Here is a 127,976-nt window from a genome sequence, read left to right as displayed (position 1 = left end):
GAACAGACTGCATTTAACGTGTCAATACTGCAGATGTACAGGTAATTCCAAAGGTTTTTTTTCAAACGTTGTCTTGGGAGCTATAGATGATAGTTTTGGTAGCTGTATACAAGTAGCCAATGTTTTTAAAACCCCATAGACCTGACACAGTTAACAGGTGAATGTTTCTACTCATAGAGAAGCTATTGGCTCTAGAGACGTTATGGTGTCCTTGTTTTTGTAAACATCTATACTGTTTATTTGCTGGGATGTATTGTCTATCATATTTATTAGAATATTTCTTACAAGCAACAATTTTTCTACTACCAGTGTTAGTTTAAAGTACATCTTCCAACAAAAGAAAAGCTGCTAAAATGTAGACCCATAAAGAATTACTGAAAGGTTGCTCAATTGAGCTTTAAGGCTTCTATGACTTGGTTGACCATGTTTGTTTTTATACTAATTTAATAAAGTTATTGCTGTACTGTAAATATTTAGTAATACATATGCAGTAAGGGACAGGAAGTACTAAACCACTTGAACATCCAGGTTCTTATTTAAGCTGTGAAGTAACTTGCCAATGTAAGTTTAGGTTACCATAAACTAAAAAAAACATGTTTAAAGTTATAACAAAAATGCTTTATAAGCAAACACGTCATTGTATTTACATCAGTGCACTGACAATAGTAAAAAGGGTAAAAAGGTCAATTGAAAGGTCGCTGCTTCAAGCCCTACCACTGCTAGGTTGCCACTTTTGGGTCCTTGAGCAAGACCTTTAATCCTCAATTGCTTAGACAATATACTGTCACAGTACTGTAAGTCACTTTGGATCTGCCAAATGCCAAAAATGTAAATACTGTATGTAAATGTAAAAGCAATTAACAGAGTTTGTTTAATCTATTTTACAACTGTGCAATTCTCTTGCAGTTGAAATCATTGATCAACCCCCATTGCAAATAAGGTTTATAAGCAACATTTACAAATTATTAGCTGTTTGCAATAAACCAAACAAGAAAAATTAAGCTCAACACTTAGATAAAGCATTTTTTCCCAAATTAATAATACTAATTGTTGCAGTTTTACAAGTTTAATATTTGCCCATTTTGCTTGATACAAGACTTCAGCTGCTCACCAGTCTGTGGTCACCGTTTTCTGATTCTCCTTTTCATGAATTGTCATGCATTTTTAATGGGAGATGAATCCGGACTACAACCAGGCCATTCAAGCACACACACTATTTCTATGAAGCCTTACTGTTGTGTTCTGTGCAGAATGATTTCTAATTTTGCAGAAATAACCATTAATATCCCAGAAAAAGACATCACCTTGATGGCAGCTTATGTCTCTTAAATCCCAATATCTGCCTTTTTGTGTCAATAGTATAACACATATGCAAGCCACCCATGCCCTGGGCACTAATGCACTCCCATACCATGACAGATGTTGGCTTTTGCACAAAGAACTGTACATCCATTTTTTCCCATAACAGACTGAAAGGCTGGATGAATCTGATCACATCCTACATTTCTGTCTTGATTAGCTCAGGTTCAGAGAACCTGGTAGTGATTCTGCATAGAATTAATGTGTGGCCTTCTCTGTACAGTGGACTTTAAGTAATGTGGTTTTCCGAAGTACTCCCAAGCAAATGTGGCAATATTTATCACAGTAGCATGACAGTTTCTCATGCATTACATGTGTTCTGAACATTGTGGGGGCAATCATAGATTTTTAACACACTGCAGCCTCAAACTTGCAGATGGGAGATTATTCTATTGCTGTGGGGCTATGTATGAGAATGAGATCACCCCCTGCAGTGATTCTTTAATTGTAGGAGCTGTAAGTTGCTCTTTACCTTGGAAATGAAGTAAACATGCTGGGTTGTAGTGCTCAGTAAGCTAGTTCTAGCATTCAGGCTGCTGCATTTTGGAGCTTGTTTATGAATCTACCAGAACATCCAGTGACAGGGGCATTGAAACAATTTAACCTTTAAGTTATAAATACATGGATAATTTTTTCTGCATCACTGGCAGAAAGTATTTTTTATTATTTTAGAGATATTATGTAGATGAAGGACAGCGACTTTAGTCAAATGTGTGCATCAAACGGGATATTGTATATACGGGGTATTGTGATGATCCCGTTTTTTTTTTATTTACAGCTAAGATTTAACTCCAGATTAAACCTATCCCTTGCAGCATTGGGTCCCACCGGCAATACCTCTGTTTTATTTGAATTAAATAGAAGAAAGTTACATGACATCCAGTCCTTTATATTGTTTACACAATCCTCAGCCTGATTGTGTGAATACAATTGGGTTTGGCTGATATATACAACTGTGTATCATCTGCATATCAGTGGAAATCAACGTCATTTTTATAAATAATTTTTAATTTTTAATACAAAAGTTTTAACTTTTGTAGTTTCTGGGCATTTATTATTTACATGGATAAACTGGTGGCAAGTCAGTCAGATAAAATGTAACTACTGTATTTTCTAGCCTATCCATTAATATTTATGATCTACAATATCAAACTGCACTAAGATCTGAAAGAACAAGAAAAGAGACACATCAATTATCAGAAGACAACAGATTATTCACTACCCTTTTAATGCAGCTTCAGTGCTATGGTTGGGTCTAAATCTTGATTGAAATGTTTCATATTATTTGTCTTCTTAATCATGGGTTTAATATCTACACATTTAAAAGATTTGGGTACATAACCTAGGATAGGGATTAATTTATTATGCTAAACAAGGATTCTATGATGGCATGAAGTACTTAAGAGTACGTTTTATACAGTCAAGCCGGAAAGTCTGCACACCCCTTTCACCTTCTCCACGTTTTATTACTTTATAGACTCATTCTATAATGGTTCTTTTTTTGCCTCAAACATTTACACACAAATCACTAATAATTATGAAGTGAAAACAGGATTTAGAAAATATGCAATTTTATTTTACTAACACAAATTGTTTATTTTGGGGTTACATATCTGTACACACCTCTTGCCTAACACTCGGTTGATGCACCTTTGGCAGAAATTACAGCTTCAATGCATCTTGGTAAAGAAGCTACAAGCTTGGCACACTTGTTTCTGGACATTTTTGCCCACTCCTCTTGGCATGTCCTTGCAAGCTCTGTCAGGTTGGATGGGGAGCATCGGTACACAGCCATTTTCAGCTCCTTCCACAGATGTCAGATTGGATTCAGGTCTGGGCTCTGGCTGGGCCACTCAAGGACATTCACAGACTTCTCAGAAACCACTCCTTTGTTCTCTTGGCTGTGTGCTTCGGGTCATCGTCATGTTGGAAGGTAAACCATCGTCACAGTCTGAGGTCTAGAGCACTCTGGAGTAGGTTTTCTTCAAGGATCTCAGTATACTTAGCTGCATTCATCTTTCCCTCTATCAGGACTAGTCGCCTCGGTCCCGCTGCTGAAAAATGTCCCCACATCATGATGCTGCCACCGCCACACTTTACTGTAGGGATGGCATTAGCCAGGTGATGAGCGATGCCTGGTTTCCTCCAGACGTGACGCTTGGCATTCAGGCCAAAAAGTTCAATTCTGGTTTCATCAGATCAAAGAATCTTGTTTCTCATGGTTTTAGAAGTCCTCTAGGTGCCTTTTGGCAAACTTCAAGTGGGCTGTCATGTGCCGTCTGGCCATTTTACCATTAAGGTGTGATTTGTGGAGTGCTGCCTGAATGATTGATCTTCTAATAGGTTCTCCCATCTCCACAAGGATACACTGGAGCTCTGTCAGAGTGACCTTAAGGTTCCTGCTCACCTCCCTGGCCAAGGCCTGTCTTCCCCGATAACTCAGTCTGGCTGGGCGGCCAGGGCTAGGGAGATTTTTGGTGCTTCCAAATTTCTTCCATTTACGAATGATGGTGGCCACTGTGCTCTTTGGGACCTGTAAAGCTGCAGCAATTTTTCTGTACCCTTCTCCAGATCTATGCCTTAACACATTCCTGTTTCTGAGGTCTGCAGATAATTCCTTTGACCCCATAGCTGGGAGTTTGCTTTGATATGCACTGTCAACTGTGGGACCTTATATAGGCAGGTGTTGGCAATCCCCAATCAGGTCCAATCAATTGAATTTACCACAGGTGGACTCCAATTAACATATCAAGCAGTATCAGTGAAAACAAAATGCACCTTAGCTCACTTTTGGGTGTCATATCAAAGGGTATGCAGACTTATGTACATATGATATTTACATTTAGATTTTTAATAAATTGGCACAAATGTCTAATAACCTGCTTTCACTTTGTCATTGTGGGCTATTTTGTGTAGAATTTTGTGACAAAAAATGAACTCAATCTATTATAGAATGAGTCTGTAATGTAATAAAACTTGGAAAAGGTGAAAGGGTTGTGCAGACTTTCCGGCTTGACTGTATATGTAGTTACTAAACCCCTAAATGAATAAATGCCACTCAAGGGCTGCAGGTGATGCAGTAAATATTTTTCATCAGACATGTTTTCAAAGAGTAAAAGTTTCATCTAATTAGACCATATTTTACCTTTATTAGGTCCTATAAGGATGCAATTTCATATGACTTCTTAAATTCATTTCATATGAGTTCTTGAAGCTTTTTGCATCTACATGTAAAATACGAGCTATTATCTGCTAAATTATAGGAAAACTGATTTATTCAAAAGTACTAAATTTTTTTTTGCATTATCGTACATTCAGCTGAATGACAAACAATTTACTTAATGTCACTTAAGCAGTATGTTTTTCTGAAAAAAAAAATATTTTGAAAAATGTAAAACATCATTTTGAGAGAAAAATCTTTTTTTGTAAACTGTTAAACCACTAGCTTCTTTGGCCAGATATGATTAATGTATTGGGACACACTGCTTAGTCATTGAATTTAGGTCTTTAATTCAGTACTTTACAAACTTTAGTGAATGAATGTGTAGTCCTTAGAAGCTCACTAAATTTGAACAAGGTACTGTAATAAAATGCCACTGTTGAAACAAATCAATTCAAGATTTTTTTATGAGTGATATTATTAAAAAGTGAAAGTGTTTAGGAACCACAGCAATTCAGCCACAAAGTGGCAGACCACATAAATGTTACAGAGCGGGGTTACAGTGCTGAGGCACATAGTGCAAAAAAAGTCACCAATGCTCTGCTGTCTCAAACTATAAAGTTTGGTAAAGGTGGGATAATGCTCTAGTGTTTTTCAGGGGTTGGCCTAGGCCTCTTTGTTCCAGTGAATGGAAATCTTAATGCTTCAGAAAACCAAGACATTTTGGACAATTGTATGCTTCCAACTTTGTGGAAACTATTTGAAAAAGACCCTTTTCTGTTCCAGCACAACTGTGCCATATTAAACAAAGCAAGGTAAATAAAGGCATGGTTGGGTGAGCTTGGTGTGGAAAAACTTGACTAGCCCACAAAGAACCCTGACCTCATCCCAATCAAACAGCTTTGTGATGAACTAGAACAAAAATTGCGAGCCAGGCCCTCTCATCCAACATCAGTATCTGACCTCACAAATTTTGTTCTGGATGAGTGGGCAAAAAATCCCACAGACACAGTCCTAAATCTTGTAAAAAAAAAAAAAAAGCCTTCCCAGAAGAGTGGAAGCTGGTATAGCTGCTAGTGTTGGACCAACTTCATATTAGTGCCTATGGATTTAGAATGAGATGTCATAAAAGCTCCTGTAAGTGTAATGTGTAGGTGTCCCAAAACTTTGATCCATATAGTTTATGTCCATGATTCAAATTATATTTGTATTTAACTTTAAAATTGCAAACACAGACAAAGAACAACTTGATATCTGGTTAAAACTTTATTTCTAAATAGTATTTTAAATCACCATCCATAATAGACATCAGTAAAGTTCTCCCTTTACAGTAGCCTCGCAGACAGCCAGGCTTTCTGGGGTACTTGCGTAAAAGCTATATTCTTTATCAAGCAAAGCCATCTGGAGTCATCTAGCCAATCACAAAACAACAGGCTGCCAGTGCAAGTGGAAAATTAGCAGGGCTCAACACACCCCCTGCCAGAGTTTATCTGTGCTCATTTCCTGTACATCCTCTGTGTTTGTTTTTTCCAAGTCACAAGTTGCCACAACATTAAAAAAAGACATTATGTCACTGTAAAACCAGAGGTTGGAACAAACTACTCAATAGAATGATAAAAAAAATGTATTGACCCGAAAGATCTAATGACAAATTCTTTTCATCATCACAACATTAAACTGTTAACTTAAATAAAAAATTAGAACTGCTTTTCTACCAAACTATACAAAATTTTCAGAAAAACTGGGACATTTTGTTATAAGCAATAAAAAGAAGAATGTGTGATTTGTTAATTCTCTTGAATCTTTATTTAACTGATAAAAGTAGAAAAAACTGATTTCCAATGATTTCACTGATAAACTTCATTGTACAGTATGTTGTAAATAAACACATTTACAATTTGATGCCTGCAACACACTCCAAAACAGCTGGGACAGAGGCATGTTTACCTCTGTGTTCCATTACCTTTCCTATAAATGAGACTTTTTAATGGTTTGAGAACTAAGGATACTACTAGTTTTGCAAGCAGAATTCTCCATACTTGCTTGATACAAGAAATGATGTACAGCTTCTCCTTATGTATTAGGGTTTCAGGTTGCATTTCTTGATGCAACACTCGAATGTGTACGGTGACAATGGATTTTTTTAAGTACTTAAGTATGTGGCAGGGTCAAGCACATTCAATAGTGGTTTCTGACTATGCCCTACACAGACTGAGATTCCCTAAATCTTTTCACAATATTATGAACATCAGAGGGTAAGACTAAATTATTTGCTTTGAAAAATGTTCTTCTTTAGTTGATTGGCAATTCTCTCTTGAAGTTTGGCATATCATTGCTTGTATAGATTAAGCCTTTGTTGGATCCCTTTTTTCATACCCAGTCATGATTCCCTCACTTGTTACTATTACTATTACCTATTACTATTACCTGCTTATTGTGAAACGCTGTAACTTGAAGCTTTTCACTCTTGTTTTGCCTTTGTCCCAGCTTTTTTGGAGTGTGTTGCAGGCATCAAATTCTAAATGTGTTGATATTTTTAAAAATTAAGCTGATCACTGAAAACACTGGAAATCTTTTTTTTTTTCTACTTTTATTAGTTAAATAAAAATTCAGAAGAATTAACAAATCCAAAATTCTTCTTTTTATTACATTTTACAAAATGTACCAACTTTTCTAAATGGGTTTGTAGTACCAAAAGCATTTTGTTGGGGTATACCAAGATGAGCCAGTACTACATACATGCATTTCTCATAGTACTTTATACCAAACTCTTTATTTCCCCTTAGTAGAAGGGAGGGGTTAAAAAGCACTAAGCTGGTTGTTTTATCTCCAACTGTTGACAGTTGCCTTCTTCTCTAAACCCACAAAGCTCTGGCAACAGATAAGAAATGAGTTTTTTTTATCTAACAATATTTGATTGATGGGGGGGGGGGGGGGGGGGACGTTGTGTGGTGTGCGTAGCTAACAAAATGTACTTACCACAGTAACTGAAAATGGTGAAATGATAAATTAATTTAGCTTCAATTTATGTTATGTAAGGTCCAGCACCAACAGAAAATCCTAAGTGCAAGGCAGAAATACACACTGGACAGGATGTAGTCTAGAAAATCAAATCCATTATCTTTAACTTTAAATGGTAAAAGGGATACAGAAATAACCCAACTGTACATAAGGAAAACATGCCTACACCTCACATGCAGTATCTAAAGTCAAAAATTGCCTATATTTTACATATAGATTTTACTAAAAAAGGTAAATGTTTTACTTAGTTTAAAATGTTTAAAATGTGTACGTGAGCCCACCACCTCTGAGATTTGGGTTCTAATTTGTTGATCGGCTGGGCATCTACACAATAATTATTGGCTATATCGGGAAGGGGGTTAGTAGGGATGGCCAAGACCCTACAATTAGCGTATTCCTGCCCTGCGTCCAGTGTTTCCTGGTGGAACCAGGCCTATCGGGTCCCTGAACACGGACAAAGCTTTTTGAAGTTTATGAAAATAAGATGAAATACAATTTTATTTATTACAGCCCCCTTAATTTATACCATACACTTTTGCCTTTTCACTTCACTTTTTGTAGTGAATATTGTGAACCGACTTGACCATGTCATCTGCAAGGGGGTTGCGACATTGTCATGAGTAGCGCTATAATTACATTACATAACATATGCTATACACTACATAACATATGCTATACTCCAGTAGAAATCAATTCAATCCGTTAGTTTTTAAATAAGAAAATAAACTGGTATTTACAGTGTTGTGAATAAGTACCTGAATATGTTTTAATTGTCTATTAACTGCCACGTTAAATGATTTTCGTATACAAAATAAGGTAAACTTTAGTGAAGTTAAGACGCATTTGTACCAAAGGTAATTTTTTATATTGTATATTAATTTTTAAATATAATAATAACACGCGCGCGAGAGCGAGTGAGTGACCTACTGTCTCATACGTGCTCTGAAGTCAATGGGCCGTAAAATCTTGGTCTCTTGCTGCTCAGTAAGAGCGCTATTTCCTCTCATTGTCAAGCGGTCGTGAGCAGGAAGCGGGAAATGAAAACAGATAGCCTCCTGAGGGCTGGGTCTCTTAAAATGCCATGAGTCCACATGCAGAGTCAGAACATTAGCACAGCACACCAGATGGAAACTTGTAGTTAAATCGTCAGTTCTTACTTCTGGACAACCGAGGACCTGCGCCAGTGGTGTGAATCAAATTTTATTTTTAGCCTGAAAGCGAAACTATTTGTTATATTGTTGAGCTGCAACATTTTCCGAAAAAAAATAAAGGACACTGAATTTGACAGCACACTGTCGACCATAATTTCAAAGACAGCGAGCGAGCACTGAGCATCCTTTGTAGCGCAACAGAGCTCTACTGAAATCTGTAAAACATGGACGAAGTAGCGGAAATTCTCTGAGGTGTTTACGTTCTCGCAAAAAACACAGTAGTTTGAGTCCTGCTATATAACCAAGGCTGACCAATTTAAAATGGCATCTACAATCGAGAGGAAAACCCTGGAGGCTAACGAGTAAGTTGCTGTTTGTTTTTATAATTGTTTTATAATAGTAGGCTACATTGTACACTGTAGTTGTGTGTAGGCCTCTTAAGTCAGCGTTTAAGCGATACCAAACACTTGAAACAGCGACAGGTGCATAACAGTGTGGAATTGTTGCTACCTTACTTTACAGTTTCGTAGCTGCGGTTTACGACCCGTTAACACGCAAATAAAAGGATCAGTGTTTCGACATTTGTATTTTTTCTGAAGAACAACATTGTGCATTACGTCAAAATAATTAATTAAAGTAAATAATGCAGGAGAGAAATTAAAGTGCTAAAACAGACAATGAATAAATAATAATGAAATTAATGTCAAAGTAAATGTTAATGTAAGATACACAGTTTTTTTTGCATTTACATATTCCAACTCAAAAATTATTTTGGTGATGTGAATACAACCCTAAATCCAAAAAAGCTGGGACGTATGAGAAAAAAAACGCAGTGCATCTTACATTTGCTTTGACAATAATTGCAGACAGTATGAACTCAGTATATTACATGTTTTGTATGTTCAACATAATTTCATTCAATATACATTCATTTCTGCATTTCAGGCAACCCATTACAAAAAAGTTGGGATGGTAAAGCATGAACCATTTTCTAGTGTAGTAGTTATTCCTTCTCACAACACTTAAAAACATTTTGGCACAGAGGATACCAAGCGATGAAGTTTTTCAGGTTGTATTTTGTCCCATTTTTTTTGCAAACAGGTCTTAAGGTGTGCAACAGTACAAGGTTGTCATTGTTGCATTTTTAGTTTATAAATTGTCCACGCATTCTCTATCAAGGTCAGGAGTGCAGACAGTCCATTATTCATACCCTCTCCTTTTGCAGCAAGGTCTTTGTAATGTGTGCAGCATGTGGTTTTGCACTGTCTTGTTGAAAAACGTCCCTGGAAAAGATGTCTTCTTGAAGACAGCATATGTTGCTCTAAAATCTCAATGTCCTTTCTTAATGGCGACATGACAGAAGTGTAAATTATCATTGCATAGGTCACTGACACAATCCCATACCATGATAGACCCTGGCTTTTCGTCTTTGGTCCTCAGCACACGCCGTCCATTTAAAAAAAAAAAAGATCTGGAATATTTGTCTGACCACAATACATGTTTCCACTGTGTGAATGTCCATCCCAGATACCTTCAAGCCCAGAGAACTTGATGTACAGGTCAAGTGGCATTAGTTATTGTAACTTCAAATAGGGTTGCCAAAGTAATTCCTTGCCCATGTGGTTATATCAGCTGTTGATAAATGATGGTTCTTGATGCAGTGTCATCACTGATGTGGTTCTAGAGGGATTAGATATCATATGTGTTTAGCTTAGGTTTGCACTCTTGCACTGAAGTTTTTTTGTTTACTAATATTATGCACTGTAGGGGGAAAAATTCATTCCAATCTTTTTTTTAAGGAACATTGTTTTTAAACATTTCAATAATTTTCTTACACATTTGTTGACAAACTAGAGATCCTTTGTCCCTCAAGGACTTTCAACCAAATCATGATTACAATCACTTGTTGACATCAACTGTTTAAATAAATATAATTTAGTATTTTCTTACCTCATTACTAAGCCCTAAATTGCCCCATCCCAGCTTGACAAGACAAAAAAATTTATTTCTTGATTTCATACTGTCTGAAATGAACTAAAACCTCAATATAAGAATATTTTATTTGCATTTTCCATACCGTCCCAATTGACACTTTTTGAGTGTATAGCAGGTGCACTGAAATAGACAGCATTTTATGTTCTGCAGAGTTACTAAATTGGTCATAAGTGATTAATTTCTTCTATTATGTGCTGACTTAGCTGATAAGGAGGTGCATGTAAATAAATGTACTTACTTTATCTAACAGTGTCAAGTTGAGTATAGTGAGTTGTCAAACGGTCATATGCCAGGACCACACCATTTCGACCTCAAAGAATAAAAGATGTATTTAACTCTTCCACAGAGAACCAGTCGATGAGGTCCTGCAGATGCCTCCATCAATGCTAACATGTGGTGGTTGTCAGCAAAACATCGGAGACCGCTTTTTCCTCAAGGCCCTAGAGCAGTATTGGCACGAGGATTGCCTAAGCTGTGACCTTTGCAGCTGCCGACTGGGAGAGGTTGGCCGGAGACTCTACTATAAACTAGGAAGGAAGCTGTGTCGAAGAGACTACCTCAGGTAAGATTAAATTCTTTTTTATTCTGAGATCATTGATTTCAATCTGTTGAAATCACTTACAGACAAGAACAGCAGGCAAGAGGGAGCATTAATAATAATTTAATAAAAAGTTTTATGTATACTTTATTTTTATCTGCATGTTAAAACATCTGATTTTGCCACCTTATACAATTTGTATATGATTGCAAATAAAATAAAAAAACTAATGACAAACTGTTTTTTGCAGACTGTTTGGACAGGATGGATTATGCTCTTCCTGTGAGAAGAGAATTCGTGCCTTTGAAATGACCATGCGAGTGCGTGACAAAGTGTACCACCTTGAGTGTTTCAAGTGTGCAGCCTGTCAAAAGCACTTCTGCGTTGGAGACCGCTATCTGCTCATCAACACAGACATTGTGTGTGAGCAGGACATTTTTGAGTGGACTAAACTCAACAACAGTATGGTGTAATGTTTCAAAGCTTTTCCTGCTTTGCAATTTTCATCACTGACTTTTTTGGAATGTATTGTTAAAGTGGAAAATGTCTGTTTCCTTCAGTCCATCAACATTTTGCTAAGACTGATTAAAAAACTTTCTTCTGGGAAAATCAAAAGTATGTTTTTGATGTAAAATGCAATAATATCACACAGTGATGCTGTTTTTGCAGATAGTTATATGCACTTAACTTCAGGTAAGTAAGAAGTTGTGTGTGTTTTTAATGTGTCACACTTATGTGTATCCATTTTCTATAATAATAAAGATCATAACAAAAAAATTTTTAATGGTCACTAATCTGTTACAAGTTTTACAGTTACTGCAACTGTTTTACTAGTTAAAGATCTGTTTAACAATTATAAAGTTGTATGTGTACATTTTTACTAGCTACATTTCTCTGTTTAATTAAAGATATTTTGAAATCATATCAATCTTAATGGCTACTTGCCTTTTCCTACAGTCACTGGGGGCAGCTTAGGATTCCTGTGGGGTGAACGTCCCTCTGCTTTTTTTGGGTGATCATGTGGAGTGTAATATCTACTACTATACTTATGCACTCACTGTTTTATCGTATCTCCGCTTTGGGCTGATTTGGTTAATATTCATATTTTTCCACTTCGCAGGTTAGGAGCTTCTAGGTGTGACACTGCGACCTACTCCATTACAGAAGTATCAAGCAGGAATGGGCAAAAAAAACCAAAAAAAACTGCAACACTTAGTATCCTCAGTTCACAAATGATTAAAAACTATAAATAATAGGTTAGCATTGAGTTTTTTTATTATAGATACAGCTGGCTTACATTCTGCCAAGTCAGTTCATTCTAATGTATTAAATAAAATTTGATTATCAGAAATAGACTGAAACCTATAGCTAAATCTGGTGAATTACTTTTCCTTTGATTATACTCTAAGCACACATGTAAATTTCATCTCTAATGACACTGCAATTAACATAACAATACAAATTGTTGTAAAAAAGAAAAGAAAAACGTTACAATGAAAACCTACTACTAGGTAACTAATGTGTTAAGACCAACAAGAAATAGAGAATCTATTGGATAAATGTGCACTTTAAAGTAATCTACAGGCATTGAATAACACTAATGTCAAATGAAAGCATAAACAACATAAGAAATGACAACATTTAGCTTAAATTACTTATATAATTAGCATTGTTTGCTTACCATCTTTAGAATATCAATGCATAACTGCAAAACACTAAATGTGTTTTGGCTTAAACCTTAATGTTTTACTGGCAGTATACCACCAGGAGAGGGCAGCAGTTAAATTGTGCGAAATATTCATCGCTATTCATATTAATATACCCTGATGCATAACCCAATTACATTTCAGCTTCAGACCTTACATTCTTCTTAGGTATTTTCTGAAAGAGACTGAAAGTAATACTTTTTCTTAATAAGTCACTCCATTTGCATGCAGCATAGCACTGCAATGCCATCAAATACCTTCCTTCTTAGACATTTGGATCTCAATACAGAGACACTGCATTATCTCATTTTGAAACATTTTGTTTATCCAGGTACTGGAAAAATGTTTTAGACCCATGTTCCTAAAACTGCATTATTTGTTAAACAATGCAACGAGAATTCCTAAATGGCTTAATAATGTGCATGGGTATGCCTTTTGTGTGTTGTTACTAACTGGTTGTTTACTGTTGGCCTACCAATTTAGTTGTTACTCATTTACATCCTGATTTTTTATTCAGACACAGCCTTTGTAAACCAGGAATGTGTGGCTTTGGTCCTGTGGGTTTGATGCAGTATTTTGCTCTCATGGTTTGTTTCTCCAACTGGGTTCTTCCTTTTAATAATACTGTTTTTACTAGGGGTTAGTCTTATGCTATATTTTAAAAAGCACTATACACAAAAATGTTATTTGGGGTTAAGATGGAATTAAAAACAGAACAAAACTAAGTACTGGTAAATTGCTGTGCAGGCAGGTGTGTTTGACTGCATAAACTTTGCTGTTATTATTTGGGTATTTTTGTGTAGTCCTTCTGTTGCACACCCTTGCACAAGCACATGGACAGTACCATTCCTGAGAAATAGAAAAATAGCAGCAATTTGGCTTCTTGGCTGAACTGTGTGTACTCTGATGTGTCTCTACAGATTATACTGTGACACTGATAGATTATATTTATTCTGTATATTCTCACTAAACAAAGCTGCTTATGCAGTTTATGACAGGAAAATTGACAAAAATCATTTTAATGTAAGAAAGGTTCCAAATAAACATGATCAGTTTGTAAAAGAAAGGTACACCAGATTCTTTAAATAAACAAGACACAGCACAAAAACTAAAACAACCAATTATTTTACCACAACTTTCTCCACAAAATGTACTATATTCTAATGTATACTGTTGCCACGATATGGATTTACATGTAGTGTAAAAAGATGGGACTCACACTGTAATTTTCCAGCAGCCCCAGATATGTCACTATCTTTAGCATCTGTCACTAGCTGTCACGCTTTGAGCCTCTGTGTGTGCTCCTGAGGTGCCACGCCCCCCTCTCCATGAGCACACTCTGTCTCCTGCCACACCCCATTCCTGATTGGCTCTTCTGGGCTAATTAGCTCCAGCTGCTCCTAATAAAAGGAGGCAGCTTCTCCACAGACTCTGAGAACTATTGAACTGAACTGGGTTTATGGTGTGGAACTCTGTTTGGACTTCTATGGTGACTTTGGTTTGGTTTTACTTGGACTCTGTTTGAAGGTTTGTGCTTAGCTTGTGTTTCTAGCCATTTGCTTAGCTTGTGACTAGCCATGTGCTTAGCTTATGTTACTAGCCGTGTGCTTAGCTTATGTTACTAGTAGTGATGGGCTGATGAAGCCTCGTGAAGCCTTGACGCTTTCCATCAAATTGGTTCGAGAAAAGGTTCATTTCTCGAGGCTTCATTTGCACACAAACCCCCCCCCTGCTGGTCAAAACTATTATTGTCATTTCAACTGATGTGATGACCCCTGCCTCCCATGCAAGTGTTAACATGGGAATAATCACTGCCAAGAATAGAAATAAAAACATCTTAATATGATTTTGTGTGGTTAATTCATCCATCCATCCATTCATGATTTCATATATGATTTTTGTTAAGTGGGAAAAAGTAATATAGGTCTATTCATGTTTAAATTTTAGTTGTGTTTAGTTAGGATTGTGTTTGTGAATACTGGTGAGATGGACTTTATTCATTTTTATTTAGAAACAGTATTTTTTCCACTGTGCTTGGACTTTGATAGGACCTCTCCAGCTTTTGAAAAAACCCTTTCACATAAATCGCGCCAGTACTCGAACCACTTCCTGAACCGGCGAGGCTTCACACGTCATCCGTGACGTCACTTGTTCTTAAAGAAGCAAGCCTCGATACGCGCTTCACGAAAGACTTACTAGATTTCTCGACACACGCTCCGAAGCCTCGGCACAGTACGACCCATCACTAGTTACTAGCCGTGTGCTTAGCTTATGTTACTAGCCGTGTGCTTAGCTTGTGTTACTAGCCGTGTGCTTAGCTTATGTTACTAGCCGTGTGCTTAGGTTGTGTTACTATGTAAATAGCACTTGTCTTCATTAATAAATATATCCTTGCTTTAGTTCACATCTCTGCGTGTGTGTCCGCCCTTTTGTCTAGCCGTAGACCCCCTTGTGACACTAGCATAGCACTTATCATTAGTTGGGTTGGAAACCATATCAAACAACTAATAACACAGCTACAGAAATAACACTCGCTCAACTTCTTAATAATGTCACTCGCCAGCCTATCAAACTGCAACTGATCCCTCCTAATCAACAGGAAGGTGTGCCAACTTCCTGTAGTTCCCATGAGCCTCCATGCTTTTTAAGCCTGAAAAGTACATTATAATTGAACCTGTATCACATGTAGGGGGTTTGTCCTCCATGTTTCACTTAATTCTACCATATTTCTGCTACATCAGCACTGAAAGCTTTAAGGTAGAATTAGTGACACAGGCAGAGCACAAGAATGGGCCATAGCAGTAGAGAAACAATAGAGAGACACATACGCAATATGAATGCACTATATAAACCATCCTGTCAAAGGTAAGCAGTAGGTAAAAAGGTAGGTAGCAGAAGGTAAAAACTGCTAAAGCTACATTAAGGCAAGAAGACAGCATGAGCTTTCTGCCCTTACATTTCAGAACCCTGGTGGCACAAAGTTAAATTAACAGGCCCTCATTACCAGTTATAGATGTGGTCTGCTTCCTGAGGTTCACACTAAATTAACCTATTTAAATGACTTTCTAGACCATATTATTGATCTCTTGATCCTGGAAACACCCAATGGAAATAAATCAAGCCAGACTGTCATCGGATAAACAGACTCAAAGGGTGTACAGTGATTGACCCACAGCTGCCCGACGAACAAGCTGGCTTTCGAAGTGGCAGATCTACAACAGACCAGGTGACCCTCCTGTGCCACGACATAGAGAACAGTTTCCAGGCAGGTGAGAAAGCTGGGGCCATCTTCCTGGATCTCACAGCTGCCTACGACACTGTCTGGCTGCGTGGGCTACATATGAAGCTTCTGGATACCATCCCAGACAAGCACATGGTGAGCTTCATTATGGAGATGCTGAGCAACCGCAGCTTCCGGCTATATACCAGCAACGGTCAAAGCAGCAGGGTGAAAAAGCTCAGGAACGGCGTCCCACAGGGTTCAGTGCTGGCACCAATGCTGTTCAACATCTATATCCACGATCTACCCATAACAACATCTCGGAAGTACAGCTACGCAGACGATCTGGCCATCTTACTCAGCAAGCCATCCTGGGAAGCAGTAGAGGAGGGCCTCTCCAAGGACATGGCCATCTTGTCCTCTTACCTGAAGAACTGGCGCCTCAAGCTCAGTGCCGATAAGACTGTAGCAACAATGTTCCACCTATACAACAAGGAAGCAACCCGCGAGATCAACATCATGGTTGACAATGTCCGGCTACAGTCCCAGCCCTCCCCGACGTACCTCGGTGTGAAGCTAGACAGAGCTCTGTCCTTTAAACAACACCTGGAGAGTGTCAAGGCAAAGACCACTGCCCGTGCTGCACTGATACGCTGTCTCGCTGGCACTACATGGGGAGCCAGCACAAAGACACTGCGCATCTCCACTGAGGCACTGGTGTTCCCCACCGCTGAGTATTGTGCCCCGGTCTGGTGCCGTAGCCCCCATGTGAAGAAGCTGGATGTGGCCCTCAACACTGCCCTGCGGACTGTCTCTGGATGCCTACGAGCCACCCCAACCTATCAACTGCCTGTCCTCGCTGGAATAGCCCCGGCAGAGGTCAGACGAGAAGCGGCCATGTTGGCCCTCGCTCGGAAGGCACAGATGAGCGAATCACACCTCCTCCACAAGATCATCACAGAGACACCACAGCGCATGCGCCTCAAGTCCCGACACCCCTTTGCCACACATGCCCAGGAACTGCTCCGCATAACACCAGTTTACATCTCCAAGGCTTCCTGGGTGACGGCAAGATGGAGGGACCAGTGGAAGGCAGCAGGGCCATCTATGCTTCATCACTATATTAAAGATCCAACAGATGTTCCTGGCCAGCACCTCACCCGTAAGGAGTGGACAACCCTTAATCGCCTGAGGACAGGGGTGGGACGCTTTGGAGCAGCGATGCAGAAATGGGGTCTTGCGGACAGTGCCCACTGTGAATGTGGGGACCCATTACAGACAGTGGAACATGTGATGACCAGCTGCCCCAAATTCCGGCCACCGAATGGCGCTCGTGGGCTAATGGATCTGGATGACGAAACACTAGACTGGCTAGCAACAACGGAGCTGAAGGTCTAAGGACATACGCCAGAAGAAGGGTGTACAGTGGTTTGTGCCCTTATTGTGGTGAAGTTGGATGCCAAAGGGCCATTAGTCTCAAAAGACCCATAAAGAAAGTGGTAGGTTGCATTTTCCCCTATGCTCTAGACCACTTTCCCAACATATCATTAACGTTAAGCTGAAATAACATAACTGTAAATGTTGCAGGGATTGTTAGTGTTATAGTGTTGGGTCTTCCATGGCTCAAAAAGCACAACCCCAACATACCCTGATAAGGGTAGTTGGATGGGCAAAGAACTGCTCGGACCATTGTCTCAGTTACTGTTAAACTGCACTGAAATTGAAAAGACATAAAGCATTTCTTTCTCTATTTGTGTGTATCTAGACTTTGTGTCTGTTAGTGACCTGGACAAAAATGCGATAGGCTGGTCATTTTGCAAGAGCATGACACCAAGATCCGAACTTGCATTGCAAAAAAATTGCTGCAGTGGATCAAAGAACTTCAGCACTGGCAGTTAAGAGCACAAAGTCTTTAGCATGTCAAAAGCCTTCTGCTGTGCTGGTTGCCATGTAAACTTCACATCACTTGTTAGCAACTGCCACAGTGGGGCGCCCACCTCACAAAGATTTGGAATAAACTTGGACAACTAAGTCACAAAGCCCAGAAAGCTACAAACTTCATTTTTATTGGTTGGCATGCACTGGACCACGTCAACTTTTGATGAGTCTGGTTTTAGACTATCTGCTGTTGTGAGATGTCCCACAAGTGGTACTCAAGACTGATTTTTGACATAAAAGTTACATATCAGTCAAAAATTTTTATTACACATACATAAGCATACATATTTCTATGGGCCACACATATATGTCAATATATGAAATTGTTCCACTTTAGAAGTCTTGGGCATACTTTTCTGGGCCTGCTGATTTCCTAGTGCGTATTTTCCTCAGCTCACCTCTGACCTGGTCTGCAGTGATGATAGGTGGGGGGGGGGGGGCTGTGCTGACATCCTGAGGGAGGTGTGCAAAAGTAGCTGTGGCAGGAAGTAAGGGGTTACTGGCTGGATAGACAGAAGTAGTTGGAGCAGGGGTCTGCCAGGGGGAGGTGTGGGGGTAATGGCTGGAAAGACACTAGCAGTTACTTCTGGAACAGGGCAATCAAACTGATTGTAAAAGAGGTTGAGCTTGTTCGCCCACTCCACATTTCCATCTGATGCTCTGTCATTGCCTGTATCCTGTAATGGTCTTCATACCATCCCAGACCTCCCTAATGTGGTTCTCCTGCAGCTTCTGCTCCACCTTCCTCCTGTAAGACTCTTCGGTTAATGCAAACAGATTTTGAGCTTCTTTTGTACGCTCCTTAGCTCCTCCTGGTTTCTGTTTTTAAAGGCCCTCTTTTTATTATTCCAAGGCTTGTTGTTAGCATAGCAGCACACAGTTTTAGTAAGAACAACAATGTCCATGCAGAAGTTAAGGTTGTCAGTTACACAATGTGTGATCCCCTTCACACTTCAGTCAATGGAAGCAAAACAGTCCCTGAAAGTCTGTTCGGCCTCCAGAGTCCATTTTCTGAAGGTGTGTGTAGTTGTGGGTTGTCTTTTAACAAGGTTTGTACTGTGGCTGTAAGAAGACATGGTTGTGGTCAGAATTTCCCCAGTGGGGGCAACAGGGTGGTGGTGCATGCATCTTTTACATTATTATAGAAAATATCAGTTGACATATTTTTTTCTTGCAGGGCAGTCTACACACTGATAAAACGCAGTGAGTGTAAAAGCGAGTTACATTTACTCATTATTTTAATCACTCTTTACTAATCATTAAATATTTTTTATCTCTTCCTAAAGAAGGCCTTTTGCTCTAGACATAAGTAAAAACAGCTGCAGGAACATTCTGCATATCTAATCTTGTAATTAGAAGGCCCTTTTTTTCTTCTCTCAAAAAATAACATGCACAGGAATCCTTAATTTGTGTGAAGCTGTGGAGAGCAAACTGCAGGATGGACCCCAAATCAAGCAATTGATGCACAAAATAGGCCTGCTATTCCTAAATCTGTTTTTCCATGTTTGTCAAAAATCACTTACAGTACAGACCGTGTATTTAAGGGGCAGATGCTTGAGAAAGTAAATAGTGGTATGTACCTTGACTTTGAACTTCGCAATACAATTTTGTAACGTGTTACATGTTTGCAAATAAATATTGGTAAGGTTCCAAGTATCCTGCAGAGTGCTTCATACATCATACATCTGAAACATCTTTTAAACACTTAAGGATGAATTTGATTAAATTAACTCCTGCACAAACTTAATCTGTTGCTTATTGACATGTTTTTCAAATATTCTAAATGGTTTCCTTGCAGGAGACAAGACGCATTTACAGTGGCTAAACATCTGCTCGCTGGGGAATCCCCAGAAGGCTGGCCTCAGAAAATAGATCTCCATTTGTGAACAAAGTCATAAGTTACCTCTGAAAAACTCAGTTTTGATGTAAAGCAGCATGTGCTTATCACCCCCTAATTGGAATTGGAAAGGTTGAATCAGACCATCAAATTAAATTGGCTAAAGTCATCTGTTATGACTTTAGCCAATTTAATTTGATGGTCTGATTCAACCTTTCCAATTCCAATTAGGGGGTGATAAGGTCTAAATCAGGTTTAAGCATTGCCATTAGTGTTCATGTACTGTACATTAGAGGTCGTGCTAACCAACAGAGTTAAGTCCACTAGAAGTGCTGACTGAATTCCTTATAAGAATAACTGCCTCATTCCCCACAATTGGAGGAGTCTTCACGACAGATATATGACCAATTAATTAAATATTTCTGAATTTTGTAAAATTCAACAAGGGTTTAATGTTCACCTTTTTTCCACTTGCCCAGTTGTGCAGGTCACCTGAAAGTTTACTGTGCCAAACCAAATTTCTACTGTCCCAAATAAATCTTTGGATTTTAAAGTGTTATTTAAATATAAATAAGCACATATACTGTAAGCTAATATATTCACTTAGGGCTATGTCTTCTTAAGTAAACATTCTCACAATATACTTTCACTTATTTTATTTTTACTGTAAAAAAGCAAAGGTTTCATAGCACACATGATTTACCCTAAATACATTTTAAATCTAATGTTTGGTAACATTAATTAATGAACATTTTGTAATAGTAATTAATGAACCGTTGTATTTGTGTTAGTTATGCTAAGCAGTGAGTATATCCAGAGAGTGGGAAGGTTGACAGTCTCATTGACTACCTATCGACAACTTTGGCTGCATCCAACTATATAGTAGTAGGCCCCTCTAGGCTTATGAACATTAACTTAATAAGCATTTTAGGGGACACGTTCTTCAAGTTCTTCTCCAATCGAACTTAATTCTCCTTAATTTTACTTCTCTGCTAAAAGCACGTTCTATAGCAGCAGTGGACAGAGGCAGAACCAAAACACACTCGACCACCAGTAGCAGGTTTTTGTGCTGTTTTCTGTGCTCAGCATCCAAAAAGAAACCAGTCCATGCCTTTGCATGTCTTTGCTTGCTGTGTACTTTCTCAGTATCCTACCTCTGAATTGCATTTCTATTTTATTATGAAAGGATTTAAATTATATTTGTAAAAAATCTTATCATTAGCATTTGCAGGCATAAGTTAGCCAGTATTATGTTCTGCAAGCCATGTTGATACAGTACTGGCTACAAAGTTCCAGTTCATTTTTAATTTCAAGGTCTATCTAATGGGAATAGTTGGAAAAACATCTTTCTTTTTTAACCGTGTGATATGCTGTTGTGATTAATTAGGTTAAGGGGGGACTATGTCACAAATCCAGCCCCTCTGTGCTCCCAGAGTTTATGTTTATTGTGTATGTGCCGCACCCCAGCCTCTGGGAGCACATGGTTGAGGAGGCTTTTGTTAATGTTGTCAAGTCTACACTTCCTCATTATGATTGGACTGTAGCCAATGATCCACAGTTATTTAAGGGAGCAGCTGTGGATCATTCGGTGGAGACTATTTTCATGTTTTCATGCTCATGTTGTAGTTTGGTTGTCATGTCATTGGATGTGGATCATGCTCTTGCTTAGAAGTCCTGTTTAGTCTTGTCCATGTTTTGTCTTAGTCTAAGTTCATGTTTAGCTTTAGCATTGTTAATGTGTATTTAGATTATTGTTAGCAGTTAGGGTAGCATTTAGTTTAGCTTTAGCATTGTTCACGTGTTTGTGTCTGGTCTTGTCTTGTGTAACCCTGTGTTGTTTTGTTATTATTAAACTTTGTTAAACATCTCTGCGTGTGTGTCTGCCCCCTCTTGTCACACCTTAGCCCATTCGTTACAGCATTGTTGTAGACAGGGCAGAGAAAGTGCTTTTTCAGTGGGCAGTGATGTTATTTTATGGTGGGTGGTTGTGACATGAACATGTATTATTCAGTTTTTGTTCAGGAATAAGATTTTGTCCACTGTGCTGGAGACAAGTTGAATTCTTTTTACCAACTCGCATGAGACTAAGAAGGCTGGTGTGCATAAACAATTTTAAAGTATGTTTTGTCATAAGACAAAGCATTTAAGGGTTTGATGACAAGATACTCTACACACAGAAATATGATTAACATTAAGAAACAATTTTATAAATGTAAAATATAATTTTAAATGGTGAAAAGCCTATCATTTAACAAAACTTATAAAACGCCATTGATTTATAAGGCAATGCTTATTTTTATAATATTGTTTTTTTTATTTATTATAAAATACTATTTTTTATGGCAAAAGCTTAGTGTTCCCAAACTTCCCCTCCTTTTCTCACTGGCTTTATCCTACTCACTACTTGTTTTGTTTTTTGTTTCTCTCTTTCTGTCAAAGTGTATGCAAAGATTTGCTACTTTTTTATTCAGTCCTTACAGCAGTCACGTGGTTGTGCTAACATAAAGTTTTGGATGTCAGTGGTCATGTGATCATTGTAGAACTCAGATTCAGATTTAGTTTTATGTCCAAATTTAGATTACGAGCCAGGACTTATTTTCCAACATCACTGTCTGACCGTGTACCTTTGGTAATTCGTTTTTCACTTTAAATCCCAAAGTTGAAAAACAAGAAAACGGGTCGTTTTTTGTTTTTAGTTTCAAAAAACAATATTGAAAAACGGGAAAACGGGGCGTTATTCGTGTTTCGTTTTAAGATCAAAAATCAAATAACAAATAAGCAGAAATTGAAAAACGGGTCGTATTTTAATTTTCCAAAATCAAAATTTTTCATCAGTTCAACCAGAAATAAAAGTGCGAGCGCGTGCACGTGCTGAGGTGCGTGTACACGCTTCATATAAAGTGTAAATCAGGTACAAGTGTTGAGAAGACGGAGCAAAAAGTCATAATAACATTACACCGCGTCCCCTGTTATATTACCGTAATACAGGCTTATTTGTTATTTGATTTTCGTACATGTCACGGTGAAGCTATTACATCTAATGCTTCTTTTTAATCAGTGTTCTGCCTATTATTTACCACATAACTTTTTGAAATATATTTGATTGTTGTTGCTCCTTGTTCACTGCAGAGTTAGTTCGTGCAATTTTATAAATTTTTGGATGTTTATTGGCCGAGAACAAGAAATATTGAATCGCCTCGGTTAAGGATTCGAATCTTCGTACTGAATCAGGAATCACGAGTCCGAGATCTCAATTAACCCGGATCCTATGAGTCCTCTGATCGGCCCTGGCTGTGAGTGCACGGAAGATAAGTGATATTTGGATCCATTTTCATGCAGTAAATCAATCGCAATCAAGATGTCAGTACAAGTGACTCAAGTGAACCGAATCACATTACATAGTGACTCAGACTAACCCGAGTCCATAAAATGAACCGAATTTACCACCACTATGTGACATGTACGATTAGTTATGCCTGTATTACAGAACTGAGTCCTATACGGTAATAATAATAGTAATAGGATAAATAGTTCTTGTGTGAATAACAAAGGCAGGAAAAAGTACAGCAGACACAAAAGTCAGAACAGGGGACGCGGTGTAATGTTATTGTAACTTTGTGCTCCGTCTTCTCAACACTTGTACCTGATTTACACTTTATATGAAGCGTGTACACGCACCTCAGCACGTGCACGCGCTCGCTCTTTTATTTCTGGTTGAACTGATGAAAAATGTTGATTTTGGAAAATTAAAATACGACCCGTTTTTCAATTTCTGCTTATTTGTTATTTGATTTTTGATCTTAAAACGAAACACGAATAACGCCCCGTTTTCCCGTTTTTCAGTATTGGTTTTTGAAACGAAAAACAAAAAACGACCCGTTTTCTTGTTTTTCAACTTTGGGATTTAAAGTGAAAAACGAATTACCAAAGGTCAGGGTCCGTGTACCTTTGGTAATTCGTTTTTCACTTTAAATCCCAAAGTTGAAAAACAAGAAAACGGGTCGTTTTTTGTTTTTCGTTTCAAAAACCAATATTGAAAAACGGGAAAACGGGGCGTTATTCGTGTTTCGTTTTAAGATCAAAAATCAAATAACAAATCAGCAGAAATTGAAAAACGGGTCGTATTTTAATTTTCCAAAATCAACATTTTTTATCAGTTCAACCAGAAATAAAAGAGCGAGCACGTGCACGTGCTGAGGTGCGTGTACATGCTTCATATAAAGTGTAAATCAGGTACAAGTGTTGAGAAGACGGAGCACAAAGTCATAATAACGTTACACCGCGTCCCCTGTTCTGACTTTTGTGTCTGCTGTACTTTTTCCTGCCCTTGTAATTCACACAAGAACTATTTATCCTAAAAAAAAAAAATAGGGGGCTATTCTAAGAAAAAGAATGCTGCATTATTTTTTACGTTATTATTATTACATTTACATTTTCAGCATTTAGCAGACGCTTTTATCCAAAGCGACTTACACAGTGAGCGGAACACGATGAGCAATTGAGGGTTAAGGGCCTTGCTCAGGGACCCAACAGTGGCAACTTGGTGGCGTCGGGGCTTGAACCGGCAACCTTCTGTTTACTAGTCCAGTACCTTAACCACTGAGCTATTACCGTATAGGACTCAGTTCTGTAATACAGGCATAACTAATCGTACATGTCACATAGTGGTGGTAAATTCGGTTCATTTTATGGACTCGGGTTAGTCTGAGTCACTCAGTAATGTGATTCGGTTCACTTGAGTCACTTGTACTGACATCTTGATTGGGATCCAGATCTCACTTGTCTTCCGTGCACTCACAGCCAGGGCCGATCAGAGGACTCATAGGATCCGGGTTAATTGAGATCTCGGACTCGTGATTCCTGATTCAGTACGAAGATTCGAATCCTTAACCGAGGCGATTCAATTATTCTTGTTCTCGGCCAATAAACATCCAAAAATTAATAAAATTGCACGAACTAACTCTGCAGTAAACAAGGAGCAACAACAATTAAATATATTTCAAAAAGTAATTTGGTAAATAATAAGCAGAACGCTGATTAAAAAAAAGCATTAGATGTAATAGTTTCACCGTGACATGTACGATTAGTTCTTATTACAGAATCGAGTTCTATACGGTAATATAACAGGGGACGCGGTGTAACGTTATTATGACTTTGTGCTCCGTCTTCTCTACACTTGTACCTGATTTACACTTTATATGAAGCATGTACACGCACCTCAGCACGTGCACGCGCTCGCTCTTTTATTTCTGGTTGAACTGATAAAAAATGTTGATTTTGGAAAATTAAAATACGACCCGTTTTTCAATTTCTGCTTATTTGTTATTTGATTTTTGATCTTAAAACAAAAAACGAATAACGCCCCGTTTTCTTGTTTTTCAACTTTGGGATTTGAGATGAAAAACGAATTACCAAAGGTACACGGACCCTCTGTGTAGACAACTGGAGCTACTTTGCACACAACCAGTCAAACCATGTGTTTATAGACCTGGCTGTGTTTTTAGGGGCATGATAATGTTAAAAGAAAAATGGAATTTCTCCAAACTGTTGCCACCATGTTAAAAGCATATTATTTCCCTTATCTAACTTTTTATACACCTGTTGGCAATAGATGTGGCAAAAACAGCTAAATTCAATAAATAGGAGGTGTGTCCACATACTTTTGTCCATACAGTGCATCTACAAAGTGTCCCTTAATCATTGAGTCAATGCTATTGTTTAAAAAAAATAGCAATTTATATGCTTAAAAACACATTATATTAAATAAATTTTACAAAAAGATAAATTGCTGTAAATAGTATTTAGGTAATACTAGTCTCAACTTTGTGGAAATATGCATATTGTAAAAGAGAATAGGATTGTTCGCATTATTTATTACATTTTAAAGGTAATATTTGAATTACTTAGAATGAATTTATTTAATTATAGAAATTTTAAAATTTGTATTTAAAGAAGATAAATTTGAGAACACTAAAATAAAATGCTTGGCTTCTTTATGTCAGTAAATCTGAAGAATTTTCACACCACAGACATTATCATTTATTGAATGCCCAAATATTTGATACTAAAATATCAGGTTCAATGTTATGTGTAGAGCATTGCATAAAAAGCATTTGTAGAAAATGCACATATTTAGGATAAAATAGATTTGACTAGTTAAATAAAACACAGTCTAAAGCTTGTGAAACTTAAGATAAGTTTCCTCTTCTGTCACCAACTTGAGCAGAAGTGTCCCTTATTATGCTGGAACAGCAGCACGGATTGCACAGCATAGGACCATGGTAAAAATCATCTCAAAGACCTTTAAGCACAAGGGAGAGACAATAAAGATCATAGTGAGTACACTCCTAAGTTTCATTCCGTTTGAAAGAGAACTTTGATTTGACTGCACACGCTTGCTATATTTCAGATAAAAAATGCATATATATATATATAGATATATATATATACCATTATAGCAGCTATGACAAGTGCAACCATTCCAATCAAATGGAGTCTCTCCGAGAACAGATCTTTCAGCTTTAAATGGCAATCCTGAGAAAGGAAACATAACAATATGTATTTATATTTATAGAACATTATATATGTAACTGTACTTTCAAAGAATCACAGATCTTTTAAAGATCACATGCAACAAACAATAAATTATACAGTAAAATAACACTTATAAATAAGTACTTATTAATAAATAAGTACTTATTAATATGTTTCAGTGCATACAGTTCGTTCAAAAGGTATTGTGTACTTTTGCCGCACTTTACTGTGTTGTAGATTTGATCTTGCATAAATATAAATGGCATTTTTACTCATCAGTCTACACTTAATCACCCATAATTACAAAGTGAAAAAAGCTTTAAGTTTTTCAAAAATTAAACAAAAGGGCGCTCACGTGGAGCAACTGAGCTGAAATCTCGAACTCGTTGGGTCAAATCTCAGCTCTGCTACTGGCAGGCTGGGCGCCTACGCAAACAATGATTGACTCGTTCGCAGGGAGGGTGCCGGAGGGGATTCATCATAACTGATGTAATTACAATCTCTGCTGGCTGATTGATGCTGCCTGCACAGAGTCAAGGGATAATGAGGATCAGGGTGTGACTCTCTGTGCACAAAGCTGGTCCACATATGAACTCGCCTCGAGCAGGTGAAAAGATGCAGTCAATACTGTGCACGGGTGGAAGAGGGCGTGTGTTAGTCACGGCTCTCTTCAGTCAGGAGTGGAGGTCAACATCAGTAGAAAGGAAGCGTTATGTAATCGGATAATTGGATAAGACTAGATTAGAAAGAAAATTAGGAAAAATTGCAAAAAAGATGTGAATAGGAAAAATCAAAAACTAAAATCTATTAATTACAAAACTATTGACTTTTTACTGTGGCACTATAAATTGTGATCATGTGCATTTTGTTTGCTTTAATTGTTCTTGAGATGTGCCTAAAACTCAACAGAAGTCCATCTGTTATAATTTAAATTGACAGGACATAGTTTGACAAGCCATAACCAACTACAATTTACACTGAATTGTCAGGACAAAAACCAACCCATAAAGCCCAAGGAGTTGTATGTGGATTTTTCCTATCAAATTGTGGCAGGTCATTATCATTATAAAACATTATTATTTGTTATTATTTAAGTTTACATGTTCATAGAATCACAGTGGCCTCAGTAATTTTAAAATGAAAAAAAAAAAACTTGTAGGAAAAATGAGGGAACCTATTAGATGGACAACCATCTTTGCAGCAGTTCATAAATCAGGCCTTTGTGGCTGAGGCTGAAGTCTCTAACTAAGGCTGTAAAATAAAAGTTTAAAATTGTAGGTTAAGGTTAAGGCAAACATGAGACAAAAGATTCTCTGCTCTTATGAGACAATAATTTACCTCTTTTAGCAAATTACATCACCTTGTTAATACCATCCCTGGCCAGATATTGTGATGGCAGCATCATTATAGGAAGTGGCTTCTAAGTGGCAGAGACAGGGAGACTGGTAGGAATTGGACAAATGAATGCAGCCAAACATAAAAATGTCCTAAAAGCGTCTTTCAGAGCACACAAACTCAGACTAAGGTGACAGTTTATCTAAGGTGACTCCTTTCTGAATGTCCTTGAGTGGCCCAGCTAGTGCCCAAACATCCATCAGCCCAAATTTTGAAAGCTTGTAGAAATTCAATCTCACAGTTGAGATTGCTGCCAAAGAGCTTCTACAAATTATTTAATAAAAGGTCTAAATACTTTTGTGTATAAGATATTTCAGTTGCTTTTTTTAGCTATTAGGGTGTAGAATTTAAGACAAGTGTTGTACAGTTTATCGCATATTGTTTACTACCTATTGTTCCTTCTGTTTTTAAGTTACCCTTCAACTTTATAATGTGGCTGCTGGCTTACTTATCATTAGTATGAACCTGTCCTGTGATGATTTTAACTTGTTGATTATCGAGACAATTTTCCTGACAGAGATATCTAAGGTGTTTGCTATAGCTCTGTATTTTTTAATGCATTTTACAAAAGAATTTGTAGTTTGCAATTCTGTATTATTGTTAAATAAAAAAAACAAAAACAAAGGTAGTCACATACTTGTCTCATACTTACTATTGTAATTAATACTGGTGACTTTTAACAACATACCTAATACCTAGCAAGAAGGTCCTGGGTTCGATCCCCAAGGTCTGGGTCCTTTTTGTGTGGAGTTTGCATGTTCTCCCCGTGTCTGTGTGGGTTTACTCCGGGTGCTCCGGTTTCCTCCCACAGTCCAAAGACGTGAAAGTGAGGGGAATTGGAGATACTAAATTGTCCATGACTGTGTTTGATATAACCTTGTGTAAACTGACGAACCTTGTGTAATTAGTTACTACCATTCCTGTCATAAATGTAACCAAAGTGTAAAACATGACGTTAAAATCCTAATAAACAAACAAACTTATGTGTGGTCTTCCATTGATGAATCCAGTTTTTTCCCAGTGTTTGCTGCTGGTAGATACTATCACTTCCTGCATTTTGCTTACATTTGTTTGTGCTTATATTAAGCATTAATTAAACAGTACTACTATTAAATAATGTAAAAAAATCTTTGTTAGTTTGCAAAATCATCAGTCATCATGCATTATGTAAGTTGACATTGTACCTGAGAAACAAGTAAGTCCACAGGCTTTTTCGGACAAAGAGATGCCTGGGCAGCCAGAAATAACTCATTATCATCACCTTTACCACAGCACTCAAGCTAAAAAAAAAAAAAAGCACAAATATGAAAGAAAGGTATATCAAAATCATTCTGTAAACTACGAATATCCAAATGGCAAGCTACTAAACATAATAATTATTCAGCTGAGCAAGATCAAGAGAAACATATGACTCACTGTGTCATGAAAAGCTTGAAGAACCTGTGAGGCAGACTGTTTGGTAGGGCTATCTACTGGATCCACAGCTTTCATATAGGCAGTGTCATAAAAGTTGATGAGTTCAGTGGAGATCTGGATGGTAAATAAAAAGTAGGTCATATAACAAAAACAGAATGTGTGGTATGACTGTGTGAAGGGAAAGTGAAGTATAATGTGATGTGTGCTGTTATATACCGTGTCTTTGTTGATGAAACCCCATATACCTGCTGCCACCTCACAGGCGAATAATATAACTAAACACGTGAAAAACTAAATAAAAAGAGGTAAAAGGAGAGAAATATATTATGATAGTCATGAAATAACAACTGAATAAACATCAAGGGCTAATGCAAAAATAAGTCATGGCCAATACAACATAACATATAGTCACAGATAAAAAAAAATTACATGAAAAGCAAGAGTTAAGAATTTTGACATTACAGGAACATTATTTATCATCATTGTGTAGTAAACATTGTACATTTGCCTCCATCAAGAAAAGACCATAGGCCTTAAGATATGGATGGTAAGTATGGTTTAGGCCTCACTGCAGAGAGCAAATTAACCCAAACCCACATTCTGCCTCTTTTATTTGTCACACTAAATCAATCATTTCTTTCGGCTGCTCTTGTTAGGAGGCTCTACAGCAGATCATTTCACGTTTCATATGGCAGTTTTTGTGAAACTAAATGAATTAATAAACAATAGATGATAATACACAAAGGGAATTTGAGTAAAAACACTGACTAGGATAAAGCAGTTGATGTAAATGGAAATAAAATAAAATAAAAAGTATTTATTTGCATTTATTGCCAGTAAAAAGATTAGCAACATGGCTCGGTCACGGAATCATGTACTTCTGCCTTGCTGAATATGGCTGGCACAGGGGGCATTGAAACACAGATGATTTATGTGTCATCTGAGCCTTGTTGAGTGTTACTTTGCTCCAGGTGGACACGACTTGCCCCACACAAATTTGCAAGCTATTTTGTTGGTTGGTTTTCTCAAGAAACCAGCGGTTGTCTGCTAGCGTATGAGGTCAGCACACTTTTATCTCTTTCTGGGAACTCAACCAGTGTCACAAACTTTTTTGGGCATCGTGAGGGAGCCCCTTCTGTTCAAGCAAGTTGCCCCAGAGGTCCTGTGACGGTCCATTAAGCGAGTCCCACATTTGGACCCTCGTTGGACATGGGCTGCACTTCTTTGTGGGGTGGGTTTGGTACTGCTAGTGCATTGCTGTCTCTGGCTTGTTTTGGTTTTCTTTTGTTTTCATCTTTTTCTGAGTACTGGGTTGTTGCAGATGCTTTGAGCTGCTTGTCATCTTGTAACAACCAGTTTTCATTTCTGCACTATCCCTTTTCTATACCTTTCTATCCTTTTGTCTCCACTTTCTTTCTTTCAAAAGACTGGTTATCGTGCATCACATGCTGTAGTTTGGATTTCTTTACAGTTTTGACAAAAGGTCTGTTCTAATCAAAAATTGAAGTGCCAGTATTGTCCACACCATAGGACTTAAAAAAGGTTTCCTGAACGGGTGTTTTTTTTTAGGTGTAAAAGGCATATGAATACATTTAAAAATGTACCAACTTTTTTATTTATTATTTTTTAAATTTCTTAAATTATTTAAGTTGTTCAGCGTAGCAACAACTAGGGCTGGGTATCGCCACTAATCTCCTGGATCGATTCGATTCCGATTCACAAGGTCCCGATTCGATTCCATCTTTGATCTTCGATTTTCAATTCGATTTTCGATTCAATTTCGATTCAACACATTTAGGCATATTTGAGTTACATTAACAGGTTTTGTTTAAATATGTACAGATTGTACAGAGAACGAATGTGATAATTGTACAAATAACACTCATTATTAAAAATATTTGTTTTTACATAAATAAGTAATCCACAACAAAAAACAGTAACATTAAAAAAAAAAAAAATTGTTTTAAAAATTATTATTTTATATGTCTGACACGCTACAACAGTGTATGTGTAATGTAAACATACACCTGGCTGTTGCACAGCTTATGCCAAGTTCACACTACACAACTTTCTGATTTGCCGGGTCGCTGTACAGTTCACACTGCACGACTGATGGGTGATGAGGGGGTTTCACATCTACACCATCTATCACCAGGAGGAATCTCAGATGAGCCTGTCTGGTCTCCCAAACTATGTTTTGTCACAAAAACACACATGAGAAGTGACGAGGGGTTTAATGAAACCACGTCCTAAAATACACTCCAACAAGTAGCGAGCGATCAAAGTTTGTGCGCTGATGAGCAGCGTAATATCAAAGAGAAAAAAATAAAGGAATCTTAGTGGATTTGGCAACACGACCAACAGGGATTGTTCTGAAGTTGGAGGTTAATAAATATTTTGTTTTGTAGAGAACGATAACTATATTACGCCCCTGCTCCACTTGTTTACAACCTCTCCCGTGTGTTTCCCCTCGCTGTTTCCCCTCGCTGTTTCACATTGATTAAGAGCCGAGTTGCTCCCGAGCCGGCAAATCTAGCGCAGACCAGTCGCCGAAAATCAGGGCAGAAATCATGTAGTGTGAACCAGGCATTACTGGAGCTTCTGCCATGCTGAACTGATGTGCAGGTCAGATCTCGTTGCACGAAAAAACAGCGGCTGGTCACGCGAGATTAAAGAAGGTAACAGACTTCCGTGTACACCGTAAAAAGGGGCTCATTTAAAAGATCTATCTCGCGTTTATATGAATCGATATCGGATCATTCAAATAAAGATCGATTCGAATCGAAAAATCGATTTTATAAACCCACCCCTAGCAACAACTGTAACAATTTAGAGTCTACTCACTGTTCCAAGGAGGCACTGAGACTCTTGAATGGCGCCATAACAACCAACAAATCCGACAAACATCATTACAGCTCCAACAGCTATAAGTACATATACACCTACAAAAAGACAAATTATTTTTCAATGTTTATTCATCATTTCTGAGCATGTAATAGATGTATTAAATCTATCCATGTAATAACTTGTATGAAGCAAGCAAGTAGTGGGATGTGCCCCAGTTCTATCCTAAACAGTATCTCTAATTTTCACATCCATTTCAATTATACTGCTCTTTGAAACAATCTCTTCTTTATTTACTCTACATCCTAATTACTAGTCTTTTCTCATTTAGTCTTATCTTCCCACTATTTTTGTTTTAAGAAAACATGGTAGCAACTAAGGGTTGACTTTAAAGCTTCTTAATTATCTGCTTCTCTTCTCCTCACCACAGCTAAAACATGGACACTTTAAAGCAGAATCAGATGTGTTAGTTACAGAGTACTCTACTGAAAAAGGCAGTTGGCATCATAGTCAAAGTAAACAGGGGTGTTCAATCAAACTTTGAAATACTGACCAAGTGGGAGACTTATTTTTCATTAAACAAAGTAAGACTCAATAACTAGCTTTTCATAATAATATTTCAAGGCTTTGCCTTTGTAAATTTTTTAAATCCAAACTAGTCCAACAAAAACTTTATGAAGCACAGAACACAGGCAAAATAACTACCTTTTAAAATTAGTGTTAATTGTGTTTTGTGTATGAGATTAGAGTGGCTGATCCAGTTTTTCGCTTTACATTTATGTGAAAACATCCTCAGTCTCACTGCCTAAAGTCTATTTTTAAAACTGTTCAACCAGCAGCTAGGCAATCCAGTGAACTAAAAATACCCACTGCACATTCTAATTTGTAGAGTAATAAGCATTTGTATGCTTTTTTTGAACTATGCATGTGTGGGCAGTAGAAGCACAAGGCAGGCTTAAAATGATAGGGGGAAGTCTTTCCTTCTTCCCCTGGGTGGGCCAAGTCAACAAACCCACACCTTAAAATCAAGATGTGTTAATGTTATAAAAGAGGCCGAAACTGGATAAGGGGCAATACACAGATGGCATATACATAAATTAAAGGTCACTAACTACAAGTTACAGGCCATAGTAGAAAGACCAGGCTCTAAGACGCCCTTAGCAGTGTAGGGGTACCTAAATATAGGACTGTGTGTGTGCAAGGGTGGAGTCTGAACACACCCTGTGGTTGTTCAGTGGTTGTGGTGGTTCTCTCTGGTCATTTCCAAGTTTTCTGTACTGAAATTTTAGTTTATCCTTTTTTGCATGGACCGTCTGTCATGACTCTCTATTATTAACTATATGCAGGGGGTGATTCTTAACATAGTTACTTCTAGTATTGCTGTAGCAGGCAGTGAAGTATAAAAGTATATCCAAAGCAGCCAAGGCTGCTCACAGGCAGACATGGTAAGTACATAGACATGGTAAAGTTACAAACCGACACAGGTTATTGGATGGCTAATACTTACATATGCCAGTGGATGTAAAGCGGTCCAACAAGAACACTCAAAACATGTTAGGAATAAAAGTTTTTAATTATACTTTTTAATCACTATGGAACTAAGGATACTAACTGTTGCAGTTTGCAGGGATTTTTTCATTCTTGCTTAATACAACACTTCAGCTGCTCAACAGTCCATAGTCACTGTTGTCCGGTTTTCTTTTCATTATGCATTTTTATTAGGAGACAGATCTGGACTGCAGACAGGCCAGTCTACAAAGCCATGTAAAAAGACTTAAACAAGCTCTAAAAACATGTTACTTCACCTTTAGCTTGGGTCTTTACAGCACAGAAAGTTTTAACACTTTGCCCACAGATTACATGTGGCATTTAACAGTTTTGACAAAACCAAATAGTGGGTGCTCACACTGCAGGTACCCAAATCTGTCCCCAAAGATAGAGAATTCTAATGGAATATGAAAAAGTATGTTTCACTGGAGAACAGTCTCTGTAAAAAAAAAGTCATGAATGCATCATTATTATAGGATTTTTTGTATTATTGTTGTATTTGCACTGTTTTGTATTGTCTTGCACTTTTTGTACCGTGTTACACCGTGATCCTAGAGGAACGCTGTTTCGTTTCAATATGTACTTGTATGTAGCTGAAATGACAATAAAACCTCTCTGACTCTGACTCTGACTCTGATCAGCAAAGAGTAACAGTGGTGGCAAGTTAAAAACCTACTTACAAGAGCCAGGAACTTTATAGTTACCAAATAATTTGATAAATGGCTTCCCCTATTCCGCTTGCATTGTGCTGTTTTGGCCCTCTGGGGCATGCCAAACCTTGACCCATCCTTGTTTATAAACAACTGAGCATTTCGTTTATGCTACTTTTACACCTAATTATGGCAGAATCACCTGTTTTAGATTTCCAAATTTCCTGATCTTAAGTTTCCCCAGTTCCAACTTTTGGAATTTGGAACGTGTAACGTGCATCAAATTAGCAATTAGCATATACAGTGTATTTACAAAAATCAGTAAAGTTTACAGGGATTTCAACAATAAATATTAATACATTATATTTTCTGAGAACTACCAGTAAACAACAATTTACACATTACTCTGATATGTTTTTTATTTGCATTTTACTTACTTTTCCAATTTTTGTAGAATTTGGTTTGATATAAACATATAGAATTGGGCTTGATTTTATGCAAGGTAGAACTTAGTTTTAAGCAACAACCTTTACTGAATGTGTTCTGTAGCTGCTGATTAGGAAGGCACAATCTTTAGTAAGAACAAAATGATTTCATCAACAAAAAAATATACTGTATAAGGCAGAAGTATTAAGAACTTTTGACTTTTTGCCCACATTGTTGTGCTGAGTATTTGATTTTGAATGGATATAATTACCAACAGTAGTCTACAGTACACTTAATCACATATTGTGACAAGGTAACAATAGACATAAAACATGTTTTAGAGTTTCTGAAAACAAGTACTGAAATGTCTTATTTAAAAAAGTATTTAGACCCTTTTGCTTTTCAAACTGTGGTTTGCTTTATTTATCCCCAAAATGTGTCAAGAACGTCATGCTTGGAGTTTTCTAAAAAGTGTATAAATGACTTTTACCACATGAGGCAAAAAGACAAAATTGAACTTTTTGAGCAGAATGGCAAGCACTGTGTCTGGCAGAAAACATGCACTGCACATAACCTGGCTATTAACATCCCCTACAGTGAAACAAAGTGGTGGTAGCATTATGCATCAGCGTCAAGAAGACAAATAAGAACTGAGCTAAATGCCACCAAAACCAAGAAAACACTTAGAGAAAACATCATTTAGAGCACACCCAATAGTTTCGCCAAAACAACACAGGTACATGTTTTCCTTTCACAACACAATAAATTGGGCAAAAAGTCAATACTAACTTAATTATATGTGACATGCTGTAAATGAATGTAAACAATTTCCAGTAGTGTGTATATTTTTACCAAATTTATCTACCCATGTATTTATAATGACAACTCAGGTCCAAAGGATGTACGCAGATCCTGTTTCCGTTCTGTCATATGTCATTACAATTTTTTAAACAAGCTTTAATAACCTGATTAAGTACACGCTGACACTGTTAAATACTCACATGTATCTTGAACATAGAGGTAAATGCCATTTGCCTCATTTTATACACACGGAAATGGAACTATGCACACAATGCTGAAAGCTCATGTATCAACATGACTCCAAACTTCTAAACTCTAAGCACAATTTCAAACTGCATCTCACTCATTACCAATTCGTCTCAATCATGTTGCACCTGTGCAAACTAAATTGGAAGAAAACTTTAGTCACTTGTCAAAGTATGAAAGAGCAGTGGTATTGTTACTCCTTCACTTGGTCAGAGTTGCGCTCAAATGAAACAACAATATACTATACTAAGATGGTGTTGATTCAAGATACAATATATCTATCATTTTGGTTCACAGCTGGTTTGCTAACACCCACATTTTGTAGTGATGTACTTTTCACCATATTGCTCATTTCTAAATACTGTACAGGAATTTTCGGCATGGTGGTGGAATGTGTACAAACACAGGCTCCCTGCACAAGTGGCACTACCCCAGACAATGTAGGATGCATGTGACAACAACAAAGATCCTTCATGTCAGGCATTTCCCCCCACTGTTTGGAGAGCATCACGGCTGATATGGATGAGTTCATCTGGCCTGACCAGGTTTAGAGACAGGATGCAGAGTGATCTGTTTCATTGCATTTTGCAGTTTTTTTTTTTTTTTCAATTTAACTGAACAAATATTTCAAATATATCTTTTTTGTTTTGTTTTTGTATCAGTTTTGAGAAAATCAGTGCTTTGTTGCAAAGTTTTTGTCAGTTTCAGTTTTGTGAAGTCGATGGTAAGAAATGAATAGCTGTTTGCAGAATTTAGGTTTAATTTTGGCTTATTGCTTTTGGCAAGGCTTTGATTTCCCTGGGATACAGTGATTATAAATGACTTTGCCATGCAAACACCTTCACCTTTTAAAAAAAAAAGGTTTTTTTGGCTGTATGGGGTTATTGTCTTATTAAAATGTCCAGATGAAGTATTTTGGTTAATGAGGTTAAACTTTCGTCTAGTAGGTCTGAAATATGCACAACCAATTTATTAATAACAAGTTTTCTGTTTCATCTGACAATTGTTCTGGTTTTTACTTATTATTATTTAGTTTATGCTTTTAAACACATACTTTTTGTTTATACATTATATGGACAGATGTATGTGGGCAACTGAAATTGAGCATGGTGGAAATCCCATTCCAAAAGCATGGGCATTGATAAGAGGTTGCCCCCTAAAGCCCCACTGTTCTAAAAAGGTTTTCCACCTTTTCCACCTTTAATAAAATAGAATGCATTTATTTTCTGCTTATCCCAGTCTGTGTTTGGAAGCTGGGGTCAGAGCACAGAGTGGTACAGCCTTGCATGGCAGAGCTCTAATTTGAACCCACAACCTTTGATTGATAGCCCAAAGCTCTACCACTTATCACTCATTAATTATTTGATATACTTGGCTACTCGTTATCTCTGGGTGTCGCTAATACAACTAAACTCAATAATTAAGAGGTGTGTCCACATACTATTGGTCATATAATGTAATTATAATACAGTCAAAATACATCATGTGGAAGTTTATTAAATTAATAAACTAATAAACTAATAAAGCTGAATACTTGTCACCCTACTATAATAATTGTTTGCCCCCACTGCAACAATCAGTTGAATAAATTTGAACGTGTTAGCCTTACCAAGAGATTATTTAAATATGTCAAAATTTCATATAAGATTTGTAAATACAGAGTATATTATTATATATCCAGTAAATTATCATAAAATAATTAAAAAACATTATATAAAAATCTTAGTAAAGTTTTAAGATCACTTCATAAGCCCTTAAAACTTACTGATATAGAAGGTTCCTGGAGCTTGGCTTCCTTCAAACTGAACCATCAGCAGGTTGCTTGTCTGAGTGTCTGCACGTAGCCATACTGCTATACCTAATATAACACCACCAGCCAACTATAGAAGAAAAGGAAAAGACAAATAACATTACTAAGCATTTCCTTAAAATCACAGCAATGTGATTGTTTCTCTGTGAAACCATTTGCTACAATGTGCTATCATTTACAAATAATAAGTTTGTTGCAATTTATAATAAGGGAGTTTAAGCAGTAGGCAAGAAATGAGTATTTTGGTATTTCATGTTATTTACTAGATTGGGGTGAAAAGGAAACTATTGTGTTGTTTATAGTTTACTTGTAGACATCTCAATTCATAAGGATTAGGATCTCAAAACTCTAGTAAGAACAAGAAGGAAGCTGCCTACAGATATTTTTGGTGGTGCACTCTGACAGTCAGTGTCACACAATAGAAGGAAGTTCTACATAATTCATAGACAATAGTTTTGCACATATTTAGATTAGGTCCAAAACTACTCACAAGAAATTGCATTTGTTTGTTGCTGGGGTGACACCATTAAGAGTACATCTTTTGTACATTCAGTTTGTTAATTTCTGAATATAAATGACATGTACTGTACCTGAATCCTATTTAATGTACAAAATACAATGTGTATCTTATATTACTTTTATATTCTTTCCCATGTTAAAAGATACAAATTAGTTAAAGTTATCTTTCCTGCAAACAGAAAAGGTACATTTAATACTTCCATTTTGTTAGAGTGCAGCTGAGGCTTTAAAATAACTGTTAAGTGTGTGTATAATATTTGTAGACATGCAATCTTGAGGTCTGAATACATTAATGAATAAATCCACTTTCCTTACTTAATTTTTAATCATTTTGGTTTATGCTGGTTCTGGATATTAACTAACATATTCCAGTGATGTATCTGCTCTACACATCACAACTTACTATACAATTCTGTAAAGCAAGATATACAAGTATCATGTGTATTGGTGAGAGAAAATTGCATGCAGAGTTTCCAATTGCATGTAAATAAATCTTTTTGGTTAGTCCTGCAGACCATAAGAACCAGATTATTTAAAATGACTTAGAAAGCCAGTCATACTTTATATAAACATTTTGCTTTAAAGTCTAAATACTAAAAAGTAATATTTTTGTTTAATAACGTATGTAGCTTTTATAGTTGAGATTGTGAAAAATATAATTACAAAAAGCCTTTTTGAGGTTCTAGATCTCAGGAATGTTTTAATGTTTTTAATTTTTCTTTACGTAAAGCACTTTGAATTGCCACTGTGTATAAATGGTGCTATACTTGCCCAGTTCTCCATAGGGGGTCTATGTTTGCCTGTATGGTTTATACTTTTTATTAATAGATTACTTACTAACCTTTTTATATTAATAGGTCGTTTACTAATTATTATTTGGATGAATGGTTAATATAAAAATACATAAGTAATACTAATTTGATTACTAGATTCGTCTCCTGCGGCGCATGAATTAATTAATAAATAAACTCACCCAAAAAATGAAGTTGAGAAGAAACAGGGTGTACTTAATGCACTGTGAGCATCCCGTGAGAACCATCGTGGAAGTAAAATGCAGGCTGGGATGTAACAGCGCGATGAAGCGATGCTGCCGCTACTGCTGCAGTTCTGAATAGAAACTGAAGACGCGTTCAGAAGTGTTTGACGTTACAATAGGTTGGTGTGTGTGTTAAAGAGGCGAACAGAACCGCGAGTAGCGCATTAAACGCCTAAAAATAGATCATAAACCTGCCCACTCTTTGATCAGAAACTACACAAGTTAGGACGTTCTATGATTAAAAACGATTTGTTTGAAACATAGGAACACCCTACTCGTATTTTTCTCCCAATGTCTTATTATAGATGAATGCTAAATCGTATTAAGTTGAACATAACAGTGCATGTGTGGAGAATGATGAACAGGGGTGCGTTTCCCCAAAACGTTCGTAACGCCAAGTTCTTCATAACCTCGTACTAAAGAACATTCTTAAATTTACGAGTGTTTCCTGAAACCCTTCGTAACTAACGTAGTAGTATCGTTCGTAAATTACGAGTAGTGTGACCCATTCGTAACTCACTAAGTACTTCGTAACTGGAAGTTTGCGTGCACTAAAACGATAAATGCAGCTAATTTGCGTTTAAAAAAATCACAGACGTACTGGTTCTATGAACGGCAACAGAACCATTGTAAAAATAAAAAATAATAAACATGAATTTAATAATTTAATCGTTTTATTAACGTAAAAAAATCATATAATGTTTTTAAGTACATTTGAGTTCATTTGTTGGTGTACACATTTAAATAAAATAAATTATTAATAATAATAATAAATATTTTTTTCAGTGTTATAGTAGCAGTAGTAGTAAATCAGTGAATGTATTCTTTTGCGAAGTACAGACAACAAAATGGCCTACTAAGCTTGTTATCACTTAACCAACAAATTGACTGATTAATTATTTGCTCAAATAAGTAACCTGCACTCTAAAAAATAAAACATTGGGTCAACAAAAAAAATTAAGGCAACGTTTTGCATTAGTCTTTTTGAGTTATGCCAATTGCTCGTAGAATTACGCTGATCCAACACAGTATTTTAAATTACACAAACTTAATAACTGTCAACATGAACAGATATTTTTAAGCTGATGTTATTTAAAAATGCTTTTTACTGAATTATGGAAAGCTAATCCACCAAACCTATAATATTTTGTTGGATTAACGTAATTCTATGAGCAGTTGGCATAACTCAAAAAGACTAATGCAAAATGTTGCCTTGATTTTTTTTGTTGACCCAATGTTTTATTTAATATTCATTTAACTTAAAAGTTGTTAATATTAAATAAAACATTGGGTCAACAAAAAAAATTAAGGCAACATTTTGCATTAGTCTTTTTGAGTTATGCCAACTGCTCGTAAAATTAAGTTGATCCAACATCCTGTAGCCTAATATCTCTAAACATTAATTTGAATGTTTGTTAGCATTGCACTGAATCTGCTGAATGTAAAACAATTTAAACAATGATACAAGAACATGGAAACATGAATTATTACCAAAAATCATTTATTACAGAACACATCTACTTTTAACAAATCCCATTAGTGGACAACAATAAAAACTATGAAAAAACAAATTCCACATATCAGTATTTGAAAAATGATATGCATTAAACAAATGAGTAATAATTATTGTTTAGTTTATTTTTTACCTAGAATGCAAACATGTAATAATTAGCTAGCTAACCTTAGCATAGTTGTTGGCTACTTTTGCTACACAAACATCGCAAAATAGACTAGACAAAAAAATACGTTTTTAATAGCTCACCAGGGAAATTTTATGTCAATGGAAATATTTTAATCCATGAAAAAGTCAAGTTTTACTCAGTTTATAACACCAAAGGGTGTGTCGGTCTATGCCAGGCTGAAGAAAAGCTGGCCAGCTAGCTAGCTAATTTGCATAGCACTCAAACTCTCTCTTTCCCGCTCTCTCGCTCTTGTAGTCTGTGCCTACCGACCTTCACCTGCAAAGCGGGCAAATTATTCAAATCACAAAAGTGAAATCTGTAGATATATAGGTCCAAAAATGTTTGTAACGGTTAGAACGCTCACCTTGCTTGTAAAAAACTCACTCCACAATGAAGAAAGCGCACCTTGAGAACACAGACCGTTTCTGTCCGTGTGGGCGGGGCGAATTCAAACTACTGAGAAAATTAAGTCGTACAATGTATGTATTTTAAGTTGCTAGAAGCTAAATTTTGTTCTTTATTGTTTAACCAAATATCTTAAGTTCAGGTGATTCATTATAGTGTGTTGAAACAACACTTATAATTTGTGCGTTATCAGAACTCAATAAAATAACAACTGCAGATAAAAAATTGTGTAATATAATGTAACTTGATTTTTTATCATACAGCAGTGAATATATTTAAGTATTGGCTAAAGGCCATCTGAATTACTTTTTAGAGTGTGGAGTAAGGCTAGTACAAAGCACTTGTGTTACCCAGAGTAAAGCTAGTGCATAGTACTATGTGATGAACATGGCAGCTCTGCAAAGAATATTATTTCTTAATCAGAGATGCCATTTAAGACGACATCGATGTAATCCAAGAGTTCGTCTGAATGCAGCTCATCGTTTAAATATAAACCCATCTTCCTGATGATGTGCTGTGTGACAGATACTGACTTTCTAGGGGTGAAATCATGACTCTACTTGGCCTAGTGCAAGAGGAAAAATTTTGCCCTTAGCCCAACCATACAGAGTACCTTCTCACTCCTGTGTTGATTCCCCAAACCAAGGCTGTGGAGAATTACAACATGGCACACAGCAGAACACGCAGTATTTTCGAAAGAGCTTTGGGCATTTGGAAAATGCTTTTTTGGTGCCTACACAAATCATCAGGGGGGCTTAGGTGTTCACCAGAACACAGCTGTACCATCATTGCTGTATGTGCTATGCTGCACAACATTGCAATTCATGCTGGTATAAGCCTTCCTGATGAGGAAAATGAGGAAGATGAAGAGGATTAGGAGAGAGAAGTCAACATTCCTGTTTCTGCCGAATTACCAGAAGAGACAAGAGGACAAGAGGACACGAAGGCAAATAATAAACAATGTTTTTGCCTAAAGTTTATAAACAAATATTTGGATAAGTGAGCATTGTTTAAGTTGTTGTTAAAAAAAAATTATAAAGACACCAATGCATTTTAAGGGTGCAAGTTGGCAGTAAACTTTATTTGTGCTCACCAATTGCAAGAAAAATAATAAATATGCATTGAAAAAAAAATTGGCCTTGAATATTTTTATCTCTTACACAGTCTGTAGAAGTCTGTTGTACTGGGGTCTGGAAAGAAAATGTTAAAGTAAATTACACTGTGACAAAATGTGAAGCATTGTATAGATCCTTTAGTCAAATATATGTGTAGTCTATTTACTATTGCTACTTGTACCTCACCTTGTTCAGAGGGCAGTATAATTGGCAAGGAATAGATGGCCTGGTTAACTGAAACTGCTGCTTGGCCATGTCAAGTTTGGCCCACTTCAGTTCAACCAACTCCTTGTGGTGTCTCTCTCTCTCTCTCTCTCTCTGTTGCAGTTGTCGCATGAGCTCTAGCCGCTCCTTTTCTAACTGAAGCTTTTCTCTTTCGAGGGCTATTAACTCCTCACTACACCTACATGTATTTTTTGGAGTCTGTAGATCTGGTGGAGGCATTTGACTAGGTTGAGCAAAGGAAGGCCCAGGAGATGACGCAGGACTGCTGCAAGTAGATGGTTCAACAGGGGATGTAGGCTGAGGTGGGGTAGATGGAAGCTCATTTAAACATAAATCAACTCCCCCAGAGGGCCCTTCAGTAGCTGTTGGGCCCAATATTCCCAGTGCTTTTTCCTCTTTCACAGTAAGGGCTATTTCAGATAAGTGACCTCCACCAGTCTTATCCCTCTCTTTCCTGAGCTGTGCCCCCTTCCTTTTAGCATGACTTATAAAGTCATGCCATTTTTTACGGATCTCGATGCCAGATCTGCTTGTAGAATTACAAGCGCTGATGTTCCTGGCAATATCCTCCCATTTCTTCTTCTTTTCTTTATTAGTTGAACTTCCCCGTGCTTTGGAAAAGAGTGTGGTTTGGTTTTTCAATTTCATCAAGCATTTGAGTACATTCGCTTTGAGAAAAATTTCTTTTGTGCCGTTGGCTTGCCATGCTTCTGGATAGATGCATAAAAGGTTAATTGTGCGCCTATTTATAAGCTTGGTATGTGATAGTTGGTAATGTAGTTTTTTCATGTTTTCATACCAGTAATTTAAAGACTTATTGGTTATTGTTCTTATAGTTTAAAAAATATTTTATTAATGAATTATTTGCTTTTTGAGATATAATAATGAGAAAATGTAGAGTGATCTGTGATTCAGTTTTCGACTAGTGGTGCCTTTCCAGTGGAGATAGAGAGGCGGAGTCAATTAAGAACTACATATAACTCGTTCGTAGTTTCGGAGACTTACGAGGGCTTTTGGGAAACACTGCAAAATTGGTGTTCTTAAAGTTACGACAATCTTAAAGTTGTTCGTAAATTGCTACGATCAATCTTTATTGGGAAACGCACCAGAGCGGCAAATGCTGTGACCTGTGTTGAAGGAAAAAAAAAAAAAACATAAAGAAATTTTGCTTCGCTTTTATTGGTTCTCTATTAAAAATTTTTACATGAATGTACATGGTGTATATGTTAATTATATGTTAATGACCTGATATAACAATGTTATTTGGTGATTTAACCCTTGTATTGTGTTAGAAAGCTGCCCACACTTTTAGTGTTAGCGGGTCAAATTTGACCCGATTTAAATCAGCCTGAAAATACTCAAAAACAATAGTTATCATCCAATTTTGTTTCTCACCTCATAGCTAACTTAGTTTGTATTTAAATCCATGTAAACACTGTTTTCAATTTTATTTTTTTGGCTCCATAAACTTCATCTCACAATATACCACTCATTTTCAATAAAAAAAAACTGTTTAAATTCACTATAGTGAATTTCCTATAGTGAAGAAACAATGTAAGAATATTATCTGAGTCTAACAGACTAATATCAGAGCACACTGAGCAAAAATTTCTTTTTTTTTTTTTTTTTTTTATCTAAACATTATTATTTATAGTGACATCAGTGCTGCTATGGGTCAATTTTGACCCGTATAGATTTTTTCACTTTTTCATAAAACCAACTTTATTTTACTCAGAATAGCAGGTGTAAATTGAAAATTAAACTATAAATTGAACATTGAAAAACAATATTTTGTGTGTGTGCATGTGTATGTGCATGTGTATGTGCATGTGCGTGTGTGTGTTGTTTACATGCATATATCACAGTATGTGATTGTTTTAGTGTGCTCCTTGCAGATGTGTTTCTTACATGTGTGGCAAGTGGTGCTAATTTTTCTGTCCTTGTTGAAGGGGCAGGACTGGCACCTCTTTCTCTTGTTCCCCCTGGCATCACCTGTCTGGTTCCTTGTGCAGGATGCTGGTGTGGGTGTAGCCTGAAGCTCTCTCACCAAATTGACAGAGGTTTGGGTTCGGGGCAGCCGCTGGCGTATTTCAATGTGGGGATATACCAGAGTCCTCCTCAACTCCTCCAGAAAAAGCCTCCTTTTGAAGGTTTTTCTGATGTTCCATCCAGGATTTATTTCCGTCCACACCACAGATGCATTGTATGCAGAAACATACAATATATTATAAAAGACTGCCATTGGCCACCTTTTTGTCTTTCGCTTGCATGTGTATGTGCCAGTGACCTAATCCAGGATCATATCTGGCTTTTTGTCCTCCCTACTGCTCACAGCAGCATCCTTGTGGAGAGTGGACATCACAATGACGTTTCTGGTTTTTTGGACAGTTTGACACAATTGTGGTTCTCTCTAAGAATGCAAACTTCGAGGAGAGAGGTGCCCTGTCCTTTGTTCCAAGAGGTGCAAGAGGAAGCTCAGATTTGTTTTTCCTGACCATTCCCACCATGGTCAGCTTCTTCTTCAGCAGTTCTTGGTCATAGAACGTGAAGAAATTATTGCATGTTATATTGTGCCCCTGAAGACCATTTGTCATGTCTAGGACCACTTGCTTGTGTGTCTGTGTGTCTCTCTGTGTGTGTGTGTGTGTGTGTGTGTGTATGTGTGTGGTGGGGCAAATTGAGCCATATTTGATCCACAGAGCAACCCACACCTTTTATGTGATAGACGCAACAGCCAGTATTCTATGCCGGGTCATATTTGACCCATAACACCACAAATGTCACTTTTTTTATTAGAGACATTCAGAATGGACTAAAATTATGAAAATTTCTTTTGTTGTGTTAAAATAGCTGTTTCTGAGGATATCATGAAATCTTGTTCCAATACAAAAAAGCAAAGGGTACTTTTTACATACCTGAACTTAAAAACGGGTCAAATTTGACCCGAACACAACATAAGGGTTAAGCACAAATAAAGCATTATACTGGTTGTTAAAATAATTTGCTTAAAATGACCAGAATTAGTTTAATCATTAAGAAATAGCAAAGATGAAACTTATGAATAACAAAACTGTTGATGAAATGTGTGTATGATCAAGATTTATGTAGGTCAGATTTGCCCATACCTAATTTTGATAAGTTTAGGGTAGATATGATGTACACGTACAGATAAACTGATGTTCTGATGTTAAAAAAATCAGTTTATGAAATTATTTTAATGATGGTGTGCATTTTTTCATGACTGCTATAGAAAATGTGTATACTAGTGTGTGATCTTGCTAACCCCAGAACCTCACCTGTTTCCATTTTTATATTTTTAACCTTAACACTACTTTTATGTAATTTTATGTGACTATTAATATCTTGGTCTACTGTATCACATCTCCATCTTTCTGAAGAAAAGTAAAGACAGAAACCTGAACCTGCCACAGCGGCCCTGAAGACACTGTTGCCTTTTCCTCCCACAAATCTGGATTTTTATGCCATTATTTTAATTAAAAATGTGAGAGTGTTCACTGCCTTCCTTAATCAATGAAAATCAAAAGAGTGTCAGTAACAATTTCATAGGTCAAAATCTGTAACACATTTTGATTGGATGAGGACATGACAAACCTGCCAATTTATGATGACTTATAAAATACCTGCCAGTTTATAGACAGTTTATCCTCCCCAGAACTTTCACCCTTTATTAAATCAATAAAGCAGTGCTTGAGAAGTTAGGTCATTCTTTGTAAGAAGCAAAGAGCAGTTTAGACACAACATCGGATAATAGTCTGGGGGCCAATTTTGAAAAGTGCTTCCGTTAACACTTTTGCTACTATGTTTGAGTACAAGCAGACAACCCATTTTTTTAGTTGGAAGGGACCCAGAGGTGATGTTTTAAGGTGGTTGTCAAGTTTGAAAATTCTTTTTGTGATTTTTATAAGCAATATCGTGTCAATTTTTAGGTTTTTGGTTTAACATGACGTGTGTACATAAAATGTTGAATATCTCCACAACCACATGGGCTACAAACATGAACATGGTATCAAATGAAAGCTAATGATTGTGGCTTGTCTATAGAAGTGACAGAAACAAAATATATCTCAGAGTTTAGGAGAAAATAGAGGTAGAACTTGGAAAAAACAATCTCCGCCCAAAGAAAACCACTTTTCAAATTGCATATCAGCTTGAAAACATAATATAGTGGCCCAAAACTCTACTAATTAGTGCCCCAGTGTAGGGGCAAGAGTTATTCCAAGTTATAGTGCTTGTAGTGTGAGACAGTGCAACACAGCACAAGTTTTAGTACTTTAATGTTCAGGCGGAATTCTAGTGTTCAAGGTGGATGCCTTCAGTGCTATTTGACTTTTGATTCATGTACCGTATTGTGAAAGAAATGACATTAATATGTAATAACTGCACAGTTACAATATATTTAATTGACTCTTTTATTGCTTCATTCCTATTTTTCAAATACAAACATTTTCAACAGTTATAAGAATTTGCTTTTTCCCCATCCGAACTGCCACACAGGTTCTTTGGTTAAAAGTTGAGGGACCAGAACACCATCTTTCATGTGCCAACCACAACTGGTTGGTGAGGGCAACTGTGAATGAGTCACTAATGACTGCTTCCATATTTTTGTTTAGTAGTGGGCCCTCATGAGGTGCAGAGTCAAGGCATCCTTGGTAACATATCCACATTAGCTTTCACCTTTCAACGAACTTCATGGATTGAGTTGCTGCTTAATTTTGAGTCATACAGTTTGCATACAAACTGTTCCGCCAAGGATAGAACACACGGAACACGTTTCCACGCTGTCCTTTTTCCTATTCCAGTAAACTGGCTAGTAGTGTCACATCCGGTAATGGCATGAAATGCCAATAGACCATGAAGAATCTCAGTTGGCATTTTGATATCATGAACTCTGATGTAGCGTGGTTTCTTGACTGTACCTGCTTTTATCCAAATTTCTGGACTGAGTCGATGGGCAAACACAAGAAGCAATACCAGTATATATGTGTCCCGGCATTGAATGATGAGCCTCTGATACTCTTTGACTGTTGCATCAAATGCATGTAGCAATATGCGGGTGTCTGCTTCTTCGTGTGTAGCCTGGAGGTGGGAAACATCTGTCCCAGGTGCTGATACCACTTTTTCTGGATTGTCAAATCCCCCACTCATCACAATTTCCTGACCATAAAGGTGGACGTGCCTTTCAAGCTCATTTAATAGGAATTGTGTCAGGTTGGCCTTGTTTTCATCCATTTCAATAAAGCTATTTCAGTTAGTAGGAATCTTTACCTCTCTACTAACAATGGTGCGAATCTTTTGCAAAGTATTGCTGCGTTTTGCCCTTGTTCCCCCCTTTATGGAGTTCTGTTGATATTGATCAAATACTAGATCTACTCTAGTGGTGCTCCCATGTAGATTACCAGTCACTTTCTGTATGAACTCGTCAGCATAATCCCCAAAGGTTGATACATTTGGAGGCTTTCCTATTGCTCTTACTAAGGCCATCCCATCAATGATGGTGCAAGTTCTCAAAACAGATGGACTTATCTCCTTCTCCCTCGCGTCACCTTGTAGTATGGTGGCCAAGTCAGCTTTGTTAGTAGGTCGGAGCACTGAATTTATTGTAGCAAGTGACAGGGGGACTGCACACAATTCCATTTACATTTACATTTTCAGCAGACGCCTTTATCCAAAGCGACTTACATTACAGTCTGAGCAATTGAGGGTTAAGGGCCTTGCTCAAGGGCCCAGCAGCAGCAACCTGGCAGTGGTGGGGCTTGAACAAGCGACCTTCTGGTTACTAAGCCAGTACCTTAACCACTAGGCTATGGCTTGCCTTATTCCTTTTAGAGAAGTTCATTAATATTAACTTCTCTGCCACTGTCCATAGATACAATGACACGACGGAAAATATCCCTGTCGGGCTTCACACACTTGGATCTGAGTTTTTTAAGGTTGGTATCTGTGCTGTACAGGGTTGAGAATATTTTGGGTTTTCACTTGGTGAGGCTGTCGTGAAAGTCTATGGTCATGGTGCTCAATCGCTTTTCCACCAACTCAGAAACCATTTGTTTTCCACACTCTGCAGCATGGGTAAGGTCATTCAATATATCTTTTGATGCAAGAACACCAGTTGTCAGAGACACTAACTCATACAAATTCTCCTGTTGGAAGACATAATATCTCTGAAACTGGTCATTAATTTTAATGACATAATTATCCCTTCTGAGTCTTGATGGAAGGCAGTCTTTGTGGGTGTCTTCATCATCTTCTCCATCATGTGCCAGTCCAAACAGTGATCTGGTATCCTGTGCTAGGGATGCACGTTCATTGTATGTGATGGACCAATGGTTTCTAGCTGTCTCATTTCGTGTGATGCCAACCAGTCCTCCTGCAATCTTTCCAATTTTGTACTCAAGACACAAATCAAAAGGCACTCCATTAAAGCTATGTTTGGTCTCTTTGGCCACAAAATCACCCTCCAAGAAGCCCTAATAGACTTGTGGTGCCCTTTGTGCAAGATGTTCCATGTCTGCTTTGAATACAGCACCCCATCTTGTGTAGTGTGTGTGATCATATGCAGCAAACCAGGGCATCATATTCTTAAATGCTGTCAAGTACAGCTTCCAGTCACCACATCTCATTGCCCGTGTGAATGCCAGGAGAATAGACACAAGGTCCATGTATTGTCACCAGAAGGTAAAGGTTGGTTTGTCTTCATCAAACTCTGAAAGGAGATCCGGAACCTCTCCAACTTTCAGCACAGGGTCTTTATAGCATGCTGCAGCTGCTTCAATTTCTTTACATCGTATGTGTTCTGAGAGTGCCTCTGCCAACTCAAAGCAGCTTTTGTCTATTGTGCTATCATTGTCATCTACCCATTGCAGAAAGGCTGGCCACAATATTCTCCAAAGTGCTTCAAAAGCAAGTTTGTGTGCACGGGCTACACGGTTCCATCCCTTTCCTTTCATTATGTTTTCAGCTGTGTTCTTTCCAAACACTCCACTTTCCTCAAGAATGTCCCTTAGTCAAGAATCAGCAAGATGCTGTCCAATGACCATGGGAAAGTTCATCTGCACATTAAAAACCACCCAAGAGAATAACCATATCCTTACACTCTTTCTGGTGGTGAAGCATCTTTGCTTTGCAGTAGAGCTGCTCATCAAATGTTATGACTGTGAACTTTTGTCCCAGTTTTATGGTCATTTTGTGGCAATTCTGTAAGACTGTCCATATAGTATCATAATCATGTGCTGGAGAATTTAAGATATAGGCATCATTCCAGCCACTGTCTTTGGATTATCTGATCTTGTCATTAGGTGGTTGTGCTGACACAATAGTGACCCCTATGGTGTAATAAGCTTTGGATGTTTATTGATTATTAGTTTTTAAGATGATGCCTACATAAAAGTGTGATTATGTTGCACATTTGCTTATAATTACAGGGGGAGATTCAGAAGTTTAAGGAAGCACTTTGGGAAAAAAATCCGATTTGACCACTTTTAAGAATACAGTGATAAAATGACCAAAAAAATCTTTTTCTCAGTTGACAACCTGGCTGGAACACATGTCAAGGGGTCAAATATTAATACTGGATAGGTTGTCAGCTTGTACTCAGAAATAGCACCCAAAGTTGCAATATTCAGATTTGGCCCCCTGACTATAAGGCCCAGCCAAGTACTAACAATCTACTATCCCCCAATGTGGTAAAACACTTTTACATTGTTTTTGCTTTGCTTATGGTAACTCTTTGTATTCTCAATACTGGGTAACACTTTATATGAATATAGTATTTGGGTGCTTTGTAAATACTTTAACTTGTCCAAATCATAACCTTATCATTGTAAAGAATCAACTGAGTTTCACCAGATAGTTACAATTATAACAATAAAAATGTTTTGTTGTTTAAGCAACATTTACCAATATTTCAAGTTTATTCAGGTTCACATTATCTTCAATCAGTTTTTCAAAAGAAAAGTGTAAATAGTGGAGTTCATTGTTAAGAAATTGCTATTGTTTATTGAATTTACAATAAAATGTCTTTTCATTAGTTATAAACAAGCATCCAATTGATTTGATGTGTTCTGTTTAGGTGGTGCTTCACAATTCAACTGTTACAGTTCCAAAGAGAGTTTCAGAGGCTGAACCAAACACACGTCTCAGTGTATGCACAAGAATTGGCTGTCCTTGTCTTTGGAAAGGAAACACTTGCAAAGTCTTCAAGTACAGGAAAGCACAGCCATGCCTTTAAAGATCTTTCTAAAAAGGCCTTAATTCAGAGAAGGTGAATGCACTAATGAGTAACTTTATAATCATCTTTTATAATTAGAGTTTCATTAGAATTTTATTAGAATCACTAACTGCAATCTCATTATTGCAGTTAGTGATTCAAATATTTTTTAATATATATTTTATATTATAGTACATTATGTTTGTAGTACTATTTTAAACATTGTGTTTGTAACTATCTATATTCTAACTATGTATACCAGACCAGATTTTAAGATGATTGTATACATACAGATGTGATCAGAGGTTACACTCTAAATATTGGGCTTTTAGTGATTTCTTTAAATTGCTTCTTTTCAAAATGAGTCAACGCCAAATGTTATATATCCCCTGATTCAGTACAACTTTTTATTGAGAAGTACTAAGGTACTCTCTTAGAAGCAAACATTCTTCAAAAATTCAAAGCCTATTAAATGCTTATTGGACTAACCTTAATTCTAGGGTAACATTAATTTATCTGGTATTTCTTTGTTATTTCAATGCAATGACCTATCCTTCACAGATTGTGTGATAGGACAGTTTCTGGCAACTACAGTCCAATATGTTAAAAATGTCCTAAGACGAAAGTGCAATAATGAGAGTTACACCAAAAAAGACTGTGCCAGTTTAAAATGTTACTGTAATAGCACAGAAATACCTTTGTTAAATATGCTCGTTTTGATGTGCTATTCTGAGCGTAACTGAATAATGTGATGTGGTACAGCTTGTTAGTAACACTAAAAAAATTTAACTAAGATGTTGAAATAAAGTGTTCAGTATTTATTATGTCAGAGATCCCTTCAGTAGCTGTTGGGCCTAATATTCCCAGTGCTTTTTCCTCTTCCACAGTAAGGGCTATTTCAGATAATTTGATTACTTGTTTGGTTTATTTGTGGCATTAAAAAAAATTTCCTTTTCCTGTAAAGTTTCCATAAGGGAGATACAAGGTTTTTGTATGATTTTTGTACAAGGTTTTTGTCAATTAGAAGTACATGACTTATACAATACTTAGACTAAACATTTTAAAAGTGTATGGCCTACTACACAAAGCATTTTAGAAGAATATAACTTGTATTATAAGTATATGACTTAAGTGCACATACATAATTTACTACATTAAAACTTTATTGTAAGAGCCCAAGAAGTGTTTGGCTAAAATGTTTTTTAAATATACCAGTTACATCCAGGGACTACACAACTTGATATTCTAAGTATGTGATTTACGAACAGTGGTAGTATTACAAGAATAATTTAGGCACACTTTTAATGTAAGTGAAATAATGAACTTATTTTTAAATGTAGTGTTTAATCAGACAGCTCAGACAAATATACTTAAATTGTATTAGGCAATTGGTGAAAATGACTAGTATACTCAGTGTGTTAAGTGTAACTTAATAGTAACTTTGTTGTTAAAACTAGTAACTTTGTAGTTAAAAGTAAGAAATAGGTGGAAAAGTGATCAGTTCACAATTATCTACTCATAATTTGACAACCAACATCAAAACAAATAAAATTTTAAGCAAATAAATCCTTCATACACGCATTGAATGTGAATGGAATGCTCCTGTCTCCCTCTGCTGTTGCTAGACGTACAGTGGACCAGCTAGAATTTCTGGGCTGAGCTACATTTAAATTCACTCATCATATTTAAATGGGTATAGTAGAGATTTTTTAGGAGCAAAGGTGGGGTGGAATGGTGGCTCGGTGGGTAGCACTGTCGCTTCGCAGAGAAGATCCCGTATTTGATTACTAGGTGAATCTCACCCCGTGTCCACATAGGTTTCTTTGAGTCCAACGACATGTAGTCAGGTTAACTGAAGATACTAAAATGTGAATTTGTGTGTGTGTGTGAGTGTGTGTTTGCTCTGTGATGGACTGGCAATCAGTCCGGGGGGTTCTCTACCTTTTGCCCCGTGAATTGTATCCACCGCAACCCTAAATAGAATAAAGCAGTGGTAAAACAGACAATGAATTATAATAGCGATGATTCTACACGGATATGTTTAAGTGTAACACAACTTTTAATATAGTGACGGTAGTTATAGTTACTTCAACTACTCCAACCTGTTCAAACGCTATACCAGGAGGGTGCAGCACAGTGGATAAGTGGGTAGCACTGTCGCCTCACAGCAAGAAGGTCCTGGGTTCAATCCCCAGGTGGGGTGGTCCGGGTCCTTTCTGTGTGGAGTTTGCATGTGGGTTTACTCTGGGTGCTCCGGTTTCCTTCCACAGACCAAAGCCATGCAAGTGAGGTGAATTGGAGACACTACATTGTCCATGACTCCATATAACCTTGTGAACTGATTAACCTTGTGTGTAATGAGTATACCATTCCTGTCATGAATGTAAACAAAGTGTAAAACATGATGTTAAAATCCAAATAAACAAACAAACTATGCCAGGAGTCTGTGTAAAAAAATCATTGCAAAAGTCAAGCCACCATGTGAAAATAATACAGTGCTTTACAAAAAACACAGGGTTTTTCTATTTTAAATGATGGGTCTAATGTATGGAACCATGTTTAGTGTTTTGCAAAAAGTGTGTTTTAGAATTGAGAAGTGTAAGGCAGAAAATGTGCTATTGTAAATGTTTTAGTGTACTAATCAATATATAGGCTACATGAGTTAGTTGTGCCACAAGTACCAACTTTTAGGACTTGTTCACTGCAAAAACTGTAATAAAAAAAGCTAAGTTAACTGTTTCCGTTAATCTGTGATGTTATGTACAAACCCAATTTGACGATAAGTGTTTTACATTATGGTGAAAGAATTTTGGCCCATTCTTTTTTTTTTTCTTTTTTTTTCAGCTACATTGAACTGCCCATGTAAGGACTTGGCACAGCTTCTCTGTGACTCTGTCCACTGCACTTTAGAGCATTAGGTCATGAACTGATGGGGCAAGAACTGAGGGGGCAGACATTCACCTTCAGTATTTTTTGATATAGAACAGAAATGAAGATTCAATTCGTAATGACAAGACTTACAGGTGTTGCAACAGCCACAGACCATCACACTATCGCCATCATGTTTAACTGTAGGTATGATGTTCTTATGGTGGAATGCAGTGTTAATTTCATGCCAGATATAACAGGATCCACATCCTTCAAATGGTTCCACCTTTAGCTCATCAGATCACAGGGTATTATCTCAGAAGTCTTGGCTGACCACTCCTGAGAAGGTTTACCACTGTTCCAAGTTTTCTCCATTTCTAGATAATGGCTCTTACTGTGCTTCATTGGAGTCCCAGGTCTTTAGCAATGGCTTTGTAACCCTTTCTAGTTTGGTAGAATTACTTTGTTTTACTTCTGTATTCGAATCTTTAAAGCATGTCATGATTTGCTGCTTTAGAGACCTTACAGTCTGCTTCACATGCCAGACAGCAGGTGTGGCTGAAATCACGTGTGTGGCTAGCATATGAAAGTTACCATGCCATAAGCACTAATGCACCACCATACAAGGACAGATGTTGGCTTTGCACTGAAAGGAACCTGCTAAAGCCTAGGTTAAACCTGAGCTTTTGGAACTGGCCCCTGGAGTGGATAAAATGCTCAGAGATGTTGCCACTGGAGCTCTGGAATCCATTACACAAGCTGCACAATAAAAGGTGGATGCAGTTAGTAAATGATTTGCCAGTTCAGAGAAGAAAGGAGAGCAGTTAAAACCATGATTATAGTTGTGAATGTGAATCATAATCCCTTGGTACGTGTCAGTATCTTCCTGCCTCTCAAAAACCTGTAGGAGATGAATTGGCTCTTTTAAATTGTCCATAGGTAAAGTGATTGGTAAGAAAAAAAAAAGGATAAATATGAATAACTATTAAACATTTTATGAAAACTAAACTACTCTTTACACAGTCAGTGTTGTAAAATAAACTTGCAAAGATTTTAATTGTATTGGGTCTGGCAAATCACTTGACCAGGACAGGAATGCACCCTGGTCAAGGTTTCAGTTCATGGCAAGGTATCATTTATCAACCAACCACCAACTGCATGTTTTTTTGGGGGTAAAGGGAAACTAATGGTACATCAGTAAATCCCATACAAATACAGGCACACCCGCCAGGCAGTGATTTTAGGCTTCGAACAACCCAGATTCCCAGAACAAGACCAGCTCCAAATAGATCGCCTTTAATACCCTACTCACAATTACCACCACTAGAGTCCAGAAGATGGCATTAGTGCACGTTTTAGTTGAATGGCAACAGCCTGAGCGCAAAGAAGTAGAAAGCCGGTCTAGCCATAGGTTCCTCAGCCAGCTTTCAACACGCTCAGCTAAAATGCCTTTAATATTAATGTGTGGATATCCGTGCTGCGGGAAAAGCTGCCGAGCTCAGGAGTTAAGAGATTACTTCAGAAAAAATACTGACAAACAAGTTCACATAGTCGGAGATGGGGAGCAAGAAACTGACAAGAATTCTGTGTATGCTGGTGAGCTATTCCTAACTGTTAAGTCACATAGTATTAAACATAGTTTTTAATAGAGATGGAACGATCGATCGGCTATAAATCAATATCGGCCGATTTTTAATCAAAATATGCTATCGGCGATATTTCCCAAATGTAGCCGATCCGATCGTGTGATATATAAAGACCATGTTAAGCTTAACAGCTCAGTGGATTGATCCAGACTTTGAGCTACAAAGCACCAACAATCACATCACCATTCATCAACCATCGTACAGAAACCATCAAAGCTCTTCACGACCTAAAATAACATAATTAACGTTGTGCATCATACATAGTTCAGGATCATCTGCTCTGACTGACAGAAAACTTTTAGCTTCACAGACAGAACGAGTCTGACTCTGTTACAGATCTGTGGTAATAGCAGTTTAATTAAGCTTTTTAATTGAGCTTTTTAATGTAAGAGAGTCACACAAAATGTTCTGTAGTAGCTGGTGTTTATTTAAAACCACGACATTAATTAATAACAGTAAACACAGAGAGATAACTGAGAAGAGAACTTACGCTTCGCATAAAATGAATCATGAATCACTTATATCGATACTGTGAACAGAGCGTCTCTCTGTGTGCCACACAAGTCAATGCTTCCGTCACCGGTTTATCTTCACTGTTCGTCCTTAAGGTTTTTTCAGACTGAACTGTATAACATCTAACCTGCGTGTGTGTGTGCGTGGTCAGTTAGACCAGTGTTTCTCAACCTTTTTTCAGTCACGGCACCCTTTGAAAGTATGCAAAATCTCAAGTCACCCCAGTCTAAAATGTATTAAAAAACGTACACTCTGCAAGCCCTCACACCATAAGGTGACTTCCTTTTAATGGGAAACCTGAGCCTGGGATTATGCACACAATCGCCCTATTCTGGCAGGGATGGATGAGAGGCAGACACGGAGCTCCTGGTCCAGAGCCCCCAGTCGCTCCCTGTGCTTGTTCTTGATGTAAGTTACGCTCGAAAAGCTCAGTTTGCGCCATGAACGAATCAGATTTAACATAATTAAACAAGTTTATAGTTTATTTCTCAATTATTGGTCATTATACTAAGAGCACAGCTTCTTTTCTGCATGTTCTCTCTGTAGCTCGGTTACGGCTCTCTCAGCTCAAAAGAAGCTTTATTGGCATGACAAATAAGGACATTCTTATTGCCAAGCAAGTTACAGAGAAAAAATAAAAATAAGAAAGAACAAATTTATACAAAACAGTTACATGTGCAAAAAATATAAAATAGAATAAAATATTAATAAAAACAGTGCAAAATAATAACAATAAAAACTAGAGATGGGCATTTCCTGCAGAAAATGCGAGTGTGATTGCCGTGTGCCGATCGGGCGGGCGCGCGTATCCCAATGCTTTATCCAACTCGGAGAGTCATCAGTGGGCTTTACGATTTAGAGTTGGAACGGCGTTGATATCTCGAACTTTCAAAAAATGAATGGAAGTGAATAAAGCCAAAAAACGGGCGTGGCAGGTGGGCATGGGTTCGAGTCCCCATGCTGTACCCATGTAGGGGTGTCATCATTGGGCTTTACGATTTACAGTTGTAACGGCGTTGATATCTCGAACTTTCAAAAAATGAATGGAAGTGAATGAGGCCGAAAACCGGGCGTGGCAGGTGGGTGTGGGTTCGAATCCCCATGCTGTATCTGAGTCGGGGTTACATCAGTTGGCTTTACGATTTAGAGTTGGAACGGCGTCGATATCTCGAACTTTTAAAAAATGAATGGAAGTGAAAGTAACCAAAAACCGGGCGTGGCAGGTGGGCGTGGGTTCGAATCCCCATGCTGTATCTGAGTCGGGGTTACATCAGTGGGCATTACGATTTAGAGTTGGAACGGCGTTGATATCTCAAACTTTCAAAAAATGAATGAAAGTGAATGGGGCTGAAAATTGGGCGTGGCAGGTAGTTGTATGTTCGAATCCCCATGCTGTACCTGAGTCGGTGTTACATCAGTGGGGTTTACGATTTAAAGTTGGAACGGCGTTGATATCTCAAACTTTCAAAAAATGAATGGAAGTGAATGGGGCTGAAAACCGGGCGTGGCAGGTGGGCGTTGGTTCGAATTCCCCTGCTGTATCTGAGTTGGGGTTACATCAGGGGGCTTTACGATATAGAGTTGGAACGGCGTTGATATCTCAAACTTTCAAAAAATGAATAGAAGTGAATGGGAATGAAAACCGGGCGTGGCAGGTGGGCGTGGGTTCGAATCCCCATGCTGTACCCAAGTCGGGGTTACATCAGTGGGCTTTACGATTTAGAGTTGGAACGGCATTGATATCTCGAACTTTCAAAAAATAAATGGAAGTGAATGGGAATGAAAACCGGGCGTGGCAGGTGGGCGTGGGTTCGAATCCCCATGCTGTACCCAAGTCGGGGTTACATCAGTGGGCTTTACGATTTAGAGTTGGAACGGCGTTGATATCTCGAACTTTCAAAAAATAAATGGAAGTGAATGGGAATGAAAACCGGGCGTGGCAGGTGGGCGTTGGTTCGAATCCCCATGCTGTATCTGAGTCGGGGTTACATCAGTAGGCTTTACGATTTAGAGTTGGAACGGCGTTGATATCTCGAACTTTCAAAAAATGAATGGAAGTGAATGGAACCAAAAACCGGGCATGGCAGGTGGGCGTGGGTTCAAATCCCCATGCTGTACCCAAGTCGGGGTTACATCAGTGGGCTTTACGATTTAGAGTTGGAACGGCGTTGATATCTCGAACTTTCAAAAAATGAATGGAAGTAAATGGGGCCGAAAAACAGGCGTGGCAGGTGGGCGTGGGTTCGAATCCCCATGCTGTATCTGAGTCGGGGCTACATCAGTGGGCTTTACGATTTAGAGTTGGAACGGCGTTGATATCTCGAACTTTCAAAAAATGAATGGAAGTGAATGGGGCCGAAAAACGGGCGTGGCAGGTGGGCGTGGGTTCGAATCCCCATGCTGTATCTGAGTCGGGGTTACATCAGTGGGCTTTACGATTTAGAGTTGGAACGGCGTTGATATCTCGAACTTTCAAAAAATGAATAGAAGTGAATGGAACCAAAAACCGGGCGTGGCAGGTGGGCGTAGGTTCGAATCCTCATGTTGTATCTGAGTCGGGGTTACATCAGTGGGCTTTACGATTTAGAGTTGGAACGGCGTTGATATCTCAAACTTTCAAAAAATGAATGGAAGTGAATGGGGACAAAAACCGGGTGTGGCAGGTGGGTGTGGGTTCGAATCCCCATGCTGTATCTGAGTCGGGGTTACATCAGTGGGCTTTACGATATAGAGTTGGAACGGCGTTAATATCTCGAACTTTCAAAAAATGAATGGAAGTGAATGGGGACAAAAACCGGGCGTGGCAGGTGGGCGTGGGTTCGAATCCCCATGCTGTATCTGAGTCGGGGTTACATCAGTGGGCTTTACGATATAGAGTTGGAACGGCGTTGATATCTCGAACTTTCAAAAAATGAATGGAAGTGAATGGGACTCTTATAGGTTAAATAAAGGTTGTAGAAATAACAACCATTCAACAACCATTCAGAAAAAATGAATGGAAGTCAATGGGACCAAAAAACAGTAAAAAAGCGGGCGTGGCGGGCGAACGGAAAGGCGGATCGAAAAGCAAAAAACAAGAAGTGACGTCAATAACGGGCCGGACGATTTAGAGTTGGAACGGCGTCAATATCTCAAAATTTTTTCAAAAATGAATGGAAGTCTATGGGAAAAAAATTCCGGAAAAACGGGCGTGGCGGGCGACCGGGCGGGCGGATCGAAAACCTGTATACAAGCCATCCATTCCCGTATGGGCCGGACGTTTTGGCGTTGGAACGGGGTCGGTATCTCGAAAACTGCGGACGAAGAAACGCGGACAAAAACGGGCATAATAATAATAAAAATAAAAATAATAATATGACTTTCGGATAACAATAGTGTGCTTGCCCATAGGCAATCACACTAATTATAATATTTACATTAATGAGGTAATAACGATCAGTTTGTGTGTGTGTGTATCTCTGTGTGTGTGTGTGTGTGTGTGTGCACGTCTCTCTCTCTCTCTCTCTCTCTCTGTGTTTGTGTGTATGTGTGCGTCTCTCTCTTTTGTGCGTGTGTGTGTGCGTGTCTCTCTCTTTTGTGTGTTTGTGTGTGTGTGTCGTTCGCTCTGTGTGTGTCTTTATATATTAATAATTTAAATATTAAATCATTAATATTTTATTCTATTTTATATTTTTTGCACATGTAACTGTTTTGTATAGTTTTGTTCTTTCTTATTTTTATTTTTATTTTTATTATTTCTCTGTAACTTGCTTTGGCAATACGAATGTCCTCATTTGTCATGCCAATAAAGCTTCTTTTGAGTTTGAGTGTTTCTCTCTCTCTCGCTGTGTGTGTGTGCGTGCGTGCGTGCGTGTGTGTGTGTGTGTCTCGCTCGCTCCCCGCTCTCCGTTTTCGGATTTGAATTTCGACAATAAACAGCTCTTATTATGACTGATTGATTCCCTCTACTGATGGAAGCGGAATGGGTGGATTACAGCCAAACTGCGCTGAAATAAAAATATATATAGCGGCTCCCAGAGGCACGACTCGGTTCCTTTTGTTCATTTTAAAGAGCCGTTTAATAGAATCGGATCGTTCGCGAACGACTCATCACTTTCAGAATATTTTTGACGGCACCCCTGACGAAGCCAGACAGGGTGCCGCGGCACCCTGGTTGAGAAAGGCTGAGTTAGACTAATGAGATATGTCTCCCGTGGGTGACAAATGAATTGCTTTAGTTTTAGAAGTAAAAAAATCTCGCAATGCCGCCACACCCCCTGGTCAGGCACTCGCGCCCCCTGCCATCCATGTGGATGTTACTTTGACACGTACCACCTACCTAAGCATTGTGGCAGACCATGTACACCCTTTTATGGAAACGGTATTCCCTGATGGCTGTGGCCTCTTTCAGCAGGATAATGCGCCCTGCCACAAAGCAAAAATGGTTCAGGAATGGTTTGAGGAGCACAACAATGAGTTTTAGGTGTTGACTTGGCCTCCAAATCGATCTCTATCCAATCGAGCATCTGTGGGATGTGCTGGACAAACAAGTCCGATCCACGGAGGCCCCACCTCACAACTTACAGGATTTAAGGGATCTGCTGATCTTGGTGCCAGATACCACAGCACATCTTCAGGGGTCTAGTGGAGTCCATGGTCAGGGCTGTTTTGGCAGCAAAAGGGGGAACAACACAATATTAGGAAGGTGGTCATAATGTTATGCCTCATCGGTGTAGAAGGTGTCACGTTTTTAAACTACACATGCTTTTTGTAGCAATTCAACCTCACTCAAATCCTTGCTCCTCTGTGGGGTTTCAGCAGTAGCCTGATGACCAAACCCCGGCTAGCTGCTTGACTGTTTTTTAGGTTTGCTTGTGCATTTGCACTAAACCTCTCTGACTTCAGCCTAATAGAGTAAAAGATTTTACTGTTCCTGCACCCAGACAATAACATTTGAGTTGAGCTGTTATATTGAGTTGAGTAATATTTGAAAATTATTGTGATGAAGAGAAGCAACTATTATCCCCATTTCAAACCCAGGAAAGAACGAGGTTTATATGGGGATTAGTGCCGCACGTGGAGAGTCACACATATTGATCTCCATTATCCCCAACTCATTGTGCAGGCACCATCGATCAGCCAGCAGAGGCCGCATTTGCAGCAGTTATAAGGATGCCGTGTTTAGCCAAATTTCATTCTGTCCTAGATCTGCTGACGTTTTCATGTAGTGTGCTGTGTTTACTGCCGGTTTAGCTTTCTCTAGGATAGGCGAATGTAATTGTGACTAAATGTTTTGTAAACTGCTCAAATAGTGTCTTCAGGCTGAGGCAGATTATCACATTTGGTGGATTGTGCTAGTTGTCTCCTCCTGTTCAGATGACTTATTTGTACTGCCATACTTCCAGTCACCCTGGGTTCACACTAGCGAGTGACAAAGCAACATGCAACTTTTCAAAGTAGTATGCAAAGATAATTTAGTAGACCATATACAGTTTGGGCCCAAGCATTACACTCATGGTCCGTCCACAAGCTACAACTGACACTGTCAGCACACCCATATAAGACAACCCTAAGCAACATCAGTGACATGTTTTTGTATTAGTGACCAGCTATGCATTTGTTGCTTTACAGACTCACAAAAGGAGAAGAACTTAAGAGGGTCTTTGCGTTCAGAGGTTGAGAGGTGAGATTTTAACTGCATATTTCATAAATATTCAACACTCCTAAAAAGGATTCATAACCTGTGATTCAGTGACTCCTTTTCTGTTCAGGCTATCTTGTAAATTATCTCAGTAATCTTCCTCCATGAGGCAATATAAGGAGTTCGCTTGTTCTGATTTTCTATATGACTGGTAAGACCTGTAACTTGAATACCATAGAAAGTCTTTGGAGGGATTTAAAGTAAGCGGTGGAAGCACAAAAGCCATTAAACCTCAGTGAGCTGGAAGCTTTTTAATGCGAAAATAGACAAAGATTACACAAGAGATGTGTCAGAAGCTTGTTAAGTGCTTACTGAAATTTTTAATGGCAAATTAAATGTTCCACCAAGTACTGGTCATTTGTCAAGAGAGCTAGAGCTTTACTGAGACTTTTTGTTAAATATTTTCATTCAATTCTATACACATCACCATACAAAAAAAATACATTTAAGGTGAGAGAGGTTAAATATTTTTGATTGATACTCTATGTATCTGAGTGGCTGCTGTGTTGTGTTGGTCAGTGCTTTGTGAAAATGAGTCTTGTTTTGTTTTTCTCTGTCTAAAAACAGGAAAGTCAGTAAAGATGACATTGTAATCCTGGATTCCCTAAATTACATTAAAGGTAAATCAGTTGTACCAAGATTAGTGTTAATGTACTTTAAAGTGTTTATCTTGTGTGCTCATAATACACTGGCCTTGCTGCAGAACGTAGTCTGTTTATGGAGTTTATTTTTTATATATTTTTTTTAGGCTACAGATATGAACTTTACTGTCTCATCAAACATGTGCAAACTCCACACTGTTTGGTATGTATTCATTTTATGTATTAAAGCATTTTGTGTTTACTTACCACAAAATAAGGTGTCTTTCATGGAACTTGGCAGCAAAACTGTAATGGATGTACAATGACATTTATATGCAGGACAGGTCTGTGTACTATATTTTTTTATTACAAAAAAAGTTACATAATTGTTTAATAAACCAGTCAACCCAGTTTAATTTTGATAAATAAGTTGATAATTATACCCAGTAAATAATTAAACAACCAGGCCTAAATAAAGTTTTTAGAGCATCACCTGTCACAATTTAAGGAAGTAGAAGTCAGTGAAATAGTCTGAAAAAGGCTACAGTGAGAGTCATTATTTATAAATGAAATAAACTTAAAAAAAATTTACTCAAAAGTGGCTAGCCTGTTAAAAAATAATGGCTTAATGACAACTCTACAAGTCACACACAAGTACAAGTACTGATTTACCCAGGGGAGATGCTGAGGCCAGAGCTTAAACAAACATCTCAATGCCAGAAACGTAGTAATGTCATTTAACACTTAGTTAAAAATGTCATTGTAAATATATATACTGTATATATTATTTTACCTGCTGACACTTAATTTGTATTAAAAACAAAGTTAGAGATCTCTCTCACACCGAATTGATAATCACCCACCCTCATTGCTCTTGCACAACTACAGTACATGTACAAACATAAAGAGAGTGACAGTTCTTACACAATCAGTAAAACTGTATATAATTTAAATCATGAACAATAAATCTATTCTGCATTAAAATTACAAACAGGGATTTTTGCATCAGTTTGGCTGCATGTTAAACCACACAAGATATGTATTTTGTTTGCAAAACTATTGTGGATTTTTTCATAATTTCCCAGTATAAGTTAAAACTCTGCTTATCATCTTATTATAACAACACTAATGTTGTCAGCAAAATATATATTTACAGACTGCATCTCTGTTTTAGCATGTTAAGTTAGTGCTTGTCATGAACTTTGTGTAAATTCTGCTTTCAAAATGCTGAACTAGTTTATTTACATGTTACTGTTTTACACTACTGCCACTTTCACAACATTGAACTGTCTTTCATGAAATAAAGTAAAAATACCTAAGGTAAATAAAAAACCTTGTACAAAGCTGACCCAACATTTGTTAAACACTGGGTGGTCCACGGCATTCCTTCGCTTAAGGTCGGGTCAAGTGCTTTAATTCTTATGCTCGGGCAAACTTCCTACTGATTAACCCAGGTAACAATGAATAATTTATAGAAAATTCGAAGCAACAGTTTAAGGAAGGCCCTTTGCTATTCCAGCATTACTTAGTTTAAACAAACTTCAGAGCCCTGACCTCAGTCTCTATGCAAATGTGTAAAGTTCAGATTAGAAACCTACACTGTGTGTGCATTTATTGGGCAAGTAAATATTCTCATTTTGAATCCAAACTCTATAAACTTGAATTCTGCTTAATTTAATTTTCAAGTGATATGTATTTGTGTGATGAGGCAGGGCTTGGCTGAAGTGGTTGCCACATTATATCAAGGTGTGCGACATCTTAATAGAATGCCCTAAATACGTTAAAGGCAACAACTACTCATACCTGGAACCCTAAAAGAAATCCTTACTCATGAACAGTACTTTTACAGTAACGTATCTTGCAGCCATAAAAATTTAAATATATAAAGTGGACTCAATACAAAGAAAAGAAGCTATTAACAGACTGAAACATAATAATTAGCAATAGCATGCCATAAATGGCACAAATATGAGCAGAATATGACATTAAATCATAGCAACCTCTCAGCAACCTCATGTTTTTTGTATTTTTATCAATATTGGAGGGACATCTAGTCCTTGTCACAGTAGATCCATATTTATCAGCTTGTTGATGACTGTCTTTACTGTGTTCTATATTATATGTAATGCTCTGGAAATTTGTGTCTGACTAATACCTTTCATCAATGAGATACCATTGATTGACTAGGACAGCTGAACTTTATATGGCGATAATCAGAGTCTCTTTGATTAATGGGGGGGTGCCACTGACATTTAACATGAGTTTGAATGTGATTGGTTCATTCTGAACACAGCCACATGCCCAATTATCTTATTTTTCCCCCTCTAAACAATTTCAGTTTTAATTGAATTACAGAGATGTTGCATCAAAAATGTAAATAAATCTAAATTTGTTATACCCACTGTACAGTCTTTATTGTGCATATACACACTAGAGACACAAACGGCCAGAACCAAATTTCTTGTGTGTCAACACACTTGGCAAATAAATCTGATTCTGATATCTGCTGTATTTAACACATGTACAAGTAACTTCCATCAGCCTAACATTTAATATATTCCTGACTGTGAGGTGCTCAGTTGTTACAAACTACGTATTGCCATGTACATTTTTGGGTGGTTGTCTTTGTTTTGGCTTATCACTTTATGTTCATTGTTTGTTCATTTAGGTCTATTGTTTGACTAATGCCGAGCAGAGCTCAGAGTGGAACAAAGAAAGAGGGGCAGATAGTCAGTATTCCCAGGAAATGTAAGCATTAATTACCATTTTTCTTATATTTATTACTTATCCTATTTATTACAATAAAGTAAGATTCTCAGATCTGAATTTAGCTTTAAAAATTTATAGTAAAATAGACCAGAAGCCATAATGCACAGGTGGTTATTTATTTAAATGCTGTAAACTCCACAATGAGAGAGAATGGAAAAAATTTTAATGAAAACAAAATTTTTTATTTCTGGAACTTTTTGGTGTGACAGTTTGGATGCTCTGATCCTGAGATTTGAAGCTCCTGATTCAAGGAACAGGTGGGACAGTCCACTTTTTACTATTCAGAAAGAGGATACACTTCCATTTGAAGCTATAGCTGATGCCATTTTCAAGAGGAAAGCACCACCACCAAACCAATCCACACAGAGTGTAAGTTCTGTGATATGTTGTTTTTTTTGGATATGTGTAACTTTGAGGATTGTTGTGCTTAACTGAATGTGCACTAGTTATGGCGAGAAATGCCACATATATGAATTATATTTATTTCTTCTGCACACATAGGCAAACACATACCCAGTCAGCTTGTGTTTTCAGAAAATTAAGCAAACCACAGAAAGAGCTTTTTTATCCTTCAATATTAAAGTGTGGTGTTTAGGTTCACTTACTCACTTTCTAAGCCGCTTATCCTAATCAGGGTCACGGGGGTGCTGGAGTCTATCCCAGCTCTCAGTGGGCGCCATTCCATTGCAAAGCAGGGTCTTTAGGTTGTATTTACTTACTCCTATTTTAAAAAGTGGGGTTCCTATGGGGATCTGTATTGTGCATGGAGAGTCAAGCACCAATCCCCATTATTCTCATATCTTGTGCAGGAGCTAGCAGAGGTCGTAATTGCAGCAATTATGAGGAATCCTTACGGCCCTACCTCCTTTTGACAAGCCAATTATTGTCTGTATAGGTGCCCAACCAGTAATGAGTAGAACTTAAGATGTCAACACTGCTGGGCTAGCATTCTTGTGACACCTGAGCACCCCAATAAATTGAAGTCAGTAGTCAGCAGGTGCCTCACAGCATTGTGGGTCATGGGACTTGGGTTGGATTCTCAGTTTTGCTCACTCTCTGTTAAAATATTTGCACGTTTTGTGTCCACGTGTGTATGCTGCAGGTATTAATGATTTATCATACCGCTCAGATATGCAATAGGTGGATTGACTGCTTTAATTGTCTCTAGGTATATACATTAGTGGCTTTTCCAATGGGTTGGTGCCTTATTTGGAGTGTGGTCGAGTGAACTCACCATGACCCTCTTCAGGATAAAGCAAAGCTGTTGCCATTTGGCAAAATGTGAACAGATGCTTAGTACTAGTGTTAAGATAGATTGTTGCTACCAAAAGCCCAAACATTTGTTTTTCTTTAATAGCAACCCCTGTCATCTACCAACTTTTTGTATGAGCTGGACAAAGTTACCCAGGATGTCTTAATGGTAAGGTTTTAATTTAAACTACTTGTAACTGTCACTTCTGTATTCAATCTGCCTGTCTAAAACTACATGTTGATATCAACTTACTTCTATTACATCTGCTTTAATGTGTGCTTTTATTTATGTACTAATAGCCTTTACAATGCACTATATGGTCAAAATTTTGTCACCTGACTATGGTTGGACGTCCTATTTTAAAACCACTGGCATTATTATAGAGCTGCTCCCTCTTTATGACTGTGATAACCTTCACTATTTTTATAATGCCTGTTTAATCAATTATGCTTTGATGGACCAAGCTTTGTGCACAGTCATGCCTTTTTCAAACTGTTGCAAATTTGAATGCAAATAATTCATTTTATACAAATCCTATGTCTAAAAAATGTGGGACATTTTATTAAATGCAATAAAAACTACAGTCTGTAATTTGTTGATTCTGTAGAACCTTCAATTAACTGGCAAAGGTACAAAACATTGCCAGATTTTTCACTAGTCAGTGAAAAATCTGGCAATGTTTTGTACCTTTGCCAGTTAATTGAAGGTTCTTTTCATTGTATTTTGAAAATAAAAACAATTTAAAAGGTAATGCCTGCAACACGGAGAGGTTGGGACAGATGCATGTTATCACTGTTGACCACCTTTCCTATTAATTGCACTTTTTATTTGTTTATGAACAAACACTGCAGGCAGGCCAGTCTAGTATATGCACTCTGTGTGTACAAAGCCATGTTGGAATAGCATGTGCAAAATGAGGGAAAAAAAGACATCAACTTAATCGATATTTGACTCTGCAACAATGGTAGCTTCACACATATGCAAGTCACCCATACCATGCAGATGTTGGCTTTGGCACATTTTGCACTTTCTAGATGACCTCAGACCAAGAGAACTACGTGACTGTGTTAAATGACAGCAGCTTTCCGAGGTCAATGTGTCAATTCCCTGAATCCTTTCACAATAGTATGTACTGCAGATGGTGAATGACCTACAGTGGGGCCAAAAAGTATTTAGTCATCCACTGATTGTGCAGGTTCTCCTACTTAGAAAGATGAGAGAGGTCTGTAATTTTCATCATAGGTACACTTCAACTATGAGAGACAAAATGAGAAAAAAAAATCCAGGAAATCAACATTGTAGGATTTTTAAAGAATTTATTTGTAAATTATGGTGGAAAATAAGTATTTGGTCAATAACAAACAAGCAAGATTTCTGGCTCTCACAGACCTGTAACTTATTCTTTAAGAAGCTCTTCTGTCCTCCACTCATTACCTGTATTAATGGCACCTGTTTGACATCGTTATCTGTATAAAAGACACCTGTCCACAGCCTCAAACAGTCAGACTCCAAACTCAACCATGGCCAAGACCAAAGAGCTGTCGAAGGACACCAGGAAGAAAATTGTAGACCTGCACCAGGCTGGGAAGAGTGAATCTACTGTACAATAGGCAAGCAGGTTGGTGTGAATAAATCAACTGTGGGAGCAATTGTAAGAAAATGGAAGACATACAAGATCATTGATGATCTCCCTTGGGGTCAAGATCTCATCCTGTGGGGTCAAAGTGATCATGAGAACGGTGAGCAAAAATCCCAGAACTACACAGAGGGACCTGATGAATGACCTATAGAGCGCTGGGACCAAAGTAACAAAGACTACCATCAGTAACACACTACGACAAGAGGGACTCAAATCCTGCAGTGCCAGGCGTGTCCCCCTTAAGCCAGTACATGTCCAGGCCCGTCTGAAGTTTGGCAGAGAGCATATGGATGATCCAGAAGAGGATTGGGAGAATATCATGTGGTCAGATGAAACCAAAATGGAACTTTTTGGTAAAAACTCAACTCGTCGTGTTTGGAGGAAGAAGAAGAACCCAAGAACACCATACCTACTGTGAAGCATGGGGGTGGAAACATCATGCCTTGGGGCTGTTTTTCTGCAAAGGGGACAGGACGACTGATCCGTGTTAAGGGAAGAATGAACGGGGGCCATGTATCGTGAGATTTTAAGCCAAAACCTCCTTCCATCAGTGAGAGCATTGAAGATGGAACGTGGCTGGGTCTTCCAGCATGACAATGATCCCAAACACACCGCTTGGGCAACGAAGGACTGGCTCCGTAAAAAGCATTTCAAGGTCCTGGAGTGGCCTAGCCAGTCTCCAGACCTCAACCCCATAGAAAATTTGTGGAGTCCGTGTTGCCCAGCGACAGCCCCAAAACATCACTGCTCTAGAGGAGATCTGCATGGAGGAATGGGCCAAAATACCAGCTACAGTGTGTGCAAACCTGGTGAAGACTTACAGGAAACGTTTGACCTCTGTCATTGCCAACAAAGGTTATGTTACAAAGTATTAAGTTGAACTTTTGTTATTGACCAAATACTTATTTACACCATAATTTACAAATAAATTCTTTAAAAATCCTACAATGTGATTTCCTGGATTTTTTTCCCTCATTTTGTCTCTCATAGTTGAAGTGCACCTATGATGAAAATTACAGACCTCTCTCATCTTTCTAAGTAGGAGAACCTGCACAATCAGTGGCTGACTAAATACTTTTTGGCCCCACTGTATATTTTTTGCAATCTTGTGAACTGTGAAAATTCTTTCATGAAGTTTGGCACAAAACGGTGAGCCATGACACATTTTTGTTTGCAAAGCCTTTAAAGAATCCTCATTTACCCTCACCTGATACCAATTCACTTGCTTATTGGGCATTATGGCTTAGTGGGTAGCACTGTCGCCTCACAGCAAGAAGGTCCTGAGTTCGATCCCCAGGTGGGGCGGTCCTGGTCCTTTCTGTGTGGAGTTTGCATGTTCTCCCCGTGTCTGCATGGGTTTCCTCCGGGTACTCCGGTTTTCTCCCACGGTCCAAAGACATGCCGCCAGGTTAAATGGAGATACAAAATTGTCCATGACTGTGTTTGACGTTAAACCTGTGAATTGATTAACCTTGTGTAATGAGTAACTACCATTCCTGTCATGAATGTAACCAAAGTGTAAAACATGACGTTAAAATCCCAATAAACAAACACTTGCTTATTGTGGAATATATTACAATGGTGTACCTTGATTGTTCTATAAACTTGTTACCTTTATTTTGCCTCTGTCCCAACATCTTGTGTTGCAGGCATCAAATTACTTTTAATTGTTGGAGTTACCTTTACAGGAAATGGGGTTTATACATCTGTTAGCAATGGGTGTGGGTTAAATGCTTAAACTCGTTACAGAATAGGGGAAGCCACATACTTTTGGCCATGTAGTGGATGTAGATTTTGCACCTTTAGTCAGTGTTTACAGCACTCTTTGTTTGGATTTATTTTTAGGCGGTTTTTGACTCACAAAAAACCTGCATCCCCGGAGACCTCATTGCAATTCCTGGTGCTACAGAAAAAATATCCTTTTGCAATCCACAGTTATTTTGTGAATAGCTTAAGTAATCTTTATAAATAATATTAAGCTTGTATCTGTCTTGGCCAAGCACCTCTCATAATAACCAAAATAACGCATGTTCTCAGGTAAAGTTGCAGTCTAATAGCAGCCCACCACCACAGGGACTGCAATTTGTTGCCAGTGTCATTTAAGGCACTCAGCATAGCCCTTGTTTGAGGGAGGGAAGGGTGGATGGGAAATCACATCCTCCTACTGTCTGGTCAAATGACCAGGTGGAGAAATATAGAAAACAAAGTGTGATCCAGTGTCTGTTAGGTCTCAGTAAAATCTTTAGCTCACCATAAATAAACCAAACTATGTCAATAAAGGTATAGCAGAGGAGAAAATTGGCACCATGTAATGGGGGGGGGGGGGGGGGGTAGATGTACGTGGATTACAGATCCTACTTTAAACAGTACTTATGACTGACTATGGCTAGAGACTGACAGTGCCAACTTGAGTGTCAGTTCACTTCTGTTTTTGGTAGGTGCCTGTAAAATAAATAGAAAACACACCTACACAGCATTATTAGCATGTGTGTCGATGGTGTATACTTACATGCAACCTGTAACAAGGAAATGTATTTATTTGGCACAGAGGTCCTAAGCAAATTGTTGCATTTTATTGAAGTATGCACAGCAGTGTGTGGCAGGCCATACAGTTAGCAAACAAAATAACAGCAACCCAACATGACAACATGTCTACATCACAATTACAAGCACAGCTTTGCAGTAATTATGATTTAGGCGTCATTATTTTTTGGTTCTTGACCTGTATGTTACATGGCTTTGTTGGAGTTATATTGGGTTGATTGACAAAAATATAAAAAATTCATCATTTAGTGATATTTAAAAATTGAAAGTGAAGAAGATGACTCCATTTAGAGGAAACTAACTTTTGTACATTCTATTTCAAACTTGCTGCATATATGCTGAATTTATTATGGGGAATGAAATCTTGATTCATGTAGCGTATATATAAACTTACTGTACCTAGAAAATTTACAAAATGGAATAAGACAAAGTTGTCCAAACTTTTGTATTAGACTGTTTAACTTCATATTTTAACTTCCTTAACCTTAAAAAAACATTGAAGTCACAAGAAATGTCAACATGGCTGAATTGAGGAAGCTTCGACGACAGTTTATTAGTTACACCAAAATGCATCCAACAGAGAACATCGAGCAGATAGCCAATATGTTTGTGCAGTACCTTAACAAAAGTATGCACTGACAATAATTCATTTATTCTATTGTTGATGTTATTGTGCAATTTTATTTAAAATTTAACTTGATTTTGAAAGTTTGTTTTATTGAAAGCTTTTTATGAGGGTGGGTTTTAGTAGCAGTCTAATAAAGTGGGTTTTTAAGTATAATTTAAGTCTGCTTTTATTTAACCACCTGTATACAGTCACCTGTCTTTCCACAAAAACATCACTTTTTCAATTTGACTATTTTACAAGCTAACTTTATTTGATTGTATTTAATTACCCTTGTCTCACAGAGGTAGAAAGGGGTTAAATGACTTTCCTTTACCTGCTGACCTTTTTGGGTTGCTTTTTTCTGATGGATTTGGGACACACCCAGCTTTCTGGAAAGGCGTCATTTGACATCTGTTGTTCAGTGACGTATAAAAAATGTATAATTTGTACTTTATAATGTATGAGTCACCCATACCTGACACTAGGGCTGGGCGATATATCGATATTTATAAAATATCGATATATTTTCATACGCGATATAAGATAAGACAATATCGCATATATCGATATAGATGTTGCGTTCCAGTTAGATCAGACAGTTCGACTTTCTCTTCTCCCAGTTTGTCTCTGCACATGTTCACCTGCCCCGCCTCTCTCCCTCACTGAACACAACTCGCCCCTCCCCACCGCTTCACCAGTAATTCCTGCAGGCAGAGATAGCATGGAGACGGATAAAGACGTGACAGAAGCTATCGAAGAGGAGCTGCTTACTAAAATGAAAAATAATGACTCTTTTTGGAATTATTTGGAGATGGTTCGAATTCAAAGTGTCAGATGAGCAGCAGAATAATGTATTCTGTAGAGAATGTCGAAAACAAGTCCAGACAAAAGGTTCCAGCTCCGTGTACCTTTGGTCATTCGTTTTTCACTTCAGATCCCAAAGTTAAAAAACAAGAAAACGAGTCGTTATTCGTTTCAAAAACCAACACAAGCGCATGCACACGCTGACATGCACGTATTTACTTCACATTAAGTGTTGAGAAAGTAATAATAACGTAACGGTGCGTCTCCTGTTGTTCTGACTCTTGTGTTTGTATATGTGATGTGCATGTATTTGCTCTATCTGTAAATACAAACATTATGGGGATTTCTGTACTGGATGTTGTACGTGGTCGTGTTAGTTTATACTGGACGATTGCCCGACGTCCGACACGTCATTTATTTATTTATCTTCTATTATAGTATTTCTTGTTGTCGGGCCAATAAACATGAAGCATGAAGCAGAACGCTGATTAAAATGCATTAAATGTTGTAATAGTTACACAGTAACATGAACGATTAATTCTGCCTGTATTACAGAACTGAGTTCTATACGTTAAAAAAAATTAATGTAAATGTTATGGCGACATATACATAAAATAATGTATAAAGTCCAAACATGTGGGGGTGGGGTGGGGGGGTTAATCTTCCCTACACACTCGCTCCCTGCACCCTATAGTACACTTAACATTCTTAAAGGGCCAGACAATATATTTGTAATTCACATTACACAACAGGAGATGCCTTAGAAAACAACTTTTTTTTTCTTAGAATAGCTCTTTTTTTTTTTTTAAGGAAAAATAGTTCTTGTGTGAAGCTTCCCCAGCATGAATATTAATAAAAGTGCCTGTAAAAAAATTGGAACATGTAGCTTTGTCTCAGAAGTGTCTTTTTGTTATTACCTTATGGGATAAAAAAATATCGAGATATATATCGTATATCGCCATTCAGAAAAAAATATCGAGATATTATTTTTGATCCATATCGCCCAGCCCTACCTGACACTTAGTTCAATAATACAAGTGACTTTTCCCAAGAACTGCTCATGCATTCCCACAGTACAGTCAGAATTTCCCTAAAGCATTTATTTAATCTAGGGCTGTCGAAGTTAACGCGATAATAACGCATTAACGCAATCTCAATTTAACGCGATTATAAAAATTAGTGCCGTTAACGCAAATTCTAGTTCATGTTGAGACTTGACTGGTAGAACAAACGTTTTAATGTCGGACTTGCCACCGTTTTTCATTTGCGGTTTGTTAACATATAATGTAACCGAGCGGCGTAGTGTCGTAGTAATGCACTTGCATAATAAAGAAGCTGCCAGTCCTCCATTCACGCAACGCTAGGACGGACACTTAAAAATCCTCCTTTTGGAGTGAACTGGTTTCATTTTTGATCAATATTATTTACCATTGGCTCAGGTACATGTCGAAACAAATGCTTTGTATTTCATTGGTTTAACAGCCTCATTTGACTCCTTATAGAGCTACCACTGGCCAATCGGAGAAGGTCCGCCCTCTAAATGCTAGTCTGTGATTGGGTGGTTGAATTTCGCCCGCCCTCTCTGTTTTGTAAACACTCAGCTCTCATGATCAGGAACGCGGTGAAAATGCCAAAAAGTAAACTTTTGAGGCAGCGATGAACGGACCTAAATATGAAAAGACACAACATTTAGTGAGTAAAACAGTCATTTGTTATATAATTCTTGCTTAAATTGGTCAAAAACTCTGTTATATGGGTTCTGGATTCATTCTGTGTGTTGCAGTAGCATGTCCCCCTGTTCCTAATATGATGTCCGGCTTTTTGGGGTGTAATGTCCTCCTTTTTGTTACTATGAATCTGGCCACCCTAGTCTAAACACACTCAGTTCGTGTAGAAACGTCCATTAAACCACTGGATAGTATTACTGCCTAGTATGTGAGTGAATAAAACAGTTTTCTCTTGTCCCAGCAGTTTTTAACATCAGTACATTTAGCATAAAATGTGTTCACCATTTTAACTGTAACATTTCACTTAAAAATCCTTGTTTTCTATAACATTTACACAGATTTTTTTTAATGCGATTAATCGCGATTAACTATATGAAATTCTGAGATTAATCGCGATTAAAATTTTTAATCGTTTGACAGCCCTAATTTAATCACATTATTAAGATCATATTATTTCCTCTGCATCGGTGTCCTTTATTATTTCAGCTAAATGCATGTTACAGGTCAGGATCATGAAAGGTTTTGCATTTAATAATTGGATGGAACCGTTTAGGCATTATACACTTGCACGTAGGGGCAATTTTGAGTAGCCAATCCAATCATATGTTCTACACCAGGGGTGGGCAATTAATTTTTCCAAGGGGCCACATGAGACACTGGGACTGTTGTGGAGGACCAGGCCAATAGGCTGACCTTAATTCTGCTTAATACAGGGTGGGGCATAAAGATCTCCCACATTTTGAATGAATCTACCAAAATAACCCAACTATCTAGAAAAAAAATGCTTATATTTCTGAAAAGTACATAAAAAACAGTTTTGTTTTAATGGGTTTTAAAAATTATATCAGACAAATGGCGGCCGTTGTTGGCAATACATTGATGGAGTCGTTCCCGGAAGTTCTCCAAGACTCTCCGTGTCATCTCAGGTGGTATTGCGTCGATTTCCTCTCGGATCCTTTCCTTCAAATCCTCAAGAGTTCGAGGACGATGTCGGAAAACCTTTTCCTTTAGGTATCCCCAAAGGAAAAAGTCACAAGGGCTTAAATCTGGTGACCTTGCCGGCCACCCCACGTCTCCCCTTAAAGAGATCAAATGCCCAGGAAATATTTCCCTCAACACTCCAAGCGAACGTCGTGCTGTGTGAGCTGTGGCCCCATCCTGCTGAAACCATACATGTTCTGTGTCCAAGTCATCCAGTTTCGGGCGCAGAAAGTTCTCCAACATTTCAACAAAATGGTAGAGCCTAGCCTACCGAATGAAACCTGTCCCGCCTCTCTACTGCCACTACAGCCCATACGGTGCCCACTCCAAATGTGGGAGATCTTTATGCCCCACCCTGTATTATTTCTATCTTTTCATAAAAAGCTGTAAATTGTTCTGATAAGCTGTTACTGCTAAGAGTAGATGTTAAAATTAGGCAATAAAAATGAGAAGCAGGCAGAGTAAAAACTTCAACATTATTTCAGTATTTAATCAACTTTCATGACAAAAGGTGTGAACAAATGTGCAGGATTTTAAATTAATTATAAACAAAGTTCTATTGATATTTAGTTTGAAGTCTAATTACCCCTTTGCTGTTTCTTTGTTCTTGTTGGATATTATTTCTGGGTATCACAAAGCTTTTCTTGACTGCTCCAGTTCTGGATGTGTAAAACTTAATAATAAGTCCTTGTTGCTTTTGCAGTTTAGATAACAAAGCTTCAGATGTGACCGTTCTGCATCATTCAAGTTCTTTTGTTTTTCTGTGTTTAGTACTGTAATGGCTATAGTACTATAAACTGCAATCCATAAACAGCTTTACATCTGACCTCAGTAAATAAATACTTAAGTTCTTGTTTTGTTAAAAATTTCTACCGTCTCTATCAGTCACAGTTCTGTTCGCCAAAACATTATGATGAAGCTGGGTACATACACACAGAAGTAAATGGAAACTTACGTAAATTTAAAAATATCAGTCCCTATTTTGTATTAAAAAATTACCTTCCCTATTTTGACCGTCCCTATTTTGTATTACCTTCGTATTGCAAGTGAGATATATCCCTTTTTTTATGCTGATTTCCAATTACCACTGACCTCATGAGGGCCGGCTGGGGCCAGCCAAAAGGCTGGATGTGGCCCGGGGGAGATTTCTATAAATAAAATGTCTGCTATTAATCCTGGAACAGTGAAAGAATTACCCATTTAATATAAGCTTCACTGTTTGCAATTTTGTGCAATAAACAAGAGATTTTATATGAATTGCAAAATTAATTTGTGAAATTTTTTTTTTTAAATCAATGGTTGATTTTAACCGCCCCCCCGACACACACACACACACACACACACACACAATCGATGCATGTTTAAATCATGTACTTGTTGCACTTGCAGTACATTTTTATTTTTTTTATTCTTTATTGCCTGTTTTCCCCCAATCCAATTATGGAGCTTATTAAAAGTGGAGCTTTTCTCTCTCTTAGCTGCTTCTTTTCACATGTAGGTGCAGGGTCATATTGCATGTGGTGAGCCACGCACTGCCATTCATAATTAGCCACCCCTGTGCAGACACCTTGACCGATTATCAGAGGTTGTAGTTGCCCCGCCACAAGGAACCCTGTTTTTGCCACTGTTGCCCCCAACATACACACAGCCAATCATGTGTCTGTGCAGGCACCCAGCTGGCTGATAGCAGAGCTGAGATTTGAACTTGAGAGCTTGCAATCTCGCTGTGCCCTCCAATAAATTAGCGATTATTTTTATGTTTTTATTGTTAGTCCGCTTGTAGTTTTTCACGTGTTGTCTTCTTGCATTTAGCCCAAACATTAGCATGTGAACATGATTTACCTCATCCTGCTTAACCTCTTACAGAACATAGCATATAGTCTACCATTTACCATAGTCTAATCAAACATTCAGTGTCTACTTTTCACTCTTCGCTTTTCTTGACACTGTTTTGCATGTGTTGCTGTATTTTTGACGGTCATTCCTGTGTAGAGAAAGAGTACATGCAAAAAATGTAAATTGGTTAAAACAGGTTTAATAGTAAAATGCCTTTTGCCTTAGTAAAGTGCAGCAGTCAATCATAGCAATATATTGTACTGTCTGCTTTAACAAAATGCAGAAATAACATGTACCTGTTCATTATTATTTTGTTCCTGCAGCCAAATCCTCCCTCCCAGTGACTTGTATGGCTTCCTTTGGTCATCATTCCTCCACAGCCAAAACATGGCTTGCCATTGCTGTATGGCTATAGGAAATATCAACCACAAATTAGCAAGTGAAATAGTTTAATTCTGCAGATGAACTCCTCCTCTCTGGATAGCTGGTTATGAGTATGTGAAACCCATGATGCCTACAGCAGCTCAAATATACAGTAGAACTTGTGGAAAATACTAGACTTGAATTATACCAAGCTCACCTGTTCCTTGGCACAAAAGCCACAAATCATTCTTGTCGCCAGTTCCATAAGATGATCCTGATCCTCGTCATGGCACAAATCACAGGGGTATGCCCGGCCACAGCAGGGGAACCTGATGTGAAAAAGAATTTAAACAGGTAGTACTCAAATAAAACAAGAGGCTCTAGGTTTCAAGTAAAATGTTTTGTCAGGTGGACTTTCCAGGCCCAGTCGAGTATACTGGGAAAGCCTTGATCCATTAAGATTAGAAGTGCCTGTTGTGGACTGTCTACTGTCTTTTAAAGATATAAACACCCAAAAAGTCATGCCTAAAAACTGTTTGCCAAAAAATCATAAATGACTATGCATGTTTCACCTCGTTAGCTGAATATACTGTTGGCAACACCAGTGTCTATTATTAAAGAATATTAAAGAAGAGATAAAAAAACTGGAGCCTTATGGGTTAAATGGTCATTATGGTTACCTTAGCCAGCGATGACTTTGTTTATAATGCTTGCAGGCACCCTTTTCTGGCAGGGGTTTCCCTTGCTGAACTGCAGGGTCTCTTATGTATCTGCAACCATGTTGAGCAGAATCCCTTTCACCTTTAAGAGTCAAAGAACATATTTGTGCCTTATGAGTATGAGCTAAAACACATACCTAATCTCTCAGTTATCATTTACCATGAAAAAGGCCAGAGAATGTAGCAATAATGTGCAACAAAAGGATTCATGAGCAGCACAAATCAAGAAATGGCTACAAAAAAATAGATTTAATAGTTAAAAATCACCAAAAGTTTCATTCAACTAAACATTTTATGAATCTGCCTGGAGGAGAAGGTATGTCTATACTGTCACACAGTGAAGAATGATTCCAGTGGCCAAAAATTTTCTACAGCACAGCTGGTGATCTACACACATTAGGTTTGTGGTCAGAACATTTCCCTAACTACAATCACATGCCACCCACATAGCCAGAAGAAAGCCTGCCATTAAAGACCAACAAACTTAAGAGTTTGCCAGATGGCACTGGAACTTTGAGTGGAACAGTGTGATATGGTTATATAAGACTAAAACAAAGCTTTTTGACATGTTTGGTGTGACAAAGGTAGCCATTGCAGAAAAGTACTTAATCCCCACGGTGAAGTATGTTAGTGGATCTATGATGATGTGGACTTGTACATCCCTGCATTAAATATTTGGATACATGGCATCATGGACTTTAAGTACCAGCAAATATTAAATAAAATTGAAAAAAATTCTTTAACTGAAATATAAATATTTTATTTCATGACTAAGGTTTTGTCTTTTAATCAACATACTTTTAAAAAAGGTTGCTTGTTAATATGTTTAAATGACCAAAAAGATAAGCAATGAATGTTTTTACAGCCTTTTTTTAGGCTGTTTTTTAGGATTACTATTATTTGTGGACCAGGCTCTAAATGCACTTTGTAGTTATACAATTACTACCTGTAGCTCATCTGTTGGTCACCTCCCTCTAGTCCATCCATCAATGAAAAGGGACCCCTAACAAGACCCTGACAACCAGCTGTTAATTCAATGGTGGACCATTAAAAGAACTGTAATCACTGTTGTACTGGCAACAGTGAATCAGGTGCGGCAGCATATCTGTGTTTATGAGACATGGTCACCCACTGTCCCTCACCTGGTGGCAGGTGTGAGTATAGAGTGCTGCTAGTGTGCAGCTCTCTCTGTACTCCCCCAGTAGGTGGGGCAGTTTGTCAGGGTCTGGGAGGGAGGTAAAGTTGGGGATAATGTTGTTAAATTTAGGGAAGAATTGGGAGCGGATGTGGTGGTACTTGGTACACCGGGTGAGGAAGTGCAGCTCCGTCTCTACTGTACTGAGAGTGCAGTGCTGACACAACCTCTCCTCCCGGGGCAGCCAGGACCGGGTGTGTCGCCCCGTCTCCACGGCCAGGTCGTGTGCGCTCAGTCTGTACCTCGTCAGGGTGTTTCTTAATTTAGGGTCGGATACTGTGCTCAGACAATCTGCTGTACTGTAGTGTCTGTTTAGGGCCAAATAACACCGCATTTTACTTTGTTTTAGTTTCAGTTTCCCAATAATTCAGATATTTAGTTCTGAGTCTTTGTGTAATTTGGTTTATTCTAATTGGGTTTGCAGATTTCTCCTGTTCTTGAGTCTTTATTGTGTTAGTGTGTGTTAGTGGTGTGTCAGCGTGTGTTATTACAGTGTCTGTGTGTGTTAGTGGTGTATCTTTGTGTGTTAGTAATGTATGGGTGTGTGTTAGTGGTGTATCTGTGTGTGTTATTAGAGTGTCTGTGTGTTAGTGGTGTATCGGTGCAGTGACTCAGGACCAGTTGGATGAGGGGACCGGTATGTTTGCTCAGCTCTTGGTGTTTTAGGGCTTTATAATGATAAGATTGGGGGTCGCTCTCATTTAGATGGTTCCAGAAGTTGATTGCTCTTCTCTGTATGTTTATAATTAGAGGAAATCGGCCTAATTCTGCCCTGCGCGCATTGTTCGTTGTGTGTCTGTGCACCTTTAGGATGCTTTTACAGAACTCTGTGTGCAGGGTCTCTAATGGATGTTTGTACCAATTACGGAATTGATTATGTGTAAGCGAACCCCAAACTTCACTGCCATATAGAGCAATCGCTTCAATTATTGATTCAAAAATTTTAAGCCAGATTCTAATCGGAATTTCTACGAATGTTTGACGTTTTATGGCGTAGAAGGCCCTGTGAGCTTTTTGTCTCAGTTCGTTTACTGCCGGGTTAAAGTTTCCTGTGGAACTGATGTTTAGTCCGAGGTAAGTATAATCTTTAGTGTGCTCACTTTCATGATGTCCTAATTTAAATGTGTGTTTGGTTCCCTGAGATCTGGCTCTTTTCTGGAAGGTCGTAATTTTGGTCTTTTTGAGGTTGACTGTCAGGGCCCAGGTCTGACAGTACTGCTGCAGCAGGTCCAGTTTGTGCTGGAGACCCTGAGCGCTGGGAGACAGCAGGACCAGATCATCTGCATACAGCAGGAGTTTAATCTCTGAGTCGTGTAGAGTGAGACCGGGCGTGGCTGAGTGCTCTAACATGGAGGCCAATTCATTAATATAGATGTTAAATAGAGTTGGACTTAAACAGCAGCCCTGTCTCACTCCACACTCCTGAGAGATGAGATGTGTTCTCTTACTGCCAATTCTTATTCCGCACTGGTTTTCTGTGTACATGGATTTAATAAGATCATATGTTTTACCCCCTACACCACTCTCCAACATTTTATAAAACAATCCTTCATGCCAAATGGAATCAAAAGCTTTTTTAAAATCAATAAAACATGCAAATATTTTAGAGTTATTTTGAACTACATATTTTTCGATCAGAGTGTGTAGGGTGTAAATATGATCGGTAGTGCGGTAATTTGGTAGAAATCCAATCTGACTTTTACTCAGGACGTTGTGTTCGGTAAGGAAGTGTAATAATCGTGAGTTAATAATACTACAGAATAACTTCCCCAAATTGCTGCTCGCACAGATGCCCCGATAATTATTAGGGTCGAATTTATCTCCACTTTTGTAGATGGGTGTTATGAGACCTTGATTCCAGATTTCAGGGAAGGAACCGACGCTCAAAACCAGGTTAAAGACTTTTAACATTGCCAGGTGAAATTTGGAGCTGCTGTGTTTGATCATTTCATTCAGGATCCCGTCAGGTCCTGATGATTTCTTTTTTTAATGTTGTCTTTAAGTTCCTGCTCAGTAATGAGAGAGTCTAGAGGATTCTGGTGGTTTTTAATAGCTCGTTCTAGTTCCTCTAGTCTACTAATAATTTAATTTTGTTCAGGATTTGAATCTAATTCTACATTTTTAAAGAGTGATTGGAAATGGGTTGTCCAGATATCCCCATCCTGAATGGCCAATTCTTCCTGTTCTCTATGTTTTAATTTATTCCAATTGTCCCAGAATTGATGTGTGTTGATTGATTGTTCAATAATTGTTAGTTGTTTTTGGGTGTACTGAGCTTTTTTGGTTCTGAGTGTACGTTTATATTGTTTAAGGGTTTCACAGTAAAGAAGTACACAGTTACAAAGACAACAGCTACTTTTATTTATGGAAAATGTTTATCCTCTTCTAGCCTTTTATCAGTGGACATTTTATAACATGGTGCTGTTGGCTTTATGTTTTTGGTTAAAGCACTATGTACAACGCTGCAGTGAAGTGTAAAGAGCAACAGATGTTACAGTCAGTAATTGTAGATGAAATAGGTGTAGACCATGAAATGACCAATGAATGTACATTGTGAGTCACAAAAGGCACATCTGTCCAGTTTCCAAAAAAATGTGACATGTTGACCGAGGTTTGTCCTCCTGGCTGAGCACCAGTTTTTAATGTCATCGGCATCCACACTTTTCAGTTGGCCACTTCGCTTTGGTCTTTTGTAGCTATCGGTTTTACAGATCTTACGCAGCAATTTTTTATTTTCTCTGAAAATTCAGCAAGTAATCTCATACAATTTATAACATTTGAGCATATCAAAGTTCTGTCTGGTAGTAAAAAGCATTTTATCTTATGTTACAATATTGTCGTCTGCTGCTGTTGAGCAGAAACACAAATGGTTGTCATGGTAACTACATATTTTAAATAAGTAAAATTACATTGTTGTGTCAAACAGTGAAAGAATCTTAAAAGGTGATCAACAATTGCCAAAATTATGGGTGAAGGTACAGAGGTCCCTTTTTGACTCATAGTGTGTGTATGTGTAAGTGAATGTAGTGTAGTTTGCAAATTTATATACCAGATGGTCATTTGGATGATAACTAAATTTAATCCCAGTAGCTACTTACTGTATAGATTTTTAACGAACATGAAGCATTCTTAGACTAAACACTTTAAGAACGGAGCTTACTAATTTCTGAGACTATCTGAAAATTAGGAGATTACCTCCATCTTAATATGATGCTACCTAGTGGCCAGAATTATCTAGCTAAGCCTAGGTGTCAAGGTAAAGGAGGTGACCTGGCCAGTGTCAATAACAGTACCCTGTAAAATTTAACCTGTGAGAGTTAAAAATCGTTTTAATTTATAACAATGAAATTGGTTGGTTCAGTTCTTATGCTGTTTCTGTTCATTTACCACCTACCCAAATCTTTTTCAAACTTTTAGTCAGAGTAAATTGCTAACTACAGCCAGTTATTTGTGTCCTAGATTTAATGTGCTGTATTTGTTTGCTTGTCACCTCTGTTTCTGTTTCTCCTGGTGTTTCTGACCACAAGACTGTTTAAGCTTTTATGTTATCTTGATTGGAGTACTGCAACTCTCTTCTTATTGGTGACCCAAACAAAACCAGTTTCCCACTACAGTATTTAGTAGATACAAGAAGACACAAACCTGTGTTAGTTCTCGTTTTGGGTTGGACATATTGAAATTGGGATGCCTCCACAAAGATGCTGATTTTGCTGTGGCAATGTTGGCAGTTTGTTTCCTTGTGTTGGCCATAGGACAAACCCTAACCACAGAGAGAAAGAGCAAAAAGTTTTTTGTTTTTTTTACAAAAATATAAAAAACTAAAAGTATAAAATAAAAAACTTGTTAAAACAGAACTAAATATTATATAAGAAACATGTATTATTATTCATTATGCAATAAATTATACTTTGTAAATAAAAAAAAATACATTGAATAAGGCCTATTTTACAGTGGTCTCAAACCTCAATTGTGTCTTCATTGTTGCAGTTCATGCACCCCACAGTAAGTTTGCATTCCTGAAGGACCAGATCCACTGGAGCAGCCATGTTCAGGTCCAGATAGCCCAACACACTGCAGTAGTGATGAATCATACTGGGCCTAAATATGCCACTGACCCTTGAACCACACTTCTCACATTGTGCAGTACAAGGTAGCTGCTGGCTCAGGGTCAGGTCAGAGGTCACTTTACACCTATGATGAAAAAAAAAGTGTGACATTTTAGATTTACTGAACTGACAGACATATGAAACATGTTATGTAAGCAGCATATTTTTACCCTACACATTTTAAACAATAAAAAAAACACAATCTTTTCAAAAAGCTACTACTTTAATTCTGTTTAAATATGAGATATTCCATATGCTTAAATATCTTTGTTCTATGTTAGTTTAACTGTGTGGGGAGGTGACTGTGATAACTGGAATAAATTGTTTACAAAACTCAGGTTGCTTATTCATACTCAACTACTTTAAATGCCCTAGATTAAAAACCTTGATCAACAGACTTTACCTATTGCACTGCAGAGACACAGTAATCTGTGATGCCACTACAGTAGCTGTAGCTTCCCCAAGCCTCAGGTCCAGAAGTCTGACCTCAGTGCCTCTCCGAGGCTCACTGCTTACAATGTTCGTCACAACTCTGATTTCTTCTTCTGCTGCTAGGCTGCTAACCGCAGCCTGGTCTCCATTCTTCTCTTCAGTAGCCTCATTTTTCTCCTCTTCCTCTGATAAAACCATTGCTTGTGACTCTTTGGACTCTGCTGAAAGCTCAGCATCAGGATTCTTATATACAGCAGCCTTAAGATGCTCATAGGGGACAAATTGTATTCCAGATTTCTCTAGTTCAATCTCTTTTTTTAGCTGTAAAAAGACAGTGCTGTTAGACCACAATAAAGCTCAGAAAAAAGTCAAATCTGAAATTACACAAACAAAAGAAATTAAAATGCCAAATAAACACACAAACCAATAAACACCAAATAATTTGTAACTCCAACAGTTTTTTGGAAAAAGTGGTGCAAATATTTTTGGCCATGAATGCTGCAAAATCTACCAGATCAAAAATCCAAAAAAGAGCATTTGTGAGGTCAGACACGGATTTTGGATGATATGGCTTGCAATCTCTGTTCTAGTTCAGCCCAAAGTTGTTGGATGAGGTTGAGGTCAGGGCTCTGTGCAGGCCAATCAAGTTCTTTCACACCAAACTCACCCAGCCATACCTTTATGGACTTTGCTTTGTGCATTGGTGCTGGAACAGCCTTCTACGAGCTGTTGCCACAAAGCCGGAAGCATACATTTGTCCAAAATGTCTGGGTATGCTGAAGGATTGAGATTTCCTTAAAAAGTGTCTCACTACAATCGTTAGTGAGAAATGCTACTTGGAGCCTTTAGATCCCAAGATTTTTACAAACTATTGTGCACAGGTACATGAAACCAGGTAATTAATGTTTCTAAATAAACATTGCACCTTCCTAGCGCCCTCAGTAAAGAGTCTCTCCATGTTGTGGTCCAGCCAGCGCAGAAGTGGTCGGAAAAGCAGCTCCAACCTCCCCATTAGCTGATTGGTTGCATGCTTGGCCTGAAGCCATTCCCGTGATGCCATCTCTATGTGTCTGTGTGCGAGAAAGCAGTGGCCATTTAATTTTAAATTAAAATGCTGTATTAATTAACACAACACAAAAAGGGCACAAATGCTTTTTTTACCTTCCCATTACTGATGGTAAGTCTTGATCCTCTGGAACATCTATTGTAAACACCTTTACAATATAAATAACAACATTTAAAGTGAATTTAAGTTGTGGTTTGATCAAATTCTGATACAATGTTGAAGTTAAAAACAAAGTTAAAGTAATTTTAGTACAAATGCCCACCTCTTGGGGGTAATTCTCAGGAAAGCTGACCATGATGATTGTTTCTTTAAGGTCATAAGGCTGCAAAATAGATAGCACAACTGTGAATTGAGAAACTAGATCTTATATTACACTAGGTCTTAAAGTACACTTCAAAATAAAAAACAACTATAAATAAGGTCTGATTTACTGAAAACTCCCACTGACTACTGACTGAAATATTGTTATTAATAATTGTTATTTTTTGTTAATTTTCAAATACAAACCTTATTTGTGGGAAAGTAAAGTACAATAAAACCAAGAATCTGTGATTTCTTAATTCTTTTGAACCTTTTTAACTGTTAAAGTAAAAAGAAATGACTTAATGTTTTGGTGGGCCAACTTAATTGTGTTAAGTAAAAATAAATTTCGAATTTGATGCCTGCAACACACTTGGTAATAGGTGATGGTATTATTATTGGGTATAAAAATGGATCCACTTAAAAATCAGTCTTTGCAAAGAATGAGGGGTCATGGCTCTCAGTTCTGTGACAAACTTCATGGGAAGTGTTCATCAGTTAAAAGAACACAAGGTTGCAAAGAATCTAGGTTTAACATCTACTGTACACACAATTGAAAAAAGGTTCCGGCAATCCAGAGAAATCTTTGTCTGTGCAGGGCAAGGCCAGAAATGACTGCTGAATGTGTGTGACTTTACAGGCCTTACCCTGCATTTACACTGACAGCAAATCAACAGGACAACGCAACCATTTGTCCTTCATTTTCCAGGCGGCGACAGCATGAATATTGGCAAAGTATAACTTTATGCAAAGTAGGAGCAAAGCAACGTAGCTATTATCAATAGCAATAGCCCATTGATCAGAACTGTATGTGCTTCATCTCTGCCACCGTGAGACTCTGTGCTCCATTTTTGGTTCTTATATAACTGTTCCTGCTAAACATGGCAGAGAAACTTAATGCTGCAGTGTAAAATCTCCGCAAATAGACAGCAGCAATCGCAAAGAATAAACACAGTTTTTTTTGGCATATTGACTACACAAGGATGCACTACGCAGGGATGAAATTTATAGACAAGCAATTTCCCTCATGAATTTTTATTTTATATATATATAACACATGCAAAAGTCTGCTGCTGGTATAAAACAATTAAGATGACATTGCATAAATATTTTAATGCTAAATTGAATTTTTATTACATGCTTTATTCTGGTCAGGGTAGCAGCTGGTCTGGTTCCATTGGGAAAAACAGAGAGCAAGGCAGGATTACCCTAGACAGGGTGCCAATCCATCACAGGGCTTTGACTATGCACCTCCCACAGACACAGCCAATCGTTTCTATGTAGACACCTGGCTGACCAATAGCACAGTTGAGATTGAATCCAGATCTTTTCGGTATTGAGCTAGCATAATATACTGATGTGAACAGCCAATTTCTACAATAACACAGCATTGTTTGAACAATTTAAACTAAGCAAAATATAATAATACTGTAAATAAATTGTAAAAAAAAAAAAAAAAATCAGGCTTTTCATTCTTCCTGCTAGTCACATAACAGCCACGTAACCATTAGAATTTAATGTTTGCAAATAACATGGCAGACTCACTTGCTTAAAGGCTAATATTACCATGACTGTATTAAAAAATATTGTATGCCCATATTTACCCAGTCTGGATCTGTGGCTTCTACTGTGACTCTGTAATAGGCGAGCTGGCCATCCTCTCTCTCCTGCACAATTATCTTGTCTTTTGGGAATCTTTTTAGCAGCTGTGTGATTTCAGTTTCCCTGAGCTTCTTAGACATCTCATCAGTTAGATCTGCCAGCCTAAGCTGCTGCTGAGCTGTAGCTATGGTCCTTTCTCTGCGTCCTGCAGATTGGTCCTCCACTGGAGGTAACTGCTGTGGATGCCAGAAGCGACAACGCTCTTCCATGGTGCAGAAGCCTGATAGGAAATATCGACATGTCCTGTGGGTTTGCACCTGTTTAGCTGGAGGGGGCTTTAGGGTAGTCACTCTGGGCTCTGGGGTCTCCTCTGCTCCAGAACCTCTACATGTATCTGACTGTTGTTGTGCCTTTAAGAATTTATCATCACCTTTGGTTTCTTTTTTTGGTCTGTTCTCCACTGTCTCTAAGAGAGTAGCTCTCTGGTGTAGGAAGCGACATCTTTTCCCATAATAGCAGCGGCCCTGTGAGTAAAAACGGCACAGTGGCTGTGTGGGTTGCTGAGAAGTCTTGCATGCGCTCTTCTTGGTGTGGATCTTGTTCTCTTTTTCAGATTGCAGTACACACTGCTCTGTGGTGTTTACAGCAGATGGCTGTGAGGAGAGGGACATTATTATATGAAAATTTAAGTATCATTTTCCTCAAAATTTGGACTTTAAATATGATGCAAATTTGTGTGGTATGCAGCATGTAGTAAACTCTTTTAACTGATTTCTTTAAACCGATAATTAAATTACTTGTTTATACAGAAACACAACACAAAATATCTGAACAAAAGAAACATTACACCAGGATCTTTATGTGAAGGGTTTAACATGCAGTCTAACTTCATACTGACGCAAAATGGCTTTCCCAATAGTGACTTTATTGTGTAATAGTTTTTATTGTTCATGATTTTAAATTATATAAATTAAAAAATGTTTGGGTTAAAGACAAGATTTTAAGCAAATAAGAAGCATTACTGTGAAAACCAATATAATTTCTTTCACTGTGAAACAAAATTCCTCTAAAAGATGTGTGTTTCATTCGGGAAAAAATATGGTATTTCCTAAAACTGCAGTAGCATGTAAAGTGGGGGCATTTTACCAGGTTTTGGATATTTTATGGTTAGGCCAGTATTTACCTTTTTTTTTTTTGCTTTTTTTTTTTAATTGTCCTCCCAATCCAACTATCCTATTACATTTTGCTTCCTCTCTACTGCTGCAGACCTTCACGACCAAAGAGAGCTGTGACAAACTTTCTTTTCACCTTTATGACAAATTCATATGGGGCTTAGTCTCGCAAACAGTGTTCTGCACTGATCTCCATTACCCACCAGAGTGCAAGCTCAATCGACCAGCCAGCAGAGGTCTTAATCATGTCCGTGTTGGCACCCAACCTGCCAGTAGCAGAGCTAAGATTCAAACTCATGAGATCGAGATGTTAGCTCTGGTATCCTAGCGTATTTTATTGTTGCGCCACCTAAGCACCCTTTGTATATACTTTTTTTGGGAGTTAACTTAATCTCACACTAAAAAAACTTTAAAAATATATTTTTTTAATAAAATCACATGTTCCACAGTTATTGCCACTCCTGCATTTAATACTTTTCATTTGCTGTGATTAGTAGACTGGTCTAAAAGTCCAGTCTCACTTGGCCATTGGTTTAATGATTTAACTATGTAGTCAGCTTCACATTATAGCTGATTTGTTGCTAAGACTGGAGTTAGCTTGTTAGGTAATAATTTTGTTAATATTTTACATTTTATGATTTACTGATTTATTCATTGTCCGTGCTGTAGGATTTTCATTTTATAATGCAGTAGTAGTAAGTAATACAACCCACCAGGTAACTACTACAACCTTCATTATATTAAAATTTATGTTTTTCGATTTTGTCTGCGTGTCAGTTTTGTGATGGACTGGCAACCTGTCCGGGGAGTTTCCTGCCTTTCGCCCAATGAATCATTTGTTGTTGTTGTTTTTTTTACATTATATGATTTATTACTGTACCCACACTGTAGTACTTTTATAATGTAGTTGTAGTAAGTAGAGTATGTCACTAAGCAACTACTACAACATTCATTATATTAAAATTGACATCTATCATTTTTACACAATATTTATTTTTATCATATCCAAACCGTTGGATTAAATACAGTGGCAACGTATGGTACATGTTACTGGGTAACTACAGCTCCCATTTATGTACTTTTTAGACGCTCCCTTAGTTTTTCGACGCCGATAAACCTCGCATTTAATAAATAGCGTTAAATCAGAATAACAGAATACCTTTTTAAAATATATTTGATTGTAGTATGTTCCTTGTTTACTATAGAGTCAGTTCATGCAGTTTTATTTATTTTTGGATGTATATTGGCCAAACACGAGACGACAGAAACTCTAATGTCCTACATAAAACTCACTTTATTGCGGTAGAGGGAGATACTGACCTGCTCGGCAGCACGGGGCTCCATAATATTCTGCAACACTTTGCTGAACAAATAACCAAACGAAATATGTACAACAAGCAGTAATGTACGACGTTGACTTCGCAAAAACAGACTTTACAGATTTGACATCCGTGTTTGATTTTTGTGTTAACGTTGCGTTGTCGCCCCCAAATGTTCTGGAGTTTCAAAGCGCATCGATGTGAACAGGTTACAGTTCTTGGAAATCCGGGATATGCGTAAACTGTACAGTAAAAAAAAATTATTTAATCGCATATCCCAGCTGGGGTCAGAGTGTTACGGGCCTTGCTAAAGGGTCAAACAGTGACTGCATGGCACAAACGGGATTCAAACCCATAACCCTTTAATTAATAACCCACAGCTGATTTAGGTTTTTCCATTTAATGCTTAACTGTGTATTGTCCATCCTTAAGTTAAGCACTACATTTAGTACATTGGACCAAAATGAACACAAAACATAACTGGCCAATGTTTTATACTTTAATAATACTGTGTATACTATACAGATACTGTACCTTACTACAACCATAGATCACACCAACTGTTTCTCATACTGAGGAGTTACTACTTTAACCACATAAATTGTGGCTTACTACTTTCAGCACATAAATTGAGTGTTTAAAAAAGTGGGCATTGCACTGTATAAGTAAAATACCAGCTCTGATAGATCAGACACACCCTTTTAAATGAGGTTTATGCATCAGGTGTCCATGCAACAACTTGTACAGAGAGCACTGCAATGCTTACTTACTGCTAGAGCCACACAATTCATCAAGGTAGGGATTTACAAACCATTTTCAAAAAGTTTAGAAGTATAGTACATAATATTGTGGAAAAAATTAGGAAATCCAGAGAAATCACTGTCTGTGTAGGGCAATGTCGGAAACCACTGTTGAATGTGTGTGACCTTCTAGTCCTCAGATGGCACTACATGAGAAACCATCATAATACTGTTATAAACTCAGCCCCACTGGCTCAAAAGTGCTTCATAAAACTGTCTGCTGCTGCATCAAGAAACGCAATGAGAAGGAAAAACATAAACTCTTTACAGAAACACAGCCTAGTTCTCTGGGCCCAAGTTCATGAATGCACCGAAAAACAGTGGAACCGTGTGCTGTGGTCAGATTAGTCTTTGTTTCAGCTTGTTTTCAGATAAAATGACGTCAAGTTCTGTGTGTCAAAGATGAACAGGACTACCCAGAGTGCTATCAGCAAAAGGTGCATAAACCAGCATCTGTCATGTATGGAGGTGCATCTGTGCTTACGACATGAGTGACTTGCATATATGTGAATGTACCATTGATGCAGTAGCATATTTTGGGATTTTAAAGAGGACACATGCTGCCATCATGGCGACATCTTGTCTTGGGAAGTCCATGGTTATTACAGAAAGACAATGCCAGGCCTCATTCTGCATGCACTACCACAGTGGAACTTTGTAGTGTGTGTGCTTTATTGGCCTGTCAAGTGGAATTTGTACTCTCATGTGGCTATATTTATGACAGTAGTATGATGGTTTCTTATGCAGTGCTGCCTGGGGCTCGAAGGTCTCACAGATTTAACAGTAATTTCTGGTCTTGCCTTTCAAAGACTGGGATTTCTCAAGATTCACAGAAACTATTCACATTCTTAAAAATAGTAGATGGATCATAGAAAGGTTCCTCTGACTGGCAATTCTCTCAGTTTGGCACAAAGTAATGAGTCATGACCCATCTTTGCTTGCAAAGACTAAGCCTTTGGTCATGATGCCCTCACCTGCTACCAATTCCCTTTCCCATGCTTATTGTGGAATGTTTCAAAACAGTAAATGAATATTCTATTAGTCTTATTTTTACCCATCCCAACTTATATGAGTGTGTTGCAGCAACAATTGGTAAGCCAAAACATTAAAAATCATTTATTTGTACTTTTGTCAGTTAAAAGGTTTAAATGAATGAATCACCTGTTTTTGTTGTTATTGTATTTTACAAAATATCCCAACTTTTTGTTTATTTTTATTTTATATGAATTATGTTACAGTGGTCATTTGTTTTAAAGCAGTTTAAATGTGCATGGGGTGGAATTTTGGCTCTAGTAGCAACAAGATGAACTAACACAGCTGATAAGTCAGGCTCCCACAACCAGAGCATAATTAGATGCTATCCATTTAGCAAAGCAGTTTAACATGTTATTATATGTAAGTAGTTAAGATCTGGGTAAAATAAGGAGCTCCTGGGACAGTGTCTATAACTAGACTGGCAGGGTGGATGTAAGAAAGACAGACTTTGTGTTATTATACATATGCTTTGATCAAATTGTTTTAACAATTCAGTTGTACAATGCTCTTTAGATGTTTTAATTTTATGTAAGAGTAAGAACTAATAAAAATCTAATTAAAGATCTAGTTTTTTAATCTCAGCTGTGCTATTAACCAGCCAGACGCCTACAATTGGCTGTGTGTCTGTAGGATTTCTTATTGCTGATGCTATTAAAACCTCTGTTGGCCGGTTGACACGGCCACATAAAAAGGTGGTTGATTGTGAAAGACAGTGCATGACCCCCTGTACACAGTCTGTGTACGCAGTCTGTGTATTTGTATTTGGACTATGAGCTTGTTTTATTTCTCATTTCAAAAACAAATGTTTTTAAAATAGAGTAACATTTATGTGATCTTTTTAGCTATAACAACAGCCACTCTTCTGATAAGGCTTCTCACAAGACTTTTGACTCCATTCAGTCAAAAGAGCATTTGTATGGCTGGGCAATGATATTGTTTGACAAAGCCTTAACTGATGCTTCAGTTCATTCCAAAGTGGTTTAGAAGGGCTGAGGTCAGGGGGGTATTCCAGAAAGCGGGTTTAACAAAATTCAAACTTAACCCTGAACTCCGAGTTGACTTATCTCACCGTGTCATAGCCGGAGTTTTCTGTTCCAGAAAAGCGGTTCAGGGTTAGATTACTCAACTCTGAGTAGATTGAACCCAGCAGAAGCACGTTCACGGTTAACTATAAACAGGCATTCTCAATGGAGTGGCGATAAATGGATTCATCATGGATGTGAATGAAAGAAAAAGTAGTCCGTAATATTTTACACCAATAGAACTGTTTATTTTAATGTTTGCATGTGCAGATCATAAAAATGTTTTAAATGTAAAAGTAATACAGCATCGTCCGTAAAAAAAGATGTCGCAAATGGCAAAAAAAAGTTAGTTAAATGTGAGTTAATGCGTGAGTTTAAATTCAATAAAAGAAACTTGTTGAAACATAATTCAACATTTAGCAGAAGGATAGGGCAAAATGTTTAATATGTCAGTTTGTCACGATTTTACACGTTTTTTCCCTTTCATTTACTCAATCTAGGTGTAATCCAAGTGGAATCAGATGCACATAGCAGCAGATAAAAATAAAATACAAAAACTGTCTATGTTCAAGGCATGTTTATTACATGTAAATCATTAGTTTGTAGTGCATAAACTGTGGAATATTAAGAACTGCATTGGTACAGTCTGAACACTTTTTATTGCCATCTCTCCAGTGATTGGTGGTGTGGTTTTGAGCCTCCTGCAATTGTTAGTGATCTAAATGTCCCTAGATCCTGATGAGTATAAATAATGTTCTTTAATCAAAAAAAAAAAAAAAACACTATTGAAGGATGATAGGGAAACCATCTCCTCTGCCTCAAGGTGGGATGATACTGGGAGGCCTATAGAGGTACAGGATATGTTGAACATAGAGCATGGCATTTCATTTGATCTACCATGGTAATATGTATCGTCACCTTCCTAAAATAATGGCCTAAGTCATTTTTTCAGGTTTTTCAGGAAACACAAAAAACTGAACACAATGGAAATAACTTCATGGGCTGGGTAGAGTTTTGTTCTGTTTAGAGCAGCTGCCATTTTAAAAAAGCATCTAAAATTGCCTAAGTCATATTGTCTTTTGACTTAGGCAAAATAAAATTGCCCAAGTCACACTCTTGACATAGGCCATTTTATTACAGGGGTAGAATCACATGATCTGTTAAACTAAGGACATAGGCGATTTTACCAGAGGTGGACAGCATGGTGAGGAGGTGATTTAGGCAAAAATATCATTTTGGTCCAAAAATGACTTAGGCCATTATTTTAGGAAGGTGACGGTATGACTGTCCTCTAACAGAATGTAATGGGCAGTCCCGAATCAGATGACACATCCAAAGCTCAGATTAGAACAGTAAAAATGTCTTACCAAATATCTGAAATATTGAGAACACAAAAAGCTATGTTTGATCATAACATGCTATTTTTGCCTCTTTCTTTCAAGTTGGGTGTAAATGATCTATACAAGGTCCATCTGGAGAAACAAATTGCAAAGTGTGATCCTCAGGTGGAGCATATAAAACAGACAAGGCTAGAAATTTAGTTGCTTGAATTTAAGATGGGTGTCAGTGTGAAGGGTGTATAAATATAAATGTTCTTACTAAAGAATAAGGAGAAGGAAATTAACTCGTTGCACTGTTTTATTTTCAGTGATCATGCACAGAGCCTGACCATTTGGCTTCAATATTTGTAATGTGGGTAGCATCACATAAGATCTTGATGGAGAACAGTAAGTTGCAGAATGTGTATTAAATGTTACACTGTTTTATTTAAAACATTTGTTTATTTTTTAAGATAATGGTCACTACCTGTACATGGAGGGATATTCTGTCTGCTGTTCACCTAATCCTTTTCATTTTCTGCTGGTGCTTTAATGGGAATGTGGGCTCCATCCATGCAGCCACTAACCCTTGGGAATCCTTAAGATGTTGCAGAGCAATTTTTTTATTACTTTTCAGTTTTCATCTTTATTATTAAAGACAAACCTGCTATTCTGTGGCATTCATCTTTGATGTTTATTACAGACAAACAAGAGTTTCAATGCTAGGCATACTTTTTGGATGGACCAACATACAAAAAATGGAGAGCAATGCATAAAGTCTGCAAAGAAGTGAGGGCTGATCCACAAAGTGTAATATTGCAAATGTGTAAAAAATAATACTTGAATAGACCCATAACAGGGCAGTTGCAACATTCATCGATATGTAGTAAAATCATTCTTTGACATAATTTTGCAAAGACTTTCTTGTGTACAGATAGGGTTTTCATTCATTAATGTGACTGTATATATACATATATAGGCCCTGTTTTAAGTAACAATCATGTTTGGGGTTAATTACTACAATTAATTTGAACCACAAATTATTTTAGCTTACTAAACTGTGTGTGTGTGTTAAAGGTATTCTATATTAATCCATAACATTCCATTCATAATGTTATAATTAATGCTATAACAAGCCTTTTTATTAATATTGTGATTAATAATGTTGCAACTGCCCCTTGTTGCAACCGTCCCCACTCTCCCCGAATTGACTGACTGATAAAAACTGAAAAGTTCGCAGAGAAATTAATCGGGAAATGACTAATCTGAATTTAATGACTCGTTTCCGATTAAAATCTCTTCGAATAATTAGCGCGTCGGGATCCACTGGATCCTGGAGTAAAAAACACGCCAGGTTTACATGAGAAAAGTGTGTGTAACCCCGGGTTAGGTTTAAGTTAACCTGCCAGCGAGCAGGTTAGCTTCAGAGCGTAAGTTGCTATAGTATCTGACACAGGCTCTCTTTAATCTCGGTTTCTGGAACGGAAAACCCCATATTTTCCTTAATTCTGAGTTAACTTACCTGGTTTAATCACTTAACCCGCTTTCTGGAATACCCCCCAGGAGTTGTAGTGTGTAATGTGGGTCACATTTGATACAATACAGCTTGTTTTGCAGCAATTGGATGCATATTTTAGTTATTGAAGTTTTCACATGCTGAAAATTTTAAATGCTATTGATATGATGAATAATTTAAATGCTATTGAAGTTATGAATAGAAATCTGTTTTTTATCATGTAATACAGTGTAAAAGTGTCAGTTTAGGAGTTGTAGTGTTTAATGTGGGTCAAACTTGATACAATACAGCTTGTTTTAGACCAACTGGTTGCATAAATTAATATTTATTGAAGTCATTAATATGCTGAAAATTCTAAATGCTATTGAAGTTATGAATAGAAATCTGTTTTTTATCATGTAATACAGTGTAAAAGTGTCAGTTTAGGAGTTGTAATGTGTATTGTGGGTTATACTTGATACAATACAGCTTGTTTTGGAGCAATTGGTTGCATATTTTGAAAATTATTGAAGTTATTAATATGCTGAATACTTTAAATGCTATTGAATTTATGAAAAGAAATATGTTTTTTTTATCATGAAATACAGTGTAAAGGTGTCAGTTTAGGAGTTGTACTGTAGTATGTATTATGGGTTACACTTGATACAATACAGCTTGTTTTGGACCAGTTGGATGCATATTTTAAAAGCTATTGAAGTTTTCACATGCTGAAAATTTTAAATGCTATTGATATGATGAATAATTTAAATGCTATTGAAGTTATAAATAGAAATCTGTTTCTTTATCATGTAATACAGTGTAAAAGTGTCAGTTTAGGAGTTGTAGTGTGTAATGTGGGTCAAACTTGATACAATACAGCTTGTTTTAGACCAATTGGATGCATATTTTAAAAGCTATTGAAGTTTTCACATGCTGAAAATTTTAAATGCTATTGATATGCTGAATACTTTAAATGCTATTGAAGTTATGAATAGAAATCTGTATTTTTATCATGTAATACGGTCTAAAAATTTCAGTTTGGGAATTGTAGTGTGTAATGTGTGTTACACTTGATACAATACAGCTTTTTTTGGAGCAAGTGGTTGCATATTTGTAAAGTTATTGAAGTTATTAATATGCTGAATACTTTAAAAGCTATTAAATTTGTGAATAGAAATATGTTTTTTTTATCATGTAATACAGTGTAAAAGTGTCAGTTTAGGAGTTGTATTGTGTATTGTGGGTTATACTTGATACAATACAGCTTGTCTTAGACCAATTGGATGCATATTTTAAAAGCTATTGAAGTTTTAATATGCTGAAAATTTTAAATGCTATTGATATGCTGAATACTTTAAACGCTATTAAAGATATGAATAGAAATATGTTTTGTTATCATGTAATACAGTGTAAACATTTCAGTTTGGGAATTGTAGTGTGTAATGTGTGTTACACTTGATACAATACAGCTTGTCTTAGACCAATTGGATGCATATTTTAAAAGCAAAGACCCATCTCAATTAGACAAAAAGGTCCGATTGTGTATATTATTTGTAAATTTGCATCTAGAGTGGGGCGGCACGGTGGCTAAGTGGGTAGCACTGTCGCCTCACGGCAAGAAGGTCCTGGGTTCGATCCCCAGGTGAAGAGCCTGGGTCCTTTCTGTGTGGAGTTTGCATGTCTTTCCCGTGTCCATGTGGGTTTCCTTCGGGTGCTCCGGTTTCCTCCCACAGTCCAAAGACATGCAAGTGAGGTGAATGTTCCTGTCATGAATGTAACCAAAGTGTAAAACGTGACATTAAAATCCTAATAAACAAAATAAACAAGCATCTAGAGTAAAACAACATCAATGAAGAATCACTCACACTCAACAAAATATAAATGAAAATGTGCAGAACAAAAAGAAAAATCAGCATCCAGGTGACAGTATTTGTATTTAGTGAAGATTAGCATTCAGAAAAACCAAGCAGCTCATCTTTGATGGGTTGATCCTGTTTCTCTTTTCTGTTATGGAGGGACTGAGCACCTAAGCATTTCACTCACCTTTCACACCTGTGTTAATGTGTTAAGAGCGCTGAGTTCTCTCTCCCTCTCTCCCTCCTGTTCGTGTGCACGCTGTCTCTGTGTGTGTGTGTGTGTGTGTGTGTGTGTGTGTGTGTGTGTAACCCCCCCACACAAACGCCACCACGTATCTTGACCAATCACGTGCGGTTTTGACAGAAAAGAAAAAAACCGGAAAAAAACTAATCGGCTCCCAATCAGGAGCCGGATCCCGTCGTTCACTTTAAAGAGCCGGCTCTTACAGCCGGATCGTTCGCGTCCGACCCATTACTAATTCCAATGATATGTTATACAGTATGATTCAAAACTGTCTGTGTGTGATCATAAAATAAACAAGGTAAACATTTTTATTTGAGACCACATACAATGTGTCCTACAAGGGGGAAAATGTCTGCATACATATAGGCTACTACTCCCTTTTTATAAAAAGATTTGAAAGTTAATATGGGTGGTGAGGAACCCCATGGGAATTGCCTGTAAATATATGGAAGTGTAACAGTGTACACTTGTTTTCTCTAATGAAAGCACAATGGACTCACTAATATCAAGTAGAGATATAATAGTCTATTATTTATATAATAATTGAACACACTGCAATTAACTTATATCTGAAATGAACTATATGAAAGCATAATCATCAAAACCCTAGTCCAACTTAACCCTTAAGAGCCATTTTTTTTATTCAAACCATTTTGGCTGTGTTGAATAAATACAGCTCATATTTGCCAGAGGTTATTAATTTTTTAACAAATTTTAGAATTATGTCAATTCCTTAAATTAGCCTAAAATAACTAAGCTACACAAAAACTGACACATTTGTTCCTAAGGACAAAATTGAAAACCATTGAAAATGCTATTTTTAACCCACATTTATCTAAACATAAACTCATGTTTTCATTTAGGTTAACGTTTCATTTAGAACTACTAGATTTCAATTTTTAATTTATATATTTTTAAAACAGTTGGCACTACTTTTTCCCTTTTAAAGCATGCAGCAAAATTTCACAATTTTTACTGTTTTCTAAAAGGGTTCCTTGATACGTGTGTCGCTATTGATGTTGGATAATAGTGTGTGTGTGTGTGTGTGTGTGTGTGTGTGTGTGAAAAGAAATAATAAGTGTCTTGAAAAGTGTATCACTATTGATGTTGGATAACGGTGTGTGTCCAACTTCATAAATCTTGACCAGGAGTGGCCAGGAGATGGCAAGTCATTACAGCACACAGGAGGGGCTGGAATTGATCATGCACTCTGAGTGCAAGGATGGCTCCTCAACCTCCTCTGAGGAGGACTCTGAGTCGGATGGGGAGGAGGCCTCAGAGGTAGAAAATGACCAGCTGGAGTCCAACTCATCTGAAGATGACAGCAGAGAGGACATGGACAACGCAGCGGTGGAATTGAATTCTGGTCTTCCTCAAACACTGAGGCACTCCATTACATCCCAGAAGCCAGGTTTGATCCTGGGACCTACACACTATGCCACCGCCCGGATAAATTAATCCTTAGCTTCTGGAGGGAATGAGGGTGGTCCTGTAGATGACAGAGGGGCTTCAGGGACACATCATTACCTGTGACAATTTTCTCACCTCCTTCACACTGGCAGAGGAGCTGCTCAGATGGAAACTGGCCCTGATTGGCACAATTCACAGACACAAGCCTGAGCTTCCCCTCAGTTGCTCCAGGCAAGAGCAAGAGCGCTCTTCTCCTCCACCTTTGCTTTTATGAAGACCCACACACTGGTCACTTATTCCTTGACTGGGCAAGGATGTGCTGCTCCTAAGCACGAAACACCGCACAAGGTATAGTGGAATAGGAATAGTTAGATCTATCTAACAGGAATAGCAGGAACAGTAATTTAACTTACTTGCTCTCTCTCTCTCTCTCTCTCTCTCTCTCTCTCTCGCCCTATATATATTTTTACAGCAGTTTTTGGGAAGTAGTAATTTTTTGGCCTTGAGTGTGAGTTTTTCTTTTAATCTGACACGGCAAAAAAAAAAAAAAAAGCACCAAAATCAATGTTGCTGCCCATCATTGACCCATCTCAGGGCCTAATAACAGTAAGAATCAAATGCTCCTTGAAATGTATTTTATAGAAATTATTTTAGTTTTTTTTTTTCAATAAAAAACAATGGTGCTATGTAAACATACCAGCATTTAAAAGGTTAAAAAAAGTAATATTGGATATGTATATTTCAGGCAGAAGTAGTTTTAAAAGTTTTATATTCATGCATAATATTTTTACAGCAGTTTTGCGAAGAGGCAATTTTTTGTCCTTAGGGACAAATGTGTTAGAATATTAAGGACCTATTAAAGGTTAATTATTTGGGTTTTAGATTTACAAGAAGGGGCTTATAATGTTATGCCTGATTGGTGTATGCTATTACTAATATTGTTTAGTAATACCTCTTATCCAAAATCAGAATGTAAATGCATTTTATTTAACTTGTACCTGTAACCTGTACCTGACAATGATATTTGAACAATAACAGGTAACATATACTATTTTAATTGTATTTTTATTATGTTTCCGATGTGAAAGTTGCATTTTAAATAGTGGGTTAAGACCGGAAATTCATTGAACCCTACTCCTTTATACGGTGGCCGAGAAGTGCAAAACAAATTTACATTTCAGAAAACAAAATTACAAAAAAACAAAAACAAATTTACAACGAAAGCAAAAACAAATTTACAAGTGCTTGGGTACCCAGTGCTTGTAAATTTGTTTTGGCATATGTAAAAGTGTTTCAGCACTTGTAAATTTGTTTTCGGCATATGTAATTTTGTTTTCTAAAATGTAAATTTGTTTTGCACTTCTCGGCCGCACATTTCTGACGGAAAAGGTAGGGACAATAACACCGGAAGTGCGTGTTGCTTACCAGCTGTCAATCAAACAGTTTGTCAGCGGTAAAGTGAACGGAGTTTGTGATGGTGACGATAAACAAGGTTTTGTCTCGTTTGTGGAAATCATTTTATCCAGTTGATCCGCTATTGTTTTTCTTGTGGAAAGTTATTAGATTGTTTGAGACGGTTAGACGTGGCGTGTGCATCTCTATTTACCATCCGCTCTTCTAAACATCTAAGGAATTCCCACAAGAACAACAAAAGCGAAATAATGAAAATAATTAACACAAAATGGACAAAACATTGTTTATTAGGGACGGAACATCTGATACCGAGGCTTTAAAGCTTGTTTCACTTTTGTAACACTGGACTCAGTGTATCAGAGCTTATATTAAAGCAGCAGCATGTGTGGGACTGATGAAGCTTTGGCGCTGTGTTTTATCTCACTCACTATATAAGAGAGGGGGGGGCACCTTACACAGTCATGAGAACAAAGGTTTTATTTATGGTGTTTAACATTTATTATTTTTATTCTTTATAATAATAAGTCAGAACCATATTTTAGGCAAAACAACGCACTCTGCCCACTGCGCTACTCATACAGAGGTGTATTAAACAGGTTATGCTGCTATAACCAGCGCACACACACCATTACTAAGAATAAAAGTGAATACTACTTAATATAATTCCCACAGTCTCCCATTGATAAAAATACGGAACAAAGGGTCCTGTATCAGTTCAATTCAGAACGCGGCGTTTAGTCTCCAGATAAAGAAGGATTCTGTATTTTACAGGACGGTGGGTAACCCTGGTTTGATTGTCTCTTATATAGTGAGTGAGATAAAACACAGCACAAAGCTTCATCAGTCCCGCACATTCTGCTTTAATATAAGCTCCGATACACTGAGTCCAGTGTTACAAAAGTGAAACAAGCTTTAAAGCCTCGGTATCAGATGTTCCGTCCCTAATAAACAATGTTTTGTCTATTTTGTGTTAATTATTTTCATTATTTCGCTTTTGTTGTTCTTGTGGGAATTCCTTAGATGTTTAGAAGAGCGGACGGTAAATAGAGATGCACACGCCACGTCTAACCGTCTCAAACAATCTAATAACTTTCCACAAGAAAAACAATAGCGGATCAACTGGATAAAATGATTTCCACAAACGAGACAAAACCTTGTTTATCGTCACCATCACAAACTCCGTTCACTTTACCGCTGACAAACTGTTTGATTGACAGCTGGTAAGCAACACGCACTTCCGGTGTTATTGTCCCTACCTTTTCCGTCAGAAATGTGCGGCCGAGAAGTGCAAAACAAATTTACATTTTAGAAAACAAAATTACATAATGCCGAAAACAAATTTACAAGTGCTGAAACACTTTTACATATGCCAAAACAAATTTACAAACACTGGGTACCCAAGCACTTGTAAATTAGTTTTTGTTTTTTTGTAATTTTGTTTTCTGAAATGTAAATTTGTTTTGCACTTCTCGGCCAACGTCTTTGCAAGACAGGGTCCTAAAGGTACGGTTACCTTTAGGACCCTGTCTTGCAAAGACGTTGGCTGCGTCCGGAATCGCATACTTAGAGAGTATGTACTAGATTGGAGGAAGTATGCACTACTCTGCAGGTAAAAAAGTACATACTTCCAGTCAGGGATGGACTGGCCATCGGGAGGGTCGGGAGTTTTCCCGGTGGGCCGCTCTGTATGTGGGCCGCTGAGAGAGTGAAAAATAAATTCTGTTTTAAATATTCCTGAATAATAATCCTGAAGTGTGCATTGGCCCACCACAGTATCCTCGCTGCATGTCCATTGGCCAATCACAGAAATGTCCCTCCCCCAGGATTAATCGTATTCACTGTGGGGCCAGTGATAGCTCAGTGGTTAAGGTACTGGACTAGTAAACAGAAGGTTGCCGGTTCAAGCCCCGCCACCACCAAGTTGCCACTGTTGGGTCCCTGAGCAAGGCCCGTAACCCTCAATTGCTCATCGTGTTCCGCTCATTGTGTAAGTCGCTTTGGATAAAAGCGTCTGCTGAAAATGTAAATGTAAAATCACAAGCACCAGTACAAAAACTATGAATGAGTGCGAGAAAGAGTCGAAAAAGCGTAAAGGAGGTGCAGAAAAAGCCCGTGATAAAAAACAGAAAAAGCTGCGAGCAGATACAGAAAAGTGCAGGAAACTGGACAACCTGTTTGGCAGTGAGGAACTACAGCATAGCCAGAGAGCAGAAAAGGAAGAGTTAGCGTTCAGTGACTCTGCTTCGTTAGTAACGCCGTTTAAGAAGAGACTGTGGGCCCATCTCAAATGTCGCCTATGCCCTACTTAGGGTACTTCCTAACAGTACAAAACATTTTTTTTAACAGTTGCTGAATGATTAATAAGTAGTTATCTAAGCTACTGTTGGATATCAGGGGCTTTAAACCAGCCGTTTTAAGGACGATTTTTGTAAAAGTTCTATGATATCATGTCCAACATAGTGCACTACATAGGGCGGTGGATATAATTTGAGACGGTACCATTAGTCTCTGCTCTTCAAAAAAAGTAAACACTATCTTGTCCTCTATAATACAGAAAGGAAAATGCAGCTGTTCAGGACATTTTTTAGAGTGATTATGTGCATAGCTCACATGGTTAATTTCCCTTGTCAACATATAAAGTATTTATTTTTTTGCTCATCGGAGCAATGCACTAATTTGGAACAAACGTGAATCACGTGTGAATAAAAGTGCGAAAAAAGCATATTTACCAGTGTTAAAGGTTTAATGAAAGAAAGGTTTCATTTTATTTCTTGCGGTTTAATGAGACAGGATGGGGAAATCCAATAGAACCATTTAAGAAATTGTAAATTTTATGTGTGTGATAGATGGATAGAACTATTAATCCCAAAGGAAAGTGTTGGAAATATTTATATATTTGTTTGTAGTTATTTTTTTATTATTTAAATTTTTATTATAGTGAGTTATTAACTTTAGTGGTAAGATAGATGAAAACTATTGTAGCGGCGATACGTGAGTGATGTTTGGCTCCGCCAATCAGAGTTCAGCACCTAGTTGATATGTGTGTGTTCGCACTTTCTACAGTCAGTTACAGTTTATGAGACCTGCCGTTTGCCCTAGCATTGAACAGAGAGGATTGTTCTGGTGCTGGAGCTAGGGGGTCTAACTGTTGTAATGCTCTATTTAAGTAAACAGTTAAACTGCACTATACCTTGTCGTGTGTCTGATTTCCGCGCCTCCACCATCGCACGCAGCAACAAGCGCAACGTCAGGATGAGCCGACATCCTCCGATAGCAAGTGGCTAATGCGGATAATAAAGTGCGGGCGATAATAAAACGATAAACACGACACTATTAATATCAATCATCTAACATTTGAGTAGGGGGTGATATGTGTGGCGCGATGTGCTTGTAGTGGGCTGGTGAAGAAAAAAGTCCAGGGCTGAATTTTGTTCCCAGTCCAGCCCTGCTTCCAGTACAGAAGTATGCAGTATGCACACAACACTGCTACGCACTACATCCGCCATCTTTCCAACGTCAAGTGATGACGTGGGACGTGATGACGTAATATCACCATGGTTACAGACTCATTACAAACCCCACTCGCCAAACTTTTGGATATTTATCGTGTTTTTGTTATTAATTCGTCTTTAAAATGTTTTATTTTATTTATCTTACTTACACTTGTAAACAGAGGACCGCTATCTTTCTTGTTTCTTATTACGCTTCGAACGCCTACGCAGCTCCAGTTGCATTATGGGATACATTAACGGACCGCAAGTGTGCATCGCTTGCATACTCAAACATGGCTGCCCAATAAGTAAGTCATCCGGGTACTTCTCGCGTACCTCTTTGTGTATAATATGTATTCGGACATACTAACCGCTCTCGCGTACTCATTTCGCGTACTTTTGAGTATGGAAGTATGCGATTCCGGACGCAGCCGTTCTTTCGCTGATATCCGCCCACTTGCGGCATAAGCCTTTCCTACTTGCGGGTACCCGCCCACTTGCGGTATAAGCCCCACCTACTCACGGTTCTCCGGTCTGCAGAGATACATACTTGGGGCGGGGAGACAGACATATAGAACATGGACGTTGGTTTACTGCCATCCATTTTGTAGGTTATATCATCAGTTGCCTATATTACTGCTTTCAGTCGTATTGATCTGTATAGTCATTTAACAATGGGTCAGTGTGGTGTAACCTCATCAAAGACTGTACTGGTCTTCCTCAATCTTATTTTTTGGGTAAGCTTAATCATCCTCTTAAATTTGAATGCGTCAGCTCGATTAGCCCATGCTACATGGCTAACACTGACCAAGCAAAGACGTAAACACAGCATTACTGCTAAGCTAACTGCATAAATGTTCATCGTGTCTTAAAAAACAATGACGTATCGATATGTGATTGTGATTCTGTAACATTAAATGCAATACAATGTGCATTGTGTACAGATATATAAGGTTTCAAATAATGTTTACGTATTTTAGTTACACTTTTACTGCAAAGTACAGTAACATTGTTTTATACACATGGGCTTTAATCACTGTGTTGTGTACTAAAGTAAATATCAATATCTGTTTTCTACTTTAAAAAGCAGAGAAATTAAGACACCGTTCTAATTGTATTGTTTTCTAAACCTTACAAGGCCACATATTTAATACTTAAAATGCATTCATACGGTGTTTCATGCCATGTTTTAAGCAGTCTTTTAATGGATTGTTTTGAAGAGCAATTAAACAGTGCATACCAATGCGCAATATTTAACATCTTTGTTCGCCAAAAAGGAGGAGACACTCCGGTTTTTATTGTGGCTTTTTTGTTAATTGAGGTAGCCATAATGCCTGCAACCATTCAAAGACCCAGCCCATATAGTTGTTGTTGGTAATGTGTTAGATGATGCATAACCTAGTACTACCAAGTTAAGATCTCACTACACTCCTTACCAGTGTTAACAGACTGAATTTGTTTCTTTCAGTTTAAATTTTCAGCTTAAAGTTTTATACTAATGCAAGTGCAGATCTGCTATTTTTTTTTATAGGAGGATACATTTCACAGTGTTTCTTATTTGCTTTATTACCCGGATTTATTATACAGAACACTGACCTTGGGTTGTGTCTGTAGCTTACATTTAACAAAGATAGCCAATTTAATATTACACAAATCCAGATTTTATTTTTCTTAAGGGGACTACATCAATCATGGAAATATTTAAAAAAGTAATGCACTTCAGATTCATCTCTAATTGAATATCTATCGTGGTGTGATCTAAATCACCTGCATTATGTATTAAAAAGTAATTGTTGATGGAAAAAAATTCTGAATAGTTTGGAAAGGGTTTGCGCTTTTAACCATTGTTATGGTCATTGTTATTGACATATATGATGGGGGGTACTTACAATTTGTAAATATAATTGCTATAGATTACAATTATATAATTTTACTTTGTAAATATACAGTGATAGTATAATTATACAAACATTGTATATCTACAACGTTTATCAATAAGTGGTAAGCAAAATGGCCGGTAAGCATACATAGAAAGTGGGTGTACCTAATTAATAATGGCTAACAGTGTCATCACAAACTATATTATGCAGGTGTGTTATTTGCTAGGTTTTTAGAGACATTTGCTTTAGTTTATTAATAGATGTTTAGTTTTAAATCATAATGAGACATTTTTATTTAGAGCTGACGTAGTGTCTCTACAGGCTGCTGCTGGGATCCTGTGTTACGTTGGTGCCTATGTCTTTATTACATATGATGACTATGACCACTTCTTTGAAGATGTCTACACCTTGATCCCAGCTGTTGTCATCATTGCAGTGGGCACACTCCTCTTCATTATTGGCTTAATCGGATGCTGTGCCACAATCAGGGAGAGTCGTTGTGGACTGACCACGGTCAGGAAACACATTTACAATTTAGCTGTCACTATATTTATGTATTCAGTATTTAGTTTTAGGATTTACTGAAAAGTGATTAAACTGTGATTTCTGAATTTGTCCTTTTTAGTTTGCCATTGTGCTCATGCTGGTGTTTGTGACTGAGGTGGTTGTGGTTGTGCTCGGCTACATTTACAGAGCAAAGGTAAGTTCTTCCTTAGGGTAGATACATATTTATAAATATTTAGGCTAAAAATTTAACATGAACATGTAACACCTGGGAGAAAAATACTTATTTATTACACTTATTTACTAACTTATTAAACTTATTTTTTAGTAATTATAGTATGTGATAGTAAAACATCTCTTGTTAATCTACTTCTGTTCTAACTTACTAAAAAGCCACATTATTATTGAATGCATAATGCAACAAGTGTAATAGTGTTTTAATGTAAAATATACACTTTTGTTTATCCAAAAATAAATTATCTTCCCCATTAAATAGTCGCATCAGTTAGGACGTACAGTGGGGCCAAAAAGTATTTTGTCAGCCACTAATTGTGCAGGTTCTCCTACTTAGAAAGATGAGAGAGGTCTGTAATTTTCATCATAGGTACACTTCAACTATGAGAGACAAAATGAGAAAAAAAAATCCAGGAAATCACATTGCAGGATTTTTAAAGAATTTATTTGTAAATTATGGTGGAAAATAAGTATTTGGTCAATAACAAAAGTTCAACTCAATACCTTGTAACATAACCTTTGTTGGCAATGACAGAGGTCAAACGTTTCCTGTAAGTCTTCACCAGGTTTGCACACACTGTAGCTGGTATTTTGGCCCATTCCTCTATGCAGATCTCCTCTAGAGCAGTGATGTTTTGGGGCTGTCGCTGGGCAACACGGACTCCACAAATTTTCTATGGGGTTGAGGTCTGAAGACTGGCTAGGCCACTCCAGGACCTTGAAATGCTTTTTACGGAGCCACTCCTTCGTTGCCCGAGCGGTGTGTTTGGGATCATTGTCATGCTGGAAGACCCAGCCACGTTCCATCTTCAATGCTCTCACTGATGGAAGGAGGTTTTGGCTTAAAATCTCACGATACATGGCCCCGTTCATTCTTCCCTTAACACGGATCAGTCATCCTGTCCCCTTTGCAGAAAAACAGCCCCAAGGCATGATGTTTCCACCCCCATGCTTCACAGTAGGTATGGTGTTCTTGGGTTTTTCTTCTTCCTCCAAACACGACGAGTTGAGTTTTTACCAAAAAGTTCCATTTTGGTTTCATCTGACCACATGATATTCTCCCAATCCTCTTCTGGATCATCCATATGCTCTCTGGCAAACTTCAGACGGGCCTGGACATGTACTGGCTTAAGGGGGACACGCCTGGCACTGCAGGATTTGAGTCCCTCTCGGCGTAGTGTGTATACTGATGGTAGCCTTTGTTACTTTGGTCCCAGCTCTCTGCAGGTCATTCATCAGGTTCTTCCGTGTAGTTCTGGGATTTTTGCTCACCGTTCTCATGATCATTTTGACCCCACGGGATGAGATCTTGACCCCAATTGTCTAGAATTTTAGCCCTTTACTAGAATTTGTCTCCTTACAGAACTGGTGTACTTGGGTCAAGTTTTTTGGCCTCCTTCCTTGAACATACTTTTTTTAGTGTGACTCTCAGAATTTCAGTGGGATTCAAGTTAGGGTTTGTAGTATCAACTCCAATACAGTTGGCTTGTTGTCCGTAATATAATGCTGGCACCCCCATGCTTAACATGATGTTCTTTGGAATAGAAATGTCACCCTTTTCCCTTTATACATAGCGCTGATCATTATGGCCAAACAGTTACATTTTTATTTCTTACAAATATAGAATTCTTCTCCAAATAGCTAGGTCTTTCTCTTGGCAATCAAAATTTGGTCAGCCCTGGAACTTAATTTCTGCCTTCTTCCTGAACAATGTAGTGTTTGTCATCCCATTTTTTTAATCAAAATTTGCTTAGCCCTTAAACTTCATTTGTGCCTTCTTTCTGAACAGTATAGTGTTTTTCATCCCACATTTTTTATGTTTTTTATATATATGTGTTTGCGCTACAGTACAGTGTATCACAAAAGTGAGTACACCCCTCACATTTCTGCAAATATTTTATTATATCTTTTCATGGGACAACACTATAGAAATAAAACTTGGATATAACTTAGAGTAGTCAGTGTATAACTTGTATAGCAGTGTAGATTTACTGTCTTCTGAAAATAACTCAACACACAGCCATTAATGTCTAAATGGCTGGCAACATAAGTGAGTACACCCCACAGTGAACATGTCCAAATTGTGCCCAAAGTGTCAATATTTTGTGTGACCACCATTATTATCCAGCACTGCCTTAACCCTCCTGGGCATGGAATTCACCAGAGCTGCACAGGTTGCTACTGGAATCCTCTTCCACTCCTCCATGATGACATCACGGAGCTGGTGGATGTTAGACACCTTGAACTCCTCCACCTTCCACTTGAGGATGCGCCACAGGTGCTCAATTGGGTTTAGTCCATCACCTTTACCTTCAGCTTCCTCAGCAAGGCAGTTGTCATCTTGGAGGTTGTGTTTGGGGTCGTTATCCTGTTGGAAAACTGCCATGAGGCCCAGTTTTCGAAGGGAGGGGATCATGCTCTGTTTCAGAATGTCACAGTACATGTTGGAATTCATGTTTCCCTCAATGAACCACAGCTCCCCAGTGCCAGCAACACTCATGCAGCCCAAGACCATGATGCTACCACCACCATGCTTGACTGTAGGCAAGATACAGTTGTCTTGGTACTTCTCACCAGGGCGCCGCCACACATGCTGGACACCATCTGAGCCAAACAAGTTTATCTTGGTCTCGTCAGACCACAGGGCATTCCCGTAATCCATGTTCTTGGACTGCTTGTCTTCAGCAAACTGTTTGTGGGCTTTCTTGTGCATCAGCTTCCTTCTGGGATGACGACCATGCAGACCGAGTTGATGCAGTGTGCGGCGTATGGTCTGAGCACTGACAGGCTGACCTCCCACGTCTTCAACCTCTGCAGCAATGCTGGCAGCACTCATGTGTCTATTTTTTAAAGCCAACCTCTGGATATGACGCCGAACACGTGGACTCAACTTCTTTGGTCGACCCTGGCAAAGCCTGTTCCGAGTGGAACCTGTCCTGGAAAACCGCTGTATGACCTTGGCCACCATGCTGTAGCTCAGTTTCAGGGTGTTGGCAATCTTCTTATAGCCCAGGCCATCTTTGTGGAGAGCAACAATTCTATTTCTCACATCCTCAGAGAGTTCTTTGCCATGAGGTGCCATGTTGAATATCCAGTGGCCAGTATGAGAGAATTGTACCCAAAACACCAAATTTAACAGCCCTGCTCCCCATTTACACCTGGGACCTTGACACATGACACCAGGGAGGGACAACGACACATTTGGGCACAATTTGGACATGTTCACTGTGGGGTGTACTCACTTATGTTGCCAGCTATTTAGACATTAATGGCTGTGTGTTGAGTTATTTTCAGAAGACAGTAAATCTACACTGCTATACAAGTTGTACACTGACTACTCTAAGTTATATCCAAGTTTCATGTCTATAGTGTTGTCCCATGAAAAGATATAATGAAATATTTGCAGAAATGTGAGGGGTGTACTCACTTTTGTGATACACTGTAGCTTGTGATGCTATTAGAAACTTAAGAAGCGTCCAGATTTGTGGAGGTTTACAACTTTTTTTTTTTAAGTTGTTCTAATCGTATCAAGAATGAAAAAGGCACAATATTTAACTGCTAATCTGGCAGTTGGCTTAATCAGTTGACCTCTAATGTGAACAAAATACACCGATCAGCCATAACATCAGAATGCCAGTCCATCGCTTTGGCCATTAACCACACATTGTCAGTCAAGTTTGTGTGGATGCCCGGCTGGCTGATAGCAGCGCTGAGATTTGACCAGTGGCAATTGGCTAGCTGAATAGACCAACGTGTCATCTGAACACTTTTTAGTGTTGATGTATTTATTTAAAATAATTATTTCATAGGTGGAGGCGGAGGTCAATCATTCAATCCAGAAGGTGTACAATGAATACAATGGCACGAACACAGATGCTCCAAGTCGTGCTATTGACTATGTTCAAAGACAGGTGAGATTTTTTTTTGTGCTTCACTACTATATTCTGTGTTTGGTACTATGAGATAGACAGTTGGTCACAAACCCTTAACATCATTGGGGTTTAGGGCTGAAACGATTCCTCGAGTAAATCGATTACTAAAAATCATCGATTCAAATTTTTTGCATCGAGGAATCGTTTAATCCGCACAACCATATACAGCTCACGGTGTTTTACACGGACGACTTTCACTTTTGCGCAGCGTGTTTAACGCTGTGTGCAGGTGACGTGAAGAATCTGAGGGCTGCGTCCCAAATATCTTAAACATAAACAGAACTTAACAGGACTTAATCCGGGTTCTTTTTGCGGACAGTTTAATGAACACTACGTATTTGGACACGTTCGCCGCTCCTGCGAACTGAACGTATCAGTTTAGGACGCAGCCGAGATTTGATAGCGTGGACTGCAAAATATAGAGAGAAAATAGCGAACAGGAGGAGACTGGATAGAGAAAACCACAGAAAGTTTGAGATCATTTTAAGCTGATAAAACTAAAACTCAGTATAACATCCACACCATCAGAGCGTCGTGTTTACTTTACTCATGTTTACTGACTTTACTTCGTTTCAACCACCACAGGCTTTTATGAAGATTTAGGCAAACACACACACACACCAGATCTACCTCATCTAGAGACACAATCCTGACAGATTTTTATCCCCCTACAAACACCACAAAACCTCCCAACAAAATATTAAAGCTTTATGTTCTGCGTGAGCTGTAGCTGAAACTTTGAGTTTTGAAAGTTGCACAAATTACAGGCTTATGTTCATGTATTTTTGTTTATTATTATTTATGACTTGATGACCTGATGTTTCATGTTGCCTGTTTACATTTTAAAAGTAAATAGATTTATTTTTGATTTATTTATTTTTGCATTTAAAAAATGTTAAACTGTCCTGTATGCAAGGAATACAAATGTACAGTTTGGTTTAAGAAACATGTCTTATTTAATCTAATATGTATTTGTTTTTGCTCTTTGTTAAAGCAAAAGTATTTCTTATCCGATTACTCGATTAATCGCTGGAATAATCGATAGAATACTCGATTACAAAAATAATCGATAGTTGCAGCCCTATTGGGGTTAATTTGAATTTCTTGTTTTAAAGCTTCATTGCTGTGGAATTAGCAACTACTCAGACTGGAAAAACACACGCTGGTTTAATGAGACTCGGAACAACAGTGTACCTCTGAGCTGCTGCAAACCCAACGTGAGCAACTGTACTGGCTCCCTCTCTCGTCCTGGAGACCTTTATCCCGAGGTATCACAGTGCTCATGTGTGTGCAGGCTTGTATAGTGACATAAAAAGTGTTTATATGACGTTTGCATTATCTCTCAGGGATGTGAAGCTTTGGTTGTGAAGAAACTTAAGGAGATCATGATGTATGTTATCTGGGCTGCACTGACATTCGCTGCAATTCAGGTATGAGTTGTCATTCTAATTGGTTACTTGTTAAATGTTTTCAAAATAACAGCTTATTCACACAGATTTGTTTGCTTGACACACTAGTAAAGTAAGTAAAGCCCAACAATAAACAGATTAAAAACATAATAGTCAAAAGTAATAATGATGTTTTGGCTGATTTACTCTTACATTAAGAGTAAAACAACCTTTAGCACTTGAATATAAAGTCAGACAGGCCCTGAGATTGCTACCAAAAAAGAAAGTCCTAGGAGTCAATAATATTAAAACAGAAATATTTCACAATTCTGAAGATTTGGGTAATGACCAATAAATCTGGAAAACCACTTAATGGCTGGCTGAATAGAACAGGTCTCTTCATATCCCAAAAAAAAAATTTCATACATGTACAGTGTATCACAAAAGTGAGTACACCCCTCACATTTCTGCAGATATTTAAGTATATCTTTTCATGGGACAACACTGACAAAATGACACTTTGACACAATGAAAAGTAGTCTGTGTGCAGCTTATATAACAGTGTACATTTATTCTTCCCTCAAAATAACTCAATATACAGCCATTAATGTCTAAACCACCGGCAACAAAAGTGAGTACACCCCTAAGAGACTACACCCCTAAATGTCCAAATTGAGCACTGCTTGTCATTTTTCCTCCAAAATGTCATGTGACTCGTTAGTGTTACTAGGTCTCAGGTGTGCATAGGGAGCAGGTGTGTTCAATTTAGTAGTACAGCTCTCACACTCTCTCATACTGGTCACTGAAAGTTCCAACATGGCACCTCATGGCAAAGAACTCTCTGAGGATCTTAAAAGACGAATTGTTGCGCTACATGAAGATGGCCAAGGCTACAAGAAGATTGCCAACACCCTGAAACTGAGCTGCAGCACAGTGGCCAAGATCATCCAGCGTTTTAAAAGAGCAGGGTCCACTCAGAACAGACCTCGCGTCGGTCGTCCAAAGAAGCTGAGTGCACGTGCTCAGCGTCACATCCAACTGCTGTCTTTGAAAGATAGGCGCAGGAGTGCTGTCAGCATTGCTGCAGAGATTGAAAAGGTGGGGGGTCAGCCTGTCAGTGCTCAGACCATACGCCGCACACTACATCAAATTGGTCTGCATGGCTGTCACCCCAGAAGGAAGCCTCTTCTGAAGTCTCTACACAAGGAAGCCTGAAGACATGTCAACAAAGGACATGGATTACTGGAACCATGTCCTATGGTCTGATGAGACCAAGATTAATTTGTTTGGTTCAGATGGTCTCAAGCATGTGTGGCGGCAATCAGGTGAGGAGTACAAAGATAAGTGTGTCATGCCTACAGTCAAGCATGGTGGTGGGAATGCCATGGTCTGGGGCTGCATGAGTGCAGCAGGTGTTGGGGAGTTACATTTCATTGAGGGACACATGAACTCCAATATGTACTGTGAAATACTGAAGCAGAGCATGATCCCCTCCCTCCGGAAACTGGGTCGCAGGGCAGTGTTCCAGCATGATAATGACCCCAAACACACCTCTAAGACGACCACTGCTTTATTGAAGAGGCTGAGGGTAAAGGTGATGGACTGGCCAAGCATGTCTCCAGACCTAAACCCAATAGAACATCTTTGGGGCATCCTCAAGCGGAAGGTGGAGGAGAGCAAAGTCTCGAATATCCGCCAGCTCCGTGATGTCATCATGGAGGAGTGGAAAAGCATTCCAGTGGCAACCTGTGAAGCTCTGGTAAACTCCATGCCCAGGAGAGTTAAGGCAGTTCTGGGAAATAATGGTGGCCACACAAAATATTGACACTTCAGGAACTTTCACTAAGGGGTGTACTCACTTTTGTTGCCGGTGGTTTAGACATTAATGGCTGTATATTGAGTTATTTTGAGGGAAGAATAAATGTACACTGTTATATAAGCTGCACACAGACTACTTTTCATTGTGTCAAAGTGTCATTTTGTCAGTGTTGTCCCATGAAAAGATATACTTAAATATCTGCAGAAATGTGAGGGGTGTACTCACTTTTGTGATACACTGTACATATACAGTGGGGCCAAAAAGTATTTAGTCAGCCACTGATTGTGCAAGTTCTCCTACTTAGAAAGATGAGAGAGGTCTGTAATTTTCATCATAGGTACACTTCAACTATGAGAGACAAAATGAGAAAAAAAAATCCAGGAAATCACATTGTAGGATTTTTAAAGAATTTATTTTTAAATTGTGGTGGAAAATAAGTATTTGGTCAATAACAAAAGTTTAACTCAATACTTTGTAACATAACCTTTGTTGGCAATAACAGAGGTCAAACATTTCCTGTAAGTCTTCACCAGGTTTGCACACACTGTGGGTGTGTTCGCAGCTGACTTAGTAGAGAGGATTCTAATAAGTCAGTGACTTATAAGTCAGGTTATTCGAACGCACTACTTAGACAGCGATTCCATCGGGTTTAGCATTTCGCGTTTAGCATTTAGCATCTCGCCATTAAAACCAATAAACTGAGGTAGCACAGCACGCTAACGTCAATATAACATCTTCCTTCATGTACCGATAACGGTTAAATTTCCTGACAAGCCCGAACTTGCAAATAAAAACACTCGGTACAAGTTAAAAATCAGTAATATTTTATTTACGTTTGAAAATAACTCCGCCCCGTCAGCCATGAATGCTGGGATTGTCTTGATCACTAAGGCAGCGTCCGATGCTCACTCGTTCTTGAGCCAAAATAACATTGAAATAATAAGATGCCTCAGAAGTGTGGATTTTAAGGCATCTAGGATTTTGAACAGCCTCATTCTCGGGAGCGCGCACAGGATGACGTAAAATGCTGCCTATGTAGACAGCACACTAGCTTTTCGAACACACCCTGTAGCTGGTATTTTGGCCCATTCCGCCATGCATATCTCCTCTAGAGCAGTGATTTGGGGCTGTCGCTGGGCAACACGGACTTTCAACTCCCTCCAAAAAATGTCTATGGGGTTGAGGTCTGGAGACTGGCTAGGCCACTCCAGGACCTTGAAATGCTTTTTACGGAGCCACTCCTTCGTTGCCCGAGCGGTGTGTTTGGGATCATTGTCATGCTGGAAGACCCAGCCACGTTCCATCTTCAATGCTCTCACTGATGGAAGGAGGTTTTGGCTTAAAATCTCACGATACATGGCCCCGTTCATTCTTCCCTTAACATGGATCAGTCGTCCTGTCCCCTTTGCAGAAAAACAGCCCCAAAGCATGATGTTTTCATCCCCATGCTTCACAGTAGGTATGATGTTCTTGGGATGCAACTCGGCATTCTTCTTCCAAACACGACGAGTTGAGTTTTTACCAAAAAGTTCCATTTTGGTTTCATCTGACCACATGATATTCTCCCAGTCCTCTTCTGGATCATCCATATGCTCTCTGGCTAACTTCAGACGGGCCTGGACATGTACTGGCTTAAGCAGGGGTACACGCCTGGCACTGCAGGATTTGAGTCCCTCTCGGCGTAGTGTGTTACTGATGGTAGCCTTTGTTACTTTGGTCCCAGCTCTCTGCAGGTCATTCATCAGGTCCCTCCGTGTAGTTCTGGGATTTTTGCTCACCGTTCTCATGATCATTTTGACCCCATGGGATGAGATCTTGCGTGGGGCCCCAGATCGAGGGAGATTATCAATGGTCTTGTATGTCTTCCATTTTCTTACAATTGCTCCCACAGTTGATTTATTCACACCAACCTGCTTGCCTATTGTAGATTCACTCTTCCCAGCCTGGTGCAGGTCTACAATTTTCTTCCTGGTGTCCTTCGACAGCTCTTTGGTCTTGGCCATGGTTGAGTTTGGAGTCTGACTGTTTGAGGCTGTGGACAGGTGTCTTTTATACAGATAACGAGGTCAAACAGGTGCCATTAATACAGGTAACGAGTGGAGGACAGAAGAGCTTCTTAAAGAAGTAGTTACAGGTTTGTGAGAGCCAGAAATCTTGCTTGTTTGTGGGTGACCAAATACTTATTTTCCACCATAATTTACAAATAAATTCTTTAAAAATCCTACAATGTGATTTCCTGGATTTTTTTTTCTCATTTTGTCTCTCATAGTTGAAGTGTACCTATGATGAAAATTACAGACCTCTCTCATCTTTCTTAGTAGGAGAACCTGCACAATCAGTGGCTGACTAAATACTTTTTGGCCCCGCTGTATATTATAAAAATATATGGATTTTAAGAAAGAAATCAACATGTGCTTCATTTTTTTATGCATTTTCTCCTCATTTTCCTCCCGATTTAGCGCACTCAATTTTGTCTTCCGCTGCTGAGAGATGCCAGATTGCATCCGAGGAGAGCACGTTGCTGTACACACCTCTTCTGACATGTGTACAGCCCTCCTCTTCTCGCCCATGCATTCTGCACATGCGTCTCTTCCCCCAATCAGGGTCCTTACACAGCGTATGAACACCCATCCACCCACACATAGTCTGGCCCCCACCCTGCAGATAAGGGGGCCAGTTAGTATCTGCTGCAGGCACTACCAATTATTCCCGCTAGATGGCGCCCAGCCGACCGGTGGCAACACCGAATTTCGAACGGAATATCGGAATATCCCGCTGCGCCACCTGGGCACCCAACATGTGCTTCATTGATTACAGCAAAGGTTTTAACAGTGTTGACCATAAAATGATGGAATGTCCTCAGGAAGATTAGAATACCAGAGCATTTCATCATTCTAATCAGGAATCTCAACAATGATTTGCATTCTCTGACCGTTTCTCTTCAACATGTATGCTAAACATAACACAATAGAAACAGGACTGGAGGAAGATGATAGAGGATTTAATATTGGTGGAAGAAACATCAATATTCTTTAATAACAGATGATGCAACACTCATAGCAGAAAATCAGAAAGACCCATAGGCCCTTATAGGTGAAGGATGAAGAACATAGTAAAAAGATGGGACTAGCTTAATATAAAGAAAAAAGTTATGACAACAGGAAAGACCAATAACTTGACCATTGATGGAGGTGATGTTGAACTGATGGACTGCTTTTGCCTGTAAAATGGCCAGTCTTAATAATTGTAAATAACATATTTGAAGACACTGAGACAAAACCCTCCCTGACTTGTTTCGTCCTTGTTTTATTTTCTAGATGCTCGGGATGCTGTGTGCCTGTGTTGTGCTGTGTCGTAGAAGCCGAGATCCTGCATATGAGCTTCTGATAACTGGAGGGACATATGCATAAAGAGTAACAGTTGAGAGAATGCACACACAGGACTTAAGGTTCTGTTGGTGTGTGATGGCACACAGGTCATTTTCTCTTTCAGCTGCTCAGCTTTTAATCACTCACACTGTGTGCTGGTGATGGGTGAAGTAAATTCTTTTATTTATTTATGTGGTACTTTTAAATTTTGTTCTAAATGTTTTGATTGTAAACAACCTATTATTTGTTTCTAAATGAGAAGCTCATAAGATTTTTATTGAGTCATTTCAATTAGATTGAGCCAATTTGCTTATGTAAATGATGGCATTATTGTGTTGAAAAAAGTAAGGATTTTATGTTTTCCTTCATGTGTTGGTTTGCAGTATGTGTATGGATATTTATTTTATTCTAGCACATTATTCCTTCTGTGTAAGGTTTGCTTTGCAGTGTGGCAGTCAAAGCTTTGCCACCCACCCATCACCAAAAAAATCCTGGCAGTGCAAATGCAAGCATCCAGTTGTCTCTCCTGTCATTACTGGTTGCTCAGCAACATTGATCTATACTTGCAAAATTGAACTGCTGATAAATTAACCCTTTTTTACCCAACTAACATTGTTTTTGTGGCTACTCTTGATGCACTACCTACTATGTACTTAACTATTTTATCTTTGTATTCTTTCTTCCCATGCTTCTAATATTTAGTATTCTGATGAGTTGTAGATTTTAAAGTTGGTTTAAGAACATGTAGCGATGTAGAACAATAACATTTGAAATAAATGTAAATAGATGAATGGATAAATAAACATTAATTAAACATGACAAAATTTTTACAGGGAAATAATGTTGTCTTAAGTTTTTTTTTTAAATATCAGCATGTACTGTATTAATCGTCCAGCAGGGCTTTCTTTTTTAACTTACTGTTTAGTTAAACAAAGCACCTTTGCATTTAAGCAAGAAATTGTTGGAGTCTTTTTCAAGCCAATATGCATGCTAAAACATTTGTATAGAACAAGGTTAAGGGTTGGTCTTTCCCAGGAAGAGGGATGTTAATTGATCTTGCTGCCATCTGTTTCACCACAAATGTCTGTCTTCCCCTCAAATGTAAATTACTTTCTTACCCTCATCAATTTAGGCCCTTAGACTTTGACTGTAGCAAAAGTATATTTTAATAGTGTCTGTGGTTTTATTAATTAAAGTTTAGAGCACTGTTTCTTAACCTTGTTTCACTCATGGCACCTGTTACGACGAATCTTTTTGTCGAGAGGCTCTGAAGAAGCAGTCGGAGAATCCAGAAAGTACTCTTCAAAAACACTTTATTAAGTGAAAGAAATGATCTGTGAATATATGTCAGAGCTAATCCGATCGGCGCTCCTTTTCTCCTGCAATCCAGATCCTCGCCAGCCAAAAGACTAGACTGCCCTGCGTCTGAGCGCGGGTTTTTTTAAACTAAGCTAGGCTCCTCCTCCTTCACTGCTGGTGGAGCCAATGAAATGTGCTAAAAAACCCAGGCTCTGCCTCCCCCCTCGGAGGGACCCTACTAAGAGATCATGGTAGGCGCCATTTTGAACAAAGGGCCACGTGGGAAAATGCCGTAAAACTTCCCATATTGAATTTACGTTTTTTATGTTCCGAAAAACCTAACAACCCCCCTTGAAAGCATCTTAATGCTTTCACATTAACTTTTAACTTTAGGTTAGGTGTTTCTAGATTCCAGGAGAAAGGGATAGACGTCAGCAACCCCCAATTTAACCCCTTCTGACTACATGGCCACTGGGCTGAATTTTTACAATAAAAGGTATCTAAAAATAAAAAGGCTGCCAGTTAAACTAAAGGAACTGTACCTTTCGCAACAGCTCCTAACCCTAAAACAAACAAACAAACAAAAATTAAAATAAAAAATAGAATAGGAAATCAAAATAAAGGAATTTAAAATTGGGAAATCAAAAAAGAGAAGAGAAGAAAATAAAAACAATGGGTGCATAGCTTCTACAGGAAATCCGTTCAGGTTGCCCTCCACAGGACGGAGCTGCAGATATTCAGAAGGGGCCCATAGCCTCTGTTTCTCTGCATGGCTCTTACTGTCTCATGGATTCTCCCCTGTCGGTCTTACCTGTTTCCGCCGCAGCACAAACATTTAAACGATGACGCACAGAGAGTATCATTCATATAAATAGCAGAATATCAAACATATATACAGTGTATCACAAAAGTGAGTACACCCCTCACATTTCTGCAGATATTTAAGTATATCTTTTCATGGGACAACACTGACAAAATGACACTTTGACACAATGAAAAGTAGTCTGTGTGCAGCTTATATAACAGTGTAAATTTATTCTTCCCTCAAAATAACTCAATATACAGCCATTAATGTCTAAACCACCGGCAACAAAAGTGAGTACACCCCTAAGAGACTACACCCCTAAATGTCCAAATTGAGCACTGCTTGTCATTTTCCCTCCAAAATATCATGTGACTCGTTAGTGTTACTAGGTCTCAGGTGTGCATAGGGAGCAGGTGTGTTCAATTTAGTAGTACAGCTCTCACACTCTCTCATACTGGTCACTGAAAGTTCCAACATGGCACCTCATGGCAAAGAACTCTCTGAGGATCTTAAAAGACGAATTGTTGCGCTACATGAAGATGGCCAAGGCTACAAGAAGATTGCCAACACCCTGAAACTGAGCTGCAGCACAGTGGCGAAGATCATCCAGCGTTTTAAAAGAGCAGGGTCCACTCAGAACAGACCTCGCGTTGGTCGTCCAAAGAAGCTGAGTGCACGTGCTCAGCGTCACATCCAACTGCTGTCTTTGAAAGATAGGTGCAGGAGTGCTGTCAGCATTGCTGCAGAGATTGAAAAGGTGGGGGGTCAGCCTGTCAGTGCTCAGACCATACGCCGCACACTACATCAAATTGGTCTGCATGGCTGTCACCCCAGAAGGAAGCCTCTTCTGAAGTCTCTACACAAGAAAGCCCGCAAACAGTTTGCTGAAGACATGTCAACAAAGGACATGGATTACTGGAACCATGTCCTATGGTCTGATGAGACCAAGATTAATTTGTTTGGTTCAGATGGTCTCAAGCATGTGTGGCGGCAATCAGGTGAGGAGTACAAAGATAAGTGTGTCATGCCTACAGTCAAGCATGGTGGTGGGAATGCCATGGTCTGGGGCTGCATGAGTGCAGCAGGTGTTGGGGAGTTACATTTCATTGAGGGACACATGAACTCCAATATGTACTGTGAAATACTGAAGCAGAGCATGATCCCCTTCCTCCGGAAACTGGGTCGCAGGGCAGTGTTCCAGCATGATAATGACCCCAAACACACCTCTAAGACGACCACTGCTTTATTGAAGAGGCTGAGGGTAAAGGTGATGGACTGGCCAAGCATGTCTCCAGACCTAAACCCAATAGAAAATCTTTGGGGCATCCTCAAGCGGAAGGTGGAGGAGCACAAAGTCTCGAATATCCGCCAGCTCTGTGATGTCGTCATGGAGGAGTGGAAAAGCATTCCAGTGGCAACCTGTGAAGCTCTGGTAAACTCCATGCCCAGGAGAGTTAAGGCAGTTCTGGGAAATAATGGTGGCCACACAAAATATTGACACTTCAGGAACTTTCACTAAGGGGTGTACTCACTTTTGTTGCCGGTGGTTTAGACATTAATGGCTGTATATTGAGTTATTTTGAGGGAAGAATAAATTTACACTGTTATATAAGCTGCACACAGACTACTTTTCATTGTGTCAAAGTGTCATTTTGTCAGTGTTGTCCCATGAAAAGATATACTTAAATATCTGCAGAAATGTGAGGGGTGCACTCACTTTTGTGATACACTGTACATCGTAAACAATCCTGAGCTACCCCTTGCGTTTTGTAGCTAAACTATGTGTGTTGCACTTAACTAGTGTTTTCAAAGATGGTCTATGTGTCTGCGAACTATATGTTTATGTTTTTCTCTCCTAGTCTGACTAAATCCTTCCTCATCTTCTTGTTTCGTTCCGTTGGCTCTACTGGACTCTTCTTCCACATAGTCGGCTTTGCTGGGCTTTTCTGCTGTGGTTTGTTTTCTGTAGGCAGGTCCAGTTGGTGGCACTTCTGTCCCTTGGAGTGAGTCTTCCAGTCCCCACAGAGTCTGCCTTTGCCAGTCCTTCCAAGTCTCCTTCCTTCATCACGGTGTATGATCAGTAGTGCTGGTCCTCTCTCCTCATCTTCTCTGGTCGGTTTTACCTTTAATTAAGCAGAGTTAGTAGCACTTATCCTGCTCGAAGTGGGTCTTCCGGCCCACCTTCAAGGGTATCTTCCACCTCATCATCTATATGATATTTAGACAAATCAGCCAACACCATCTGGATAACTGGTGGATCCTGCCCCCCTCTGCTTCCTCTACTCACTACTTCTACCACAAATTTTTCTATTAATACCCTGATACACGGGACACCACAACAACAACATACCACTAAAATTGCCAATCCCACACACACTAACATCACCAAAACTCGTAATAACTCCCTTCCATGGTCCAAACATCTTTTCTAGCCACTTGACCCATTCATTGTCTATCTCTGAAAGTTAACCACCTCATGGTTATTACTGGGCTACTCCCGTACTTAAGGCCAAATCTTGATTTGCGTTATACTCCCCACCTTGGTTTGCCTACCGCTTTTCACCTTTTCCGTACCAGTCTGTCCCACTTTAAGCAGAATTAGGAATCACTCTCAAGGATGGGTACCTGCAGATCGTGTCCAGTCCCTGCGAGGGTTCTGGTCGGAGGTTCAGCACGGACGCAGTGGCTCAGATGATACCAGTTGTTACCTTTCTTTCCTCTTACTCGGACTGCATGTGAAGTGGCTTCAGACACCTCCCAAGGTCCGGTCCACCTCGGCTGATCCCACTTTCTTTTGTGTACCTTGATCCTGACCCACTGTCCTGGTTCCACCTTAGACAGCAATGGTGCTCGTTCCTCTCCTTCTTCCGGTTTCTGGGGAGAGATACTGATAACAAACTTAGTTAAAGCTTCCATGTAATTGTCTAACTCTTCATCCCACAAATCTAACATTTTGCCTACTGCTCGATCTCGTGGCGGACCTGGCATGGGTCGACCAGTCAGCAGCTGGTGAGGTGAGTAATGAGTGTCCCCCCTAGGGGAGCTCCTCATGGACATGAGCACTAATGGTAATGCTTCAACCCAAGTCATCTTGGATTTATAGCAGGCTTTGGCCAATTTAGTCTTGATTGTTTGATTGGCTCTTTCTACAATACCCTGCGAACTCGGATGATAAACTGAGCCAAATTTATGGGTTATACCCAGGGCTTTTTCCACTTCTTGTAGTTGCTTGTTGCTGAAGTGGGTCCCATTATCCGACCTGATTGTTGTAGGTACACCATACCTTGGAATCAATTCTGTCTTAAGCCATTTCACTACAGTTTTGGCATCTTCACGCCTGGCAGGTATGGCTTCCACCCACCTTGTGTATCTGTCTATCATTACCAGTAGGTAACGATAACCCTTCACCACTCTGTCTGGACCCATGTCAGTGTAATCAATACAAATTTCTTTAAAAGGTGCGTCTGGTACTGGAAAGTTTCCGATAGGTAACCTGTAGGTTGGTTTCGGATTATTTTCCTGGCACGCCCCACACTCTCTCACATGCAACTGAACCATGTCTGCTAGATTTGGATGCCACCAATTGGCCCTAAGGTGGTGCAGCATGGTTTTTGTCCCTACATGTGTGGGACCATGGGCTTCGATTAAGAGTAGCTTTAGTACCGCCCCTGGTGCCACTATCTTCCCTTCGTGACTTCTCCAGATTCCGTCTACCTCTTTTGCTCCTTTCAGTAACCAACTGTTCTTTTCATACGCTCCTGCCCTTTCTTGCATCTGTAAGTGTCCATAAGTTCCGGCAGACTCAATGTCGTCAGTGCTACCAGCTGTCTTACATAGCCCCAGCTGCTTTAGCTGCTAAGTCGGCTGCATTGTTTCCCTGGGCTACCTTTGTTTTCAGATTAGAATGTCCTTTACACTTAATTATGGCTACATGCTTTGGTAGGTGCACTGCTGTTAACATCTCCTGTAACTCAGTCATGTGTTTAATAGGGGTGCCCTGTGAGGTGACTAGGCCACGTCGGAGCCACTGAGGTCCATCTACATGTATGGCTGAGTGTGCATAGGCTGAATCAGTGTAGATGTTAACCCTTTTACCAGCTGACAGCTTCAGTGCCTTAGTTACAGCAGTGATTTCTGCCAGCTGGGCGGAAGCTGGTTGCGGTATGATTCCATCCTCTAAGGTCTCAAACTGTCCCTGTTTTTCACTTACCACAGCATATGAGGCTACCAACCCCTCATTGCTCTTGTAGCAGCATCCGTCGCAATACAGGTCCATGTCCCTTTCTCCTAGAGGTTCAGTGCTCAATTCCTCCCTAACCCTTAGCGCTTTACTAGCTACTAATTCACAGATGTGTAACTCATCTTCGTCTACTCTACCAGGAAGTGTGCTGGTCATATTAACCGTTTTTTGCGGGTGCAAAGGTGATGCTTGGCTGAAGCAGGGTGTCACTAATTTTTGCCCGCCTAGCATTAGATAGTGTAAACGCAGCTGAGGTCAAGAATGCTACCACCCCATGCGATGTGTTGATTACCAAAGGATGACACATAACAATGTGGGCTGTTTTATCCACTGCTGTGGCTAATGCTGCCAAATGTTTAGTACATTGTGGTTGTCCCTGTACTACAGGATCCAATTTTGAGTTATGGTATTGGAGAATTTGTCTTTCCCCATTGCTCCCCCCTCTCTGAAAAAGAACAGCATTTACAATGCCTTCTTTTTCAGAGACATCCAGATAAAAAGGTTTAGTGTAGTCAATGCTCTGCAAGTGCGAGTGCTTGTTTTACTTCTACAAAACTGGCTTCCAGGTTGGTACTCCACTCAATTAGAGCAGTGAGGTTACGTTGACCCAATCTGGTCACTTCAGACCTCAGTGGTGAGGTTAGGCCTGTGTAATTTGGGATGTAATTTCTACTATAGCCTGTCAGACCTAAAAAAGATAACATCTGGCTGACTGTTTTAGGTTTAGGGAAGGCTCGGATAGTTTGTACAGTTTTCAAAGTCAATGTGTGTCCCTTTGGAGAAATGCAACGACCTAAGAAGGTGACAACGGGTCGGCAAACCTGTAATTTGGATTTGTTGACTTTATATCCTGATTGTGCTAGCCTACAAAGGACCGTCTGTGTGTCTGTCAGGCAGGTGCGTGAGTCAGTGCAGGCAATGAGTAGGTCGTCTACATACTGGGTTAGTGCTGTGTCAGTGTCCAGCAATTGGTCAGTCAGCAGCTGGGAGAGATCTTGTTTCAGACACTTGTTAAAAATACCGGGACTGTCCTTGTAACCTTGTGGTAATCTAGTGTAGGTGTATTGTTGTCCCTGATATGAGAAAGCAAAAATATTTGCCAAATGCGATGGTACTGGTATGCAGAAGAAAGCATTGGCTAAGTCAATAACTGTGAAGAACTTGTGCTCAGGGGTCAAGTTCTGTAGTGATCTGTAGGGGTCCGGGACAGGTATGTTTTCAGTGACAGTCACCTGATTGATCAGTCTCAAGTCATGTACCATCCTGTATTCGTCCTTGTCCGGCTTTTTAACTGGAAGTATGGGTGTGTTCCAATTTGATTGGGTTGGGACTAAGACCCCGGTATCCAATAGGCCTTGTATAGTAGGAGCAATGCCAGTCTCGGCCTCAGCAGAGAGTGGGTATTGTCTTTTATACACGACCTCCGCCTCAGGTTTCAGAGAAATAGGGGCGACATGATGTTTTACATGCCCTACGTCTATTTTGGAGGTGGTCCATAAAGAAGTAGGGACAGTCCTTAGCATCTGATCAGTCAGGTGGTGATCTGTGTGTTCTCGTCCATGGTGACGTGGGAGGGAAACCGGCTCATAATGTACATTGTCCACACACTTACAGTCAATTTTCCAATACTTACTGTCGTGAGTTCGTGACAGGTATGGAACGTCCGTCGGTGCATATGTCAGGGTCTGTGCAAGACATACCATAGGACCAAGGGATCTAGCTTCAAAACCTTTAGCCAACAGCAAGGAGACATGTGGTGCCTGCGAGATGTCCGGATCCATTCTGAAGTACTCTTTCTGCTCCTGGTTTAGCTGCACCGCTGCTGCTGCTCCCTCTGGTCCTAAGAAAATGGCTACACTACACAATTGGTTATTTAATCCTTCCATGTTTTGTCTCCATAAGTCATCGTAAAGGTCATCAGGGTCTCTGGTGTAGTACAAGGTACAATGGTATGAGTCTTGGGGCGGAACCAAGCAGGCTTGTGCCATCAACCAAGGTTTCCACATGTTAAATACATATATTAAATTGGATGTGGTACCTTGTTTGTCGGGTGCGGTCAATCTAGCCCAATAAATATCGCAGTACTGAGGTTTTGGCTCAGTAACAGGCTGCATTACACAAATTCTGGCCTCTGGAGGAGGCTCCTGGCCTGGTAAAACTAACTTTGTACCTTGTGGGGTACAATAGACAGTGGCCGATAACTTGCACAATACATCTCTACCCAGCAGACAAATAGGACAATTTGGAGAATATAAAAAAGAATGGGTTAGTCGTAGCTTTCCAATTTCCAGAACCATTGGGGTAGTGAAGTATTGGGTTTGCGCTGTTCCCGAGTATCCAACAGTGGTGATTGTGTTTGAGGTAAGCGGAGGAATCCAATTGGGCTTACCAGTGATGACCGAGGCTGTAGCTCCAGTGTCAATCAAAAAGTCAAACTGCTCACCACCTACACCACAGGTTACAATTGGTTCTGGGGAAATTTCATGACCTGTGGTGGACACTGGGCAGCATCAGTAAGGGCCTCCCCAGGGCCCTAGTTTCCAGGGCCCTGGGGCTGGTAGACAGGTACTAGGGTTTGATTTGGAATTCCGGGATGTGTTTGTGGTGCAGGTCCCTGAGTAAACCGCAGTTGCGGTGTCCCTGCAGGCTGGCTGGGGTAGGGACAATGTTTTACCCAGTGGTTTGATTCACCACAGTTAAAGCATCCTGCCCTATCTGATCGTCTAAACTGGGAGTGTGGCATACGTGGGCCTCCCTTTCGTCCATTATGTGGGGTTGCCCACGGCTGTACAGGAGGGTTGGGATAATATTGTGGCTGGTACTGGTGCTGGTATTGGGCAGGGGCAGGTTGTTGTATGTACTGTTGTGGCATCTGCAATGTCAACGGCTGGGCGGGAGGTGCGGTTTGGACCGGTTGTTCATTATTGTTGGTAAATGCCTCACTTACTACCAATTGCTTCTTTTTATCCTTGGTATCCTTTTCTGCCAGTTCTAACTTAACTAGGCGTTGTTGCATATGTTGTAGAATGTCCGCCTGGTCTGACTCCTTTTTATTATGTTTGGTGATGCAATGGACCACAATGGCTGTCCACTCGTCCTCTGGTTTATTCAGCAGTCCTACTACATCGTCTAGTTTGTCCTGTATAGCAGTTGGGAGTGCTTTGACAACTTGCGTCTTAAATAATAATGTGTTTACTGGATTATGGTCATGTCGCTCTCCCGTACACTGTCTCCAGGTCTTCTGAGCTCGCCTCAAAAATTCACCTCCCTCTTCACCCTTATTCATAGTCATACCATCTAACGCCTGTAGGTTCTGTTGTGTGGGATACATGCTGCGTAACGCATCCCAAACATCTCCTCTATGGCGTGAAAAAGGGGTACGAGAAGACAATGCGGTAGTTCCTAGCTGCGTTTCTATTCGCCCAAAGGGTTCCTTGTAATCCATTCTCAGCATTATGGCTCTAAGATCACCCATACATAAATTGTCAGCTGCGGTTAACTGTTCAAACTCCTCTATCCAAGGTTGGGCTCCTTTAACTAGGGGAGGTAAACTATTCACTAACGATTGCATATCGCGGTGAGACCATGGGACAAAAACCTGACCCCCGGAGGCAGTTTCAATTAGTGGGAGTTGCAGGTGTTTCCCGCTTCTTAGTCTGAGTCCGTCGTCAGGGTGGTTGATGGGCTGTCGATGCATTTTATTTAACATATAATCGTCTTCTAGGTGTTCCGAGATTGACGAATCAATGGGGTTCACAGGTGGCGGAGTTACATTCATGGGAAGTGCCCTATAGTCTGTACTAGGGGATTTAAGTGGCGCAATGGGCTTGGCTACAGGGTGGGTCCGTGTGACAGTCAATGTGGTGGGGTGACAGTCCTGCTGGTTTACCTGGGGGTGTGTCATTGGGTGGGGGGCAGCTGATGTCAAGTGATAACCAGTCACTGTTATCTGTTCAGGGATATGGGGGATATAGTTGGGAGAGCTTGAAAAGAGGATCTGGTCTGGTCAGAGCCTACACTATCTTGTTCTGACTCACCACAATCACTACGATTGCCTTGAGGTGAGTGTGTAGGTACCTGTTCGGGGAATCTTACCGTGTTATTTTCAGGTCTCTGTTGTTTTGTGCCAGCTGGTGACTGTTGTAAATCAGCCATTCTATCTACGGTTTGTTTGTGTTTTTGCCTTAGGTTAGCCATTTCGGCGTTTAAGTCGTCCAACATGGCCAAGTGTACACTTAACTGCCCTCTGGTCACTACCATAGTAGTCTCTTGGGCTTTCGGACGGTGATGTGTGGGTGAAGCAACATCCTGCTTAGTGGGATCTGAATGCTCCTCATCCCTTAGCGACATCTGCTGGAGAACTTTTAACATATTACTTACATTTTCATATGGAGGAGGGGCCTTAGGTAGGGGTACTGCACCAGAATTCAAAACTGATGGATCAGGGACTGGTAATTTAGGCTGAGGTGCGTCAACGTCTGGAGTCACAAGTCCTTTGCTCATTTCTCTATCTGCCTTGCTTATTACAACTTTCATATGTTGCAAAGCCACCTTAGTTCTAACTAGTTGGTCCTGCAGCTTTATCAGCCGTCTTCTGTAGGCTAAAGACTTCAGTAGCCCTCCTTGATCTAATTTCTCCTGCTGTGCCCCAACTTCTCCCTGCTGGTGTCCCAAGATTCGTAATCTCTGTGCAGCTGGAGGAACAGGCTCACTTGAAATTGGATACAATCCCCTAGTTACCCAACTATGAAATAATTTTTTATATTTCTCCCCTTCCTTGTCTCTACCTTTTGCTGGAGTGGTGTCTTTAATCCTATTAATAACTACCTGCTGCAATTGTCCTGCTGTTAGATCTCCCATTTTAGGTTAAGTTTACTATATATATTGTTATCAAAGACCTGTGCAGTCAAAGTCAAACACAAGTGTGATGGACTGGATAAAGTGTCAAGCTAAAAGGCAACGCACATCAAGTTATTCACCTGGGGAAGAACTGGTCTTACTCAGAGATGGGAAGTCGCAGATAATGTCAGTCACTCGTGATGTCACTTTAGCTCCGCCCCTTGAGGGTCGTCCAGGGCCCCCAGTGGGATTCCTTCAATTCACTATCAACTACAGAGGGGAGCACATACCGTATTTCTAAAGTTTATCATTAACACTACAATGGAGGCCTTAAACTTTTGGATCACGTAGACATGTGTTCCTAACTTCACAACCCCCACACATTAGAACAAAGAAACAATAGAACAATCTCTCAACAATACATGCACCAACACACCCAGCAAATCTCTTATCACAATCAACAAGCACTGTGTTACTGTCAAATAATTTTAATCTTATTATAACAACCCTAATTAAGGAGATTTTCCTTAATTATTTGTGAAAAGTTTTACTCTTTTCAGTTGTGAGGGATAATACTTTTCACAAATGGATGAATTCTACTCTAAGTGCCCCCCTTCCTAGTTTAAGAATTAAAACCTATTGTTCGGATACAATATGCCAGGGCTTGCAAGTCAATGGATTCTTCCAGACACTACCCACCTTTAAACACACTTAATAAGGTACCATATCATATACTTTGTCTCAACTCAGTTATTTTAAGATTATAAATTAAATGAAATTATAAAATTATCTACAACAACTTACACACCCCAGGCATATGAAGACAAAATAGCCGATGGACAAGAGATACGGCAAGCTGCGCACATAGAGCCAAAATGGCGCCGACGAACAAAAGAAAACACGCTGCGCATCCAGAGCCAAAATGGCGCCGACGAACAAAAGAGAACACGCTGCGCACCCAGAGCCAAAATGGCGCCAACGAACAAAAGAAAACAACACGTGGGCAAGATGGCCGACAAACAAAAGGTAACACACAGACAAGATATAGACCAAAATAA

At 38.6% G+C, this 127,976-nt stretch overlaps 5 protein-coding genes across 6 annotated transcripts; 3 read left to right on the top strand and 2 right to left on the bottom strand.

Annotated features, from left to right (window-relative positions):
- Positions 1 to 8,528: 8,528 nt before the first annotated feature.
- Positions 8,529 to 11,896, top strand: lmo2 (LIM domain only 2 (rhombotin-like 1)). The gene is made up of 3 exons (XM_063004573.1): positions 8,529 to 9,053; positions 11,033 to 11,248; positions 11,475 to 11,896. Exons 1-3 carry the CDS (start codon positions 9,013 to 9,015, stop codon positions 11,695 to 11,697), a joined length of 480 nt encoding a protein of 159 aa, XP_062860643.1. The 5' UTR covers positions 8,529 to 9,012; the 3' UTR covers positions 11,698 to 11,896.
- A 14,056-nt stretch (positions 11,897 to 25,952) lies between these two features.
- cd81b (CD81 molecule b) lies at positions 25,953 to 39,203 on the bottom strand. Its single transcript, XM_063004086.1, has 8 exons — positions 39,088 to 39,203; positions 37,551 to 37,665; positions 32,115 to 32,212; positions 29,487 to 29,561; positions 29,271 to 29,384; positions 29,039 to 29,134; positions 26,376 to 26,459; positions 25,953 to 26,226 (listed from the first exon to the last, which is right to left on the bottom strand). Exons 1-8 carry the CDS (start codon positions 39,151 to 39,153, stop codon positions 26,164 to 26,166), a joined length of 711 nt encoding a protein of 236 aa, XP_062860156.1. The 5' UTR covers positions 39,154 to 39,203; the 3' UTR covers positions 25,953 to 26,163.
- Positions 39,204 to 55,108: 15,905 nt separating this feature from the next.
- Positions 55,109 to 71,057, top strand: kti12 (KTI12 chromatin associated homolog). Its single transcript, XM_063004088.1, has 9 exons — positions 55,109 to 55,268; positions 61,442 to 61,493; positions 62,079 to 62,131; positions 62,260 to 62,315; positions 64,761 to 64,840; positions 65,071 to 65,230; positions 66,219 to 66,281; positions 69,598 to 69,666; positions 70,792 to 71,057. The coding sequence occupies exons 1-9, from the start codon at positions 55,118 to 55,120 to the stop codon at positions 70,933 to 70,935; spliced, it is 828 nt and encodes a 275-aa protein (XP_062860158.1). The 5' UTR covers positions 55,109 to 55,117; the 3' UTR covers positions 70,936 to 71,057.
- A 2,241-nt stretch (positions 71,058 to 73,298) lies between these two features.
- On the top strand, positions 73,299 to 116,592 carry tspan3a (tetraspanin 3a). Of its 2 annotated transcripts, none has more exons than XM_063004085.1 (7): positions 73,299 to 73,399; positions 104,812 to 105,003; positions 105,116 to 105,190; positions 109,038 to 109,139; positions 110,276 to 110,428; positions 110,507 to 110,590; positions 115,685 to 116,592. In XM_063004085.1, exons 1-7 carry the CDS (start codon positions 73,364 to 73,366, stop codon positions 115,775 to 115,777), a joined length of 735 nt encoding a protein of 244 aa, XP_062860155.1. In that variant the 5' UTR covers positions 73,299 to 73,363; the 3' UTR covers positions 115,778 to 116,592. The 2 variants fall into 2 exon arrangements, with proteins under 2 accessions (XP_062860155.1, XP_062860154.1); XM_063004084.1 differs by lacking the exon at positions 73,299 to 73,399 and adding an exon at positions 103,014 to 103,347.
- On the bottom strand, positions 74,885 to 88,601 carry si:dkey-24l11.2 (uncharacterized protein LOC100034462 homolog). Its single transcript, XM_063004083.1, has 12 exons — positions 88,527 to 88,601; positions 86,037 to 86,687; positions 84,395 to 84,454; positions 84,228 to 84,280; positions 83,992 to 84,136; positions 83,038 to 83,387; positions 82,491 to 82,719; positions 82,171 to 82,288; positions 77,295 to 77,415; positions 76,832 to 76,943; positions 76,548 to 76,660; positions 74,885 to 76,399 (listed from the first exon to the last, which is right to left on the bottom strand). The coding sequence occupies exons 1-12, from the start codon at positions 88,548 to 88,550 to the stop codon at positions 76,333 to 76,335; spliced, it is 2,043 nt and encodes a 680-aa protein (XP_062860153.1). The 5' UTR covers positions 88,551 to 88,601; the 3' UTR covers positions 74,885 to 76,332.
- Positions 116,593 to 127,976: the final 11,384 nt, after the last annotated feature.

The sequence above is a fragment of the Trichomycterus rosablanca genome, chromosome 11 (genome assembly GCF_030014385.1).
Source record: "Trichomycterus rosablanca isolate fTriRos1 chromosome 11, fTriRos1.hap1, whole genome shotgun sequence".
Taxonomy (NCBI): Eukaryota; Metazoa; Chordata; class Actinopteri; order Siluriformes; family Trichomycteridae; genus Trichomycterus; species Trichomycterus rosablanca.
This window is presented reverse-complemented; position numbering and strand designations above follow the sequence as displayed.

Bases quoted from the DNA above. Each gene is read 5' to 3' on its own strand.
- cd81b (XM_063004086.1), bottom strand. From the start codon at position 39,153: ATGGTTCTCACGGGATGCTCACAGTGCATTAAGTACACCCTGTTTCTT. The intron at 37,666-39,087 runs GTGAGTTTATTT...TTTCTTCTATAG, and splicing joins TTCTCAACTTCATTTTTTGG to TTGGCTGGTGGTGTTATATT. The intron at 29,135-29,270 runs GTGAGTCATATG...TTTTTTTTTTAG, and splicing joins TTCAAGCTTTTCATGACACA to CTTGAGTGCTGTGGTAAAGG.
- kti12 (XM_063004088.1), top strand. From the start codon at position 55,118: ATGCCTTTAATATTAATGTGTGGATATCCGTGCTGCGGGAAAAGCTGC. The intron at 65,231-66,218 runs GTAAGTTCTGTG...TTTCTTTAATAG, and splicing joins CAAACCAATCCACACAGAGT to CAACCCCTGTCATCTACCAA. The intron at 66,282-69,597 runs GTAAGGTTTTAA...ATTTATTTTTAG, and splicing joins TTACCCAGGATGTCTTAATG to GCGGTTTTTGACTCACAAAA.
- tspan3a (XM_063004084.1), top strand. From the start codon at position 103,285: ATGGGTCAGTGTGGTGTAACCTCATCAAAGACTGTACTGGTCTTCCTC. The intron at 105,004-105,115 runs GTCAGGAAACAC...TGTCCTTTTTAG, and splicing joins GTCGTTGTGGACTGACCACG to TTTGCCATTGTGCTCATGCT. The intron at 110,591-115,684 runs GTATGAGTTGTC...TTTATTTTCTAG, and splicing joins TGACATTCGCTGCAATTCAG to ATGCTCGGGATGCTGTGTGC.
- si:dkey-24l11.2 (XM_063004083.1), bottom strand. From the start codon at position 88,550: ATGGAGCCCCGTGCTGCCGAGCAG. The intron at 86,688-88,526 runs GTCAGTATCTCC...CTCTCCTCACAG, and splicing joins AGCCCCGTGCTGCCGAGCAG to CCATCTGCTGTAAACACCAC. The intron at 84,455-86,036 runs GTAAATATGGGC...TCTATTTTGCAG, and splicing joins AAGCCACAGATCCAGACTGG to CCTTATGACCTTAAAGAAAC.
- lmo2 (XM_063004573.1), top strand. From the start codon at position 9,013: ATGGCATCTACAATCGAGAGGAAAACCCTGGAGGCTAACGA. The intron at 9,054-11,032 runs GTAAGTTGCTGT...ACTCTTCCACAG, and splicing joins AAAACCCTGGAGGCTAACGA to AGAACCAGTCGATGAGGTCC. The intron at 11,249-11,474 runs GTAAGATTAAAT...TGTTTTTTGCAG, and splicing joins TGTCGAAGAGACTACCTCAG to ACTGTTTGGACAGGATGGAT.